This window comes from Nanorana parkeri, unplaced genomic scaffold (genome assembly GCF_000935625.1).
Source record: "Nanorana parkeri isolate BGI_ZX_2015 unplaced genomic scaffold, ASM93562v1 scaffold873, whole genome shotgun sequence".
NCBI lineage: Eukaryota > Metazoa > Chordata > Amphibia > Anura > Dicroglossidae > Nanorana > Nanorana parkeri.
The window spans coordinates 453,547-557,106 of record NW_017307141.1 but is presented as its reverse complement, the minus strand read 5'-3'; the positions used below and the strand labels follow the sequence as shown (position 1 = coordinate 557,106).

Genomic DNA, 103,560 nt, shown 5'->3' with positions numbered 1-103,560 from the left:
AATTGCCCTGTTGCCCCCCCCTGGATCCGCCACTGGTGATCATCCTGCACTGAGCATCTATATGCATTTCAAATCTTTGCACAACCCAGCAGCAGTTCCAAAGCAAAAAAATATATATTTTTACAAAGAAAAGTTATGAAACATAACAACAAAAAATATGTTCTAAAAACATTAAATCAACAAACAAACTTTGATTTTCAGTCAGCATCTGTGACTCTAAAGTCCAGCAGGATAACGGCTGCTGTAACAATCATTAGCGACTAGTAATTGACTATGAAAACTAAAAAGTTACATTCATCACCTCGATTCAAAAAATGACAGCTGGACTCTCTTTTATGCAGCACCCCCATTACCATAAACTACCTTTTTTTTTTATTAAAGTAGAACTAAACTCTCAATTACAATGAATATTTTTGCAGTCCTTGCCCCCAATAGGTGGATTGTTGGGTCTATTTTACAAAGATATCTATTTGTAAATATGAAGCATTATTCATTAAAAACTTACCTTGGTGCACACTACTCCTAAAACTTCCTTCCACGGGCATGTGTGCTTAGTTTACGAATTTGTCATGTTTAGTTTACTAATTTATATTGAGATTGTAGTCCATCGCAGGAGTGGTGGCTACTTTGAAACACACACGGGGACCAAAAGTAGTCACCCTCCAGAAGGAAGGACTGTGTCAGCACCAAATTGGATGATTGATTTGCAGCTGCATGACGCACAAATAAGAAACATTTTTGTTAATAGGGTACTTAAATGTATTTTTAAGATTTAACTTCCGAGTTTAGTGTCACTTTAGGAGCCGACTGTCATCTGCGCTCTGGGATTGCCCGAAGCCTCCTGGGATACACGAGTATGCCAAACAGGCTGCAACTGGGGGCTATGTCATTTTCAACTACACAAGTAAGGCGGGGAACCGTAAATGATTTACAAAAAACAAGCAATTTTGTAACACAAGGGGTTAAAAAGTAATTCAGAGGAGAGAGAAGAATGAGGGCAAAGTTCTATAAGCACATTATATATAGATATATAGATATATACATAAGCATGCATACTAAAAAAACACATTTGATTAGGGATGTTTAGAGTGAGGACAGGAGTGTGTGCACAGGATGATGGCATGGAGGGGTTCAGTGTCATGACACACTCACCAGACATAATGGCAGTGATCAGTCCCCGGGTCAGTCCAGGCAGGGATGGAGGCTGGGAAGGGGAGCACACTGACCCTCCTCCATACACATGGCTCCTATTATGTGCACACTTCCTGTTTACTTCCCCAATGAGAGCTCATAGAGGGAGACTTCTCACTGCTTATGTCCTATCACCAGTCACTGCACAAACATTGTTACATGTATGTGTCACCAGATGTAAAGTGCAACAGGGGACACCTGTGTGCCATCATTGAAAATTATTCTCCATGCTGTCAGGGTCCGCACGGTCTTAGGCTTTGTGTCTAGCCTTTTACGGGAAAGGTCATTTGAGACCAGATGTGATTTGAATATTTTCTATCGCCTTTTACCTAGTAAGTACTGCCGGCAAAGTGATATGGCGCCTGCACTGCTGGAGCGCTGTAAGGCGAGCTCCAGTCAGTATAGATAGAATGCTTGTGGATAACGCCGTCTGTGCTGCCCCCTGGTGGGTGAAGGGCGGCGGAGTAGCGCACAGGAACTGCTTTCAGTCCATGGCTGACACGGAAGAGGAAAACTTGCAGAGCCAAGTAAGTGGAAGGCATGGCGGAGTGTGCAGCCTGTCATTATACTGACTTCTAACAGCAGAGCCATATCCAGGACTGCTATGTCTGATTCTGTGTGATACACAACTGACGTGTTTGATCCCATGTGCTTTTAGTCACATGTATGTTTTAATAAAATAGAAAGAGCATTTGTTATATATTTCATTAGTTTTAAAGGAAACCTGCAATGACATAAAGTTGGGTGTTGTTATTGCTGCCGATTGCCTTTTGTGAATTTTGGTTGCTTGGCTTGAGTCCAATTGGCCAATACACAAAGGGCTCATTCACACTGATGAGAATCTGCCATTCTTAAAGTAGAGCTATGGTGTAAGTGTTTTTCCCCATAGTTCTCCTAAAGGCCGTGACACACTGCACGCAAAGCTGGGCTATACCGACGCGCTGGTTTATTCGCGCGAGCTAATTGTTCATCTCGGCACGCTCAGCTCTGCGAGCTCTCGCAAGCTGAGGTGCCGAGAAGAAAGTGACATGACACACTGCTCGCAAAGGCAGCGCGCCACCGCTCCGCGCTGCTTCGCGTGCAGTGTGTCACGGCCTTATGGGTCACGGGAGGACATATACTAGCGTCCTCCCGTGACCCAAAGCTATATAGCGAGCTACAGCTTGCGGTATACTGAGACCGCCTCAGCCGGGACGGATCCCGACATTACTGTTGAAATCCACCCAGCTGTGTGAGTGACATCTGGCTCTGCCTAATTAGAGGCAGAGCCAGCTGTGCCCGCCCCCTCCCCGTCCGTTCCTCCAATCAGAGCTGTAGGGGAGGGGAGAATCCTTGCGGGGAGCCGTGACTGACAGTTATTGCTCTCTGCAGGGAGATGATTGAGAAGTGAGCGAGTGACGTTATGTGTTCGCTCACTTCCCGATCTATTGAGCCGACGTGTGACAGTTTAATTATCACAGGCCGGCTTGAACTATGAGGTTGAGTGTAAATCACTCACCTCATAATTCTCCTTTAATGATGGGGAACCTAGCTAGCCCAGAGGTGGGCAACTCCAGCCCTCCAGCTGTGCTTTAACTACAAATGCTAACATGCCTCTGGGAATTATGCCTGTAACTGTCAGTCTTGCAATGCCTCATGGGACTTGTAGTTCCACAACAGTTGGAGGGCCGGAGTTGCCCAACCCTGACCTAGCTCCATGCACACATTGGGGGGAATTCATAAAAAGTATCTGAGACAAACCATGTCTGAACTGGAGCGCAGCCAATCAGCTATTACATTTTCATTTTATAAGCTGTGTGGGAAAAATGAAAGACAGACACTGATTGCTTTCTACTTGCAATGGCACCAGTTGAGACAAGTTTTAATTTGACACAGACACTTTAAGGGGAATTTATCAACACTGGAGCAGACTAAATATGGAGCAGCTGTGCATGGCAACCAATCAGCGTATCTGTCTCATTTTCAAATCTTATCTGAACAAACTGAAAAGAGAAGCTAATTGGTCGCCACGGGCAACTGCTCCAGATTGTGTCTGCTCTAATTTTTTAAAATTCCCCTCTGAATATTTAATTCCTACCATTGCATGCAAACAGCCATGGCCAGGTGTGCACACTACACAAATCATTGGCCGGAGCCGGCACTGGTATAAGCGCTTACATGCCAGTAGGGCCTCTGACCAGACCTAGACGCAGACGGTTAGCATCCAGGGCCGGTAGTTCTCACCACACACAGACTGGAAGCAGCTAATCACCCTAGTTTGTGAGTGTGCCATGATGCCTTTCTACTGTTCTTCTGACCAGACCTAGACGCAGACGGTTAGCATCCAGGGCCGGTAGTTCTCACCACACACAGACTGGAAGCAGCTAATCACCCTAGTTTGTGAGTGTGCCATGATGCCTTTCTACTGTTCTTCTGACCAGACCTAGACGCAGACGGTTAGCATCCAGGGCCGGTAGTTCTCACCACACACAGACTGGAAGCAGCTAATCACCCTAGTTTGTGAGTGTGCCATGATGCCTTTCTACTGTTCTTCTGACCAGACCTAGACGCAGACGGTTAGCATCCAGGGCCGGTAGTTCTCACCACACACAGACTGGAAGCAGCTAATCACCCTAGTTTGTGAGTGTGCCATGATGCCTTTCTACTGTTCTTCTGACCAGACCTAGACGCAGACGGTTAGCATCCAGGGCCGGTAGTTCTCACCACACACAGACTGGAAGCAGCTAATCACCCTAGTTTGTGAGTGTGCCATGATGCCTTTCTACTGTTCTTCTGACCAGACCTAGACGCAGACGGTTAGCATCCAGGGCCGGTAGTTCTCACCACACACAGACTGGAAGCAGCTAATCACCCTAGTTTGTGAGTGTGCCATGATGCCTTTCTACTGTTCTTCTGACCAGACCTAGACGCAGACGGTTAGCATCCAGGGCCGGTAGTTCTCACCACACACAGACTGGAAGCAGCTAATCACCCTAGTTTGTGAGTGTGCCATGATGCCTTTCTACTGTTCTTCTGACCAGACCTAGACGCAGACGGTTAGCATCCAGGGCCGGTAGTTCTCACCACACACAGACTGGAAGCAGCTAATCATCCTGTTTCAATGCGGCCACAGCACAGAGTGCTTTTGCGTCCAGATAAATAGTTCAGCCATATATGAACAAATGGAGACTCAATATATTGTGTGAATATTCATATCAGCTATCCAAGCATGTGATAGAACATTCCGGTTCACTTTGAATATCCTGTCATGTGCAGAGAAAATGAGTAAACAGGACTTTGCTTTTCATACCTTTTGAATAACTGAAATGAATATTTGCACAAGTTATTGTATGTGAAAATTCTCAGCTCCTTGACTAAGTCAGCCTCAGTGACGCTTTTTATGAAAGTGAACCTCTAATGGCCCATGTAGGCATTAGGTTTACTTTATATTGCAGTACATACTCCCCTTTCCTCACCGCACAGCTGATGGACATATCTGGTACATCCAGTTGGTGATTGGCCCCGTGCTGTCACATGGGCCCCCGTGTAAGCTCCTTCTGGAAGTTGGACTTTATCTTACACAGGGTTCATCCATGGCTGATAGGAGCTGTTGGGGTGTGAAAGAAGGGTAAGACCTGCTGAGAATGGAGGGAATAAAAGGAACCTGTTGCTTTGTTTGCATGAGTAAAGGTGCCCATACACCTTACGACCATCACAAGACTTTTGTCTTGCGATGGTCGTAAGCTTATTGAAAGCTCGTACGATCTGCCCATCCAGATTTCCCGCGATTCTCGCACGAGAATCGTACAGTGTATGGGCACCTTTAAGCACATGCTTCACCTTTTGGTAGGTGTTACCCTTTAATAAATGCAGCAGCCCAGCTGGTCCTATATTACTCTTTTTCCTTGATTAGCAATCTTCACTGTGCTGCCCACTTGGGAGTTGTACAGCCTTGCATCTGTAAACCACTTATAATTGGACCAGAATGAGCTCCAAACACATGTTCCAGAACTGTATTACGTGTTTTTGGGGCTAATTCTGGTTCAACTACATGTAGATTCCTCAAGCCAAGTTACCTCTTTACTGGGAAGGCCTCTGCTTTGTAGAAACCTGCCAAACAAAGACATTTGGCCCCAGTGGCGTCACTAGGGGGGTGCGGCCCACTCCCGATGACACCAAAATGACTGACAGTCATTTTGGTGTCACCCCCTCTGAAAAGTCGTGCACTCGGTCATGGACCGAGACAGTTGCACAAGAGAGGAGGGGACCCAGCGGCATACCTTATCCCGTCGGGTGAACGTCCCCTCCTCTCTCTGCCAGCATCCATCACCAAGATTGCCGCGCATGTGCGTGGCATCATTGTGCACGTGCTTGATGACGTCAAGGCAGGAGGTCACCCAGTACCCGATCCGGGTGACACACGGCCTCTGGACACCCCCTGTTTGGGCCTATTAAATTCAAAACAATAACCACTTACAAAGCCATCCACAACTCTGCCCCCAACCTGGTCTCAAAGTATCACCCTAACCGTCCACTCCTCCCAAGACCTACTGCTGTCTAGCTACCTAATCAACTCCTCCCATGCTCGCCTCCAGGACTTCACTAGAGTCTTTCCCATCCTTTGGAACTCCCTACCCCAACCTGCCCGGCTATCTCCTACTCTGTCTGCCTGGCGATACCTGTAGACACATCTCTTCAGGGTAGCCTATTCCTCCTCAACCTATCCACTGAACTATTACGTTCTCAAACAATTCATCCCCACACAGCTACCACCTCTTCTATACCTTTTAGATTGTAAGCACATCCCTTCTTACCATCTTGTCTCGATTTTGTATTGTAACTGTAATGTCTTCCTTATATTGTAAAGCACTGCGCAAACTATAAAAATCCTGTAGAGTAATAATATTAAATAAACTGGACCCAGCGCCTTGTCTCTGCTTCTACTGGGATTACTTCTGTAAACATCCATGTTGGGTTTACTTTAGCCTGGGTATAAATGTTCCATGCCCCTATTCATTTCTACTGAGAGAGGCATAATCTACAGGACCTTTGGAGGGCACGATGGGTACGGCTCCTCATAGGTATAATATTTGGGGCAGTATTGCGATGCGCAGGCTGAAGAGGGCCCAGCGAAGATGTTTTGTGTAGCAAGGCTTTGCAGCTTCTGATGCGGCCGCACAGTAAATGATCAAGGATCAGGGTGGGTATAAGGCCAGGGGATTGTTGAAATCACTGAAAAAATTAGGGAATTGACCCTTGAGGAGGTTTAGGAGTTGAAAGGGCACAGAATCTATATATTGTTGCATTAGTCAATGGAGTCCTGTGCAGATGTTGGGCTCGAATAGCACAACTTCTGATACCACCCCTGCAGGTATGCAGTCACTAAAGAGTTAAGGTACAACTCCTGATCCGCATATTTGTGCTGGGTTTGTGACAAAAAATGTAAACTAGAGCATTAGCACAACAACCATGAATCTAGTACCCAGGACTTCTGATATGCATACTTGCATATTGGTGATTCTACATGTTTGGGGTGCAGTTTTGTTAAAGTGGATCAACAGTCATACAACCCCATCCTTCAAACTGTACTAGTCAGTTGTGGATGATGTATATTTTGCAGCCACTATATTATGGGATCAGGCTATCATTGGGAAGCTCTTCCCTTCTGCCATCAATAGACCTCCCTTCTGCCATCAATGTAATTTGGTGATCATAGTCCTGAGTGGGTGGCAAATGCATCTGAAGATGTTAAACACATATGAGATAATCTAAGAGACTAGAAGGATAGGGGTGCCCAAGTACTTTCACATGTTCAAAAGTGCTCTGCTTCTTTTCATCAAGAATGATATATGTTTTAGGTAGTTGTCTTTTAAATAACTGCTTTGTCATATTAAACTGTGCCAAATAAATTCTATTAAACAGTACAAATGTAGATTTTAAGGATAGTTCCATTTAAAAGCGGGCCTATTCTCATATGTTAGCAGACTTGCTGGGGAAGATGAGGATAAATAGTAATTTAGGTTTTGAATAGTTTCTTTTCCTAGAGAGAGTTCTGCTTTTGGTTCCCACCAGTGCCACTTACAGCACTGTAGTAAATCTGGAGCAGCATTTTCCCAAAGGAAAGATATATTTTAGATCTTCTATTACACTTTATCTCAATAATAGGTCCATGTTAATGACACTTTTTTCCCCCCTTTTTGTTTTTAGATTGATGAGATTGAAGCTTTATCTTCCATCTATGGTGATGATTGGTGTGTAATCGATGAAGCCGCAAGAATATTTTGCATAAAAATCTCCAACTCGCTTGATCAACCAGAATGGACCCTTTGTCTGCAGGTAACAAGGGAAAGAATAAGTTGCTGTGCGTCATAGATTTACTTTATGTAATGTGGAAATATAAAATTCCGTTCCCAGGTCCAACACATGAATATTTATTAAGTAAATGTAGTTCAGTAACCTCTAGCAACCAATAAGTCCAGCAAGTTTTAATATAAAAATCTTTACCCCGATACTTGGGGCATCTATCTACCAGTTGTACCTTCAATGTGGCTGCCCGCTAAGGGCCTGGACTCTCCAAAACTTCTCCAAACTTGAATTCCTGAAGAGGCGCATGAGGTGTGAAACGCGTTAAATTGTGAACCACTCCAACAACTAAGAGGCTGCATTTGATGTTGAAGACATTTGGGACATCTATCTTTGACTGTTTTTTCCACTTAGTTCCTTTTCCTTGGAGTGATATTTGGAGATCTTTTGTTACATATTCTGATGGAAGCTTTCGCTATGTTAATATCAATCATGTTTCTGATGCAATCTTATGGGGTGTTTTTTATTCAACAATTTTTAACACATTTTGATCAAATAAAGGAATGTTTTTATGCAAATATCTTTTGTAATTATTCTTGGCTATGTCACAAGGCACCTAAAAAGCCCCATTTATCCCTTAGTTTTTTTTAAAATGTGAATATATATATAGCAACTCAGTTCCAGTGAACCATTTAAAAAGAGAAGGCAAGCATTTGTTGGCTTTACTCCTCTTTTGGGTTATATGAATACATTTCTTAATGTCCTCCCGTGACCCAAAGTCAGAATATAGTGGGCTACTGCCCATTATATGCTGACAGCACAGAGCCGTGCGGCAGCCAGGAAGGGTCCTGACAATATTGTCAGGATCCACCCGGCTGTCTGATTCTGTGCCTCTCTAGATTCAGAACCATCTGTGCCTACCCTCTCCCCTGTCTATTCCTCCAATGAGTGCTGGAGGAACAGAGAGGGGAGGAGGAATCGCTGGGGGGAGTGGTGACTGACAGTCACTTCTCTCTGCAGGGAGGGGACAATGAGCGTTCAGCAGTCACAGGGTGTCCCACACCAGCTCTAACTATTGGAAAGTATATTTTACTTTCCCAATATTTCTCCTTTAAACACACCTTGGAAGAGTCTGTTGCACAGAATGTTTGCTCTATGCCCAGATTCACTGCTTTGTAATATGCCCCTATGTGTTTTATAATTTTAAGCTCTGATTTATTTTCTTATCAGCTGCTCAGTTTGGATGGCCCGGGTTCCTGACAGGTTTATTTTATTGGTGTATTGTGTGACAGAAAGAGACATAGAGCATGAAAAAGTATGCTACAATATTTAAAACGAATAAACTGCATTAATTGTCCTACATGTCTAATGTTGAAACAAATGCACTAATTCCTGTAATTTTCTGCAGGAATAGAAACCGTTGTTTCTTTTCTACATGTCATTTTCTGTTTCTTCTAGGTGATTCTGCCACCAGAATACCCAGCCACCGCACCACCTCTTTATCAGCTAAAGTAAGTTCCACATGCTTGGTTTAATTTGTTATATGGGAGAAAAAGCTGAAACTATTTTAACTTCTGATGTGGTAGAAGTTATTACCACTGCATGGCATTATATGCACTTCTTCCATCAACAGCCCATTCAGCCTGTTCAGAGAAACTTTCCTTGATTTAGATCAGATTTTGAGTTCCTTTTGGGTAATGTTTTCAGACCACCTTTACTTAAAGTGACACTAAAGTCAGGAGTTAAATCTTAAAAAATGCATTCAGAGAGGATTTGAGGATCTACAGCTGAGTGATACACAAATGAGATCCATTTTTGTTAATAGTTGGGGTACTTGAATGCATTTTTAAGATTCAACTCCTTAGTTTAGTGTCACTTTAACCAACGTTCTTCAGTGATGACATTAGGCCTATGGCTTCACACCATTTCCTGGATTTGCACATTTTGGTACCATTTTAAAAGCATTGTATGTCATATGATAAGCCAACAGAAACCTTTTGCATATTTTCCCCCTTTTATTGCACCTAGCCTGCACAGATGCAGCTGCAATGTTTTTTTTACTGATATACTGTAATCTAATTGTTTTATCCTTTTGTACTAGAAGTTGTATTTACCATAAGGCCTCGTTCACACCACATGCAGTGCGTTTGAGGCAGTCCGGAACGCCTGCCTCGCAGGCGTTCCGGCTCACTTTTTTGCCGGGCTGGAGGGGGCGTGGCGGGCCATTGAAGTGAATGGCACCGTAGCCACGCCCTCCGGCCGCAATGCGATCGCCCCCACGGGATCGCAAGGCACATTGTGCCTGCAGTGCGTTCCGGTGCGATCAAAATGCTGCAAGCAGGTTTACGCACCTGTGTGCATTACTCCATTGAAAGCAATATACAGTGGTATCTCGGTTCACGAACTTAATTGGTTCCACGATTCTGGTCGCGAACCGAATTGGTTGTGGACCGAATCACATTTTCCCATAGGGTTCAGTGTAAATGAGGTTAATCTGTTCTTGCCCCTATGAATGCGGTCGCGAACCGATTTTTGGTTGTGAACTGAATCACATTTTCCCATAGGGTTCAATGTAAATCAGGTTTATCCGTTCTGAACCATATAAAAAAAAAAAATTTAACCACAAGTTTCTTTTTACCACCATTCTTGCTCTGCACATTCATTTCACCTTCATTAGTGCTCTTCACATTCTTGTCCCCTTCATTTTATTACGCTGCACTTTCTTTTTACCACCATTCTTGGTCTGCACATCCTTGTCCCCTTCAATACTGCTCTGCACATTCTTGTCACCTTCATTAACGCTCTGCACATTCTTGTCACCTTCAATAACGCTCTGCACATTCTTGTCACCTTCATTAACGATCTGCACATTCTTGTCACCTTCATTAATGCTCTGCGCTTTCTTTTTCCCACCATGCTTGCTCTGCACATTCTTAAGAGCCATGCTGGATTGAATACAGTAATACTGTACAGTACTGTGCTACAAAGCACACAAAAAAGCTTCACAGTCAGTGTCCACAGCCCTCTCTGCGACCGCAATCTCGGGTACAGGAAGCCTTTCTTTAATTTGTATGTTTTTAAATGTATTATTTTTATCTATTTTCTCTGACAACCCAAATTTGAGATTGTATGGCTACACTAAATATAAACTATGGTCCAGTATGTTACTTTTGTCTTACAGGTCAGGAGGGAGCTACATTACTTCACTGTGATTCTTCATACATAGACCAAAATTCTTGTATCATAGCATAAAATAAATAATGTTTTAAGGCAGAGTGGCTTGGATTTATTTATTCAGCAGAATATTTAGAAATATGTGTGTAATATTTTTATATAATGAAAATATTAATGTCTAGATGTATAGTAATATTTTCTTAATGGTGTATTTGCAGTGCTCCATGGCTCAGGTGTGAAGATCGGCTGACATTGTCAAATTACCTTGAAGACATTTACCTGTGAGTGCCAGAAGCATGTATGCTTATTATACGCTGTAGGATTCATTCTCATCCATACACAGCTATAGGTTGCTCCATAAGGAAATAACAGATACTTGTCATTATGTTATTTACATAAAAATGATAATAAATATAACCGGGCAGATATTGAATTATTACATGTGGGAGTCTCATCCATCATAAATAAATCAGGCAGGTGTTTCCTGTGTCTCTGCACTCACCATGTCTAGTTTCTGATTTATTTTTCTTTCCCTAGTGGTCAGGTATCAGAGACATCCCTCCCCCAGGTCTGATGCAGCAGAGCAGTGGATCCTGTGCTCCAGAAGGGGAGAGACTTCAAGAGGCATGCACCGATACAGTTTTTTTGGTATCGAGTATGAGTACTGATATTTTTTTTTTCTGTACCCAGTGATACCAGAAGTCTCATTAAGGAAGCTGGACAGCGTGTAATGACTCATTAGCCGCGAAGCCAACTCCATGCTTCCTCGTCACCAGGTGACGAGGAAGCATGGAGTTGGCTTTCTGGCAAATCAGCAAGCCGGGAGGCTGGTAATGACTCACCACCTGGCTTCCTAACTGACCACTTCTCCAACCAATCAGCAATCCGGGCAGTGAGTCATTACACTCCGCCTTGCTTTCTGATTGGCCGGGAAGACGGCTCCATGCTCCCTCGATACCGAGTGCATCGGTATCGGCGCATCCCTAAGTTTCAGGTACAGGAGTTGCAAGGTGCCATGAAGTGACACAGTGGTGCCCACTGCTTCATAGAAGGCATTGATCCATGGAACCAATGCCATTCTGGGTGGTGGGCTCTAGCACATGTTGAAATCATGGAGTAGGGGACAGCGTGTGGGTGCCCTTTACCCCTCTTTCCACTCTTAAGGAGATCTATGACTGTTACATAGGTCCAGCTATGGCCCTTTTCTGACTTGTGTCCTGCAAGCCAAGACTTGGAAAAAAGTTCAAATCAAACTCTCCAGCAATCTGAAAGAAGCCACTAACTCATATACCCCTCCTCAACACCTAACCCCCCAACTCCTATTCCCCTCCTCCGTACCTATCCCCCAACTCCTATACCCCTCCTCCGTACCTATCCTCCAACATCTATAACGCTCCTCTGTACCTATCCTCCAACTTCTATAACCCTCCTATGTACCTGTCCTCCAACTTCTATAACCCTCCACCGTACCTATCCTCCAACTTCTATACCCCTCCTCCACACCTATCCCCCAATTCCTATTCCCCTCCTCCATACATAACCCCCCAACTCTTATACCTGTCCTATGTACCTAACCCCTCAACCGTTGCACCCCCCCGTTGCCCTCTGTAGATCCCTGATATTTCCCCCAAGCCCCTAGCAGTAAAGTGAAAAGAAAAATGATTTAAAAATAATTTAAAAAATAGTATCTTCTGTTGTGGCCTGACAAATTCTGCTGCGGGAGGTGCCATTTATTTCAATGCTACCCCAAATGTGGGAGCTTCTGCATTTAAGCCCAGTTTAGCCGAAATGTGTTGCTTGTACTCCTAGACTTTGAGTTTAACAGCTTTAAACACATTTTGCTCAGACATCGGCAGGAGAAGACATTATTGCTCATCTTCAAGGCTGTTTCATACGTTGCAGCATTGCAGATGCCTCAGCAGGTAGCTTTTTAGCCTGCACAACTACCTGGTTAATTCCATACTTTGTGCACTAAGGTTGAAAACATTGTCAGAAAACACAGACTCTAGGAGAAGACTTTGTAATACCTCAAGTTTTAGTATGGTATGGATTCTTTTCAGGGCTTAGTCCTCGCAGTTGCTAGAGTTCTTCATGGGACAGTCTGGCAAAGGGAAGCTTCAGTGGCCATGGAAGGGATATACTGTACTGCTGTATAGAGTAGACTTCTGTTTTCTCAACTCACTCTCTGAATACATCTTGGAAACCTTTTAGATACCTATATGAAATGTGGTACTATTTTAAACATCGTGAGAAAGTCATTTGTTATCAATGTAATACATTGAGCATGCTTGTTTTGGTTATAGGCAAAATCTTGGTGACAATATACTTTATCATTGGGTGGAGAAGATCAGGGAATTCTTGATAGAGAAATCTAAGACTTCTGATCCAGGTTGGTGAATGGTTAATGTCCTTTGAACAAGTCAGTTTTTGGTGGAGGAATTAAGTTGCAGTTTGAGGCAACTTCAACGCTTCATCTCGCATCTTGTAGGTAGCAACAAGTTCTGAGATTGGAACAATCACAAATTTGTTGAGTATCGCCAGGACATTTTAAGCCAAAGCTAAATCTGAGCCATATTATCATAACCAGGTTCTATGAGACCCGAGGTGTTGTGGTGCAAAAGCCTAAATGTGACCAGAGTTTCTATTAATGCCGTGCTGCAGAATCCAAGAGACATAAGACAAATATGGCATAAAAGCATTGCCATGATGCAAACAGTAGAGTATCATTTTACAAAATGAGAGCTGTCAGGTTACAAAAAAAACCAAAACAGAATAACAACATGTTACCAAATGTGGGTTATTACAAAAACAGAATATTGCCATTTTATGAAAGCAGAATAATTAAATATGTTTGGGAGACTTGCCTTTTAAAGATAGAAAACTGACAATTTTTCCACGTTACTGGGAGACATTCTTTGAAAGGATAGAAAAGAACCGACAAATTAGATCTCCAAAACTGCACTGTTTGGGGCTTTAAGAATGGTATAATCGCAGGAGTTTAAAAAGGAGAGATTTGAAAATAGCAAGACAGGAGCTCACAAATATTTGTAAATACCGTGTAAATAAAATGTGCAAAATACCGAGAAAAAAAAAGAACATTGTATTACTTTACACATAGGCCTCTCTGTGATCTTTCTCTTATTAACATAGCATGATAGGTTGCACAAAGTACAGAGGTGATGTTCAAAGTATAGTAACTATTAGTGGTCACTTGGACTTTGGTGTTGCTGTTGCAATAATTTTTGATTGGTTGTTATTGGTTACTGCCAAAACATATAGTTTCACGTGTATCTTCTTTCTCACATGAATTTATTGTAGAAGCATGTTTTTTACTACAAACTTTTTAATGTAATAATTACTAAAACCATGTCTTTGCAGGTCCAAAGTTAAGAGCTGCAACAGAAGAAGCTGATGATGATGAGATTGCATCCAGTTCCGAGCTATTAAATGAGTTGTTTGCTAACTCAGCAGTTATTGGACATTTTGAAGCACTTGAAGGTACATTCTGATGTCTATTTAGCTAACATTTACTAGTCTTTGACAGAAGGTAGCATCTCTAGACAGGGCAGACATCGCTGGTCAGATGACACGATAGTGGGTTATATGCACTTTGGAGTTTCCCTCTTTTTACTTTGTGTACCCCAGAAGTAACCAGATGCTGGTTGCATTTAGGTGCATTCATACTTAGATAAGGTGATAAAGAAACACATAGAGTTCATGCAGACAGCTTTATTCTGTCATCTCTTATGTTTATTATAGACTTGGGGACAGATGTACAGTAGGCTCACACAGGGATCACTGATCTCTATGCAGTACAACAGCCTTAGAAGCACAAAAGGTAAAATTGTAACACTAGGAATGTAGTCTATATGTAATCTATGATTAAGCCCGGGTGGTGAAACGTGTGTGAATCATTGGAGTGGTAAAGATACTATGGTGGTGTATACCTTGTATTTTGAACTTTACATGGAATTTACAATAATAAAGTTGGATTTTAATTGACCTCGGTTTTGTGCGGCTGATTGGAGAGCTATCACTAGGAATGTAGTACATGTAATTTCATGTACTAAATATGAAGTTCAATATGTTGGCTGTAGCAGTAGACCTCAAAGAATTAGAATAGCAGAACATTTTGGTGCAGATCAGAGCTCCACCTATACCTGATTATATGTTTTGAACATTTTTAGAAAAAGGGAATATGAGTTTTTGCTCTCTTAATGGTATTGAAAGAGAATACAGATCCCAAAAGGGAGCGGGGAGATATGCAACACTTCCTTCTCTGTGTTTCTGCATTGTATGTAAGGCTATTAAGAACCCATCCACATCCCGGGTGCGGAAAAGAGTGTTGGTTGCCAGGGGAGTAGGATAAGTCTTTCTTCTTAATCCTTTTCCCCTTGACAAAATAAGCCGTTAACTTTTGCCGTGCAAATAAATAGCTTTAAAGGAGAACTATGAGGTGAGTGACTTCCACTCATCCTCATAGTTAGAGCCGACGTGTGACAATGAAACTGTCACACGTCGGCTCTATTGATCGGGAAGTGAGCGAACACATACAGTCACTCGCACACTTCACGATCATCTCCCTGCAGAGAGAGCTGACTGTCAGTCACCCCTCCCTACAGGGATTCCCCCCTCCTCTCTCCAGCGCTGACTGGAGGAATGGACGGGGGAGGGGGCGGAGCCTGCTGTCAATCAACCAGCTGGGTGGATCTCGACAGTATTGCCGGGATCCGTCCCGGCTGTGATGCTCTCAGTATATAGTGAGCTATATATTGAGCTTTGGGTCACGGGAGGAGGTTAGTATATGTTCTCCTGTGACCCTAAAGAGAACTATGGGATACAAATTTTACCCCATAGTTTTCTTTTAAGTTTTCATATTTGAGGTTTTGGTGGTTCTTTAACCTCTTGCCGTCCGCCCGTAGTAAAAAAATGGACGGACGGCACTGTTACATCTGCGGGTTGCCGTCTCCAGACGGCAATTTTTTTCTTTTCGCGCGCGCCCCCTAGCGGGCACGCACGGGCAGAAAAGACCCGACCGTTGCACACACCCGTTACCGGGTGTTTCACATATAGGCGATCAGCGGGTCCATAGCCCGCCGATCGCCTATATGTGATCGTTCGCTGCACCATACCCCCAGAGATCCTTGCTGATCTCCGTCCGGGCTGTGAATGCAGAAGTGATGTGTATTACATCACTTCCGCATTCACCTGTCAGTCATCTGGCTGCTATTGCCAGAGAGAAGAAGCTGATAAAGCAGATCTCTGCTTCATCAGCTTCTTTTGGGGTCCACAGGTGATATTAGGGGTCCTAGAGACCCCTAATATCTCCATAAAGAGGACCTGTCAGTGTGCCTTTGCTATTATATAGGGGGATTGTTATCCCCCTATATAATAGCAATAACAATAAGTGCAAAAAAATAAATATAAATAAAAATAAATAAAAGTAACACATAAAAAAGTAAAATAAAATAAAAGTCACATATAAAAAAAGGGGAAAAAAACCCCCCAAAATGTTTAACTCCCCCACCCCCACGTTTACGCGCCTATAAACGTAAATACGCGTCCGGTGCCCCAGCGCGCAAAAATTACAATTGCGCTACACATGTTACATATCGCCGCGAACGTCGCAGTGAGAGCAATCATTTTAGGGCCATCAATCACTGATAACACTAAACTGATGAGCGGTAACAGCTTTTAAAGCGTCGCCTATGGCCAATTTTGGGTATTATCGTTTTTTGAGGTTTCGCGCGCGCACGCAATTTTAAGGCTTGACATGTTTAGTGTCTTTTTACCCGACGTGACCCCATCTTTTATATTTTACCAAAAAATTGGGTAATAATAAATGTTTTATCATTTAATATAGGGGAAACTGTTTTTTTTTTTAAATTTCGGTAATTTTTCCTTAATATAGTAAAAAAATAAAACCCCCAGTGGTGAATAAATACCACCAAAAGAAAGCTCTATCTGTCCCCAAAAAAGGGTATAAAATTCATTTCAGTACAGCGCTGCATGACGGAATAAATGTCAGTTAAAGTACCGCAGCGCTGAATACTGAAAAATGGCCTGGATGGGAAGGGGGTTTAACACCGCGGATGTCAACTGGTTAAGGCTACATTATAGGCCACCATTCTTACTAGAGCCACTACATTTTGTTAATGTCATTTCATATTATTTTATAGAAACTGAAAAAGAGGTGCCAACAATAGTACATGGTGAGCCAATAAGTGAGAGGAGAAGTACTTTCCAGGCACACTTAGCCCCGGTGACAAGTCCTGCTCAGGTTAGTACTCTGAAGTGTATATGACATTACTAATATATGGTCATAGCATGATTTGACTAGTTTTTCCTAAACAAAAAGATACAGTCTTCAAGTGTCACTTGTGTTATTTTACATGCATTCATTCCTTTTAATTCACAAATATTATTACAGTGGTGAGAAATTCTTCTTTAGCTTTGGCTGGATGAAGGAACAATTAAAATGTCTGTCCTTTTTTTTTTCCTTTGCTGTCTTTTGTATCGCCACTTTCTGTTCTGGAGACAACATTGTCACTGTGGCAATAACTAAGATGAAATCTCAAAGTTTCTATTGTGTCCCTTTTTTAGAGTGGTTTCCCCTTTCCCACAACAGTTTCACTGGTACAGGAAGTGAGGGAATATCACCTGAATAGGGCCACAGACTAAAGAAAACAAATCTGAACTGGGTTTAAAAAAAGTCTTCTCTATCCAGAGTAAAAAGAAAAGTTTTAGCTGGAAGTACACCAGCCAGAAAACAGCAATATTTTGGCATGAATATCTCTATGCAATAATATTTCTGATTGGAGATTCATAATATTGCAAAAACTGATACAAATTGGTTCAATAAAACCATTGGAGAACTGAAAAAAAATAGTTACCTTTAGGAATTATGCAAGATAATAAAATGACTTACACTTTAGTGAATTAATGCAATGACATATACATTATGGACACAAACTAGATTATCAGTTGAAAACAGTGCAGATTTTCCTGATAATATATTTGGAGAATTATCATACAACAAAGGAATAATTCTAAGGGACAGAAAACTGGCGGTTTTCGGAGAGTGGTGATTACTGATTCCTACTCTGAATGGTCTGAAGTTGTTAGTGGTGTAATCATGTTCCTCCGGCGCTAACAGCCAACAGCTATCCCACTTTTCAATTAGACTGACGCAGGGGTGCCGCTCCTCCTCAGATCGGAAAGCTCTCATCCATACATGTAAAAAAACACAAAAACAGAGTGCCCACCCAGTGCAGCACTGATTATTTATTACATTGGCTTAAGGCTCCTCACAAGCGTAACAACATATAAAACTTGTCAATTCTAAGATTAGGAAGTATATCTATATGAGAAATTCAGATTAACTTCCTCAGTCCGAGTTACATGGATGCCGGCATTAGCTGTTAATGTAGAACCTTGAGGTTCTGATGAAAGGGGCATGCCCCAGGAAACACGTCAACCACTACATTCACAGTCCATGTAACTTGTACTGAAGACTGTGGAAGTTCGTCTGGATTTCTCATATAGAGCACTTCCTAATCTTGGAATTGTGTTATATGTCGCTACACTTGTGAGTGGCCTCTTTGTGTTTTTAAGCCAATGTAATAAATAATCAATACTGCACAGGGTGGGCGCTCTGTTTTTGTGTTTTGTTAGTGGTGTAACCCAAGGTTCAGTGTTGGGACCCTTACTTTTCAGCCTATTTATAAATGATCTAGAGCTCAAGATTAAGTACCATTTCTGTGTTTACAGATGGCACCAAGCGATGTAGTGGGAAACAGTCTTTACAGAATGTCTCCAACTTACAAGCAGACCTGAATGCACAGGCATTTGTGGCAAATGAAGCTTAAAAGAGAACTATGGGGTAAGTGTTTTTCCACATAGTTCTCTTAAGGGTCATAAACTAGCATCCTCCATCCTCCAAGGACATAAACTAGCATCCTCCAGTGACCCAAAGCTCAGTATATCGCGAGCTACAGCTCGCGGTATACTGAGACCGCTGCAGCCGGGACGGATCCCGACATTACTGTCGAGATCCACCCAGCTGCCTGAGTGACAGCAGGCTCTGCCTATCTAGAGGCAGAGCCAGCTGTACCCACCCCCTCCACTGTTCGTTCCTCCAGTAAGCACTGGGGGATCGGAGCGGGGAGGGGGGAATCCCTGCAGGGATGACAGTCACGGCTCTCTGCAGGGACATGATCGAGAAGTGAGCGAGCGACGGCATGCGTTCGCTCACTTCTCGATCTTTTGAGCCGACGTGTGACAGTTTCCTTTTCACACGTCGGCTCGAACTATGAGGCTGAGTGATTTTCACGCACCTCATAGTTCTCCTTTTTTAATGTTAATAAATGTAAAGTGTGCACTTGGGGAATAAAAACATGTATGCATCATACATTCTAGGGGGAGTGCAACTAAGGGAGTCAATGATCTGGGTGTTCTGGTAGATCAGAGATTTAATAATAACATGCAGTGTCAAATTGTAGTTTATAAAGCAAGCACAATACTTTCTTTAAATAGGGTATTTATAGGGTGAAATAATAGGGTGAAAAAGGGTATAGACTCTAGAGAGAGAGAGAGAGAGACATTATTTTGCCCCTTTGCTAAGGCATCGGTAAGGCCTCATCTGGAATATGCACTTCAGTTTTGAGCAACAGTTCAAATAAGGATATTGCGGAACTGGAGAGAGTGCAGAAAAGGCAACTAAACTGAGAAGAGGCATGGAGGACCTTAGCTATGAGGAAAGATTAGCTGAATTTGTTTTCTCTTGAGAAGGGGTTATTAAGGGGAGGATATCATTACCATGTTTAAATGGTTCAAGGATATTCACTGTAAGGTCATGGCAAAGGACAAGGGGGCATTTTTTGCATCTGCAGGAAAAAAGGTTTAACTTTTGCATACAGAAAGGTTTCTTCACAGTAAGAGCTGTGAAAATGTGGAATAGGCTACCTCAAACTAGCTCCATTTAGCTCTGTTGATTGCTTAAAAAAAAAAGCTTAAATCATTCCTAAATGCACAGACTGTAACTGGCTATTAACATTTTATGTTTAAGTGATAACCCCCCGAGATTGATGATCCATGGAATATCAAATTGCCTTAGGGAATCGTGAAGAAATCTTCCCACACTGTCCACCCTTTTTTTTTTAGGGTCCTGTATATGGAGGTATTTTTTTTTATATAGGTTGAACTTGATAGACTTTTGTGTCTTCTTTTTTTTTTTTCAACCTGACTGACTGCATAACTATAAAAGCTATCCACTTTTTCTATAAGTAGGCTTCCTTCAAGCACTTCTAAGCCACCCTTTGGCTTAATCTTCTTACAAAGCTGCATTTCATTTTGAAATAAATGACTCTATTGTTAAAGAGTGGTTGTCATTTTAAAATATAAAGATTTCTTAAGCTGTGTAGTAAGTTGCGGATACACATTCCTTTTAGTTTTGTGTTATGTACTTAACATATTCTTGAGATCAAGCTCAAGGAAAGATTTATTTTTGTGGCATGCGACTTAGTCTGTTTTCTAATTCTTATGAGTTTCACGCTGATGAATTGTTCAGTAGCAGATGAAGGCTGAGCAAATTAGTTGCTGAATTCTGTGCAAGACAAATGTAACTAGCAAATAACATTAGCACGTAGCTCCATTTTATTAAGAAAAACAAAAATTGATTGCAAGGATTTTCACAAAACTTTTTTAAGGTTCATATCATTCTTTTTTTTTTTCTGCATTAATTTATGTTTTTCTTGCTGTGTCTTTTCTCAGACTGATGTCTAAGTGGTAGTGTCTGCCATCATTATCACCATGGATCAGTTTCAGTGTTGTGATAAGGAAAGCTGCAGTGGCAGCATCGCTGTAGGGGAGCACAATCCTATTTCCACTTCCCAGTCAAATTTGAGAAAAGCCCACTATAGCAACTGTGTTTTTATGTATTCCCATTCACACAGCATATGTAAAAATAATTTAGAATATGTATATTTCCTACATTTCAGATGTTTGTTGAGAGGAGGCCTTGGGGCAAACTGCAAGCTAATTAGAAGAAATTCAGAGTGAGTCTGTCACCAAACAGAGTGGGGACAGAGTGAGGTTCATCTGTTAACATATAAAGCAGAAGCCAGGCTTCTAGATACTTAACCCTTTGTTAAGATAGACAGTGTTCAAATCTTGTTTACAACTAATAATGATTCCTTCCAGCACAGTACAGGGTTAATTCGAGTAAACATAACTCTGCACAGCGCCTTCCTTTGCATTACATAGGGGAAGCTAGGTAGAATTTTTAATCAAGTCAAAAGGACATTTTAAACATTTAAAAAAATATTTCTATTAAGTTATACTATGTGAATGGGAACATACAACATATATAAAATAGGTGTTATCCCAGTTTGGCTGCAAATTTTTTCTTTTAAATAAATATTAATGTAATTTTATTGGTATCTATCTACCAGTAGCTGCCTCATTTCCCACCCTCGGCTTATATTCGGGTCAATACTTTTTCCCAGTTTTTTTTTTGGTAAAATTAGGTACCTCGGCTTATATTCGGGACGGCTTATACTCGAGTATATACGGTACACTTTAAGATGGCTACACACATTACAATTTGTGAAGGGGTACAACATAGATGTTGATGGATCCAAAGGATACTGTACAATCAGATTGCAAGGTGTATGGCCAGCTTTAGAAAGTATCTCACTTAAAGTGACACTAAACTTAGGAATGAAACCTTAAAAAACACATTTAGTTACCATAACTATTAATAAAAAATGTATCTTATTTGTGTATCACTCAGCAGTAGATCCTCAGGTCATCTCTTAAATGGTGCTGACACTGTCCTTTCTGGAGGGTGGATACTATTATTCCCCATGGTCCCTGTGTGTATTGTAAAGTAGCCACCGCTCCAAGCTCACTCCTGTGATGGACTACAATCTCATGTTTAGTTTACTAATTTGTATTCAGATTGTAGTCCATCACAGGAGTGAGCTTGAAGCGGTGGCTACTTTACAACGCACACAGGGACCATGGGGAACAAAAGTCCAGAAGGAAGGACAGTGTCAGCACCAATTCAGAGATGATTTGAGGATCTCCAGCTGAGTGATACACAAATAAGTTACATTTTTTGTTAATACTTGAATGCATTTTTGAGATTTAACTATGGAGTATAGTGTCCCTTTAATAGTATGTGAATTTGAACTGGCTTGGTGCAAGGTTCTGGGAGAAGTAGTGGCCAATAATAGAATAAAAAAATAGATATCTAATGGAGTTCTGTGCAGTGTACAGAATGTCTCCAGGTTGTCCTATGCAAGCAATATTCACATTTATTTACAGTTTTAAAAATCACAGCTGCTGTGGAATAAAGTGGAAAGGTAATGTATAATAACATTATATTGCAAAATGGCTTGTTTGGCAAACATATACAGTATATTTGTAATTTTAAGCAACATCTTGGCTTTCCTTTGAATGGGATTTGGAAGGGATAATTGGATAAAAGAGTCCTCTCTTTCCATACCATACTGCTAGCTTTGGTAAGCACCACCTACTGTAATTTTTTTTTTTTTTTTAGGTAAATCAACCTGTTGTGTTGTGGCATTTTTTATGTGTAGTAGCTTGTTAGATGTTTATTTAATATGCATGTTCTGTTTACACAAGCACCTTTTGGAAACTGAAAAATGAACCGGCTTACCAGCACTGGTGTAAAAGCAAAGCACCTAACAAAGGCATAAACAGCACCACATCATTTTTTTTTTATTTTACCTTGTGTTTTCTTTAGTTTAAAGATGTTGAAACATATAGGGCAACACCCCCCCAAAAAAAAAAACCAACAACAACACATGTTAGCAGCAAGGATGGTTGAATCAGAAGAATTCTGTACTTTTTTGATTCTCCTGAATGTTTACAGGTAACTTTCTCTGATCAGCAAAGAATTATGCAAGTTAGGAGTCCAGGAAATTGAGATTCATAAAATGTATAATTCTCTACCTGCTGGAGGAATCTAAATGCATGAAACAATTCAGTTTGTTTTGGAACCAATTTGTTTATCACTAGTTAGCAAATGGTGTCATGAAACTAAGAGAGTTAAGGTGGCCATACACTCTACAACCATCGCAAGACTTTAGTCTTGCGATGGTTGTACAGGGATTAAAAAAACGTACGATCTGCCTATCTTGGACAGGCAGATCGCACTCTCGATCATCGCAAGCCCGCCCCCCTGAGGGGCGGGCTTCCGATGACCGCAATGCTGAACGGGCAGTGTGCGCGTGCGCACACCGGCCCGTTCGGCATTTGTCTTCCGAGCACCGTTCTAACCAGCCGAGAATCGTACGATTCCCGGCTGGTTTTCGAACATGCTGGTTCGACAGAAGACGTTCGACCGTACAGTAGAAACGGTCGCACGTCTCCGTTCACACTGCTCGATTATCGTACGAAAAACCGATCGCATACGATTATCGTATGGGCACCTTTAGGAGACTTTAACACTACCTGGGTTGCAGTGGCCTGTTAAACATGTGGGCTGATTTAAGGCCCATTCACACTGCACTGTGCTGCAACACACATGTTTTTGTGCATTGATGTGTGTTGTGGTCTTCTGTATTTGGCAGCCTAAATGAATGAGCTTCAAGATGCAAACAAATAGCGCTGGCTGCATTGTGGATGTGAATCAGGTGCCATTCAAAATGAATGGCACTGCAGTGCACCTATGCACATAACGTGCATTACCGCATGGCAAGCGGTGTGAATGGGTCTTTAGGGTAGAGGGCATAAAGAACAATTGCCCATAGCAACTTTCTTTCTTAATTTGTAAGATGAAAACAAAAACAACTCTGGCTGCTGAAATATCTGTGTGTGGGAAGTCTTGTAAGGTATCAAGGCCACTGAGGAGCTTTCATTGCTAGAGCCCTGCAAGACTGGGGGGCACCATTAGGCACCATATGACGTACATTGTGGATAAGTGGTGTTCTTGGCTAAAATATATGAATACAGTTTGCTCCAGCTAATCCATATTTTTATTTCAATGTCTTTCAATTGTAGGTGAAGCAAGTACTGAACAAACTTTATGAAAACAAGAAAATTGCAAGTGCAACTCACAACATTTATTCATACAGGTTTGTGTTTAGGGAAAATTGATAATCCCTGCTGAAGCCGCATTGTCAAGCTTCTTTAATGTTAATTAGCATAATATTTTGCTTAATGAACATTATAAAATGTGCTTTATATGTAAGTCTGCATTTATATATCGCACAGTTATATAGTGAAGCATCATATATATACGTGTCCATTATAGGTAATGAGTTGTGTGAATAAGCAACAAGTAAGATGTAAGTAACTAGAGTTCATGTAGAAAATGTAGGCCTTATACGGGAGGTATGTTTAAACATAAAATCAGAAACATGTTTTTTTGACCTTGGCTTAAGGAACAATAGGTTCAATGCCAAGGTAGCTGTCCTTTTAATCCTGATGTGATTTGAGTCTTATCAAGACAAGAAGGCCAATCTAATGTTCTTGGCACAATCAAATACGAGCACAGGGTGGCGTTATTATCTGATTTTTGGAGATAATTCAAAGTAACATAGATGTTTAATTTTTTAAATCTCTATAACAAGGGGCATGCAAGCCCATATTATTTGTAGGTGCCTGAGTTGTTGCATGTTCACAGCAGGCCAGCTAAATAAACCTACCTCTTGAAGCTCTCCCGTCTGAGTGGTTGCTAATCAATTTGGGGAGATTTCCACCTTCACATTGGTAGTTAATTTATAGGCAGTCTGTACTATTATTTGCCAGTTACTTACAGTGTAACAAACAGGGGTTTTTGATCACATCTCTTCTTGAAAAGCTAACAGATATTTGGGTCAGTTTACAAAGCTTTACCACATGCATTGCTGCCTCCCTTACCATGTGGCATTGTTACCATCTGTGTAAAAAAATCCCCACAACACAGGAGTGAGCTTGGAGTTGTGGCTTTTTTACAACACACATAGGGACCATGGGAAACAAAAGTAGACACCCACCAGAAGGAAGGACAGTGTCAGCACCAATTCAGAGATGATCTAAGGATCTACAGCAAATAAGATACATTTTTATTAATAGTTAATACCACAGGCGCCAGCCCCAATACCTGTGTGGAAAAGGTGTAATGATGCACTCTGGAGACTGCTCACGCTGGTCTGGGGTAACCACAAGGATTGAAAGAAAAAGAGAGCACCTCCATCGTGTAAAACCATTTTATTATGACAATATAAAAGGAGTAAAAAACATACTCGCAAAAGAACTTAAATAAAAAAAAAAAACATTTAATGTATATCGGCAAACACAGACACCAATGGGTGAGACCTCTGTGACTCGTGAGGCTGATGAGCGGTAATCAGCATCATTACTTCAGGTGATTGGATTAATTGAGAGGTCTGTGATTGGCTATCATTGTATCCCTAATGGCAAGTCCCAGAGATCTCACCCATTGGTTCTGAGGAAGGAGGTGTGTCCTCTGAAACGCGTCAACCAAGAGGGCTATGCAGTTTGTCGGCTGAGTTGGAGCCTCACGATCTCGGTGTCTGTGTTTGCCCATATACATTATATGCTAATTTTTGTTAATAGTTAAAGTACTTAAAAGCATTTAAAGATTTTACTCCAGTGACACTAAAATCTCTTTGTTAAAATCAACTCACATGGCTGGAAATAGTGATACACAAATAAGGTATATTTTTGTTAAGTTAACGTACTTGAATGCATTTACTGTCACTTTAATGAATTGACATTACTGTATGGATTCTACCAATATAAATATCTTGTTATCTGCAGGATATACTCCAAAAAGACAAACAGCTTTATGCAGGACTGTGAGGATGATGGAGAAACAGCGGCTGGTAAACGTCTTTTACATCTTATGCAGGTGTGTAAAATTCCATTGATTCATGTGATGCATAAAAAACTAATGCAGTAAACAGGAGTAAACAAGGGCAATAGAAAACAATGGAGTTCCTTGTGTTGAGCATTTTGTAGCTCCAAGATTAGAGCTACAAAAACTCTAAAACTCGGCCGATACATCGGCGCATCCCTGGTTTCTTTTCTCCCCGCTGCAACAGCGCCCAGCGGGGAGAAAAGAAACCAGGGTTGCGCCAATGTATCAGCCGAAACATGGCTCTTTCGGCATTATGCCAAAAGTAAAATTTTCGGCCGATATGTTTCGGCAGCCAATATATCGGTGCATCCCTAGCCAAAAGGTTTGCCTGACTATGGACAGCTTACAGTTATATAATTGACACTAATATTGCTGACATTTTTAGTTTGCTTTTTGTTCTGTCCAAGACGGAACAGGTTTTATGCAACTGTTACAGATCGAACATGTAGTAGAATGTCTGGATCATTATGTAAATTTTTATTGTTTGTAGATTTTAGATGTCAAGGATGTAATGGTGGTAGTATCACGCTGGTATGGAGGCATTCTTCTTGGGCCAGATCGCTTCAAGCACATAAACAACTGTGCGCGAAATATACTAGTAGAACATAACTACACTTCCTCTACAGTAAGTAACCTATATTGGTAGGTTATTATAAGTTAGTAAACTTTCCACATATGGTAGTTAATATGTGTCACTCACATATCTGTCTCAACAATAAAAAGCAAAGAGACACACCTTGAAGGGTCATCATGGAGTGCAGCCATTTTTGATACAGACGCAAGCTGAAATGGAAATGTCATGCATAAAGTATGCTGCATAAAGTATATCATAGCACAGATGCCAAGTTAAGCAGGTGTTATTTGCAAACAAAAGTCCTGAGGATATGCATTACATTTATGTAAATGTAAAAGCTATTTGTAACTTGTGCTAACCTCTAAAAGAAAATATGTTTGTCTTTTCGGTCTGCATTTTTCTTTTGAAGTACCAGGAGAAATGACACTAAGGCTATTCAGCTTTACTCTAAGTGACATCTGTAGCGTGGAACTGATATGCAGCTTGGGAGTCGGGGGGTTACAGATTCCATTTCAGGTTCTTACATAGCTTGCTTTGTGACAGATTCCCTTTTCATCCTGTAACTTAGCACTTAAACCTTATTTGTGTTCAGAATCCATTTGCCATAAGGGCGAGTAACCCAATACTGACCTGATGTGTGCCTTGATCCTGATGGACAGTATGCCAATGAGGGGGCATACTCTGTGAAATCTTTGAATGAAGGGACCGGGTGGGCGGGTCATGCAGACGAAAAGCCGTGCCCAGGTGAGTCTACCTGCCCGATTTATGTGATTGTGGAGGGAACGGACTCCTCCCACAAATACAGGCTAATCAATTAGCCTTCCAACTTGTGTTCAGAATCCATTTGCCATAAGGGCGAGTAACCCAATACTGACCTGATGTGTGCCTTGATCCTGATGGACAGTATGCCAATGAGGGGGCAAAAAACAAACATTTAGGAATATGTTTATTTAACATCATTATTCAGCCAACTTGGAAAATGCCTCCGCCATCTCCACATGGGGGTCTGGTATATACCTAGCAAAACAAGACAAATTCCACCTCCCCAAGCTCTTGATGACGTGTGCAGGGACCCCATGGCGAGAGGCGCCCGACGCCGCCCCTATGCGGAAGGAATGTCCAGAGTATTTTTTGGGATCAAACTCCATCTGACCCATGAGTACCCTAACATGGCTCATGAACTGACTACCTGACAAGGGGGTATATGGAAACGGCAGCAAAGGGCTATCCATAGTGAATGGAGACAACAGGGCCAGGAGACTATCTAGTACTGCTACAGGGCACCAGGCGTTTCCAGAGGGAAAATTACCTTGCGGAACAATACGCATGGCGAAATTCAACATGCCCAGCACCGACTGCAACTCCTTCCGGGAACAACAAGAAGATATGGTCAGCTTGTGAATGACCTCCCGAATCCTAACCAGTTTGTCCTGCGGCAACCTGGCTTGTATGGCTGCCGTTTCCAGGACTATGCCCAGAAATGTGAGGACCGTGCCCGGACCCTCCACCTTGTTGGGTGCCACTGGGACGTTGAGGGAATCAAACGTCTCCAACAACAACCTGAGGTCACCCGGTGTCCCGTGAGGAGACTCAACCAGCAGAAAGTCGTCCAAGTAATGCAAAACTTTCTGGCAATGCACGCGGTGCTCGAGCACCCAGTGAAGGGCCCGAGCAAAGGTGTCAAACAACCAGGGACCGCTCTTAAACCCGAAGGTCAGCCTGGTAGCGAAATAATACAGCCCCCTCCATCTGACCCCATGCCATTGCCACGAGGAAGGCTCGATGGGCAACAGCTTGAATGCATCCGATATGTCTGCTTTGGACAACCACGCCCCCTGCCCAGCCTGCAAGATATACTGCACCGCCTGGTCGACAGAGGAGTATTTGAGGCTAAACTCCTCGGAAGGTATCAACGCATTCAAACTCGGTACGGGTATGGAATGAGGGGCAGAAAATCATAAATCAGATGACATTTATTAGAAAATTTGCCACATACCAGACCAATAGGACTAACTCTCCACGGCACAAACGGAGATTCAACAAAGGGGCCTATAACAAAACCCTTGTCGACCTCTGCCTGAAGTAAAGTATCTACCCTGCCAGGCTCGGCCAGAGCAGACCGCAAATTTACACATTCGTATGTGGACTGCGGTAACGTGACCAGCCCCGTGTGAAACCCAGATACGAAACCCTCCGCCAGAAAAGCTGCCAAGGAGGGATCAGGATGACCTTGCAAGTATTCTGACAATACCCCCCCCGTCAACCCGGCTTAGTCACGACTGCAAGGGAGTTTTCAATGTGCAGCTGAATCTGGGATGCGCCCTGAAGCAGGAGGAGCAGATGTGCAACAACCTGCACTGAGGGTAGTTACACACCTTATGGTTGAAGTTGTTACAAATCTGGGCCTTCCCCAAAAACAGGAATAGGCCGGCCCAATTTGTCATACTGAGTGGTGGTCGAGCTTGCCGGCGTTACCAATAGACCCGTGGGCCTGGGCGGCACCCCTGCCTCAGCCACGGCAGGCATAGGACACCAGTCTGCCGTGTGGGCAGAGGACTGGCAAATCGTACATACGGGAGATTTGAGGCCAGCGAAGTGCCTACAGAATAGCTCCGTGTCGACCCTGCCCCAATCCACCACGAACTTAAACTGGGACAACGCTGCCGCAGCTTTGGCCGAAAATGCCCGGTGATAGTCGTAGTACGCGTACCCACCGTATTTGTACGCCAAATCAATCACAATGTGTAAATAAGCATCCAGTTCCTCCCTCCTCAGGGGCTTAACGGAGCAGACCACATCCCTATAAACCCCGAACGCTAGCACGAATTCGGGAATTGATAACTTGCGGTTAAGCCGGGGGTCCCTGGCCTTCAGGACAACCGAGACCTCGCCACAGGCGAACGACTTGTTGTCAGTGACATCATGTGCAGCTATGAGCAGCGATGCCAAATTAACGTCCTTGCCCTCCAAAATGTCTTTCTTCAGACTGCTAGGGACAAAGTGAGCAGGGGTGACGTGAGGAGGCTAGACTGCCATACTTGACGCACTGGGCACCACCGCGTCGACGGTACCAGGCGCACCCGCCGCAGTACCGGGCAACACCAGAGGCACCGCCACCGGCACAGCGGTCGTCAGTCTCTCCAAATCCTCGGTCCTGTGCTGCAGGTCATGAACAGAAGTGGAGGCATGAATCTGCGTCAAAGACGTCACCACCGTCTGCAGTGACACCTGGCTCGTGGTAGCACTAGCAGTATATTGGGGGAACAGCAACCTAAAAAGTTCCGCCTTCCTGGCCGTGGCCGAGAAGGGGATGCCCTTCCTCTGTAGCTCCGCAATAATCTTGGGTATCGTCCATGCCCTGAGTGACGGGACGCTGCCGTGCTCCGAGCCCCCGGCCGGAGTTGCCGGGAGAGAAGTGAATTCCCCGATGTCTGAAACGTGCGACATGACGGAACCAGCGATGAGGAGCAACTTCATGTGACAATCCTCAGAGCCTCCGTAAAGCAGTGCATGTGAGCATATGTAAATGTCCAGACACTAGTAGCCGCTACAGCCAACCCCTTGTAAACGTATAGCGTGTAGGCGGTGGGCCGATCGGGCGCCCCCTACCGCATTGCATTGCAAACGTCCTGCGCCCCCTGCTGGCACGTTCCGGAAACGCGATAATCAGACTATGACCCTGAGTGCCACCCGTACCGACAGGAGATCACTGCGGCCGCTGAGCACCGCCCCCCCAACCACCAGAAGCACCGACGTGCCCCGCTACCGAGCGACCCCCAGCAATGAGGGGTGACCCTATGAGCCCTGGCCGAAAGAAAACAGATGACCGCCGGCGTTACCTGAATCGTGATGCCAGAGCCGGAAATACGAAATACCGGAAGTGACGACCGTCTTTACCAAACCTCCCCTGCATGCAGACGAAAAGCCGTGCCCAGGTGAGTCTACCTGCCCGATTTATGTGATTGTAGAGGGAACGGACTCCTCCCACAAATACAGGTTAATCAATTAGCCTTCCAACTTAGTAGAACACGGAAAGTACCATGTAATTATTATCAATTAGACAATTCCATTCAGGAATCAGTCTGGAAAGGACCTGGTGAAACAAACAGCTTTTTCTTCAGAACAAAAAAGGTAGCAATATAGTTTGCTAAAATCCTTACAATGTCCATTCATCACCCAGAGAGGATTGTTTTTTTCCTCAACAAAAGTGGCGTTACACTTTATTAAAGGAGTGGCGTGCCTCGAGATCTGCACATGTGCCAATATAATGCTGGTCTCTCTCAGGGATATGGGAACTGGCAAAGAACTGCAGCATGCTGCACACATGGATTCTGGTGCGTGAGCACACATAAAACAGGTCCCTACAAGGTTGAAGTCACTAAAAACCGGTGGCATGCTTTCCTTATATTACTTAGTAAATTTAGTTGATTGCACAAAGATTGTGTGGTCAGATTAAAACGTGCATGGTGAGCTTAAGGTTCCAACTTACACCAGCAGCGTGCACTACCACACAGCCGCTGGGGTGCACTGTTATAGAAACAATCTGCTGATTCAGCGTGAAGCACTGATTATTTGTTTTTAAACTTTTTGAAATGTCACAAGTGTACTGCGTCACAATACACTGCAGTAAAGAAAAGTACTGCATTTAGTACTTTTTTCAGCACATACCATACACGGTGGTTTGAACTGACTTTATAGTAAACAATTGCCTTGTCTGCCCAATGCAACTCATTGCATGTAGTGTAAACAGGCCCGAAAGAGGGGTCCAAGCCAGAGCTGAGAAAACAAATAAAAATAAATAAAACAATGTTTTGCTGTCTGAAAATTGGGCTGTTAAATGATAGTTGTCCTTTTTAATAGTGTTCATTGCATATGCAAGCAAGTTGACTTCCTATTTTAAGATTTATGTACTGTTCTCTTATTGTTTCAGGATGAATCTGTTAAACATGGAAAGAACAAAAGCAATTCCAAAGAAGGCAAGAAGAGGGCAGAACATTAATATATGAGAAATATTGGTTGCAGGATGTTCTATGATCTGTTTCAACTCTCTTGACAAAAATGGCTTGTATAGGTCATAAAGGGGTGTGACAGACTGAGTACCCAACTTTAGCTAGTGATTTTATAAACAAAAATGAGTTGTGAATAATAGCGTCAGGTGTGAATAGGAAATAAACAGCAGACCTAGCTGACACAGACCTTCAAAACATATAACACAAAATACAGGTGAAACTCGAATAATTAGAATATCGTGCAAAAGTTCATTTATTTCACTAATGCAACTTAAAAGGTGAAACTAATATATGAGATAGACTCATTACATGCAAAGCAAGATAGATCAAGCCGTGATTTGTCATAATTGTGTTGCACAATGGTAGCTCTATTTGTAGGTAGGGATATTTTGCTGGCTCCTAGATGTATTGAATGTGCCCTCTTCCCTGGCAAATCCCATCCTCATTGTCTCTAGTCACCTGACTGCACCCAGCATTTGGTCTATTCATCAGCAGAAAGGGGTGGGAGTTACAAAGGCGTATTAGGTCAGGCTATTTGAATATGCGTATAGATACAGCCAATTTTTTTGCTTCTGCAAATATATTAAAGTTGTTAATTTAAATAAAATTCTGTTTGACTTACAGGTTTCTGCAGCTTTCCCAGTTAAATATTTATACAGATGATGTTTATGTAAAGCCAACAACTTTTTTTCTAATTTTGGTTAGGATTCAGGATTCAGGACTCTGTAATTGAGATTTACCTTCACTTCCTGTGCTGCTGACCAGACAGGAAATAAGGGGGAAATCTGCAACAGAGATAACAATCTGACAGGGGTTCTAGTCCTCCTCTACTCTACTAGAGAGAACACGTTTTTAAGGTCCATTTCCAGCTTTGTAAGTGTTTAGCATTTATTGTGGTAATGAAGCGGTGCAGTGATGATGTATTATGTGCACATTTTCATGACTCACATTACTGGCTTTCTTCATTTTTTATGAAGTTTGTATTAACCCTGAAGACTAAAAATGCTAAATTTTCTCCACAGGAAAATCAGTCTGACACCAGAGTGTCAGACTGTAATCAGCTGCCCTCTCCCTGTTACCCAATGTAACATGATCAGTACACAAACTCTGCCTTTACACACAATGCACTGTCGAGGAGGGGCGTAGATATACACAGATTTCTTGCAGAGCACAAAGGCAGAAATGTCCATGCGGATATGAAGAGAAAAGCGAACAAAAAAATGTACGTTTCTGTGTTTATATACATCAGCTGCATATGCCTGCTTCATGTTTAATCGGTGTACATTGCATATGCTTTTTAAAAATACCTCCGCAAAGGTGGAAATGGGCTTTAGGTCTGTCTCTGTTGCTGTTGGAGAGTTCAATTCACTTCCTGGCAGTAAAAGGTCAAGGCAGGAAGTGGGATACATTTCTCTAACTGAGCCTCAGATAACAATAAAATCTTGACATGTGTTCTAACTCTTCCTCATCCTATCCATAACTAAGAAAACGTTTTGGATGAAAATTTATAGATTAATATAAGCCATTCTGTCCTCCTTCATCATGTGCAACAATGTCCATTTGGACATGATAAAATTCCTTCCACGTTTTCATAATAACCAGGTATAAATGTTAAGTGGTCCTTAAGAATTCTGCTTGTACTTGTTCACCTGATAATTGCCTTGAAAACACCTCATTTATTTTGAAACCAGTTATACCACTTTAAAACTGTACTTGCTGGTTTGTTTTCTCATGCAGGAACTGCAGTGATGGGATATCTTTGCTGAAAACCATAGTTTGGCCATTACAAAGCCAAATAATGGAGTCACACTTCTCTGATTGAGTCTACATTATGTAGGATGAAGACATAAGTGGGGAACTACCTTTTGGGAGTGGGGAGAGGCATAGACTTCCACACAGAAATTTTACAATGCCAGCCAGAAGGTGTTCTAACTAACTGTTAACCGTAACTACCAGTTTTGGGTGGGGTTGATCCTTTACATGTGTTACAAAAAAAATAAACATCAGCAAGAAATCTACTGGTTGAAGTTTGCACATAATAGGGTAAGTAATTTTTCTATAAGCAACACAGGATCAGAGGCACGTGGGTTATACTACTGCCTAAGAATTAACTCAGCTCCTCTTAACAAGGAAGTACGCTGGGCCCCCAATCAGCTGCAGTACAGGCATTCCCTGCCCCACAGTTGCCTGCAAACAAAGGACGGGATGCTTGTGCTGACATCATTTAGGTAAATGTAATTGACCAAATAAAGGCATGTAGCCCTATAAGGTCAATGATGTCACTAGATTCCCCCACCCTTTGCTTACATGAAGCTACAGTTGAGAATTGGAGAATTCCTCATCAGCAGCTGATTGGGTGACACAGAAGGAACTTCCTTCTGTGTTTTGGATAGGCTCCTTCCAGGTTCAGAGGAGCTTAAGTTCAGATCAGGTTCAGTTTGAACTTGAGCTCATTCCTACTACTGCTTTTAGGAGGAATTGGACACTGGCTGACAAAAAAAAAGAAGAAGCTGTTTCCCAGTCAAGTATAACCCCTTCCAATCATGCTTCAGTTATTTGTTAGTGTCCTACGAGGATGGACATCTTTTCTAATTTGTGGAAATGTTTACCCATTTTTACTAGGTGTAGAAATATGAAAACCAATAAGATATGATGCCAATATCCAACTAAAATGATAATGTTGAAAATAAGTGAATCATATCAGGTAAGAGTGGTATGGAGGATAAGCACCAATAAAGAACATATTATGTTGTACTGTGAACCAGTCTTTATTACAGAGGTTAAAATAAGCAGGTAGAAAAAGGTTGGACCATGTCGCAAAGATGCAAAACTACAAGTCTAAAAAAAGATCTGTGGTAGCACACTTGCAGAGGAACATCAAGATAAAGGAAGAGGTGACTGGATGATGCTGAAGATTAGATCAATGTACGTCATCTTTTCAGAATGAAGACCGTGAAAGCTTGAGATGCAATAGCTTTTCCAAGGTTGAAGCTACAACTGTGTAATGAACTTGCAATGTATTTTTCTAAATGTGCTTTTTTATCTGTGATATATACTTTTATCAGACACTTCAGTGAAACAATCTAATTTTAAAGAATATATGAAATATTTTTCTTGCTTTTCAATGATCATTTCCCTCGGGTATATTAAACTAACTGACTAATATCACCAAGGACATTTTATAATTGTATCCCTTGGACTTTTATTATTGTAATTAAGAAAATGTGACAGAATACACAGTGGACATAAGAGGTCATGTTATAAGACTTGGGAATACCGGCTGTTATTATCTTTGTGCTTCTAGAAAGTATGCATGTCCCTGTTATAAGACCATAGCGACTCATGATAAATTAGAAGTGATTCTCAATCATTTTCTCTGTCTTTTTAAAGCATTATGTTAAACGCAAATAGCGCAATGATTTTAAAACACAGCTCCCCACAGTGGAGTCGTTCTAAAATATATAATTGAACAAAACAGTCACAATATTACCATGCACGATACTGCTATCTCTGGCTCTAAGCTCCTCGGATCTGCCATGTCCTATGGGCAAGGATTGCTTCATGCAGGACCATTGCTCATGTAGAATTATTAGTTCACGCTGTACTGTACGTTGTCTATAATTCTGTGAAAAGGACAACAGACTTTATATCTAGACTTTACATGGAGCACAGTTAGTACTATGAACTTCAGTGTGGGAGTCAGCTTTGTTTTACCTAATACTGATAGAAATATGACTGACAAGAATTCTACTGAAGATGGAGAAGAATCATCTTTGTCTGAAAGCACGACCATATTCTTATATATCTTCATACCTTTGATTACTTCAGTCACTGTCCTTGGTAACATTATTGTTATTCTAGCTTTTATTATTGACAAACGACTTCGAAACCAAAGTAACTTTTTTCTCCTTAATCTGGCAATCTGTGATTTTTTTATAGGTAAGGCTTATTTTTCCTTTTATGTTTAAATAATTTTTTATGCTGAAGTACAGAAATGGATGAGAGAGGCATTCAGACTTTTACATTTTCACAGAAACACTCGTATTAGCTTATCCACCTCTTTACAAACACTTTAAAATAATGTCACACGTATTGCATTTGGTTCATATAACACTAACTCAATATGGCAATGCAAGTGTTGCTTGTATGGTTTTTGTCCACGTTTATCTGTTTATTATTTTATTTTTTGGGGGGGGGAGGATTTTTTTCCAGTTCTGGTATGAGAAATTAGATTAAGAGAAAGCTGTAATGAAAGAAATGTGGAGTCTGCTATAGCTGCCCTCTCCTACTAAAAATTCTAATTGCCATGCTGATCCTTTGGCTTCAGTGATTTAGGAACACTGCAACACTGTAAACGGAATACAATCTCTGATATTAATCAGCCTTCAAATGCAGCATGCTTGTTCTAGGTCACTGACTCGGAAAGCACAGAAGCCAGACTGCCCGGCAATCACCATTTTTACAAGGAATGTATATATTAAGACCGTGTAACTAGAAATATTTAGTGTACATAAATACCTTTATATATGTGCTGCACACCTTAACAAAAGATATTCAAATGACAAAGAAATAATAGGCAGTGAACATCATGACAATGTGTAATTGGTTAATATAATGAATAAAATGTATAAATCAAGCAAAACAACATGAGACAATAGTTTGTATCTCTATAGTTTCATGTTTTGTTATCCTTGTTTTACATATTTTTTTCTTTTCTTTACACATTGTTATGTATGTTGCCTATTATTATGTGTGTCATTTTAATTTTCATAAAGTGGTCAGTGATGGCAGTACAGGTTTCCTGTAAGACATTCATACATTTTCCACTTCCAGCTCACTACTTTGTGTAGACTGCTTGTGTCTTTTCCTGATTCTGCACTGTAGAAATCTTTGAGGTAGGGCTTGTTTACACCACAGAATTGTACTTAACACACAGTATCCATGCTTTTATCGTATCTAGCATTCCTTTGAATGGCACTGCAAAACACCTCCTGGTGGCCGCGCATTTCATGCAATATTTTCTTCCCCGCATGTGGATACCATGCGTTTAGCACAGCGCTGTGGTGTAAACAAGCCCTAATTCAGCAGCACTGGGTGCAAAAATGTGAGAAATCAAATGAAGAGCTCATTACAATAGTAGTTAATTGGAGAAGCTTGTAGGTTGGGCTTAGGGTTCAAAGCAGCTATGCATGTCAGCAATTGTTGTAAGAATTTTAAGCAAAGCTTGTGATTACCTTATTTTAAAATTAACATTATTATCTTGTATTTACAAGGAGCATTCTGTATTCCAGTAAGTGCATCATACATCATAACTGGGAAGTGGACACTTGGTAACTTCATCTGCAAGGTTTGGTTAATAGCAGACAATCTTATGTGTACTGCGTCAGTGTTTAATATTGTTCTTATAAGTTATGACAGGTTTCTGTCTATCACCCTGGCAGTAAGTATTTTAGCTTTTTGTTAATATACTAATCTCGACTTTGTAATAGTCTAGTGTAGTATTTATCTGAGATACTTATAGCATCCTTATAATAGATTACTGTTTTGGAAACGCCAGCTTGTACACAGTGACTATTGGAATCTGTCTGTCTCTGAATATAACAATCAAAATGGCAAACAACACGTGCACTATAATTTAGGGTTGAGGTCCCAAAACTACAGCCCACTATTTGCAGGAGATCAGCCCCTGCAATGAGAAGGCTGCTCATGCAGGGAGCACCAGCAGGAGCTGCTGTATGCAGAGTAGCCAAGGGTATCCAGCAATGTATCCTAGGCACAATTGGGTAGAGTATCTGCATAGTTCCAGTAATGGAAAATTAATTCCTCCCATTTACAGTATAAATGGGGGGCTACTCCTCGCTCAAATCACAGAGGCATTTATTAATTTCATTAATGTAGGGACATTTTTTTTTAAAATGTATTCCTACTGACCACTAATGCTAGGAAAAGTTTTTACTCCCACTGGCCACCAACATATATTTTACTCCCATTGATGCCAAGGCATTTTTTTACTCCAACTGATGCAGGGCATTTTTTTAATCCTTACTGATGACTGGGAGTTTTTTTTACTCCCACTAACACCAATGCTGGGGCATTTTTTACTCCCACAACACTAGCAGAGCTATTCACAAAAGTGTGAAGAATGAAAAGCAGGAGAAGTGAACAATCTAGGCCAAAAACGCTGATTTGGAAACATTCTCCAATTCAGCTCACTTTCCAGTTCAGTAATGTTGTCCTAGATTGTTCACTTCTCCAAACTCTTCAGACGTTTGTGAATAACCCCTTAAGTAGCTTGGACTGTACAACATAGCTGAATTGAGGTATTTTTTTAAATCAGCTATGTTATCCTAGATTGGCTTTCTGCAGTACATTTAACCAAGGGGCCCTGTGTGCCTCTAGGGGAGGGAGGGGAGATGAAGAACTCTGAGGATGGTAGGGTGGCTGTGAGGCTCTATGGAACTTTTAATGAAAAGCTTTGGGACTGAGCTGCTGCCCCCACCCTCTTTATACTCACAAACAGTTCAGACCTCCTTTTCAGAGTGGCTCCCACCTGAGAATGAAGGTAGCTTCTCTTACTTCTTGTGTAGAACTTAGGAGTTGCTTGAGTGTTTGGGTTCTCCAGGACTTCCCAGTAGTGATCCATCCTAACTGGACCCAAAACTCACTGACACACTGGTAGCATTAAATGGGCATTATTTAAAAAACATGAAAGCCCTACAGAAGAAACATGGTTAAGGCAGCATGGCAATAACAAGACAAATGTAATCATTTTAGAACCAAACACAGTTATAATTGGATATTAGGGATAACTATATGGCCTAGCAATAATTCAGAGGCCTTAACTGTACCACTGGTCAGTAGGGGTCTACCCCACAATCTGCCAGTTTTGGAACCTGTGAACTACCATTGGAGCACTCTCCCTTTCCATGGAGGGTACTTATAATTCAAAGGAAGGTTATAGAATTTCTAGACCAACTCTCTACATGGCAGCAAAGTTTGTAAGCAATCAGGAACGAGGTCAGAATTACTACAAGTGGACACGAGGCCTCTCACCACTATTGCTGTTCAGTGTCAGTTTCCCGGAGGTCAGGCAAGAGGTCACAACACACACGGAGCTCCCTTTTAAGCCTGCCTCAGCTGGATCCTCATGTGTCTCCCTCTCTGGAGCTCACAGTTTGCAGCCCTGGAGTTTTCTTTCTTCCTGTCTGTTACTTCTGTGTCACAGTCCCTCCTGCCCTGCAGCTCCTTGTGGCTCCTTTGACTTGATTTTACACTAGTATAAAACTTAAATGTGGTCTTAGATGTAGTGGCTGCATTCATTTTAATTTTTCAGCTAAGAATATTTTCACCAAATACAAAAAAAACTGTTAATCTGTATAACTTTCTGTGGTCTCAAATTAAAGCATCACAGTATTATTTTTAGTTCAAACTATCTACTTTAATAAGTCCCCTGCCCCTAATGTGATGGAGAATGGCGAAAAGGAGAGGAAGACGTTTATGTAGTCCAAATCAGGGGAACAGCCTGGATGACAACCATGGTGTCCTCCATAGATACACTGGAGTGAGGAATGGTAGCCACTCTAGCACAGGAAGTGTGCTACTCAAAGGATTACCAGGTGAAAATAGAGAAAATAAAATCCATAAAAAAGTGAATGCAGCAATCACATCTAAGGATTGCTAAGATCCTATATTATTATTATTACACAGGATTTATATAGCGCCAACAGTTTGAGCAGCCCCGCAATAGTCTGACAGGTAGTGAACCAATATAAGGAAGACATTACAATCACAATGCAATTCAAGACAAGATGGTAAGGAGGGCCCTGCCCGTGACGGCTTACAATCTAAAAGGGAGGGGCAAGTGATTCATGAGGAGATAGCTGTGTGGGGATGAATTGTTTTAAATATATATTCTGTTTTCATGCTTAGATACACTTTATAAATATGATAGGGTATTCAAGAATTATTGTCAAATATATTTATACATATTCTCATATCACTTTGTGACTAGCATGCTCTAAATTGCCTCTAGCTAATGCACTATTTATTGTGGGAGCAACAAAGTAATCTTTTTTGTTGTCTAGGTAACTTATCGTTATCAACAAAACAATCATAGCCAGACTGTCATGAAGATGACCACAGTGTGGGTGCTGTCCTTCCTTCTCTACAGTCCAGCTATCATTGCCTGGGAATATCTATACAGTGACAGCAACATTCCTGCAGGCCAATGTTTAGCTGGATATTACTACAGCTGGCACTTCCTTCTTGGAGCTTCAACCTTTGACTTCTTTCTTCCACTGATAAGCATTTCATATTTTAACATCAGCATATACTGGAACATAAAACTACGAAGCCGAAAAAGAAGTCGTGTTCCTACTTCACATACTAATCCACCACGTGACATAAGAGCATCAATAGATGTGGCTGTTGTGTCTACCACTGTGGGCAGGAGAGAACAAAGGAGTCAAATGCAAATTAACACACTTGAAGCATCTGTATATTTCCATAATTCCTCTCCAGAATCTGGAGGTATTCTCAACTCGAGTATCCATGCTACCAAACTTTCTAGGGATAAGCAAGTGGCCAAGTCACTGACTGTCCTTGTCTGTGTATTTGGGATTTGTTGGGCCCCATACACATTTCTTCAGACTATACGTGCAGCTTGTCATGATAAATGTGTTGACGCGTACTGGAACCAAGTTACAAGCTGGATGTTGTGGATTAACTCCTCGGTGAATCCGATCATCTATCCTTTGTGCCACAAAAGCTTTAGAGAGGCTTTAGTGAAGTTGTCTCAAAAGTGCAGATTTAAATTGATGACTTTTCATAAATATTGAACTTTCCTCTTTTATATTATTTAGATCCAATGCAGCTTCCTTTTACTATATTCCAACATTGAGTGGATTAATAATAACATGTATATGAAATATTAGAATAATTCTCCCTGTAGTGACATTTTAATTTGCTGTATGAACATTGTACTAGCAGAGACTAGTCATGAGGTCAGCTACTGTTTTCTTTTTATTATACATATCCAACTGAGTGCTTTGTATTTCTTTTGTCACTTGTAGAAAATGTTGTCTCTAGTTGACTAATGTGCTCTAATAAAGATTTTGTAAGTCTTACCATTGTTGTTGCAGTGTGAAATTGCCCTCCCTCTACCCTTTGTTGTGCATTCTGCTGATGTTTTTGAACCTCAATATTAATGACTACATATCTATCCTGTGTGTATAAAGGGAAGCCACTGCCTCTTAATGTAATCACTTATTGTAAGATAAAGAAGGATTCATTCTAGCAGTAATTTAACACGGAAGTGGGTGTCAATGAGTGGTAGAAGAAAATCAAGAGGTTAAAGCTGGAGCATGGAGAGCAGAAGTAGTACCAAAACATTTTTTATAGCACAATAGGGTGTTTGTGTGTGGGGGGAGTGATTACAAAAAATAGATGGAGTTGTGCTTTAAAACCAACTAAAGTGAAAGTTTTGTGGACATTTGGCGTAGGATATAACCCCTGTCAGCTTTTTAATTGTCACTTGTGTCCATGCTGCAGAAAAATCTTCTGTTCATTTCCTGTTGGGACAAGACGTGATAAGAAATCTCTTCAGTAGGGAAATAAACAATAACAGTTAGCAAGGGTTAACATTTTTGTCAGATTTTTTTTTTACTGTTTTTCTCTTTTTCACCCAGTGACATCTGCTTCCCTTATTGCTTAGTGTAGCAAATTCATCTTGAATCCTGCTTTCCTTCTTTTTTTCTTATCTGCCTCTGCTATCTTCTGCAACAGTTGGTTAAAAATATGGATGGAGATATTTATGTTCTTACCATATTTTCAATTTTTCAAGGCAGCCAAGAGGGCATTTTGTTCAGTGTTCACTCCTTACATGTGGTTGCATTCATGTCATGTCAATGCCTTTTTCGGACATGTTGTCCCGACCAATTGTACATCTTTCATGTTTGTATTTAGAGTGTGACTGTATACTTTTGTCCTGTATAAATTAAAAAAAATGACAAATTCATCTTGAACTGGCAAATCTTGGGTGAATTCATGGTGGGCAAATTTTGCACCCATCAATAATACCCTGCACACCCTTTCACCTTGGTCAGCAGACCCACAACAGCCAATAATGGGGGAGGGAAGGGTGCTCCAAAGCTTTTCTTTTAAAATAAAAATAGCTTGTCCTGATGAATGTGTTAAGCATCAAAATATACTAGATGCTGGGCTTTTATGGTGTCAGGTCAGGGACGACAGGATCAAAAGTACATAGTGTCAAACATATCACATATTTATTAAAAAAAGATAAATAAGCATCTATACTATAACATATAAAAGATCCCAGAACTACTAGGATGTACACCAGCAACTACTCCCTGTATAGCATTTATTGCTCATACCACGACATTGTAACTCCCTGGACCATATCAATACATTACATTTACAAATATCTCAGTAAATTCCGTAAACTTCAATGTCCTCATAACAATCAACTGGTTATATTCTATCATCATAATTGTATCCTTCGGCCATTCATAAATGTGTGATGGTCCAGCCTTTTGCCAAAGCTTCTTCAGGCGAATAGAAGGCGGTCTACAATGTGTTACATAAAAAGTTTAACAACTAGACTAATAAACATTTAATATATTAAGGACGCATAGACAGAACAATATAAATACATAACATAAATAAGTAAATATCATTCTCTGGGAATCTGATGATGAATAGATCCACAAAATGGGGATGTCCCTTATCACCCAGATGGCATAGGGAGTAGGGAGCATATAAGGATGACAATGCAGGAGAGACTTAATAACCTTCTATGAACACCTATGTAAATTAAAATACAAAACATAACTATAACATGTAAATCTACATATATGGGGATCCCGCATCAGTCAGAAAGTCCCCCAAAGACTACAACATTCTACACCCACATGGACAAAAAATCCAGAGATCTGCATTGTCTAATCAATAAGAGTAGTAAACAATGATCAGGACTTCAATAAATAATGACCAAATGACAACATGTATAACCTAGGTTACCTATTAATGACCATGGGGTTAACCAATACTCCTCTTAATTCATACCATCAAGCTAAGCAAGTTATTGAGATTTCTTTAACAATTCCTCTGACCAGACCTCTGTCTATGTCTTCTGGGTGATGAGGGACATTCCCTAATGTCACACAATGTAACACATTTTAGGCCGCCTCCTATCTTCCTGAAGAAGTTGTGGCGAAACGCGTAGAAGGCTGGGCCCATCATTCATTTATGAATAGGTGAGGGATGCAAATTATGATGATAAAATATATCCAGTTAATTGTTTTGAGGACATTGACGCTTAAAGAGTTTACTGAGCTATTTGTAAATGTAATGTATCGATGTGGTTCAGGGAGGTACAATGTCGTGGTATAAGCAATAAATGCTATACAGGGAGTAGTTGCTGGTGTGCATCCTAGTAGTGGGATCTTTTATGTTTTAGTATAGATGCTTATTTGATCTTTTTCAATAAATATGTGATATGTTTGAAATAATGTATTTGTGGTTCTTTCATCCCTGATCTGACATCTTAAAAGCCCAGCATCTAGTATACAGTATTTTGTTGTTGGATTTGTACGTTTAGGGGTGTAGTGCAGTGACGTGCGGCCATTGCAGGGGTGACACCAAAATGACTGTCAGTCATTTTGATGTCACCCCCTCTAAAAAGTCCGACAGAGAGCCCGACAGTATCAGGAGAGAGTAAGGGACCCAGCGGCATACCTCATCCCGCCAGGTGAACGTCCCTTCCTCTCTCTGCCAGCGTCCATTATCAAGATGGCCGCCGGCAGGCGTCAATCAGATGGCCGCGCATGCATGATGACGACATGGCGGGGTATCACCCGGTCTGGAAACCGGGTGACACCCGGCCTTGGGACGCCCCTGGTGTAGTGTCTTGTTTTCTTTAAAAAGAAACCTTCACTGATTGCTGACTAATCATCTATTCTTGAAGCTTCCTTTTGTTTGCAGCATGCTGCAGCTAATTTGTGTGGAAGGACAGAAAATAGGTGCAAAAACAGTGTGCACCAAAAACATCTCACACTATCCCTTGCATTGACCACACCCCTTATCAAATAGTTAAAATAAAGGTTAGGCATAGACCTAACAAATAACACAAAATGGCAGACAGACAGGCCTATAAAGCAGCAGCAGTGGTGCTGCAGGTGGATGTGATCAACTTCAGTGTGGATGTGATCAACTCCACATGCAAGGTCTGCATGACAAAGGGGTGGTAGGGCCAGACACAACAGGGACAAGGCAAGTCTACACGCAGAGAAATTGGTAATGAGGCCAGAAAACGAAACCTAATTTTGCACATTGCCATATTTGCCTTAGCACTAAAATTTATCATCACTGTCTGCGCCTCCTAATCTATAATTTAAAAATAAATGAGCACTCACATCTAATATAATATACTCTGTCATTTAAATGCACCAGTGACTCCATTGTTGAAAATTCTAATTATTCCCAAACTGAAGCTTTGTTAATTTAATTACAACAAATTGTTTAGGGACCAAGTAATCTGTAAACACCCAGGAGATAAATTTGTTCATATATGTATTCTCTAGTTCCGAATACATGTATATATGTGTATGTGGATTGCATGTATGGCTTGGAATTTTAGGATTTGAAGCATATAACAAACCTTTATGTCACATTGATGTACAGTAACAGGGTGCACAGTGCTAATTCTGCTTTAACAATCCAAGTGTATAAAATGCATGAAATATGGACAATTTAGCATTACATCACAGTGTCTAAAGTAGCAGAAATGTCGTAAATATATTTTGACTTTAGTATACAGACTTTAATATACAATGGTAACTTTTAACTACAGCAATCAAACAATTAATACTCTTAATGTCATTAATGAAACTGCTAGTTTTGAACCACAGTTTTCAGAAGGCTTACAATACTTAATCATTGTTCTTATATCTTTACTTGTTTTCCTTACTGTCTTTGGCAACATTCTAGTGATGGTAGCTTTTATTATAGACAAGAGGCTCAGAACCCAGAGCAATTTCTTTCTTCTCAACCTGGCTATCTGTGATTTATTGTTGGGTAAGTTTTTTTTGTAATTTCTGCTTAAAATTAGATTATTGTTACTATCAGTTGTAATTTACAAATTCAAATGAAATAATTGGTATATTTATTGTTCATGAAATTATATAATATGGGATATTTTCACAATGAAAAAATATTATTATGTTATTAATAATACATAATGCACATTTGACATGTTATTATAATGTTTTAAATATTAACTTTTTTTTTATTAAATCGGCCTCATAGGTACAACAATTTCCATTACACAGAATAAGTATAAAAAAACATATCAAAGCATTATCAATGTAACCACACCTAAGCTTTAATCTTAATGCTTTGGCAAGATATGACAGGACACAAAAGTAAAGGTACATGAAGTTAATAGGGAGAAATATTTTTGAAAGTGTAGGTTTGGAGCTGGTCCTCTATTGGCAGATACTTCATGATGTATAACAAGAACAGATCTAATATTTTATGTTTGCTGATTAACTGCCAAATGCCAACAGAGACAGTAGCTATTTCTTGAGACTTGAGAAAAGCAATTACAGGTCGTTTCCTTGGTTCAACATTGAAATCTAGCATATTATTTGGACAGCTTTTCTTATCTCTTTGCATGTCACACTGCTAAGTTTCCTACTAAATTGTGGACTTGTAAAATGGCAATATAAGTTAGAGGAAGTGATGTATAAAAAGTGGTAACAATCTTTGAAAAAACAGGGAAAATCAAAATAGCAAAGGTTACACAATCCTGAGTGACATACCTTCTCTAGCTTCCTTCTATCCTTCATAATTATACCTCTGTTTATTCATAAACAACAATAATTAAAGTGACACTCAACTCATGAGTTACATCTTAAAAATGCATTCAAGTACCTTAACTATTAACAAAAATGTTAATAAGTGTGGAGTGGACTGGAGTGAGTTTGAAGCGGTGGCTACTTTACAACACACACAAGGACCATGAGGAACAAAAGTATCCACCCTCCAGAAGGAAGGACAGTATCAGCACCAACTCAGAGATGATTTGAGGATCTAAAGCTGAGTGACACACAACTAAGCTACATTTTTGTTAATAATTAAGGTACTTTTTTTGCATTTTTAAGATTTAACTCCTGAGTTTAGTGTCACTTTAGGGTGTCATTTAACTAAAAAACAATGCTAGGAAAATATTTCCTAGCACTGTTCCCTCCTATTATAAAATGAATTCAAAATCCATCAGAGAGGGTAGGACATTCATGTGACAGCCCTGGTAGATGTTCAAACCTGGGAAATAAAGCATGGGATTGCATAAAAGTAGTTCCTGACATATGTAGGAAACTTTTAGGTGATTTTACTTTCCAGAATCAGCAATATACTGAAACTGTAGTTTTAGGTGTCTAACCTTTTAAGGTCTGAAATTTGAAATTAGGTGGCCATGCAAGGTAATAGCAGTGAAAATGGTTATTTTCGAATACACGCTTGTATGTGGTTGCCTAATCAGTACATTATATACTTGAATATCTATATGCGCAAGTTGCATGTTATAGTTAATATAGTTAATAGTGCCTAAATCAAGATATATATATATATAGATCTATATATATTTATATATATAGATCTATATATATATATACATTTTTTTTTAACAGGAGCAGTTGCCATTCCTTTGTATATACCTTACCTGCTGATTGGAAAGTGGATGTTAGGGGCATTTCTTTGCAAACTCTGGTTAGTAGTAGACTACACTATGTGCACAGCCTCTGCATTTAATGTGGCTCTGATCAGTTATGACAGATTTCTTTGTGTCACCATGGCTGTAAGTATAACACATAAATTATTGCAAGTATAACATGTAAATTATATTATCAATGCATAATAAGGTTTATAGTTTATAATTATATAAGTATATGGGTGACAGCCATTTTGCTTTCTGCTTTTTAGTGCTCCTCAAAGGTTATACTTTGCAGTTAATTTTTACAGTGCAAGGTCTGGCTATAGGTCTGGTAACCCAATGGGAGAAATCCCCCTCTACGGGACTAATATTTCATCAGTTTTTAAGTAAACTGGATGGGTGACTGCAATATTATACCTAGTTGTTAATGTACAAATCTCTATATTTATTACAACATGAAACGTAAGAATGAGCAAGCACGTAAAAATGTGTGGTAACAATAAAAGTTACATTAAATTAAAATGACTTCTTCATGGAACTAAAAAAAGAAAATAAATACCAACCAAAAAATAAGAAATGAATATATTCCTGTTGCTGGAAACATTGCTCTCTTGCAGAGTAAAGCCACCAACAAAATATTCACATAACACACATCTTGGTGTGTCAGACACCTTTGCCCCTGCCGTGAGCTGACTTCTTCATCACGTCCTTAAAAAAAAAGTAAAATTCTAGTGAATTTTTAATTTATTAGCACTATGTAAGCACACTATTGTCTTTGGATTGCACTGTTTTATAAATTATATACATTTTATATAATTTTATGACATTTCTACATTTCTGCGGTTTTAATTTTGTAAACCAAGGTTTCTAGCTGGTGGTTTCTATTAAGGTGTTCCTGTTAAGTAGTACAACCAATCCACTAACAGTTCTGGGGCAGTCTGCAGTGGCTCTTATAAGGGACCTGACACCAATAGCTGTTTTGTTGTCCCCGACCTGAGTCAACTCACTCCTTGGAGTCTCCCATAGCTCTGTCAGGTGTGGCCCCCTCCTCTACATTATACATTATACAACTTACAACTATGATTGCTGACAAAGACTGTAAATGTAGTTCTACACCTTATTCTCCAGAATCTTTTTCAGACATCCCTGCAGCTGTAGGGACATATGAACCTTCTGCTATGGATGTACTGTCTGAAGAAACTTCTCACAGATCCCTGATGGGTGACTTTGTTCTTGAGAAGGTTCAGGCAGCTTAAATAGCAGCTAAGTTTAAAGATACCATATCGGCTAGGGATGCACCAAAATTTTGGCCGCCGAAACATATCGGCCAAAAAACTTTTTCGGCTGAAATTGTGGTGCATCCATGGTTTCTCTCCTCCCTGCTGGGCGCTGCTCTGCATCACCTCTGGAAGAGGAGTGGGGTGGGAAGGAGAGCGATGTAAGCGTGTCACAGGAGGCCAAGCTCTTCTTCTGTTCTGCCTCGCTTGGCCTCTTGTGACAGGTCAGGACGGGGAGCGGTGTGTGTGAGGACACAGCTGTGAGCTGTCACAGGAGGCAGAGCTGGCGGTGCAGGGGAGGAGTCAGCTGTCAGCCGTGTCACAGGTGGCTGAGCTTTCCTCCCCATACTGCCCGCTCAGGCTCCTGTGACAGTGATGCAGAGCAGAGTACAAGCACTCAATGATCAGCTGATCGATGAATGTTTGTAAATAAATGAGGACATAGTATGTTTACTATGTCCCCAATTATGAATGAACAGGAGGTGCTCAACATCACTTCCTGTTCATTCATAATTGTGGGCATAGTAACACATACTATACCCTCAATTTATGAATGGACAGGAGTACAGAGGCTCCCTGTTCATTCATAAAAGGGGCTGCAGAAAAAGAGAATGTGTACTCAATCTCTTTTTCTATTTTAAAAGGGAAATATCTGTTTTGACCCCTGATGTTTCCCCATTGCCCCCAACAGTAAAGTCAAAAATAAATAAATAAAAATTGAATATTAAATTATTATTTTTTTAAAAGGTCACAAAAAAAATTGTTTTTTGTTTTGGCCTGACAATTTTGTTATTTGCGGTTTCGGTCTGAAAATTACATTTTGGTGCCACATTTTAAGTAAAACATCCTGTGGCTTCTACCAATGCTGTTACCAGTCTGGGATCCCTGAAAAGTTCCAAGGCTATTAAAACTTTTCCAAAATGCTCCTTACTTCAACATGTTCGATAAGGAGACTGGAATACTTCTGACAAATTCTTTACTTTTCCCAAATATTTTCAGACCAATATCTGTTTGATGAAGATTTTCTTGTGGGAGCCTTTCTCTCTCTGTGGATCCAGAAATATTCCACCTTAATAAAACACTGACTGTAACCATTGTGGGTGCCCCAGGTGTATTTCCACTTTTGCAGCAAAATTGGAATAACACCTATTTTATGTTTGTTATTTGCTCCCATATACACAGCAAAACATAAAGAAATACTTAAAAAATGCTGCTTACATTTTTACTTGCTTAGAAATCCTACCTAGCTTTCCCCTTCTATGTAATGTTCCCTTCTATGTAATAAGGTAGTGAGGTTATTGTTTTACCCTAACTAAACCTGCCTGTACTGTGCTGGCAGATGTCTTAATCAGTTACAAACTAGATTAAACATTCTGTTATAAAAAAGGGTTAAAGATCTCAAGACTTGGATAGTGCATTGTATATTAACATACAATGCACCATCCAAGCCTTTAAACTATAAAGAATAAATAGATATCTGCAAGGTTTGTAATAGGGATGCACCAATACTAGTATCGGTATCGGTGCCAATATCGATTATTTGGGGCGAGTACTCATACTCGCCCAAATGCTCTCAATGCTTACCCTGATACTGGAACTTCCGGTATCAGGAAGCCGGCTTCATGCTCTCTCATCACCAGGGAGCATGGAGCTGGTTTCCCGGGTGCTGTGCAGGCAGGGCCGGCCTTAGGGGTGTGCGAGCAGTGCGGCCGCACAGGGCGCCATAGCAACAAGGGCGCCGTGCGGCCGACACAGCTCGTCCTGGGGGCGGCTTCTCTCCCCCTCACCGCTGGGCGCTGGCCATCCGATATGACAGTGCTCCCTCGTCCGCCCCCCCCCATTCAGGGGGGGGGGCGCAGGAGGGAGCGCTGCCTGCTGTCATTGATGGCGGAGCGGTGAGGGGGAGAGAAGCCGTGCCCGCAGCTGTCAGGATGGCCGAGCAGGTAGGAGATCGGAGCCGCTGTCATCCTGTCAGTTTCAGGATGACAGCGGCCCTGTGCGCGATAAGCTTTCTCGCACAGGGCGCCTAAAGGCCTAAGGCCGGCCCTGTGTGCAGGTATCTATAGAATTCATTGCAATGATTACTGCAGCCAGTCGCCTGTCATGAAAAGAATTCAGTAGGAGCTTGGGATTTGAATGATCCCTGTGTGTAGACATTATGCTCTTAACACTTAGTAAATAAATATTTTATCTCTGGTGGACTATCAGGATATAAAGTTATTGATAACACAGCAATCAGTGTCCCCCAGATGGTCATGATTCCTTCACATTCTTCCTTACAAAAAGAAATAACAATTTACAACATGGCAGATCCAAACAGGCACTGATATGGATTTTTCTATTTTATGTAACTTCTTGGGACTTCTTCACCAGCGATATATAATATTGAAGGTTTAATGATACCATCTGCAGAGTTCTCTAAAATATTAAATGGTTTTCTCTTTATCCAGGTGTTTTACCGCTCCCTGCAAAACAGACACAGTCAGACTGTTCTCAGAATGTCCATCATCTGGATACTGTCCTTCCTTCTGTACAGCCCAGCCATTCTTGTATGGGACAGTATTGTTGACAACACATACATTTCTGAGGGTCTCTGTATTGCTGGATTCCATAACACCTGGTACTTTCTGCTGGTTGCATCATCAATTGGTTTTGCTGTTCCATTTATTAGTATTTCATTCTTCAATCTGAGCATCTACTGGAACATCTCTAAACGCAGCAGAAAGAAGAGACAGTCTTCTGTTTTATATTTTTCAGGAGTTAAAGGGAACAATTACAGCCCGTTTATTGTAGCAACCAATGTAGTTCTGTCTTCTGCCCAGTCAGCTATGGAAGTTGAATGTAAACCACCTCTAAAGAGGAAGGGTAACATCTCCATTTCTTTTATACAACGCAACAGAAGAAAAAACATGATTACCACACATAATCATACTACTTATATAGGGATAAAGCAACATATTAATAAACTTTCCAAAGATAAGAAAGTTGCCAAATCACTTGCTGTTCTGGTTGGGATATTTGCCATATGTTGGGCACCCTACACATTTCTCAATAGTATCCGTGCAGCCTGTCATGGCTACTGTGTTGATTTATATTGGTATGAGATCACTTTCTGGCTTTTGTGGATGAATTCAGCTATTAACCCTGTTCTTTACCCACTGTGCCATAAACAGTTTAGAAAGGCTTTTCTCAAAGTTTTAATACACATTTGCTTGTGGAAAACTGTGGAATAGGAATAGAAACTAGGAGGGAATTAATAAAATTCACCAAGCTAACTGACATTGACACACATTAATACATGTCAAAATGGAAAATGTTTGCTGTCTTTGATCTCAACAAGTTCAAGAGACAGATGGACTGCTCGTACCGACCCATGCAGAAAATACTCTAGTAGAGTGGGTGGGTGGATAGAGGGACACTGGGGATAACAATCTGCTGTTTAGATTTTCTGCTAATTTTCATCTAATTGTCTTTTTTCCAGTTTGCAAAGTGGGGAGCTATGTGGTACACCCTAACCTTTATGTGTGTGCCAGAACACTTATCTTTACCAATGTCCCAAGCAGTGTGCCAGGACCTCACACCATCTGGCTTCTAGCAAATATGTGCAGTACCCTGGTTGCTAGATAACCTGCATGGTGTCACCTGAGCCTTAGTGACAGGGCCATATGACCAGCAATGGCAGACCTTTAATAGCACAGCAACCACTTTTCTGTAGAGGTTGGAAAGCAGATCTTGCTCTTAAAGTGTACATTTTAGATTGTATGTATGGGGCACCAGACCTAAAACATTCTCCCCTGCAGACATCCCAGGCAGTTGGGAGCAATATAAAGCCAATGGGACAAGTTCTTTGATGGAGGCAAATGCCATTCACAAATGGAATGCAGGTGTTATGGCTGACCTTTTACTTAAATTGTTTTGGAAAAGTTAATGCACAAAATCTGAAGGGTTGGGAAATAAAGGGACTCTCCCTAATAGCAACACGGACAGCAGGAAAAGTTTGACAGATATTCTAACTCAGTGTCACTGAGGCAAGATGTAAAGGAAATACCATCCAGGCAGAACACAACAATAAAATCCCATGTTTAGTTGTAGCCCTTTCCAACTCTATATAAAAACATTTTAGCTGTAGTTTTACCTTAATTAAAAACACAGGATTTTTGTGCTTACCAGAAAATAAATTTGTTGAAGTTTATTAAGGGACACAGGATTCAGCTATTCAAAGACAACTGGGTTATAATGCCATCTTCCAGAAGCACTGGACACTGACAAACAAAAAAGCTTTTGGCCAGTCAAGTATAGGCTTTCTTAATCCCATCATGCTTTACGTTTGTAGAAAAGCAGTGTTAGGAATAGATTACAAGCAGAAGAGTGGACATGTACCTATGATTAATGAACTCCAAGAAATCGATTTTACAGTATGTGCAATAATAATATTTTCCTTCTCATTCATTAAGGGACACAGGATTCAGGTATTCTGGAGACAATTGGAACTTCCAAAAGCAGTGCAACAGTCACAAAACACTAACAGGCCTTAACAACAAAACAGTAAAACGTAGGGCAGCCTGCAGCTCAAAGAGCTACCTGAAGGGCCTTTTGCTTGAAGCTTGCATCATATAAGGCCTAAACATTCACCTAGAAAAACTTAGAAAACGCGTGACCAAAAGACATCCAGTGCTGTAAGTCTTCCTCTCCTGACCGTGTCCGACCTCTGATCAGTGGGGAATCTAGACATTCTGTCACCCGTGGCAAAAGCTTTAGAGTTTCTGCGCCCCACAAGAGAGAAGTGGCACCCCTCCTAAGCTTCGACCCTGGCTCTGATAACTTGCCTTAACCACTTTCACAGTTCGTAGCCTAGCACAATAGAGAGATTAGAAATTCTGTGTTCACTTTTCAAGTTCATTGACTGCATTCTGTTTCTGGGTCAGTAAAACATAATTAAAACCACTGGATCAGGCAAGACAACAGGGAAACTAGTGATGGATTACAATATCACGATTAGTTTACTAATTTGGAATGAGATTGAAGTCCATCACAGGAGTGAGCTTGGAGCGGTGGCTACTTTACAACACACACAGGGACCATGGGGAACAAAAGTAGCCACCCTCCAGAAGGAAGGGCAGTGTCAGCACCAATTCAGAGATGATTTGAGGATCTAAAACTGAGTGATTTACAAATAAGATACATTTGTGTTGATAATTAAGGTACTTAAATACATTTTTAAGATTTAACTACTGAGTTTAGTGTCACATTAACCTTACTTGTAACTCATACATACAGTACTGGGTAGAGAATACTTTTGTGAAGAGAAATAATGGAAAGTTCTTCTTTTAGTATATAAGATACAGTATGCTATGATACAAGGGAATACAAAAATCCTCCAGGGAAAGTTCAAAGACTCCAAGGTATTTAATGTAGGAAACACATACGGCTGAACAGAGACCTTGAAGGGCTTTGGAGATTTTTAAATGTTATTCTGATGCAATATTAATGCAATATCAATCAGCAGATTTTGCTAGAAATGTTTTACATATACAATTATAGTTTTTGATAGTTTAATGACTATGCTAACTGTTACATATGTGCAAGCTAAATAAAAATGAGCCACGACTGCAGGTAGAGAGGGATCCGCCCACATGGCAATTTTCTTATAAATTAACACCTTGCTGTACTTCAAGGATCACGGCATTTTTAAATGACTCACCTAAGGTATGAGTGTGTGCTACCTAGGCTGCAACAGACAACATCTACCTATGTATTGGTATGTACTGGTACTCTCTGTTTAGGAGGATGAGGTCAGTGTTCTACCTTTCTGGAAATGTCACAAGTGTTATTGGAACTAACACATCATTTGTACTCGATGAATTGGGAGTGTTCGGCTCACAAAACATGATGATTCTGATAACTGTGCTCATCTGCATTTTAATTCTGGTGACTGTCCTGGGTAACAGTCTTGTTATTGTAGCCTTTATGGAAGACAAGCGACTTCGAAACAGGAGCAATTTTTTTCTTCTCAATTTAGCCATCTGTGATTTTTGCATTGGTGAGTCACTAATCTTTGTCATTCAACTGCCACTTGTTATGTGAATGAGTGAAATATATCATTAAAAAAACTGTAATTTAAAGAATAAAATATAAATGATACAAAATAACTGCTGTTAAATGGTGTAATTTTATTGTGTGTAACACTATAGAATACAATAACATTTCAATGAAATTAAATGCAAGGGATGTTCATCAAAATGTTGTTACATTTCATTACATTTATTATGTAAGATATTTGCAAACCATTGTATTCAAACGTTGGTTATGTTCTATTTACAGGGCATATTTATAAAGCAGTGAATGTGACATTCACCAAATATTCACTTCACATATATCATCCTGGTGCATGTATTTAAAATTACAGGGAATTATTAAACACCTGTGAAAATTTGGTGAATGTCACATTTTGTTTTGTAAATATTCCCTGTGTTGTGAGAATATATGTAGTAAAGAGCAGCATTTCTCAACCTTTTTTTAAGTCATGGCAATCTTTAGAAATTTAGAAAATCTTGAGGCACACCAGTCTAGAGTGTAAAAAATGTGAATGTACAAAATGATGTGTGGCCCTTCCAAAATCTATCCCACACAAATCTGAAGCCCCCTTCACATCAGAGCCTCCCATTTCAAATCAGAGTCCGCTGGTCACATCAGAAGCCCTCCTCTTGATTTCAGGAGTCCTCTTCACATCAGCTTCCCCCATCCTTTACATAAGAGTGCCCCTTTTTACATCAGAAGCCTGCCTGCAACATGGAAGGGTATGATGCTGGATGAAAATTTTCGAGGCACCCTGAAAAAGGCAGGAGGCACCACAGGGTGCATTTTTAACATGTGTTAACATGTACTTTGCTAACTTTTTCCACAGACATTTGCCATTTTTCTAAAAAAATAAATAAGGAAAAATAAATCTCTATCAGTTGGTAATATGGTTGACTGTATAAACGGCAGTGAAACATACTACATGTGCATTTTATTGTGTTAAAATTCCTTTTTCAAAATGCACAGGCAGTAAAATTTACAGAGGCTGAATTATCTGCAACACACTGCAATGCAGTACACAGATTTAAAAAGGCCTGATTTATCTGAATGACTATTATACTGTATGTTTGTAGCAGTTTTTCTGTGGTAGCTCCCTGTGTAATACTGCAGGAAAGTTATTAGGTGTGAACACTGTTCTTAGATTTCTTAGATGAGCCAGTTAAACAAATGCATCTAAATAAAATGTTCGATAATACAAAATACAAAAATCATTCTGGTGTAAAAGGGTGGTAAATGCCTAATAAAGAGTTCTATGTATAAAGCTGTATACCAGTATGTTCACTAATAAGGGTCAGTTTATTATATCCTGTGTAGTCAGCAGTGAATGGCAACGTAGCCACGCCCTCCGCCTGCAATGCGATCGGCCGCACAGGATCGCAAGGCACATTATGCCTGCGGTCCGGTTCAGTCCGGTGCAATCAAAACAGTGCTTGCAGCATTTTGATTGCACCGGACCACAGGCATAATGTGCCTTGCGATCCCGTGCGGCCGGTGGGCGTGGCTACGGTGCATTCACTTCAACTGCCTGCCACGCCCCCTCCTGCCCGACAAAAAAGTGAGCCGGCCGCAATGCGAGGCAGTGCGTTCTGGCCAGAATCGGGCCGGAACGCACTGCATCTAGTGTGCACGAGGCCTAAGCTTCAGCACTGACCGACATGAAGCTTACAAATGGATTAAACCCATGGCTTTAACAGATGAACAAAGTGGCAAGGAAGTGGATGGGGGGTAGCAAAGGTGAATAATAGTGTTTAATCAGATGGGCATTCAAGAGAATCTGAATATGCAAAGTAACAGATTCCCTTTAAATAGCACTGTGTCTCTTAAAGTACATTACAGTAGTACGAATGTGTGTATTGGCTTGAAAAATGAATATGCTGCACAGTCTTTACAATGTAGTGTTTCTGTTTTGTATCTTTTAAAGGGGCTTTCTGCATTCCAGTTTATGTACCTTATGTCTTCACTGGGAAGTGGATACTTGGAAAATTCTTATGCAAGCTATGGCTGGTTATTGACAACCTTATGTGTACAGCTTCAGCATTAAATGTTGTTCTTATCAGTTATGATCGGTTTCTGGCGTCAAAGGCAAAGACACCACACACATCACATATGCTGACTTGTAATGGTGGAACAAGGACTAAGAGGTCAGGCATGGCAGATCATTTTGTCAGATTGGCAGGGCAGCTGAACAGTTGGCCCAAAATGCCATCTGACTAGCAATAGGCATTTTGGGGAGGCAATTCATTATGTTGCTTCCCTAATTGACAACCCTGATAATTGGCTAATGTTTTATACAAAGGGGGTATTGATGCCCACTTACCTATCTGTTATAGTTACAGAATATTTGTGGTATGAGAAGGGCTTTAGTAAAGATGCCTCAACACAACAGTGGTGTTTTTTTTTTAAAGCATAATGTTATGTGGCATGTGCAAATGTTTCTATTTAAAAAAAAAAAAAACCATTGCCAGTTTTAGATAGGAGTGGATAGTATAGAATAAAAAATGCTATTTGGGACAGAATAGCATTGTGCATTGACTTGCGTTGATCTGAGTTGATCAAAACAGGCTCACTACAAATGCAGTTAAACCTAAAAATAAACTACTAGAAAGTAGAGATTTTTGGCAGAATAGACATGCCAAGTGTGTGTGTGCATTGTACGGCGCCGTGCAGTGTACTACACCAGGTCCCCCCCAGCATCTGCAGTTTGCTGGGAATTGAGCTGGGTGCCGAGGATGAAGAAACTCCTCTGTGCATGCACAGAAGTTACGTCATCATAGGCAGCCCAATGATCAAACAGAATGATGGGGAACCTGGAAGAAGCAGGGAAGTATATGGAGGTGGCGGTGGATGGAGTGGTGACTGAGGGCACATTTGTTAAGTAAGTGTGCCATAATGCACAAGTATGGTTTAAAGGAAGTGTTCATTAAATAAAGTAAAAAAAAAAAAGCACTGTGATGTTTTTAAAAAACTCATCACAGTGCGCATGTACAATGTACACCAATGCGTGTAATGCACACCAAAAAGTGCGCCCCTGGGGAAGAATGAGCCCAAAGTCTGCATGTAGAAAATATTTAAACCTCTTTTTTTTATCCACTTGTCCAGGTCATGTATCGCTCTCAGCAATACCATCATTGTAAGACAGTGCTCACTATGGCCACGGTTTGGATATTATCCTCTCTTCTGTACAGCCCAGCTATTGTGTTCTGGGAATACTTACATAGTGACAGCTTCTTTTCTGAAGACCTCTGCTTACCTGCCTACTATTACAACTGGCATTTCCTTGTGGCTGCTTCTTCTTTTGATTTTATACTTCCTCTATTAAGCATTTCGTTCTTCAACCTGAGTCTTTATTGGAATATCAGGACAAGGAGTAGAGCAAAGCATTGGACTGCTATGCATCCAGTGTCTTCTAATACAGAAGAATTGCAACAGATACCGTACATAATACCAGCAGACTTTATCCCAAAAGGGCTAAATAGTCTACAAGAAACAGAAATAACTGTGGTCAAGACATCTCTACCCCAAATGCTTAAGAAAGACTTTTCTAAAAAGACTAAACCAACTTTGTTAGAAATTGACCTGAGACAAACAAGCAATATTCGAATTGTGAAGTTATCTCATGATAAAAAGATTGCCAAATCTCTTTTTGTCTTAGTCTGTGTTTTTGGTATCTGCTGGGCTCCTTATTCTTTTCTTATGACAACTCGCGCTGCCTGTCATGATTCTTGCATTGCTCCTTACTGGTATGACATTACATTTTGGTTGCTGTGGGTTAACTCATCAATAAATCCCATTCTCTATCCTTTATGCCATGAAAGTTTTAGGAGAGCATTTACCAAAATAATTCGCAAGTATGTAAAGAATGCCTCTTAATTTGTTTGATGGGATGTTTTTGCACAATCCAAGATAGTTAATTTATTAAAAATAAATCTTAGGATTTAGAAACCTTAAGCTTGATCTATCGGTGTGTTTCTGCTTAAGGGTGAAGTTATTTTTCCTCAGCTACCAATCAGATTCAGATCTGAACCAAAAGTATGAATCTAATTGGTAGCTTTGGGGATAGCAGTAAGAAGAATGCAATAGAGCTGATTAACTAAAGGAGTATGCTCTCTTAACCTACGGGTAATATGTTGAAGCTGTATTCTCTTTAATTATTCAATCATGTGCAAGCAAAACTCCTATTTTTTTTATTTTAGTGTAATTAGATGTTCTTAGCCTAACCACTAAAGGAACATTCTGTACTCCTTTAAAACAAGCCCCACTGTTTTTATAAGTATTTATCAGAGCTCTGGTTCTAGATCTAAAGTACTAATGTTTTGCTTCTATTTGTAGTTCCTCCTTTGGATCAGTTCATCTGCTTCCTTATGTTACTTTTCCATGCGTTCACTGTTAATAAAGCATTCAAACCAAATCAATTTGTGTCTAGTGTTTCTATGGTTAAAATTACTGGATTGGAATCTCCTTTAAATATGTGTTTGTAAATAAGTAATTGGGAATCTGGTGTAAATGTGTATACAGTAATCTTGTGTGTTAATCAAAATCAGCCTTTCTCATATTAACAATCTGGCTCCATTAGAAAAACATGGTGAGAACACCTCCTTTAAAAATGATGCTTGTTCTAGAAAACACTGATTTGGGTTCCCACAGTGAGCATGCATTAAACAGCCATCAGATCTCCCCTCTGCTTTCTGAACCCAGAAGCAACAATATTTTGTCACTTCCAATTTCAAAGTGCTTTATCAGCTTCTTTAGGGTGCATAGGTGACACTAGGGGTGTAATATACCTCTGATGTCTACAAAATCGATCAGGCAGAAGCGGCCACCTAAACAGGCACTGTAGAGGGCCGCCTGCAGGGGCCCTCCAGAGGACCCACTATAAGAGCGAGCCGATTAGAGAGCCGAGGCTGATGCGGGCGGTCGGGCTGACCGGGAGCTGCGGTGACAGAGCATGTGAGTCACATTATATAGAAAGAATTAGTAATAACCTTCACTAATATGTGTATTAGGTTACACTGGGACTATGGTAACTGAATATATGAAGATAAAGCTTTGATCATAGGGATGCCATATGAACAGCAGATTTCCTGTCAGTAACCTAAGGCCAACCGCAGGAGGAGACAAGAGATGAGAGCTCTTTGCCTCATTACCCGAACAAGCCAAAATCTTTGTTCCGCAGTGGAATTTGTAATTTTATCATGGAAGCTGTGATTGTCCCCTCTACTCTGATCAATGTGGGCTGATCTAAATATGGTGGCAGAGGTTTTCAAACATTTTTTAAAAGAATGCATTGGGGCTGGTCTAAACAGGTATTTCCTTGTGTCTGCATTGCTTTACTTTCCTGTGCCAGTCAAAGTGAAGGTGAAGTACAGCTTAGTACAGCTGAAAAGCAACTCAAAAGCAGCTTAGTATAGCTGGGAAGCAGCTTAGAACAGCTGAGAGCAGTTTAGTACAGCTGAGACGCAACACAGAAGCAGCTTAGTACAGCTGAGACGCAACGCAGAAGCAGCTTAGTACAGCTGAGAAGCATCTCAGAAGCAGCTTGATACAGCCGAGAAGCAGCTTAGTACAGCTGAGACGCAGCTTAGTACAGCTGAGACGCAACTCAGAAGCTGCTTGATACAGCCGAGAAGCAGCTTAGAACAGCTGAGAGCAGCTTAGTACTGCTGAGACGCAACTCAGAAGCTGCTTGATACAGCTGAGAAGCAGCTTGGTACAGCTGAAAAGCAGTGGCAGAACTGCGGCCGGTGCGGGAGCACCGGGGCCTCAGCCTTTGGGTTAGTGTACAAAAAATAGGGTTAGTGTACAAAAAAAAGTGTTTAAAAATGAATGTAACATAAAAAAAATTAAAAAATGGGAAAAAAATGTTTAAGTCCCTCGCCCGTAGCGCCTACGTGCGAAAAACGACAATTGTGCTGAACATGTTACATATCGCCTCGACCGTCGCAGTGAGAGCAATAATGCAATTTTTCTGCCAATACAGCAACGCATCCCGGCTTTCTTTTCTCCCCGCTGGGCGCTGCTCTGTGTCCCAGCGGGGAGGATAGAAAGTGAGAACCGGCCGAGCGCTGCGGGAGGAAAGCGCTGTGTTTGTTTGGTTTTTTTTTGGGGGGGCCCAAAAAAAATCTTGCACCAGGGCCCTTTGTTCCTTAGGTCCGCCACTGATGCTGTGTATCTTGGGAAATATGAGGGTGGGGGGTACTTTTTCCATGCTAATGCTGCTGATGTCCTAAAGCTTCATTAAAGCCTGTCCTTGTCCACGGATTATGTTTTTTCACATACTTTTTTCCAAGTTGTTGCTGACTGCAATTGTTTTTTTTTCATAGCCTCTTTACAGTTGGTTCCTTTCCGCATGCATTACACAGGGCATAGTCTCTAATTGTTGCTGGCTGCAATTGTTTTGTCTTTTTTTAAATAGTGACGTAATATTCCTGGCCAATGTGCAACAGCACAAAGGCTTATTTTTTTCCTCTGGGAGAGCATGTGACAGGGTGGTTTATAGGCAGCAGACTGTGGGAAACAGGGGCAGAGTACTGCCATTAGCAGCACTTCAAAAGTAAGTGTCTGCAGTGAGCCTTTGAGGTGGAGGAGTAAAAGGAGGCAGGAGCAGCACTATAAAGGAAGTGCCTGCAATGCGCTCTTTAGGAGGAAGAAGAAAACAGTGCATTAGCAGGAGTTGTAGGCAAGTGGCTGCTCTACACTGTTGAGGAGAGAAAGGGCCCATAAGCAGCAAAGGAAGGGAAAGTGGATGCTTTGCACCCTTGAGGAGGAAGAAAAAGGCTCATGATCAGCACTAGAAATACAAGTGGCTTCTATGCATCCTTGCAATGCAGAAAAAAAAGTTCAAGAGAAAAAAAAAAGTAAGAGAACAAAAAGTGCACATTAGCAGGCAGGCGATGGCTCTGGGCCTGGGAGGAGTAGGAAAAGAAACGCTTGTTCAGAGACCTTACTACACAATGTGCAATTCACCACTGATGAAACCACCCCCACTGCCTAGAGCCCCTCCACATACTATGTACATATTGAAATAGGGAATGTGAGGATGGTCCCTATTTGGACAATGGCTATAGCATTATATGTTTTATATTTGCTGCTAAGTGCCCTAATATTAATAAAAATAATATGATATTAAAGATTAAAAAACCCCAAAAAGAACAAGTAAAAAAATTACTATCCAGCCACTGAACAATATAATACTACACTGCAATGTGTATTTCAAGATAAAACTTGCCTAGTCTCTGCCTCTTTTATTAAAGTGATTTTCACTCAACCTCATAGTTCGAGCCGACGTGTGACAATGAAACTGTCACATGTCAGCTCAATAGATCGGGAAGTGAGCGAACACATACCGTCGCTTGCTCACTTCCCGATCATGTTCCTGCAGAGAGTCGTGACTGTCACTCACGGCTCCCTGCAGGGATCCCCCCCCCCTCCCCGCTCCGATCCTCCACGCTGACTGGCGGAACGGACGGTAGCGGGTACAGCTGGCTTTGCCTCTAGAGAGGCAGAGCCAGCTGTCAATCACGCAGCTGGGTGGATCTCGACAGTAATGTCGGGATCCGTCCCGGCTGCGGCGGTCTCAGTATACTGCGAGCTGTAGCTCACGGTATACTGAGCTTTGGGTCACGGGAGGACACAAGTTTGTGTCCTCCTGTGACCCTTAGGAGAACTATGAGGAAAAACACTTACCCCATAGTTCTCCTTTAAAGCCTAACCAAGCTGTTTACATACTTTCCAGCCACTGAACATTATTTGTGGATATTATTCAGATAATACACCCTATTTTATATTGCAAGATAAAACCTACTTCTCTATCTCTATTGTCTGCCTATTCATGCATACTGTCCTGACACTGGCCAATTTCTACCAAACACATGCCTGAAGACTATATTTTAAATATTTCTGGAATAATTGCAGATACAGCGATGGAAGGGGTTTTGGGAATGTGGGGTTGTGATTTGAAGTGTTTTCGTGCACTTTGTTTTGACATTTTATTTAACTTTTAAGACAATAAAGTGTGGTACTGCAAAAAAGAAGCTACCAAACCATTCTATTAAACTGTTGCACCACTGGCCAATTTCTACAAAGTTGAGGGCTTTAGCTTTATTATTTTTAAGAGTAAATTTCCTCATAACGTTTAGATTTATTCCTCAATTCAGGCCTATTAGGTCTTGGTGAAAGGGCATGGGTCGCTGCTAAAACTACCTGAAAAAAAGCCTTTGTTTAATTTGAAATGCATTAGATCTGCTGCTGCTGCTTCTGTATATAGGCCAAGCTAATTGTAAAAGAAAAAGAAAATACATTTTGCACCCAAATACTAGAAAATAAGTCAAATGAATAATAAAAAAAGTTTACAAATTATTTAAAAAATGTTTTAAAAATAGGAAAATTAAAAAATAAATAAAAATAGTTTAAAGAAAATTAGCAATAATTTTAAAAAACACTGCACACCGACTGACTGCATGCAACGAACTTCCACTGCATTACAAAGCATCTGACAGATGCCAGCAAAAAAAAAACAATTGGGCGGAGCTAGCAGTGACAGCTAGCTCTGCTCAACTGTTTCCTATTGGCCGGAACCTGCCAGAGTCTTCCAGCAGGTCGAGGCCAATGAATAACAACTGGGCGGAGCCGGCCATGACGTCACGGCCAGCTCCGCCCAGTTGTTATTGTTTAATGACAGATCAGCATCCCCAGGTCATGGGCTTCACCCAGCTGTCATTTACGTGGAGATCGTCGGCCCTTCGTCCGACCTTTCTCCACGCTTCGGCTGTCACTTCGGCTCAGCATATATTGTGAATAGCCGGTACAGCAGCCCTTCAGTTCAGTCAAACTGTCAGAGGCGGCCAAAGTGAGCCGAAGGATCAGCTGAATCTATGGCTGGATCCTTCGGCTCTTTAGAGAATAACCCCCAAAGTGTTTACATGTCTTATTCTATCACATATCCCAAAAAAATTAAAGGATTATTCCTCAATTCAAGATAGTGGGCAGAGCCATGCAGATCATTCCTATACCCTCCAATGGCTAACTGAACATCCAGAACCACTTGTGTATAGTGCTGCTACATACTGTTTAGTTGGAGGATGTTTTGGTTCCTGTAGTCCCTTCTCACTCTAACCATCTGGTCTCATTGTTCCCCAAGTCTTACTTCATAGAAGCTTATGTTTCGATTCACTGCATCAATGGTGGCCAATAAGCCTGAAACAGCTGTATGAAGCTTAGAAGAAACAGCTCTATATTATTAGGTTGTATCTGTGCTACTCACCAAGGGTTCTGGATGTACTGTTAGCCATTGGGAGATAAAGGAACATGTTGCATGGCTCCACCCTCTATTCTGAAATGAGGAATAATTATCTTATTTTTGGAATTTATGATTAAATGAGACATGTGAACCTTTGGTTCTAACAAGGCATTGCTGGCTAATGCTACCTCAAGAAACACATCTGACCACACTAATATATAGTAATCAAAACGTAAACATGCGGAATAGTAATTTGTAGAAATATAACTGTATTCTTTCTGTACACATGTACAGTAATTGTACATATAAGAAAGTCATCTTTTTTTTAACAAACAGTTAGTAAATAACATGTAAATAACTAAAAACAGCCATTATGTGGTTGCCTTCTTTTAATAAAAGTATGGAGAAAATTATTGCTTTCCCAAAATAAAATTATGGGCTTGAAGCCCTAAGTGCCCTGAGACTTAATTTACCTACTTACTCCTCTATCTCTCAAAGCGACATTTTTCATTTATTTATACCCAGGATGCGTATTCCCATAACAAATCAGTTATTACTGTTAATTTGTTTATAAAGCAATCAGCAGTGACAGGGCAGAGAAAAGAACAGGAAACACAGTCCCTTGTGCAGACCATTTATATCCACTTACACTACAGCTCTCATGTGCCATTATTGTATTTAAGCATTCCATGAATTATTCCTTGATTTGGTCACATTCATGCATGGTGCTATAAAACACCCAGAAATATAATAATAAAAAGTTGGGAATAAATTGTTTTTGCATTTATTTTTTCTAATAAGTACAGGTCCAAACATATTTCATATTTACAAATCCCAAACAGCAGATGGAGCTCTAGTCTTATTTTCACATATTTGCTAGCCTAACCTTAAAGTGCACCCTTTGCCCAGACTATGAACAATAAAGTTGTAATATGTAATTTTTATTAAAGTTTTACAATTAATAAAGTACATGGGACAGGTATAAGCGAGTTCAAATGTATCAAAAAGTAGACCAACATCACAGGTCTTAAAACATATCCATTAAGCAATCACAATGATGTTAGCCTCGGGGGTTGACAGGGAGGGTTATGTTAAGGGTGGCCTGGTTCATTAGGTGAATAAGTGGTTGAGGGAAGTTTAAGTCTCTTAACATCTGGTATAGTTCCAAAAGAAATGTATGTTAAACATTTCATACATATTCATAAGAAGGAGTAAGTGAACTTTAAAACAAGCCATCACTAACCTCTCTAGCTGCAGGTACTTCAAGTAAGCACGTAATTCATCCTCAAAGATAACAAAAAATAGTCTAAATTCTGGTTTTAACCAGTTAGAAACATCTGCTGTGTGTTTACATAAAACAATAACTCCTCCACTTTTGTTGAGAAAACAAAGATTGTTGCAGATTCCTGTTTCTGTTATGAAGAAATGGCTGTTTGTTTTACCCTGTCCTTTCCAAACTGATCCCTGAATGGGAGTGTCTGGGTTCATTATAATCAGCTGATGGGCTTCCTGTGTTGTAATCAGGAAAGGTGCAGTGCTGGCCTTTAGTAGTAATTAGTAGTATCTTGTCAAAAAAGAAATTCCTATTGCAAGGGAGGCCAAAAATTATACTTGTATCTTAGTGCAGACTTCTGGGAAAATCATTCAGACAATCAGGAAGTGATATTTCTGGGGTGTTACGTACACAAACTGTGTGCAAAACGCCTCCAGGCCACCATATTGCATTTATTTATTTTTTTGACAAATTAGGAACATTACAGCAGCTACAGTTTTTTTTATCTGCTTTATTTTTTTATTTTTTTTAAATTCAAATTGTTTTAAAGTGGAGCTACAATTTAACGCTTTCGTGGCTGGTGGCGTATGCCTTATGGTGCTGGCTGCGGGCCCCTGTAAACAAACTCCCAGCAAATATAGCTGCTTGGTAAAGGCAACTGTTGGCCCGACGTGTGCTTGTTGCTCTCTCCACTGAATGCAGCCGGAAGTGACTCTGATTGCATCACTTCCGGCTTCTCAGCTGTCATTGCCTGGCTAGAGAAGCCAGGGAAGAAGCTGATCAAGTACCATCTCTGCTTGGTCAGTTTCTTTGAACTGCATTGGTGACATTGGGTGTCCTATAGACCCTTAATGTCACCTTAAATAGTACCTGCAATATTCTATCACATAGGGTTCTTGTGATAGCAATTAAGTTAAGTAAAAATGAAAAAAAAACAAAGTTAAATAAAATAAATTTAAAAAAAAGGAAAAAAAGTAAAGTTCCTGCCCCTGCAAACGCATGCATACTAACACAAACATGAATCAGATGCGCCTTCATAGAAAAAAGACGATTGCGGCACACATGTTAGTTATTGCCATTTGCGCCAGAGTGAGAGCAATAATTCTAGTGCCAATATTCTTGGCTAACTCTAAACTGATAACCTGTGCAGGCTTTTGAAATCTCCTCTGCTCTCTCTGCGATTGACAGAGCTCGTATTACTATTATCCCACAATGCATCACATTCTGTGAATGGACATTGTAGATTTTGTCATTCAACTGCTCCTCTTCCAAAAAAACAAACAAAATAAAAACAATTGAAATGGGGTCCACTCTAAAATCCATACCAGACAGTATGCAGCCTGACTGGCCATGAAAGGGGGGAGTGAGCATGCCCCAGGATGCACTACGGGGAGAAGGCATGCTAGTGGAGGCAGTGTGATGTTTTAGGCAATGTCCTGCTGGAAAACCTTGGGTGCTGCCTTTCATGTGGATGTTACGTTGACACATACCACTTATCTAGACGGTTTTGCTGACCAAGTACACTCCTTCATGGAAACCGTATTCCCTGATGGCAGCAGCCTCTTTCAGCAGGATAATGCACCCTGCCACACTGCAAAAATGGTACAACAATCGTTTGAGGAACACAACATTGAGTTTGAGGTGTTGACTTGGCCTCCAAATTCTCCAGATCTCAATCCAAATGAGCATCTGTGAGATTTGCAGGAAAAACAAGTCCGATCCTTGGAGGTCCCACCTCGCAACTTACAGCATTTAAAGGATCTGCTACTGACGGCTTGGTGCCGGATACCACAGCCTACCTTCAGAGGTCTAGTGGAGGTCATGCCTTGATGGGTTTTGGCAGCAAAATGGGTATCTACTCAATACTAGACGGGTGGTCATAATGTTATGGCTGATCAGTGTATTTGACATGTGCAATCTCCCATTGGTCATGACTTTTTTCCCCTATGCTTGTAGGTTAACACAAGCAATTACTATATGTGCCCATATAGTAATTACGTGTAACGTGGCTAAATGGCTGAATTCTACAAGGAAAATATGTACTGATAAATATCTTAATAAGTGCAATTAACGGCATGAAAAACAAGGCCAGCTGCCACAAGGATTAATTCCCCAAGTAGTTACAATTATAATTGCGTGAAACTATTGAATATATAAGAAAATTAACATAGAGTACAGAAATGATCAAAAGAATTCAAAGAAATGTATTACATACTAAGAACATTATACTCAAGGTACATGTAAGAGACGTAATCTGGCATACACTTGAAATGTAAAGTATAAGATCAAACAAAGTCACTAGCGCCAAAGTTCATTTTCAAAGGTTAGATACAATGCGACTCTTCACAGGAGGGCAGCACTTTAGACAGTCAGGGTGTCTGAAGCTCTAGCACACAGAAAACATAAAAAACTGTGCGCCTCTCTAGTGTCACCCAGAAACGTGGTACCTGTTTGCCATGCCAGCAGTGGAATGTTTGCTCCAGGCTGCATGTTAATGCTGTCATTGGACACTTTTACATCGCAGATGATTCTTTGTTACTACAGGCTTGTTTTACACTGGCTGTTTGTGAGTACATTCTTGCTTTTAATCTCCTCTTAATAAAGCTTTTTACACTAGAGAGGCGCACTGTTTTTTATGTTTTCTGTGTAAAGTATAAGACATTAATGGTTGAAATGAGGTATCCAAAATCGGCAAAAAAAGAAAGAATAAACCAAATGTACAATGGTATGTATATGTAAGCAAAAGTTGTACTGAATATATGTTTATATCCAAAAGAATGTGGACTAATCAATATTGTTATTTTGTTGTCCAGTGAGGTAATGCTAAAAACATACAGGGGAAGTCACAAAGACTGGTGTTAACGTTTAACAAGAACAGTTTCTATTACATCTATTACAAATGGAATAAATACCCCTAGATTTATGTGCATGGCACAGACACCTCTGTGAATCTGTCTGAAACCGACAGAACCAACACAGCTAGTCAAAAATCAAATTAAAATATGTACTAGTATAATAGTCCTTTTATATAAAAAAAATGTTTACAAATGTAAATAAATGATCAATGTTAAAAAATAAAGATTATTGAAAAACATTTAAAAAAATAGTGAAATAGTGATTAGTGAAAAAAGAAAAAAAAGAAAAGAAAGAAACAAATGGGCAGAGCTAGCAGTAACAGCTAGCTTTACCCAACTGTTTCCTATTGGCCGGAACCTTCTAGAAGGTCCCGGCCAATATATAACAACTGGGGAGATGGCAGTTTGGCGTCGCCAGGTAACCTGGGGGCACTGATCTGTCATTGCAATTTGGCGGAGCCAGCCATGAAATAACGACTTGCTCCGATCAGCTGTCAGTTACGAGGCTTTCGGCCGGCCAATGGGCGGCCGTTCGCCCCACTTTGGGCTTCACTTCGGCTCAGTCGAGCCGAAACATATGCCTTCGGCTCGGCTGAACCGCTCAGCAAGCTTTGGGAGCTGTACGGGCTATAGTGAACCGAAGGGCTCCGGCGGCTGAAGTTAGCTGAAGTATCAGCCGGAGCTACGGCTGATCCTTCGGCTAGCTTTGTGAAGAGCCTTCTTAGAGTACCTTGCGTAATGTTTGCCCTGCCCGAATGTTGCACTGTCTGAAATGTGTGTCTCATTTAATGCAGTGGTCACTATAATTTAGAGGGTTGGAATATCAAGCAAAACCAGGTTAGCTTTACTAAGTTGGTCTAAATAAACATAGAGTAATTTTTGCTGTAAACAATAAACCTTCTTATCTGATGGTTCCATGCTAATATCTAGAGAGAGACAAGCTTCAAAGGTTCATTAAAACCATGCAAATGTAAACACATTTTCTATTCAATTTCATGCCCTGTACATTAATTCATACCAGATGTTGTGAACTGACAAAGATTTCTATGCACAGTAAAAGCTGGATTGGTGGGGTATATAACGGAAATTTGGCCTTCACTGTGAAACATATGCTGTCAGAATTGCATATGATATCAAATATTCAGCTAGATTATTTCTGGATCAAAATAATTTGCTAAGCATTGCTGTCTAGCATGATACACTAGGGAGTTATACTGGCACTGCTTGCTCAAATACTGACACATTCATTATACAGGACAAAAACATAAAAACTAAGAACAAGCTTAAGAATCAGATCTTTATTAGCTGCTAAAACTGTTCCTAGCACCAAAGATTTTTTTGTTTATGTGTGCCTTTCATTCCAAGCTTTTCTACATCTGATATTATGTATATTTATATGGTTAAGTACATTAGACATTGTTTGTTTATGAGTGAGTAGTACCTACTCACTGGTAAGTAGTGTCCACTCCCTGGCAATTACAGGCAATTAAAACATCTTACCAGGTCATAATGACATGCAAAACATGACTGCTGGGAAGGATATGCCTCGAGAACATTAATTTGATATATTACAAACTTTTCCCGGTGAAATTGGCTCTGCCCGATCATACCATAAAACTGTAGCCAATCATAATTGGAGCTACTTTGCATATACTTAAAGTGACATTAAAGGCAAAAAATGTTTTCCCTCCCCCCAATGTAAATGTTAGCACTTACCTTAAATGATGTCTCTTTTTCCGATCTTCCTCTTCTTTCCCCATGTTTTCATCTGTCCCTCCAGCGGTGTGACGTCACTCCGATCCAGCGCTGACTGCTCTGTCTCTCCGATCAAGCGGTGTCTGCAGGCGGGTGCACGTGTCCATAGACTTACTTAGCGTCTCTGCTCGTCTCCCGGCCGAGAATCGGAACTGCTGTTGTCAGGCTTCCATGTTTCCTAACTGTAGGAATTTTGTGTCCTCCTGACTGGAGTGATTCTGATCTTTTTTTGAGCGCTGTTGTATCATGTTGATGTCAATGGGCTTCCATCACTTTCACTGTGACCACTGTGGCTGTTAGTAACAACCCTTGCACATCATGTATGCAGTGCGCATTATCATGTAGATAACATGTGCAGAATAATATGTGCATTCTACATTTGGGCTTGCATACACAACTTAAGGTAATAATAGCCAAGGATTGGTCTATTGCCTGGAGACCCCATCAAAATTTTGTTATGGGACACCGTGATCTGTAGTCATACCCCAAGGCAAGAAATTTGAGAATGTAAAAGGGATGTAAAATGAAATGGGACCACACATTGGTTACAGATAATCTATCTCTTACCCCCTTCTGGACAAAATAGGTTCTTTTAATAAGACTGCCTACCCACCCATCCCTTCGCTGATACATATCTTTGCCACATTCCCTAGCTACCCCCCTCCATCTAGCTTTAGAAAATACCTGGTGCTCTCTGGATGCAGTGCTTGTACCCCAGTGGCCACCCGCCAGGCCTGATTAAACATTATTTAAATAAATTAAAAAAAATAGAAAAATTTTAAAAAACTGTTACGAAAGTAATGAAAACATTTTTTAAAGAAAAAAAAAACAGCGTGGGGTCCCCCTCCCAAACCACCAGGAATTTTAAGGAGGAACCCCCAAAAAAATTCCCAACCAGATCCTTGAGCCGAGCACAGGCCCGACAGGGCAGGAAAGAGGGGGAACGAGAAGGCAAACCACCCCCCTTCCCTCCCTGCCATACCAGGCCTAGGAGGGTGCTTTTCCAGGAGTAGAAAAAGGATGTCACCAGCTCACCAAGCTGTAGTGTTCAGCAATAGTCCATTTTAATGACCACCAATGTCATTCAATAGCGAGTACTTTTGGGGCCTCGCAGAGTCCCCATCATCAGGCTCAGAAGCCTGATGACAGTTGACTGAACCAAAGGGCTCAGGCGGCCGAAGCGAGCCAAAGGATCAGCTGAAGCTATGGCTGGATCCTTCGGCTGTTTTGTGAATAACCCTCATAATCAATATATGAACATGTAAATGAAGTGATATCTCACAAAGAATGCCAAACAACTTCGGCTCAGGATGGCATCAGATTCTCTTCTCCTTCGTTCCAAGATGAAATCTGGGTCCCAGAATGCATTTGTTCCCTTCTTCTTGGGCCTCTTCTAGAGGTTTCTGGGAACCTACCATAGAAAAACAGTGTGCTCTGTTGGAAAAGACATATTACTTACCTGCCTTCTCAAAATCAGCCACAAGATGGTCCTATAGAGTAAGTCAATAAATCTAATGCCTGTGGGCCAGAACAGATATACTGGAAGGAAAAAAACAAAACCAAACATACCAAAAAAAAAGACTATGGGGTCTATTCCCTAAGCTGCCGTAGGCAGCCGAGTGAATGACCGACCTAAAGCAAAGTGAACCGAACGCTGTTCAGCTATTCACTTCAGGCTGGTACGGCTGATCTCAGCCGTATATCGGCTGAAATCAGCCGTACATCGGGTGGCTTTGGGTCGGCCGAAGATGCTCAGCCGAATGCCTCTGTGGGAACGAGAAGAACAGAAAAATAGTTTAACCCCTTCGTGACGGGTGACGTACACTGTACGTCCCTCCACAAAGGGACCAAATGACTCGTCATGTACACTGTACGTGACAAGTTATTTGCTGCATTAGAGGGCTGGTAACCGCTGAGAATCAGCGATTACCATTCACTAATGGATGCCTCAGTATAGAGGCATCCAGTAATGAAAGGGTTATCCCTTTTCAGACACCTGATACCTTAATATGTGTCTGGGTGTCTGAGAGTCAAAGCAGAGCGGGCAAACATGCCGGCAAAAGCCGGCATTCTGACAGCTCGTATAGATCTAGAGATATCTCTCTCGATCGTATACTGGCTTTTTTTTTCTTTCACTTTCAGCAATAGATACATAAAGTATCTATTCCTGAAAGAAGAATGTTTCAGTTTTCTGATCCTTGTTGGAACGATCAGAAAACCTTTAGTGACAGCTGAATCCTGAACTGCTGCAGGATCAGTGTCACTACAGTAGAAAGGTATCATGGCACACTCACAAGTCAGCATGTAAAAAAACTTGTATCACCACTAAGGTGAATAACAGAGGTTTGGATACACGTCTTCTGCAGAAAATGTGAAAGCCGCACAGCCGCGCCAAGGCACCTCTTATAGTGCGGTCCTAACTCTAAACTATGAGAGTCTCCATCTTGGAGCACATGGGGGCAGAAGATTTCAAATTGGGTGCAGGTTTGTCAGGAGGAAGCCCGACCTCCCTTTAAGGCACAGGAACACACAAGGGATCCTGCACATCCCAATGGCAGCTGAGAACCCCCATGCGCTGTGCGGCTTTCACATTTTCTGCTGAAGACGTGTATCCAAACCTCTGTTATTAACCTTAGTGGTGAGACAAGTTTTTTTAGGGCTGTGGAAATTAACGATTAATCCTTCGATTAATCGTTAATTTTTTTGATCGATCAAAATAATTTTGATCGATCAAAGTTCTCCCCCGGCTTCCGGGTCTTCCGTCGATGTCCGCGACGTCACCGGACTCCTCCCCCTTCCACAAGTGGCTCTGTCGGCTAACGAAGGGAAGGGGGGTGGAGTCCGGTGACGTTGATGTCCGTGACATCACTGGACTCCCCCTTTCCTTCGTTACCCAATGGAGTACACAGCCTAACTCTCCCGGCCGCCCGGGAGAGTGGTGTAATCTGCTCTCTCTTTTTACCGAAAAGGTTTAATCTGCTCAATCGAGCAGATTAAACCTTTCCCTGCGATCGTTTTTTTTTTTCTATTCTGACATCGGGAGCCGCGGCCTGACCGTCAGTCAGAAAAGAAAAAAAAAGGCATACGATTGCATAGCTAGATTTCTATTGGCTATTGCACTTTGCAATAGCCAATAGCAAACTAGCTAATGCACCCACCCACTGCTGCTGTCAATCAGCAGAGGGGGGACCTGATTTGTTTTCTATCAGGTCCTCTTCTGGTGATTGAAAGCAGTAGGGGGCAGGTGCAATAGCTAGTTTGCTATAGGCTATTGCAAAGTGAAATAGCCAATAGGAATCTAGCTATGCATTCTTATGACTTTTTTAAAAATTATTCTGACAACTGCAACTGGCAGAATACTAAAAAAACAATAAAAAAAAACAATCTGCAGATAGCAAAGAAGCTATTGCTTCCTGTGCGATCTGCCATCATTTCAGGGGGGTGCTCTCTCCCAGCCCCCCTAACCCCCCCTCCATAGATGGGGGGGGGGGGGGGGGCCCCCCCCCTCAAACAGAGGGACACCTCCCTGAAATTGCTTATTTCAGGTTGGGATCCCTGGCATTGACCTATACACATACAGCACAGCAATGAAGTAATAAAATGAACTAGTATCACACTAATCCAGCACGTTATTAATCTGAGTTGCCCCACTAAATCGGCAGCCATATTGAGTGGGGCAACGTGCTGGATTAGTGTGATACTAGTTCATTTTATTACTTCATTGCTGTGCTGTATGTGTATAGGCCAATTTGGTTGGATCTGTATGTGCGTTATAATTAATCGAAATTAATCGATTAAAATTTTTTTCGATTAATCGAACAGGAAAATTTTAATCATTACCAGCCCTAGTTTTTTTACATGCTGACATGTGAGTGTGCCATGATACCTTTCTACTGTTTACTTAGCCGAGCCGAGGCATATACATTCGGCTCGACTGAGCCGCTCGACCAAGTTCGGGAGCTATACGGGCTAAAGTGAATAGCCCGTACAGCAGCCCTTCGGTTCTACTGAACCGAAGGGGTCCTGGGGCCGAAGCTGGCCGAAGGATCGGCCGGAGCTACGGCTAGATCCTTCGGCTGCTTCGTGAATAGACCCATAAATCTTTTAAAGCAGCCTTCATCTTCTGGGACCCTGCAACAGTCAGTGGTTGCTCCTGCCAACCTCCTCGTCACTACAGGACACAGGAGCGACATGGAGTTGGTGGGAGGACTCAATAAGTACTGGAAGGGACCAAGAGATGGGAGCGTCAGTTTTTGAAGTGCACCCTTCCCAGAAGGATTTGTGGAACTGCCATTGTGGATCTGAAAATTCCAGTTATCCAGCTGTCATTCTGATCTTTTCGCTACTTTCTAATTCACTGACCTAATCAAGTTATCAAAGACATTTTGACTTTTCTTTTACTTTCTTTTGACCAATACTTGTTACAGGTATGTGATTCAGTAGTAATGAAGTTAGACACAGCCAGATAACTAGAGGCCAGATAAGGCAGCTCCCATATATCCTGATGACAGGTGCAGTTTACCACTGTGACAGAATATTAATTTGCCATCAGATGTAAGCAAGGAAATCCCAACCCGTTTTTCTGTTTATTTGCATTGCATTAATATATTGACTAGCAAGAACATACAATTTTATTGAGAGGAAATATATTGCAAAAGATAGTAGATACCTCCTAATATAGGAAAATATAAAAATATAAATATATCTACTTTAAAAAAATTATTTTATTCACATAGGAGGAACATTTGTACCACCTGTCCTACTGATTCAGCAAGTCAAGCACCTGATTTGCAATGTATGCTTTGTCCCCATGCTGACAGAGCATCTGTGGGCAGATGACCTTACCTAGCAAGCAGGAAAGCGTTCTGTAAATGGATACCAAAATGATCACACTGAAAAGAAAATATAACACAAAAATACGTGTTTAACCCTGTTATAACACAGTACAATTATGCTTTCATAACAATAATGGCTTTAACATCTACATAATATACTTTAATGATTGGAGCTTTATTAAATAATGTACCCTAGTGTATTTCATTTTCACTTATCTACTGTATGTGAAGTTAAAGTGCCTGCAAAGAAAAATTGTAAAATTTACAATGTTTTAGCTTACCTCTACTTAAATATAGTGAGCACAGCCTTTTTCTAAATATTGATTAGATTGTCTCTAATTTTACCTGGCGATCCTACCAGCAAGAGCAGCAAGAGCCTTCCATCCATACACAGGACAATGCTGCTCCTGTGTAATGTCTCATTGTAGGAACAGCATTGTTACACTTTGAGTCCCGCTCCGAAGAATTTTAGGCTGAATCGTGTCTGTATGTTGTATGGTGTCTGTGACACACTATTGAGAGACAGCAACTCCTTCTTTAAGAAATTCTACATTGTGCATTTAACACAGTAGTTTTTTTTTGCATACATTTGCAAATATATGTAAAGTCACACTGCTAGTGCCAAGGGACCTGTGCAAAGTGCAGTCATTAACTTCAGTGTAACAGAACTCCCATTTTGGAGCATATGTAGTGACCATAAATAAAAAAAAGGTATGCCTTAGAGATAGCCTGTTCCTCTTTTAAGGTGTAGGGACACACCAGAAGCCAAGACACATGCATTGAAGACCACTGGTATCTATCTTCATAAATAAAACAAGAAAAATAAAAATGACAACCACTCAAAGTAACTGAATACCCTTATAAAGGGACCCTGTTGCTAAATTAAAAAGTACGAAAAAAAACTCTGGGGGGAATTTATCAAAACGGGAGCAGAGAGAATATGGAGCAATTGCCCATGGCAACCAATCAGCATCTCTCTTCAGTTTGCCTAAGGTTTGAAAATGAGATTTAAAAATGAGACAAAGAAGCTGATTGGTTGCAGAGAAAATCTGCTCCAGAATTTGTATGCTCCAGTTTTGATAAATTCTCCCCATTATATTCACCTTCCAACCCCTGTTCCCCTAATCTGCTCTTTCATTAACAGCTACAATGCCTGGAAAATATTCTTCTTTTGAAACGCTTTCGGGAATTGGCAGATTCACGGTCCTTCCACTGGCCGCTACTTCACTACTGTGCCTTACAGTGGTGTGGGGGCCGAGGAAAGAAACCAGAGCACTTAATGGGGGACCAGAAATCCAACACTCCAGAAACTGTGTAAGATGAAGATGATTCTCTGTACACTGTAGTTCTAGATCTGCAGCAGTAACAGGACAGGTAAATACAGTATATCTCTTTTACAGGGTGTTTTAAGAGGGTAATGGTGTCATGAAGCTTGCTGTTTAATTCCGGGCCTCCCACCAAGGACAATAAAGGAGCCCTGAGATTTAATGGTGCAGATTTCATCAGCTTTGAGTGGAGAGCAGACGTGAAGGATTCCATATCTGGACCTATCTATTCAAGCATCTTAGTCTGGTTATACAATCCATCTACCCATCTCACGTAACCTGACAATACTCTCTCCCATTGTTCTCCACAAGGAAGTATTTTCCAGATCACTGGGACTAGCATATACTCGTATCGAACAGGACTTCACGGAGACCAGAGGAACAATGAGCCACACTTCAAGAGAGACTGCAACCAGAAGCCATTTTCCTACGAACGCTTGATAGCCACGAAGTCCTGTTACAGAATTTGTAGATCAACAACAATCTAAGCTAAGTAACTTTAGTTTATCCTCTTATAGAAACCATTGCATGTACTAGAAAGGATAGATCAGTGGGTGCATGTGTGTGTATGTAAATGTAGCAGCCCAGAATGATTTTTGTATTGTTTTGCCTGTAGCAAAGTTGTTTGTGCACGTAGCATTTTTGTATAGTAAAGCATATTTGCAGAAAATACTACTGGGTCAGTTTCCTTGCCTTTACTACAAGAATTAAAAAACATATAGCTGTAAAAGTTACCTAGCAAAACACAGAGGAATTGTATTTTCTACTATTTTACTACTGTGTCTTCTTGGTCATTTCACCTGATACAAGGCGCAATATTCTCTATACAGACTTAAACTAGAATATATATTAATTTATGAGGACAATGAAGATATATTGTTAATTAAATATGAAGGTTTCTTTTACAACCATAACCAAGTTTCTGTTCTTCCTGCTTTCACTAATTTTTACTTATAAAGAATATACACTGATACCAGACAATGTTGACATCTGGTATCATAGGATGCTGACAGCGGAGGGTATTGAAACCATATTCTCATTAATCACAGAATCACCAGAATTCAGGCATTCAATGGATCCAGGCTGTGTTTCCGGAAACAAGTGCTTGAATGCTTGTTCCACACCCAGGACTTTTTTTTTGTGCCAGCTGCTATGTGCACCTAGAGTTCCTTTGCCTCTGGTCAGTCTGTATTTGGGCCTACTTTTGCCCCCTTCTATTGCCATAGCAACAAATCAAAATGAAGAGACAGGCTGTGATCCCTGGAACACAACATTTGCAAGCCTGGGGTACAGGAAGGGGCTTTCTGCTCTGTTAAAGACATACTAAGAGGTTGTAGGCACAGAAGTGCATGGGCACACTCACATACCATGAAGTACACTGCTATTTTGCAGGAGGAATTCCAGATAAAGGGTAGATTTTTCTGGCTACTGCTTAGTTCCACTTTAAACTGACAGTTTCAAAGTACAAGTTCAAATCCTCAAACCCTTCCCCACTTACCCAAACCTAATGGGAATTTCAGTTTAATATATAATAATAATTTCTGAAACATTTATGCAAAAAACAAAAAATAGGATCATATATAAACGTGTATGGCCGTTTTGTCAGATGTAACATGTGCATAACAGAGCAGAAAGTACAGCAAAATATATAACATTTCTCTAAAAGTTCATTTTCAGTTACGCAAATAAATGTGATTTGTAGAATCTGTGAAATACTTATCAAGGTATATGCACCAAAGGAAAAATGTAATTGCAATATAATTGGGCCCAAGGTGCATATAATTATAAACAAAACATATCACGCCATGGAGAAAATATCAGTGAGAATACCCAACATCCCTAGATTCTTCAGATCTAGGGACGTAAAAGTGACACTATAAATATGCTGAGGGATTCTTTGCAGGCAGGCTTGTGTTGAGGCAGGGCAGATTAGGTGGACTGTTTTGACAAATTCCAACCAATGCTTTTTATATCAGCACACTGCTCCATCATTCATACTGACCTTGGATGATAATCATCACCTATTTTTCTTGAAATTGCTGACAGTTATACATTTTCTACAGGGATATGATACAGGATGTTTGAATTTTGGGATCAATTTACTAACACTTTTTGTATCTAATATTTTTTAATTGCTGTTTTATTTGCTGTTTTTAGTTCAATCATGTTCAATCTATCAAAAATGTTATAGCATTTTTTACTACATGCACATTATATTACTGCTTTTTTGCTATACTTTCTATGTAAAAGTCAATTTGCAATACAATAGCACAGGTTTTCTGCTAGATCTAATGCTGCCTAGTAACAATTGTAAGGTTCCATGAGATTTCTTTTGAGGGGGGCAGAAAATGGAGCTGGAGATAAAAAAAACAATACTTTAGCTAAAATACTGAGAAGGTACCTGAGAAATATAGACTTGCAATAGTTTATTACTTAACACAAAAAAAGAACGAAATAATATACCTCCTGTATATAAAAAATACAATATGTATGTGAATTTAACATTTTGATGGGAAATTAATATAACAAATGAATTAAACATAATTCTTACAGCTTGGTAATTTGTCTTCCATATATTCTGAGCCCCCCGAATGGTTCTGACACAGTGTACGATATTGTTTTAAAAATGCAAAGTCTAAAATTGAGCAATGAGACACCTGTACTGTTACCATCTAACACAACTATTACTGTCGTTTTAAGATTGCCAATACAGTTACCAGACAGTGCAAAAGTGTTTATATTTGTGCTGATAGCTGTACTTGTTTTACTAATTATCTGTGGTAATAGTCTAGTTATGCTAGCTTTCATTGTGGACAAAAGGCTCAGGACTCCCAGCAACTTTCTTCTTCTTAACATGGCTATTTGTGATTTCTTTATAGGTAAGTCTGTACAGCTACAATTTTCTGGAGATTAAGAGATACATGTCAGTATATCAGGGTTCTGGAGTTATAAAACTTAAGGTCAGGAGGTGCTTGAAAGCAAAGTGTCTATATTGCCTGCAGCAGCCAATCACATCACATGTTTTCTTACCTGCATTTGGCAACAACAACACTTCCAGTCTAGTTAGTTCCCGTTTCAACAAAATTCGGATCCGAAATTCGTTTTACGGAATTTCGTATTTCGGATATAATTCGGAAACTGCAATTCGGATTTCGGATGCTTCCGAATTTACTAATTTCAGGAAATTCGTACGAATTTCGATTTGTAACGAAACGAATCGCACATGTCTATTGACGGCCCCACAATCTTCAGTCCAGCAGGGTCTGGGTACAGCCTCCATGTCATCACCAAGGATTAGATAATCCAGATAGTTGCATAAATAGCCCACTTTAGCAGTATGTAGAGGATGCCTTGTTTGAAGAAAGAAATATATTGAGGTATAATAAAATAAAATAGGGAAAATGGATAGTAAAAGAGGGTAAACATTTCTCAATAGAGAAAAGATTTCCATCCTCCTAAAAAGCTAGGAAAAAACTGAGGCATAATGGGATTGAGTCAATCCTGTAAATGAGGTTGAACAACATGACAAGATTTTTTTTTTATCCGAAATACGAAATTCCACTGCTGCTGAGGGTTGCATTACAATACAGGCAGGAAATACGAAATCCCGTTAACGTATTTTTCTTCCGTTACGAACATTCGTTATGATGAAGTTAAAAAGCAAAAATACCTTTGTTAATATATTGGAGTTGATGGTAGTTTTTTTTTTTTACCCGAAATACGAAATTCGGATCCGAAATCCGTTAACGGAATTTCGTATTTTGGATTAAAAAAAAAATACCATCGACTCAAATATTAACAAAGGTATTTTTGCTTTTTAACTTCATCATAACGAATGTTCGTAAAGTTACGAAAATGTGACGAAACTAACGAAAATTCGTATTTCGTACGAATCCGAATTGAGTTTCAGACACGAATTACGAAATAACGGATATTCCGAAACTAAACAAATTTTTTGACGGCGCACAAGTCTAGCCGTCAATCCTCTACTAGCTTTATCAGATGTGGCCCCCTTCTCTGCCTTATCCAACTTATCCAAAGAGGAATTCCTTCAAGCTATGCTATGTTTTATGGGACAATTTGTTTACTGACTTTAAAAATAGTATGGGAAAAAAATCCTATAACACAAGAATGTCAATGTGGGTGGGGCTTATATATGGGTGGAGCACAAAGGGGCCCCATAAACTCATATTGCCCGGTGGCCCTGTGTGTTTTCAGTCCGCCCCTGTTCAGGCCTGATTTGATGCCATCTTCAGGGATAAGGTCTTTCAGACAGCTCTTTGGGCTGCAGGCTGCCTCCAGTTTGATTTTGGATGTCCCAATTGTATAGGAATAACTACTGTTCTTGTGTCCCTCAATGAATGATAAAAAAAACCGCAGGATTTTTGTACTTACCGTAAAATTAGTTTCATGAAGTTTATTAAGAGACATAGATCCCTCCCTTCTGTATTCGTGATCTACTCCTTAGTACTGAGGCGTGCTGGGAGAGGAAGGGGTTAAACCAATTTGGCCAACTGCTTGCTTGCCAGTGTCCATATTCTACTGTAGGCAGCAATATAACCCAATGATTTTAGAATAATTACTGGTCCTGTTTACCTCAATTAACTTAAAAAAATGGACTTTAAGGTAAGTACAAAAATAGTGGTTTCCTTCATGATACTTTCTTTTAGTTTTTCAGTAACATATATTTGATCTTATCTGCAAATCATGATACCTGCTTCCCTATTCTAAGAGACTGCCCAGCTATCTGTAGAGGTGTCCATACACCTTGCGATTATTGTTCGGAAATTGAACGCGATCTGGTTTTCGTACGATAATCGGTCAGTTGATGGGAAATAAATGATCACATTGGTGTACAACTGACCAAATTTCCTCGAACGGTCAGGCTGGAAAACTTTTTTTAATAGTACGAAAATCGATGGATTAGTGGCGTTTTCGTATGGAAAAAAATTGCAACATGAACACTGCACATGCACAAACAAAAATCAGTTCTGTGAATCAATGAAATCCGTCCAATTAGTATTGCTAACAAACAATTATCAACATCAACATTGGTCTGTGCATGATGGGGTATTCGAGTGAAAATCGAACGGGGGTTCGATGACGGGACTAAAGAAATCGAACGATAATTGTAAAGTGTATGGCCAGCTTAACGGAAATGTCAGCTCTCACAATCTGTGAGATAAAAAGTATGAAAGCTCCTGGTGCATGCAATGGGGCTGTCCTCAAATTCCTTTACTATTTAGTATTTTACTGACACAAGAATGTGAATATCAGGTGTTGGACATTTGATATGCACAACGTGTTTTGGGGTGTGAATTGCTACAAATTTAAGCAAAGATAAGAATGGCAGATGCATAGCCAGTGTGAAGATTGCGAATAGACATATAACATAATGGCAGTCCCCAATTTCACTTTGCTGCATGTAAATACTTTTTTTTTAAAACTATGAACCTAGTGCATGTGTTGGGCTGTTTACTGAAAACTTCTATCTATAGTTAAGGGCTGCAGTAATCCTGTATATGTGTGTCTGAGGCTGAGGAAGGGGGATTAGCTAATGGATTTCATTATTAAAATACACCTCTTCTTTAAAGCATGGCACTTGTAGCATATAGAACCAATCCTCAGGCATACATGTTAGATTGTAAGCTCCTTTGGGGCAGGTTCTATGGTAAATATTTCAAAGTACAGTATTGGTGAGCATATTAATGCAATATAAGTGAGTAGAATAAATATGACTTAGTATTGCATATTATATATATATTTGTGTGCGTTTATCAGTGTTCTTTAAAATAATATCTCCTGTCTTATCATGTAATAGGTGCCATATCTATCCCTCTGTATTCACCATACACGTTTACGAAGCAATGGAAATGGGGAAAATTTATGTGCAAGTTTTGGCTCGTTTGTGACTATTCAATGTCCACTGCTTCTGTATATAATATTGTTCTTATTAGCTGTGACAGATATTTCTCTGTCACTAAAGCTGTAAGTAAGAAATCCTTTTTTCATGTTTCTCATATGCTCACCTTTGTAACGTATTTGCAGTGGTTAGTGTGGCGTCCACCATTCAAAGATCCGTATCTGTGCATGGCGCTAAGAGACAATTTTTATTTCCATTCTGTTGTGGTGTGTTCTAGGCAACCTAACTGCTACCAATAAGTAATAAGAGAGCAATCTAAGGAAGAAGACACAAGTGTTGAATAGAATAGACTCTTGAACTTGGATTGGCTGCTGGGTGGAAGGAGCCACAGGAACTGTCTGTTAAAACAGTCTGGCAGCTGCCTGTGGCTGTTTTCATACAGCTAACCATGGAGCAAAGGAAATGTGGGGATACCTAAATGTTAAGGCTAGTGGAACAAGGAGGTTAGTTTGGAAAACAGTAGTATTTTGAATGCAGAGGATTTCTAATAATTAGTCCCCTAGATACTGGTGATAAACATATAAATAGTTTTTTTAACCCCAAAAAGCCTATTTTGGGGTTAAAAAATACTCTTGCAGTGAGGCTACTGTGCTGCAACAGTTAACTGCTCATTTATGTCTAGAGGTATGGTGAGGAGAACTTTTACTTACCTGATTCCTGCTTTCTTGGCGGTTGAAGGGGGGAAGAAGCTGCGGCCCCTGTCTTGGAGGCAGCAGGAGCAGGGATCAGCTAAGTAAAAGTCCTTTAGATACTGTAGGTTCCCTAGACAAAAACGACCAGTTAACCCATCCAGTGCAAGGGTAGCCCCACTACAGAAGGAGCTTTTTTTAACTGGAGATACATTTAAACACATAATAGTCTATAAGTACACACTGCAAAGGGTCTGAAGCTGGAACCAATAGTACTAATGAGCGAATTGGTGAATTTAATTATTTTGTTCTTGTGAAAATACAAATGCAGATATGTGCAGTCTTTATTAAATCATACAATTTGTGAACCATTTTAGCTGGGATTCCAAAACTGAGTGATTTTCTGTATATTAGAGATTGGAATATTCAGAAGGATTAAAAGGTGCTAAATTGGTAGTTTTCCTGATTGGATTATCCTTAATCGTTGGGTCTAATTTAGTACACAATATAATTTTGGTATCACCTATGTCACAATTTTTGTCTTCTCCCTGACGAATCTTTATTGCTAAAATTACAAAGTCATAAAATATACATACTTTACCAAGGACTCTGAAAATTGTGAAGAAATGTGAAACACTAACAGGGTTATTAACAAAAGGGTGAAGAGTTTGGAGAAGGCAGGAGAAGTGAACAATCTAGGCCAAAAACGCTGATTTGGAAAAATTCTCCAATTCAGCTCACTTTCCAGTTCAGTCATGTTGTCCTAGATTGTTCACTTCTCCTGCCTTCTCCAAACTCTTCAGACTTTTGTGAATAACCCCTTAAGTAGCTTAGGTACAGAAATAAAATTAGTTATGGATCCATAACAAACTGCTCTCCTAATATGCTCCAATCAGGAGGGGATCCATACATATATCCCGCTCCTGATCAGCTCATGTGAAAGGGGCCTTAGAAGCTGAGTGCATATCTTAAAGGAGAACTATGAGGTGAGTACTTTTCACTCATCCTCATAGTTCTAGCATACCTGTGACAATTAAACTGTCACAGGTCGGCTCAGTAGATCGGGAAGTGAGCGAACACATACCAGCGTTCGCTCATTTCTCGATCCTGTCACGGCTCTCTGCCATGACAGGGGAGGGACTGGATTCCCCCCTCCCCGCTCCGATCCTGCAGCGCTGACTGGCGGAACGGACGGGGGAGGGGGCGGGTACAGCTGGCTCTGCCTCTAGATAGGCAGAGCCAGCTGTCACTCACGCAGCTGGGCGGATCCAGACATAATTGTTGGGATCCGCTTCAGCTGCGGCGTCTCAGTATACCGCGAGCTGTATACTGAGCTTAGGGTGACGGGAGGACGCTAGTTTGTGTCCTCCCGTTACCCTAAGGAGAACTATGGAGAAAAGCCCTAACCCCATAGTTCTCCTTTAAAGATCAGTTGATATTTTTCTGTAATAGAGTCTTTAAAACACAGGTGAATGTGCATGTCTTGCAGAGATGTACTGCATATGTTTTTTATTGTTTTTTGTTTGTTTATTTTGCCCTGACATATACTTTAATATGTAAAAACTCTAATTTTGTTTGTAGGTATAGCAGAAGCACTGCCTCAGATATGTTCCTGGTAGGCAAGAATCTGTATCTGCCACATGACCATAACAAATCTATTTAATTTAATTAAAAAGTGAGATGAAGTGTTTTCTAATGTTTTTAAATTATTTCCTTGTAGGTCTTATATCGTTCATCACAGAATAAAAAAAGTCATGCTGTTTTAAAGATGGCTATAGTGTGGATACTCTCATTCCTTTTATATACACCAGCCATTTTTATTTTTGATAAAAATGATCCAGAATATATTTGTTCAGTGGGATTTAATAGTAAATCAATGTTCCTTTTAGCTTCATCATGCTTAGACTTTTTTGTGCCGTTTATCGGTATTTCATTCTTTAATTTGAGCATTTACTGGAATATTTTGAAACGGAGTAGGAAAAAATCCCAGCCTTCTAAGCATCAATCATTGGATGATGAGGGACATGAGGAACCTTACGTCATTGCAACAGAAAATACTGCTTCTCCACTAAAGACTGAAGAAAAAGTTAAGAGACTGAAGGACTCTGTCATGCAATGGTTCAACAAGAAGGATCCTGCCTTTTCCAAAAATTATTCAATGACTGATGCTAATTTAATTCGTCTTTCTCGGGATAAGAAAGCAGCCAAGTCTCTTGCAATCTTGGTTTTTGTTTTTATTTTGTGTTGGGCCCCATACTCAATTATGGCTGCCTGCCGGGAATATTGCTACCAGCAATATGTCAGTGATGTCACAACCTGGTTGCTATGGATTAATTCAGCCATTAACCCTGTTCTCTATCCCTTGTGCCACAAGAGTTTTAAAAGGGCATTCTATTTGACTGCTAAAAAGTTTGGCAGTTTTTTCAAAAGAAATATCTAGCATTTTAGCAAATGTGTTCATATTGTACATCTGGTTTCACTACTTGAGACTAAGGGATTGATTTACTAAAGGAAAATAGGCTGTCCTCTTTGCAAGGGAATTTGCACTTTGCAGGGGAAGCTACCTTTAGCTTAGGGAATTAGTGACATTTCACTATACAAAGACTACCCGATAATGTGCAAGGAATCTGTCTTTTAGCTTGCCCATGATTGGATGACAGAACTCAGCTGAGCTTCACCTTATTCACTAAACAAAGGGGAAACTTCCCCTGTAAAGTGCAAATGTCCTGTAATGTGAGCAGCCAATTTGCCTTTAGTAAATCAACCCCTAAATTGCTGCGTCAGCCTACCATCCTTTCCCCTACATAGTGTGTTACCTACTAGAGCTTGTATAAGCGATTGTTGTGAGGGCATTAAAATAACCACTGTCTAGTTTTCAATATATGCACAGACACATTACCCCTGTTATTTGTGTAAACATGGAGCATGTATGAGTAGAATGGATAACCTTGCGATTAGGGATGTTCAGATACCAAGTATGTACTGGGTACAAGTACAAGTACATGTACAGGTACTTTTCCAGCTCTAAGACTAGACTAGAGAAAAATGTAGGAGGCAGCTGTCATTTTTAAGGAGCATACGGAGCTCCTGGGATTTGTACATCCCTGTTTTAATGTATGATTTTTTTAAAAATAAATATATATAAGGGTAGCACCAATACCATTTTTTCAAGTACAAGTACTGATGCTTGTCCAAGTACTTTCAGATACAAGTACTGATACATTGTATTTACATGTGACAGTTTTTCTAAAACAATAGAGACTAATGATTTCAGGACAGTGGTGGAGCGCCAGAGCTAGGTTCCAGCTGCAACCGCTGCAACCCTGGTAGTTCTCGTGAAAATGCCAAGTATCAGCACTGGTATCTGAACATCCTTACTTGCGATGCAACAACCTAAGAAACCTCAGCCAGCTGAACTAGACATTGTTGAACAGCTCTATAATATCAGCTATTGGAAGTGCAGAGCTTAACATCCAATTGAGTTGAGACACTTGCATAACCTATTCTACAAGTTCACTAACTGATGCTTTTTAAGCACCCAACAAAATTCATCTATACACATTTTTTAACCGGAAAATTTAACAGTTGGAATGGAAGGGCATATGAAATCTTTTAACCTATTTATCTCCTATAGGTTATGTGGATTGCTGTACTTGATTATTTTTCATCTGTTTAATAAAACATTTTTTTTTAAAATGTATCTGCTAACTAATATGCGCAGCCTAAGCATCATAACACCAAAAAAGCTGCTAAACCTACATACACCATTTAGTAAATTGACAAAGACAGTTATTAGGATGTAATGTAATCTATAAAATTACTTCTTTTAAAACAACCTAGTAGAATATATAGAGTGTATTCAGAAAGTATTCAGACCCCCTTCACTTTTTGTTATGTTGCAGCCATACTACAGTTCTACAGTTGTTTAAATTCTTTTTTTTTTCCTTAATCTACACTCAGTACCCTGTAATGACAAAGTGAAAACAGAAATTTAGAAATGTTTTCAAATGTATGATAAAGGCAAATCTGATTTTCCACATTGGCATAAGTATTCAGACCCTTTGCAAAAACACTTGAAATTTAGTTCAGGTGCCTCCTATTTCTCTTGATTATTGCTGAGATGTTTCTACGCCTTGATTGGAGTCCACCTGTGGTAAATTAAATTGATTGGACATGATTTGGAAAGGCACACATCTCTCTATAGAAGGCATACTGTATCAGAGCAAAAGCCATGAGGTCAAAGGAACTTCCTGCAGAACTCAGAGACAGGATTATTGCAAGGCACAGATCTGGGGAAGGCTACAAAAAATGTCTTCTGCACTGAAGGTCCCCAAGAGCACAGTGGCCTCCATAATTCTCAAAGTTTGGCACAAACAGGACTCTTCCAAGAGCTGGTTGCCCAGCCAAACTGAGGAAGGGCCTTAGTAAGAGAGGTGACCAACAACCCGATGGTCACTTTGACTGAACTCCAGAGATCCTGTGTAGAGCTGGGACAAAGTTCCAGGACAACTATCACTGCAGCCCTCCACGGATCTGGCCTTTATGGCAGAGTGCCTAAACGGAAGCCTCTGCTCAGTGCAAAGCACATGAAAGCCTGCTTGGAGTTTGCAAAAATGCACCTGAAGGACTCTAAGGCTGTGAGGAACAAGGAGTAGAAACGTCTCAGCAATGATCAAGAGAAATTGGAGGCACCTGAGCTAAAGGGTCTGAATACTTATGCCAATGTGATATTTGCATTTTCCTTTTTCATACATTTGCAAACATTTCTAAAATTCTGTTTTCACTTTGTCATTACGGGATACTGAGTGTAGATTAATGAGAAAAAAAATAAACAACTGTAGTATCAGGCTACAACATAACAAAATTAGAAAAAGTGAAGGGGGTCTGAATACTTTCTGAATGTACTGTATAATCATACATCTGACACTAATCATGTGATGCAAAATTTGTGCTCAGATGCTAAAACTATGTGCAAACATAAATATTTCACACAAAAAATACAAAAATGAATATTGTTTTTTGTTCAGTGAGTACCTGTTTTATCCTTAATTGCATATAGTAAGGTATTACTTATTTTCTCGTTCAATTTTCTTGCAAGGAGTGCTTTAGTCTTAGACCATCTATTTGAGTCACAGAAGGGTTTTCTCTATTTTATCCAAAGGGAGTTCCGCTTTTGTGTGGCTTGTGCTACACCACAATGACATGTCCCCCCATTATTTTGCTCTGAATGCCATAAGCCAGTCACCATTACTTTGTACAGAAGGCCATCTCTGCCCTCCACCAGCATTTGGAATTGGATAAGTCAGAGGAGGAATACAAGAATGAGGAGGGTTGGGGTGTTGGTGATTAGTGATGAGCTCGGGCGTGTTCGCAAGCGCCTTGTGCCGAGCCCGCCAGGAAGCCGTCAGCGCGCAGCGCCAATCACAGGCACTGAGACATTTTCCGATCTCTGCAGCTGCGGACCGGGAACATCTCTCAGTGCCTGTGATTGGCGCTGCGCGCTGACGGCTTCCTGGCGGGCTCGGCACGAGGCGCTTGCGAACACGCCCGAGCTCATCACTATTGGTGATGTTGGATTACTGATAGTGAGGAGGAAAAGGAAGGTTGGGTTGCTGGTGGGGAGAAGGAGGCAAGTTGGCTGTGCTGGCAGTGAAGAAGAGGGACAAATTTGGGGGGCTTTGGGGGCACCACTCCTCCCTAATACAAGGGGAAAATCAAGAGATCTTTTGCCACCATCCAGGAGGGAGCCCAATATGTTGCACTTTGAGGAGGCTGTGCAAAGAAACTCTAGGTTGGCTGTATCACTCGTATTGGAGGCATAGCTGCAGGCAGTAAACCAATGGCCATAGGCTGCCTGATCTTCCACAAAACAGGGAAAAGCACAGGCAGCAGCAAATGGAGAGGGGAAATCTTATGGCCAGGGGAAAGGACATGTAGCAGCAAGTCGGTGTACAATCCTACAGCCATAGTCTGCCTGCCCTTCACTAAATCAGGGTTTCTGTTTTGTTGAGGTACATTTCATTTTCTTTTCCTATTACATTTACAGGGTTATTAACAAAAGAGTGAAGAGTTTGGAGAAGGCAGGAGAAGTGAACAATCTAGGACAACATAGCTAAACTGAAAAGTGAGCTGAATTGGAGAATGTTTCCAAATCAGCTATTTTGGCCTATATTGTTCACTTCTCCTGCCTTCTCCAAACTCTTCACCGTTTTGTCAATAACCCTGTTTTTTTTCCCCAGGTTTTTGGCAGCATACAGTTGTTGCTGACACAGGCAAAGCTGCCTTTTGTTTCCAGCTCGTCAATGCATACTTGTGCAGTAAAGTTGTGTGCACCAAAGTACTACATATTTATCCCCCACTTTTTTTTCATTGTAAGCTAATCCCGGTGATGATGAAGCAAACACTGGCAGGGATGGCCTTTTTTTTTAAATAAAAAAAAAGGACATCAAAAAATAGCAGCCAGCAGCAATTACAAAATATGTCCTTTGAAAATACACATGCAGTTACCTAGCTGTAACATGCATGTGGACTTAGAGAAAGGCTGTACGACTGTATGACTGAATGCCTGTTATGACTGTAGACAGTGCATGTAGAGAGGCTGCATGACACACATTGGCAGCATTTTTCTCTCAAAAGGACAGTCATGAAGGATATACATGTACAAGTACCTACACCAGTGCTTGCAGTCCCTACACTGTCCCTGTGCACTCCCTATCCCTTCCCTATTCCTTTTTTCCTTTTAAGCACATTTTCAATATGGTTGCTAGGAACCGTGTCTATTTATAGTGAGGGGATGGCACATAAGAAACCCCATATTATTAGCTATTTTAATCTGCCTGATCTAGGTTCAGGGCTAGGAAGTGTGTTATTTGTAGTTGGATGATATGACAGCGAATGGCCACATTAATGGTTTACCTCTTTAGCAGGAAGATTAGAGACAAAATCACCTCATGCCATTATTCTCCATAGGCAGGACACTAAACTGAATAGGGGGAGACTGCCTGACATACACTGAATAATGAATGTACAAGTTGAATGATAAAAGCATCTCCTGTGATCTACAGTAACTGATCAAAAACAATTAGAGTCACCTACCTATTAGAAGCGATGTGGGCACTCAAAGGGCACAATTATATTGTCTACATTACTTGTCTACTACATATACAGTATGTGTGTGTTTGTGTGTTAGCACTTTTCCAATCACCATTGGCATACCTGAGAATTTTCTGAGTGCACCCCAAAATTGCAGCCCCTGATGCTGTGACCATGATTGCTGCCTAACCTCTGTTTTGCAATATATTATTTTCATGTTTCATATGTTGAAAAGGAAAAGATACATAGCCTCAAAAATGATTCAGCATTCAAATAACTGTCTGCCAGGAAGATAAGTGTTCTAATTTTTTGCTCTCTTATAAACTTTAATATGAGCCATTGCCTGCTAGGTGTATATTCCAATGTTTGCCTTCCAGGGAAATGTTTATACTAGGGCTGGTAATGATTAAAATGTTCGTGTTCGATTAATCAAATTTTTTTAAATCGATTAGTCGATTAATTTCGATTAATTATAACGCACATACAGATCCAACTACATTGGCCTATACACATATAGCACAGCAATGAAGTAATGAAATGAACTAGCATCACACTAATCCAACACGTTGTTAATCTCACGTGCCCCACTCAATATGGCCGCCACTTGAGTGGGGCAACTCAGAATAATAACGTGCTGGATTAGTGTGATCCTAGTTCATTTTAATACTTCATTGCTGTGCTGTATGTGTATAGGCCAATGCCTTGGCTGGCGCTCATGCAGATAGTTTATTAGGCAAACTCAGCGGCCCAAGTGGCTCTGTCGGCTAACGAAGGGGGGAGGAGTTCGTTGATGTCACGGACATCGACGTCACCGGACTCCTCCCCCTTCGCTTCGTTAGCCGTCACGGACATCGACATCACCGGACTTCTCCCCCCTTCCCTTCGTTAGCTGACGGAGCCACTTGGGAAAGGGGGGAGGAGTCCGGTGACGTTGATGTCCGTGACGTCACTGGATCGCCGACGGGACTCCCGGAAGCCGGCGGAGAGGTGAGTGTTTTCATTAGCGATCAAAATAATTTTAATCAATCAAAAAGTTTAACGATTAATCGAGAAATTAATCTTTAATTTCCACAGCCCTAGTTTATACTGATTTGTTGGCTGCCAGATAAGATGGCTATCTCAGTGTACTACCTGCAAAGCCATACTGGGAGGAAAAAAGCAGCTCTGGAACATAAAAATACCTAGCCAGTGTTCACGATCAGTAGGGGCATTCAGCCTTTCTTAGTGGCAATCTGGCCTTAACTAGGCTCGACAACTCACTGACGCAACAGTGACAAGGCAAACATTTTTTATTAGGGCCAGGACAAGCCCGAAGAAAGATAAATATCACCGTGGTAAAACAGCTCAAGAACACAGTTGGTATTTGTTCCCCTAAAGTGCCTGTGCAAGCTCCGGCCAGAACACACTAGCCTAGACAAGAGAAAAATGCTGTCAATTTAATGGCAAAGATAGTAGTAACACAAAATCCCCACATTACCAAACTATGCCACTAGCAATGTCGCCTATCCTATAGTGCTTAATCCCTATCTTATACTACTGGTCAGTGGAAGAAAAAATATACAGTCTGCCAGTGGTGGGGCCCATAACTCTTGTAGAAGTGCTTACTCTTAATGTGACTGTATTTTGAAATGCACTGGAAAACCTGAAAGCCTCTGGGCCGGATTTTCCAAAGGCAGCAAAGTCTCAAGGCAGCTAACAAGCAAGATTATCACAAGTACAGGTGACCAAAAGGTCTCTCACCACTGATGTTATGTAGGTGTCCTGGGGTCAGCAATCCAGACAAGGGGTGGCCAGACAAGGGGTCACTCCACAATCTGGGCTCCCCTCACAACCTTGCACATATTGGATTACCAGTCTTCTCCCTTTTCTCACAGTACAGCACAGTGCAACACAGCAGCTTGTGGCTCTTTCTGATTCTCCCTGCAGGCTTGTGGTTCTACTACTCAGATCTCAGGCAGTACAATCTCTCTTCCTCAAGTCCACAGCAGTCTCTCCATCTCTGTATCATGGCTCTCCTTCCTGCTAGCTTCTTTGCACTGTTTAATTTAGTGGTAGAAGACAGTAGAATAAGATCTGAAGTGGCCCATTAAGGGGCTGTTGGCAAGGGCTACACCATTATTTGTGAACATGACAAACTATCCAAATTTGGTAAGCCAGTAATTATTTTATAATGTCACCTCAGCTGATAGAACCAGAGGCAGAAGGTATAGGCTACCTTTAGTAGTAGTAACATGGAAAGTTTTTTTTAATGAGATACACTCTTCATACTGGCCAAGTATATACCTTGGTTCTCAACTATTTCCATTCCATGTTTAGGTGTCTGCCAGAGCTAATCTGAAAGCGATACCACCCTTGTACAGACCATGCAGCATTGTGGTGTTGGTGGTGGTGTTGGTGGTGGGGGTGGTGGGGGTGATTAATCTACTGAACAGGGTACAGGGACTCAGTATAGTTATTTTCTGGACTTACATATGTGTTGTTATCTTAATGTATTACTATAAACTGTGCATAACCTTCAGATAAAAATTCCAAAGGGAAATATGTGTAATATCCAATTTCCTTCAACCTGCATGTAATTAAGCAAAATTAGATATCTGCAGTTTTGGCATTTCCCTTGTGCATTAATGGCTCGAAGCAGAACACAGTATGATTAAGCCTGTTTGTTTAAAGACAGTATAAAAACCTTGTAATGGTACACCTATGTGGCTTCAGCTCAGAATCAAGAGTTCATCCAAAAGGACTAACATGCTTCAGGATTGCTGAAATGCTTAACTGTATCACATTAGTCAGTTAACCAAACTCATTTGTTCTATGCATGGCTTGTAACAGAAAGCATCTTCTTGAAGACTGTTTTTGCTACAATGGAACTTTACAGACTATATAATGAGACTGGCATTGATTTGCTTAATTTTAATGAGACTGATACCCTAGAGATACAGTTTTCAGACTCAATGAAACTCGTGATAATCCTGCTTATCTCTTTAATTATTGTGTTCACAGTTCTTGGTAATATTTTGGTTATGTTAGCTTTCATTGTGGATAAAAGGCTTCATACTCAAAGCAACTTCTTTCTTCTGAATTTAGCCATATGTGATTTCATCATAGGTAAGTAAAGTTTATGCAGTACAATACTACCTATATAATAACATACAGGCAAGTTAAAGAAGACCTTGCACTGTTATTCAGCTTCTTTCCTACCTATAGAAAAAAAAAACCAAAATAAGGCAGAAGCAAAAGTTTTAAGTCCTCCCAAATGAGATGGGAGAGAGGGACAACCTTTCGCACAAAGTGTGTAGGGAAAGGACATAACCCTCAGTTATGTGCACCATGAAGAATTAATAAGCAAACAAGGATTGTCCAAACCCTCTAGTACTTTTTCCATCACTAGATTTGCTTTATACTGGCTCTTCAAAAAAAATAATGCAATAATAAAAAGGTTTATGTAAAAGGATTACTGTAGTAAAACACTTTGGGTAGTTATCGGGTGCATTTATTATAGAGTTCCATATACATCAGTCCAAAAAAAACAAAAAAAAAACCATACAGCGTTGAGAGGGGTCATGTGGCTTCAAGGGCAACATTAAAAATACACAAATCCTTTAAATATTGTGTTTGGGGGAGTTCTATGTTTTCATGGAGAGTTTCAGTGACAGCGTACACTGGCGGCATGTATTTGGCTGTGGAAGTTTTTTTTTTTTCCAATTAGCTTCACTTACATACAGCTGCAGCAGCACCCCAATCTGGATAATTTCAGATAGTTTTAGCAGAAGCATATGCTTTTTCATCAAAGGTAAAAAACTCGCTTTGACAGCCAGAAACTGGCCAGTAATTTGTTAAAACTGGCCCTGTTCTCACTGATGCAAATCTGTCCTGTTGCTGGCCAATTACTATCTCTCAAATCAGTTTACTAAATGTGAGATTGTAGTCCATCACAGGAATGATTTTGGAGGGGTGACTACTTTACAACACACACAGGGACCATGGAGAAGAAATGTAGCCACCCTCCAGAAGGAAGGACAGTGTCAGCACCAATTCGGAGATGATTTGAAGATTTACAGCTGAGTGATACACAAATAAGATACATTTTATAGTTAAGGTACCTTGGATGTATTTTTAAGATTTAACTCCTGGGTTTAGTGCCACTTTGCTGTAATGTTTTAAAAATATTAACATTTCTATTCAGGTTGCATAGTATAGCTCTCGCTATATGGTTCACACAGTACAAAGAGGTCTGCAAGGATTGTCCCTATAATGAGGCAGTTTGGGGCCTCAGGCAGTATCTCATTGGGTCATGTGGGGGGCTGCCCCCTTTCTGGCTAGAGCCTCTCAGGTTGCTAAGAGTTGTTAGCAACTTGAGATACTCTGGCCGGTGTCCCGCCCAGCTCGTGGCAACCAATGACATCAGTGAGCTAGGCGGGACTTTGGGGGATGCCCCCCCATAACTTGCACTGCCAAAATTCCCCCCAATCCATCCCCCCACCTCAGGTGGTAATTAGTCCAGGGACAGTCTGTGAATAAGCAACGGGAGAGGGGGGGTGGACAAATGACACTGCAGCTTAAATGAATGAGAGCTGTAGTTCTCAAAGACGCAGAGCCAGAAGTAGAGAGCCAGGTATACTATCCAGCTTGAAAGAAAGTATAAATACATAAATAAATATAAATATACAGCTATACCTAAATGGTATACACCTCATGAGACTTAACTTTTTTACACTGCAGTTTTCTTTTTATTTTGCTTTTAGTTCTGCTTTAAAAGAGAACTATAGCCAAACCTTTTTTTGGCTTTAGTTCGCTTTTGGGTCACAGCAGGACATTTACTAATATCCTCCTGTGACCCAAAGTCAGCATATGGCGGGCATATAGCCCACTATATGCTGACAGCACAAATCTGCGCTGCAGCCAGGAATTTTCCCAACAAAATTTGTCTGGATCCACTTTGCTTCTTCATTGACAGCTGGCTAAGTCTCTCTAGAGCCAGAGCCAGCTGTGCCTGGCCCCTCCCCTGTCTGTCCCTCCAATGGGTGCTGAAGAAACAGAGAGGGGAGGGGGAAAATCATTGCAGGGAGTGGTAGCGACCAGCGGTTTGTTATCGCTTGGTTCTCGAGCTATAAAGCCGGCAAGCGACAGCTGCAGTGTCACACACCGGCTCAAACTATTTAGAAGAGTATATTTTACTCTCCCAATAGTTCTACTTTAAAGTGCTTCTACTGCTTGTTAATAATAAGTAAATACTTTAGTGTGCATAGTCTGGGCAGAAGTTGACTTCAATGTATTATGATTATAGATATTTGAGATATATTTATACTGTACATGTTTTTTTCCAGGAGTGTTTGTCAGTCCTTTGTATGTCCACTACTTGCTAACAGGAAAATGGGTGTTTGGAAGATACCTTTGCAAACTCTGGTTAATCTGTGATTATACAATGTGCACAGCTTCAGCATTCAATATTGTTCTGATCAGTTATGACAGGTTTCTCTCTGTAACAAAGGCTGTAAGTATGCACGGAGCTATTAGAATGTCTATGGATTTTCTTAGTCTTTTTCAACATTTCCTTTTCTTATCTGGCAGGTACTCTATCGTTCCTTCCAAAAAAACCACACACAGACAGTCCTCAGAATGGCTGCGGTCTGGGTAATGTCTTCCTTGCTGTACAGTCCAGCCATTCTGTTTTGGAAAAGTGTTTTCAGTACAACGGATGTGGCTGACAGCTCATGCTCAGCTGATTTTTATGAAACCTGGTATTTTAATTTGATAACATCATGCTTTGATTTTATCCTTCCACTAATAAGCATTTCCTATTTTAATTTGACAATCTACTGGAACATATCTAAACGCAGCAGAAGGAAAACATTATATTCTATTCCTCTTGCTTCGGAAGCAAAAAAGAAACATGTTATGCCATTTATCATATCAACCAATCTAGTTTTATATTCCATGCAGCAAAACAGGGAAAAAAATACTGCATTTCCAATTTGAAAGAGAAATCCCCGACGATGTCTTCAGACTAGTCAAAATACTTGCTCCTCATCTTCACAAGCTGGCATTGTGCTTCATCCTCTCAATGTCCATGTCATGAAACTCTCTAGGGACAAGAAAGTGGCTAAATCCTTGACAGTTCTGGTTTCAGTGTTTGTTATATGCTGGGCCCCATATACTTTGCTAGTCACCATACGAACCGCCTGTCGTGGCTACTGTAAAGTATCATATTGGTTCGAGGCTGTCACCATTTGGATGTTGTATTTGAATTCTGCTGTTAACCCTATATTGTATCCACTTTGTCATAAAAAATTCAGAGATGCTTTCACCATTATTTTACAAATGCATTTCTGAGAGACTTCACATGTTTCAGCTAGTTTCTGAAAAATGTAAAGGCTTCAATACTGTACTAAATTTTAAAGTGTAACTCCATTTATGTTGAGAAAAACCCTCTGTGTGATTAATGTACATTGCAAGACTTTTAACAAACTTAGTTTCAGATCTCTACCCTTTCCTGTTCTTAATGGAAAAGGCTGTTTATTTCACCATGTCTTTCCTGACCAATTCCTAAATGGGAGAATCTGGTTCATCATAACCACATGGTGAAATCTCCATGCTCTGATGAAAAAAGCTGCAGTGTTGGCATCCCTTTAGAAGTAGTTAATCTTTAGCAAGTATCTCACCAAAAATTACATTTCTATTGCCTAATGTGTGACTTGTATCTTAGTGCAGTAAGTTCCAAGTACCATACGCACTTGTGCGGTCTTACAGTTCAAAAAAAGGGCATTTGTGGTGCTCAAGGTGACCGCACGGATGGCGCCGTGCAAACACTAGTAATAAGTTCCAAACAGCATCGCTGTGTCGCTCTGATGAAGGATCCCTGCGAGGATCCGTAACATTAGCACTATATGACATTATGTGACATCCTTCATTGAATAAATAGATCAATGTAATATTGATACTTGACTTTCCAAGTGTGTGCCGATGAAATCCTGGAACTTGTGCAGACATCTGAGAAAGTCAGCGAGCTAATCACACAAGCAAGAAATTACATTTCTGGGGACCAAATGGTGTGGGTCACCATATTGCATTGAATTTGTTTTTACAGTTTTAGAAAATTACAGTTGCTTCAGATTGAAATGGAAATAATTTTTTTTTAAACTTTAAATTAGAAAATGGCTTGTGTAGCAATTTATATGCTATATTTTTTTAACAAAAGTGGAGTTTCCCCTTGAAGATGAACTGCAGGTATATATAAAAGACAAAAATGAATACAGCTCTTTATTCATTATAGTGAAAGTAAACCTTAAAAAGAAAAAAAAGGTGTGTCCCTGGGACTTTTAGCCACAATGTGTTATTATGCACAGCCAGCATATTAGCACAATATAGTGGACTTACCTGACAAACTGATTCCATCCAGTGATGCACTTCTTCCTCACTGGTGCTTTCATCTTCTTCTGGGTTTTGAGTCATCGGCCGATTGATTGGCCGGGCTCTAATGACATAACTCCTGAACATGCACACGGGTCTTTGCACTGAGCTGTGCATGTGTGGCTCAGCGCACATCTATCCTTTAGATTTACCAACAACTATGTAGTACTACAGCCTGCATGAATCTAAACTAAATAAATTGGTGAGGCAGACTCTTGCACTACATAGATGTTGGTAAATATAAGGGACATTGCACAAAGACTGTAGAGCAGGGGTGCCCATTAGGTCGATCGCGATCTACCAGTCGATCGCAAAGTGATCCCTGGTAGATCGCGATGTCCTGTTCTCCTGTCGTGGGGCTTCTCTGGATCCCCGCTGCTCTCCCCCATCTGTATGCAGCGGGGATCCGAGAAGTGAACGAAGCGCTGCTGGCGGCGGCGGCGCTATCACAGCAGCACGCCGAGCGGTAAGGAGAGAGAGAGAGCCGCTCGGCCTGGATCTGACAGCCGGTGGCTCTCTCACTGCACATGCTGCTGTGACAGTGGCTCCGTCCGAATGACCTCCCGCGGCTGAAGTGCTTTCCTCACTTCTCCTCGGATCCCCGCTGCCTCTGCATGGGAGAGCAGCGGAGATCCAGAGAAGAAGCTGAGCCCCCCTGTGTGCGTGGCCGAGCGGCAGAGGATCGGTACATATCAGTGATATGTACCAATCCTCTGTGCAGGACAAACACTGGAGCGATCAGCTGATTACTCCAGTGTTTGTAAATAACTGAGGACACATAGTACTATGTATTCCCAGTTATGAATGAACAGGATGTGATTTACATCACTTCCTGTTCATTCATGAGTTTCTCAATGGGGAGTTGCACTCTGTACAGAGGCCCCTCCCCATTCAGAAACAGCTTGATAGTAAATATTTTTTGAATGAATGGGAAGCCTCTGAGCTTCCCATTCATTTAGAACAGAGGCTGCAGAAAAAGAGATTGAGGACTTTGTGTCCTCAATTTCTTTTTCTATTTTAAAAGGGAAATATCAGGGGTCTGTTCAGACCCATAATATTTCCCAAAAACCCCCCCCCCAGTAAAAAAAAAAAAAAAATTAAAAAAAAAAAATTAAAATGAAATACAAAATAAGAAATAATAATACAAAAAAAATATATAGTAAAAAAAAAATCCTGGAGGCGGGGCGCTGGGTGATGTCACATGCCTGTTAGGGGGGGCGCATTTTTTTTCTTAACCAAAACAAATGGAAAACACACTCATCAATTCGTAACCAGCTTTACAGCAAGGTGCACATGGAAGGGCTTTATACAATACAACAGCAAAACGTTTCCCAGCACACTCACCAGCCAGTACGTTTTTTTTCTTGCCTCGGGCGCAAAGGGAGCTGGCTACGGCTATGCTCCCGCGGTGCTCGTGTGGCTGCCGGCTGAATATGTTAGACGCCGCAGACGGAAAGGGGCAGGACACCTCTCCCCGTGTGCAACGTCGGCCACACGGGCACCGCGGGAGGACAGGACGCCGGCGCCTCCAGAACGCACTGAAATGCGAGCCGGCTGACTCCCTGCGTTCAGGGGCAGGAGGGGGCGTGGGGTTGTATTGAAGTCAATGGCACCGCAGCCATGCCCCCACCCACAGTGCGATCACCTGCCTGCATTCGGTCCAGTGCAATCTGCAAAAATAGTGCTTGCTGCATTTTTGCAGATCGCACTGGACCGCAACGCAGGCACTATTGTGCCTGCGTTCCGGGTGCGGGTGATCGCACTGCGGGTGAGGGGCATGGCTGCTGTGTTTTTTCGTTGGTAGATCTCATTGAGCTTGTCATTTGAAAAGTAGATCTCCGAACGAAAAATTGTGGGCGCCCCTGCTGTAGAGAGTACATGTGTCACCCGCTTTTAGCTGCTGTCCAATCTCCTGTAGGTTTAAAGCAGGGACGTGCGGTCAGGGGAGGCAGGTGAAGCAGAGTCTCACCTAGTATTATGGAGGAAAAAGCTGACAGCTTCAAGTCTGAAGCTGACAGCTTTATCTTCGTTCAGAGCGGCTTGTTACAGGTTACACAGCAGGGAAATCCTTCCCGCTGTGTAACCTGTCATGGACGGAGCGCTGCCTGTTAATTACAGGCAGCACTGCATCCGGCTTTTGACAGGTAGTTAGGTTACACAGCAGCGGGCTTGCCCATTGCTTGTGTAACGTAACTTGGTGAGGTAAGAGCTGTCACAGCCCCTACTCTGTGTTAGAGGTGTGAGCTCTGTGGATGGCTTGGACCAATGGCAAAGCCACTGTCTCTAAGATGGCATGGTGTGGGGAGCTGAGGGAGAGTAACTCCCATGTGCTACAGCAAATGTGGATGTGTGTGCAGTGAGTGTAATGCAGGGCCTTGCTGCTTTGCGCTCATGCTACAGAGGTGACACATTGATCACAGTGGTGATCAAAGGGCCAGATGTAGAAAAACACAGTGGTGGAGAATAACTACCTAGACCCTAATGCTGGCCATACAGGTGGCACCTGACACGTGGCAACTTTTAGGAAAGTTCAACAACTTTTAATCGACTCAGTCAATTATCTGAATTCAGTCAAACACTCACCACACTCACCAGCCAGCATGCAAAAAAACCTGTCTAACCACTAAGGTTAAAAGCAGAGGTTTAAATACACGTCTTCTGCAAAAAATTTGAAAGCCGCACAGCCACATCAAGGCACCTCCATATAGTGCGGTCCTAACTCTAAACTATGAGAGACTCCATCTTGGAGCACATGGGGCAAAAGATTACATTGGGTGCAGGCTTGTCAGGGGGAAGCCCTTAAAGGCACACGTACGCACAAGAGACCCCGCACATCACAACGGCAGCTGAAACCCCCCATGTGTCACTGCACCAAATCAGTCAAGCAAAACAAATGGCAAACGCACTCAACAATTCGTTACCAGCTTTACAGCAAGGTGAACACGGAAGGGCTGCAAAAAGTAAACCAGCAAAAAGTTTCCAGGCACACTCACCAGCCAGCATGCAAAAAAACCTGTCTAACCACTAATGTTAAAAGCAGAGGTTTAGATACACGTCTTCTGCAGAAAATGTGAAAGCCACACAGCCACGTCAAGGCACCACAAACCTGCACCCAATTTAATCTTTTGCCCCATGTGCTCCAAGATGGGGACTCTCACAGTTTAGAGTTAGGACCGCACTATATGGAGGTGCCTACAACCTGAGCCTATTCACAGCATACACATGTGCCAATGGCCTTGTACCCACAAAATATTATGTAATTACTGTGCCACAAGTGACAGTCATACAGACACACATAAACTACAGGACAAACTTTTAAAACTCTTCCCTTACATATGCTTTCTGTCTGCGCCTACCTTAAAAAAGAACTTGGAGCTTCCAGAAACTATTGAGACAATAAACATTTTGATCAGGAGTATGTAATGTGCAACATGGCTTACAGAGTACAGATATCAGAACTGTGTAAGATATGACATGCTATATAGACTGTAGGGGTAAATCCATAAATTACATCTTATCATAACCAGGAGCAAGAAATATGGAATAGATCCAGCACACGGCACCAGTACATAGGGTAAACCCGGTACAGACTAGTACATGCCTCTGGAATTGGTAGGCATGTGTTTACACCAGTACTGCACTGGGTAAAACTTTACTGTTGAAGGTATGCAATATATTCCCTCAGGAGCTCTGGTAAGGGTCATACTTACCTATCTACTTAGCCAATATTTTCTCGATTTCCCTACATCTGCCCCTACTGCGATCCTCCACATCTGCCACTGTTGTGATCCTCCATATCTGCCGCTGCTGAGACCCTCCACATCTTGCGATCAGTGGCTTAACAATCACCATTGCGACGCCTGGGTCGCTATGGGCTGCGGGCTGTCACTGGCGACTGTGAGGAGAAACACGCCGCTATTCACATGTGCAGCGTCGTGTACCTCCTTACAGCCGCTGCTGAGTCGGTGACAACCAGCAGCTTCGGAGAAGGTGACTGGGCCCGTCGTCGGCAGCGATGGAGGAGGCGGGCCCAGCGATCGAGGAGGTGAGGACCTGAGACACCGCAGAGCCCACCATAGATAGTCTATGGTGGGCTCTGCAGGGTCACCCTCAGGTGGGCTGTTTTATACTAGAAATCACAGGGACCTATAGCAAAATCTTGTATGGGGCCCTGTGATTTCTAGTTACGTCCCTGGTAGCGATCTTCCACATCTGCCACTGCTGAGATTCTCCACATCTGCCCCTGCTGTGATCCTCCGCATCTGCCCCTGCTGTGATCCTCCGCATCTGCCCCTGCTGTGACTCTCCACATCTGCCCTGCTGTGACTCTCCACATCTGCCCCTGCTGAGACCTTCTGCATCTGCCCCTATATGTAGCAAATTGATATACTATTCTGCATTGCTGTATCTGGGATTTGTAGTCCTCCATAGCTCATGGTATTCTACATTGTTGTGTAATGTATTGCTGGGATTTGTAGTCCTCTATAGCTGATGCCATTCTGCATTGCTGTATAATGTGGTGCTGGGATTTGTAGTCCTCTATAGCTGATGGTAATATTCTTAAGTGGCTGAACTACCAGGGTCTCAGCGGTTGCAGCTGTGACAGGGCCTGGAGCTCCACCACTCTCCTAAAAAACATTAGTCTGTATTGTTTTAGAACACATGACACTAAAAAAAAAAGGTATTGGTAATTGGTATCGTCTAGTACTTGAGGAAAAGTATCGGTACTTCTACTTTTTGCCTAGAAAAATGGTATCGGTGCATCCCTACTCCTGTCCATCCCCATACCGAGGTACGGACATGTAGTAATATTGATGGGAGGGAGAGTTAATGGACTACAAGTGCGGTGCATAGACAGCCATCTGGCAACCATCTGAGGGTGTCGGGGGGGGGGGGGGGGGCGCAAAACTCTTTCCTCCAGCTCTGAGTGGGGGATTGAAGAGAAGGTGATTATATTCAGCTGGGGAAAGTGGTAGTAAACTAATTCTTCTTCTCCTGCATGGGCAAATCACAGGTTCACTTTAAAGGTGTTGTGCAAGCAATTGTGAAGGGAATTGTGCTGGATTCAGTATGTAGACAGATTGCTAAGGATCATCTTTTTTGGTGTATATGTTTCAGTGATTGGAGCTCATTTCTGCCTCTCGGTTTACAAGCAATGGTAAATTGTATCATAATCTAGGGGAGAAAAGGATGAAGCTGCACTATGATGTGCAGTGTATGGAAACAAGGGAGTCAGAGACTGCAGACAATAGTGTGTGAGCCAGAGTAGAATCAGATGATATGCCGCCTCAGCATTCTCTGTTTGTTTCAGGCCTAGTAAACATTATTTGCTGTTTAAGCCAAGACTCCTATATATTTCCCGTTCTGTAGGGGTTATGTGTTCACCTTCGCACTTCTAAGCACTTCTTTGTCACAACTCTTTCAACATAATTCTTATACTACAGGATTAGTCACCAGACTAACTTTATTAGAAATTTGACAAACCCTCCATTTCATGAATGAAATAACTGAAATAATTATACCGCATTATATGTTACTTCTTCCCTGATTATGTGGTAATTCTGTGTTATTACTGGAACAATTAAATATGTATACTCAAAAGTGTTTTGTATCTGTAATTTTCTTTTTAATACCGCTGTGTAATTGCCATAGGATAAACTAGGGACTATTAAACCTTTCCCGCAAGATGGGTCACTTGCTTGCGTCTCTGTAGATATTGTCCCTGGTGGAACAATATGTACAGTATATATAAACCTAAATTTATTAATTGTTCTGCCAGCAGGTGGTCATGATTTCTGGGTGCCTGATCCTGCCTCTAGGCATTCAAGACATTTAAGGTAGGCACAGATTTGATTCACCATAGTTTTATAATGTACAGTAAACTAAAGTATTTTCTACCTTTTAGTGACACCCAAGAATAAGTACTCATAATGAAAGCCTACTCCAGGAATGGGTCTTTGGCTGGAGTTTCCACCTTCTTCAATACTTTCAATATTTCTAATGAAAGCCAGGCTTCCCCCGATGATTCCAGAATTATTCAAGCTGTGTTAATGTCTTGCATGATCAGCGTGACGGGAACAGGAAATGCTTTGGTCATTCTTGGTTTTATAATAGATAAGAAACTTAGGACCCCAAGTAACTACTTTATATTAAACCTGGCCATCAGTGACTTCTTCACAGGTAAACATAAAATAGGCAAGACACTGTTATCTTTTATAGTGATGTATGTACAGTAAATATAAACTATTGAACTTTGTACTTCCTAGAATTATTAATATAACAGAAAGTTGAAAGAAATCCAATACGTCATTCTTTTTGTAAATGTATTTATTTCGCATTTAGGATTTGGACCAAATAAACTTCGGAAAAGACAAAATAAATGTGCTTTAAACACAATATATTTAAAGCTAAACTCCAGGGCCAAATTCAAAATGACCCTAACAGTGGGCTCTCCCCGCAATACAGGGGTTGAAAGCTCTTTTTGGTCTAAGTTACCTTTAAATGCAGTTGAATTGTAAGTGAGGACGCTGAGGGCTCGCCCACAACCCAGAACATTGGAGAGAAGAGGGGAATGGTGGTTGCCAGGGAAGCCAAGGAAAAAGCAGTTTGTAATAGTACCATAGAGAAACATTTGCTTAACTCTTTGAGCATGGGAGAAGCCCAAGGGTAATTGGATGCTTTAAGGTTAACTCACTTCCACTGCAGAAGTTAAAATGTATGTAAAGCATATGTTAGTTTTAGGTTAGTGGTTAGAATCCCTATTAGGTTTTATTGTGGTCTGTGTCACTGCTAGGGAAACTCACCGACTCTATTTATCCTGGTGACCGCTGTCACCAGGACACAAAGGGAGGCAAGATCCAACATTTTGAGTAGTAGTCATCAGAACAGGAATAGAGTGGAAATCTTCCAATGGAGACACTTGTTTTGGTGACATGTATCAAAACATCTTTGGAGATATTTTCTCTCACTTCTCCAATGGTACACAGATGACGAAAAAACTGACAGGGGTTCTAAAAAATTTTTACGCTATCCACATTGGAAAAAAAAGGTTTTGGCTTTAGATATACTTCAAGGTGTTGTATAATATATATGATCATTATATTGTTAATGCAAACTTTATCAGATTGGTTTAGTGCAATATGTTTTTCACTTCACAGAGCTGCCTACATTGAGTTGCTCATTGATAAGGACTGATTCGTTTTCCCAATGATATGATAGTTATCTATTTTTCATTGAAGAATAGTTAAAATGATGTTATCGTTTTAATGTTACTAAATAAATAAATAAGAGTATATATGAATCATAGCAGAAATAGGATTTTGGTTTTCCATGTGTTTCAGAATGAGCACATGAAATCTAATCTCAAAGCAGATCATATGCTGTTGACTACTTTCTCTATGGCTTATTTCTGTTCTAAGATGGCAATGTCATGCAGACATGCAGCCCTCTACTTTCTTCCACATCATGATATTACACGTAGATATACTGTATTTCAAGGATAGAAGAGAAGGGGCTACTGCTCTCTTCCTTGGATTTATTTAATTAAAGCATATTATGGAGAATACAGTAAAAGGTGCTGCAATATGCAAAGGTGGACGGGAACACCCAAAAAAAAAGAAGACATGAACAGAGTTGGGAATAATCTATCTGTTGCAAGCATATCCTCGATATTTATGAAGCAAGGGTACTGACACTGTAAAAGGAATCTCTGGAGAAGAAATATGGAAGCTGCTATTGGTGATTTATTTTGAAGGTGCACACTCCAGGGCTGCCATTCTTATTTTTACTGTAGTACTTAGTCGGTTACTGACCTGAAACAAGCTTTTGCATATTAGGTGGTCAACGCCTGATATGCACGTGATTATTGCAGGTAAGTGCATATTTGTTAATAATATAAAAATATTATGAGGCTCACTGCACATTGTTGACAGTCAACAGTTTGAACATTGTTACACGTGAGCAGAGAGATGACCTTATCAGTGTACTAATGCTCCTTCAATGTATTGCGCATGGCTGGTATGTCTA

The 103,560-nt window shown here is 40.9% G+C and overlaps 5 protein-coding genes across 5 annotated transcripts in view; all 5 read left to right on the top strand.

Moving 5' to 3' along the window:
- The first annotated feature begins 1,630 nt into the window (after nucleotides 1-1,630).
- IMPACT (impact RWD domain protein) lies at nucleotides 1,631-31,136 on the top strand. Its single transcript, XM_018565683.1, has 11 exons — nucleotides 1,631-1,718; nucleotides 7,378-7,506; nucleotides 8,932-8,984; nucleotides 10,866-10,928; nucleotides 12,951-13,036; nucleotides 14,026-14,145; nucleotides 16,827-16,927; nucleotides 23,677-23,750; nucleotides 25,441-25,531; nucleotides 26,031-26,165; nucleotides 31,045-31,136. Exons 1-11 carry the CDS (start codon nucleotides 1,683-1,685, stop codon nucleotides 31,111-31,113), a joined length of 957 nt encoding a protein of 318 aa, XP_018421185.1. The 5' UTR covers nucleotides 1,631-1,682; the 3' UTR covers nucleotides 31,114-31,136.
- Nucleotides 31,137-34,760: 3,624 nt separating this feature from the next.
- On the top strand, nucleotides 34,761-40,268 carry LOC108794603 (histamine H3 receptor-like). Its single transcript, XM_018565681.1, has 4 exons — nucleotides 34,761-35,062; nucleotides 36,397-36,563; nucleotides 39,208-39,652; nucleotides 40,264-40,268. Exons 1-4 carry the CDS (start codon nucleotides 34,804-34,806, stop codon nucleotides 40,266-40,268), a joined length of 876 nt encoding a protein of 291 aa, XP_018421183.1. The 5' UTR covers nucleotides 34,761-34,803.
- Nucleotides 40,269-43,272: 3,004 nt separating this feature from the next.
- LOC108794602 (histamine H3 receptor-like) lies at nucleotides 43,273-90,891 on the top strand. The gene is made up of 7 exons (XM_018565680.1): nucleotides 43,273-43,365; nucleotides 44,050-44,215; nucleotides 45,829-45,995; nucleotides 49,579-49,993; nucleotides 87,276-87,373; nucleotides 90,445-90,561; nucleotides 90,841-90,891. The coding sequence occupies exons 1-7, from the start codon at nucleotides 43,273-43,275 to the stop codon at nucleotides 90,889-90,891; spliced, it is 1,107 nt and encodes a 368-aa protein (XP_018421182.1).
- Nucleotides 90,892-90,989: 98 nt separating this feature from the next.
- Nucleotides 90,990-94,104, top strand: LOC108794601 (histamine H3 receptor-like). The gene is made up of 3 exons (XM_018565679.1): nucleotides 90,990-91,233; nucleotides 93,453-93,619; nucleotides 93,697-94,104. The coding sequence occupies exons 1-3, from the start codon at nucleotides 90,990-90,992 to the stop codon at nucleotides 94,102-94,104; spliced, it is 819 nt and encodes a 272-aa protein (XP_018421181.1).
- Nucleotides 94,105-101,465: 7,361 nt separating this feature from the next.
- The window catches only part of LOC108794600 (histamine H3 receptor-like), a 4,913-nt gene continuing 2,818 nt past the window's right edge, over nucleotides 101,466-103,560 (top strand). The window contains exon 1 of the mRNA XM_018565678.1: nucleotides 101,466-101,715. Within this exon, the coding sequence (XP_018421180.1) occupies nucleotides 101,466-101,715 (250 nt within the window). The remainder of the gene's footprint in view (nucleotides 101,716-103,560) is intronic.

Bases quoted from the DNA above. Each gene is read 5' to 3' on its own strand.
- IMPACT (XM_018565683.1), top strand. From the start codon at position 1,683: ATGGCTGACACGGAAGAGGAAAACTTGCAGAGCCAA. The intron at 14,146-16,826 runs GTACATTCTGAT...ATTATTTTATAG, and splicing joins ACATTTTGAAGCACTTGAAG to AAACTGAAAAAGAGGTGCCA. The intron at 16,928-23,676 runs GTTAGTACTCTG...TTTCAATTGTAG, and splicing joins CGGTGACAAGTCCTGCTCAG to GTGAAGCAAGTACTGAACAA.
- LOC108794603 (XM_018565681.1), top strand. From the start codon at position 34,804: ATGAACTTCAGTGTGGGAGTCAGCTTTGTTTTACCTAATACTGATAGA. The intron at 35,063-36,396 runs GTAAGGCTTATT...TGTATTTACAAG, and splicing joins AATCTGTGATTTTTTTATAG to GAGCATTCTGTATTCCAGTA. The intron at 36,564-39,207 runs GTAAGTATTTTA...TTTGTTGTCTAG, and splicing joins TTCTGTCTATCACCCTGGCA to GTAACTTATCGTTATCAACA.
- LOC108794602 (XM_018565680.1), top strand. From the start codon at position 43,273: ATGGCAGACAGACAGGCCTATAAAGCAGCAGCAGTGGTGCTGCAGGTG. The intron at 43,366-44,049 runs GTCTGCATGACA...TTTGAACCACAG, and splicing joins TGATCAACTCCACATGCAAG to TTTTCAGAAGGCTTACAATA. The intron at 49,994-87,275 runs GTAACATCTCCA...TTTTTTCCCCAG, and splicing joins ACCACCTCTAAAGAGGAAGG to GTTTTTGGCAGCATACAGTT.
- LOC108794601 (XM_018565679.1), top strand. From the start codon at position 90,990: ATGGAACTTTACAGACTATATAATGAGACTGGCATTGATTTGCTTAAT. The intron at 91,234-93,452 runs GTAAGTAAAGTT...GTTTTTTTCCAG, and splicing joins CATATGTGATTTCATCATAG to GAGTGTTTGTCAGTCCTTTG. The intron at 93,620-93,696 runs GTAAGTATGCAC...CTTATCTGGCAG, and splicing joins TTCTCTCTGTAACAAAGGCT to GTACTCTATCGTTCCTTCCA.